Source organism: Trachurus japonicus, chromosome 4 (genome assembly GCF_045865225.1).
Source record: "Trachurus japonicus isolate A0001 chromosome 4, Traja_1.0".
NCBI classification, from domain to species: Eukaryota; Metazoa; Chordata; class Actinopteri; order Carangiformes; family Carangidae; genus Trachurus; species Trachurus japonicus.
The window spans coordinates 21286876-21415530 of record NC_140910.1 but is presented as its reverse complement, the minus strand read 5'-3'; the positions used below and the strand labels follow the sequence as shown (position 1 = coordinate 21415530).

General features: G+C 41.1%; 6 protein-coding genes across 12 annotated transcripts; all 6 read left to right on the top strand.

Moving 5' to 3' along the window:
* The first annotated feature begins 1732 nt into the window (after positions 1-1732).
* slc5a5 (solute carrier family 5 member 5) lies at positions 1733-11289 on the top strand. 2 transcript variants are annotated; one of them, XM_085775429.1, is made up of 16 exons: positions 1745-2158; positions 3120-3185; positions 3420-3471; positions 4155-4222; positions 5970-6124; positions 6264-6404; positions 6918-7047; positions 7383-7471; positions 7601-7713; positions 7845-7915; positions 8272-8358; positions 9321-9520; positions 9837-9934; positions 10243-10328; positions 10646-10738; positions 11154-11280. In XM_085775429.1, exons 1-16 carry the CDS (start codon positions 1793-1795, stop codon positions 11265-11267), a joined length of 1929 nt encoding a protein of 642 aa, XP_085631555.1. In that variant the 5' UTR covers positions 1745-1792; the 3' UTR covers positions 11268-11280. The 2 variants fall into 2 exon arrangements, with proteins under 2 accessions (XP_085631556.1, XP_085631555.1); XM_085775430.1 differs by lacking the exon at positions 10646-10738 and having other exon boundaries at positions 1733-2158; positions 11154-11289.
* Positions 11290-14342: 3053 nt separating this feature from the next.
* Positions 14343-19484, top strand: ift38 (intraflagellar transport 38). Its single transcript, XM_085774657.1, has 13 exons — positions 14343-14479; positions 14863-14930; positions 15054-15165; positions 15408-15492; positions 15591-15770; positions 15904-15999; positions 16380-16463; positions 16574-16707; positions 16957-17098; positions 17562-17634; positions 17733-17843; positions 17988-18037; positions 19138-19484. Exons 2-13 carry the CDS (start codon positions 14909-14911, stop codon positions 19312-19314), a joined length of 1266 nt encoding a protein of 421 aa, XP_085630783.1. The 5' UTR covers positions 14343-14479; positions 14863-14908; the 3' UTR covers positions 19315-19484.
* Positions 19485-19859: 375 nt separating this feature from the next.
* On the top strand, positions 19860-22267 carry ccdc124 (coiled-coil domain containing 124). The gene is made up of 5 exons (XM_085774658.1): positions 19860-19930; positions 20713-20890; positions 21132-21327; positions 21473-21578; positions 21679-22267. The coding sequence occupies exons 2-5, from the start codon at positions 20732-20734 to the stop codon at positions 21881-21883; spliced, it is 666 nt and encodes a 221-aa protein (XP_085630784.1). The 5' UTR covers positions 19860-19930; positions 20713-20731; the 3' UTR covers positions 21884-22267.
* A 2079-nt stretch (positions 22268-24346) lies between these two features.
* On the top strand, positions 24347-31403 carry kcnn1b (potassium intermediate/small conductance calcium-activated channel, subfamily N, member 1b). 5 transcript variants are annotated; one of them, XM_085774655.1, is made up of 10 exons: positions 24350-24996; positions 25954-27108; positions 27301-27738; positions 27956-28051; positions 28296-28714; positions 28933-29074; positions 29438-29548; positions 30008-30094; positions 30317-30386; positions 30809-30977. In XM_085774655.1, the coding sequence occupies exons 1-9, from the start codon at positions 24796-24798 to the stop codon at positions 30353-30355; spliced, it is 2688 nt and encodes an 895-aa protein (XP_085630781.1). In that variant the 5' UTR covers positions 24350-24795; the 3' UTR covers positions 30356-30386; positions 30809-30977. The 5 variants fall into 5 exon arrangements, with proteins under 5 accessions (XP_085630782.1, XP_085630781.1, XP_085630780.1 ...); XM_085774653.1 differs by having other exon boundaries at positions 24361-24996; positions 27301-27669; positions 30008-30135; positions 30809-31403; XM_085774652.1 differs by having other exon boundaries at positions 24363-24996; positions 30008-30135; positions 30809-31402.
* Positions 31404-34600: 3197 nt separating this feature from the next.
* On the top strand, positions 34601-45397 carry uhrf1 (ubiquitin-like with PHD and ring finger domains 1). Its single transcript, XM_085774651.1, has 17 exons — positions 34601-34722; positions 36309-36471; positions 36634-36900; positions 37806-37969; positions 38710-38925; positions 39312-39427; positions 39544-39730; positions 39996-40119; positions 40253-40360; positions 40532-40636; positions 40868-40974; positions 41070-41232; positions 41351-41488; positions 42477-42579; positions 42751-42899; positions 43094-43192; positions 43655-45397. The coding sequence occupies exons 2-17, from the start codon at positions 36319-36321 to the stop codon at positions 43799-43801; spliced, it is 2346 nt and encodes a 781-aa protein (XP_085630777.1). The 5' UTR covers positions 34601-34722; positions 36309-36318; the 3' UTR covers positions 43802-45397.
* A 411-nt stretch (positions 45398-45808) lies between these two features.
* On the top strand, positions 45809-94121 carry kdm4b (lysine (K)-specific demethylase 4B). Of its 2 annotated transcripts, none has more exons than XM_085774650.1 (22): positions 45809-45946; positions 53684-54124; positions 54472-54647; positions 55675-55789; positions 56189-56382; positions 63182-63231; positions 67974-68077; positions 70352-70489; positions 76091-76287; positions 77185-77432; positions 78129-78358; positions 78759-78879; positions 80365-80525; positions 80715-80919; positions 82539-82615; positions 82809-82864; positions 83535-83643; positions 86773-86961; positions 88316-88492; positions 89150-89269; positions 90610-90702; positions 91824-94121. In XM_085774650.1, the coding sequence occupies exons 2-22, from the start codon at positions 53711-53713 to the stop codon at positions 92361-92363; spliced, it is 3714 nt and encodes a 1237-aa protein (XP_085630776.1). In that variant the 5' UTR covers positions 45809-45946; positions 53684-53710; the 3' UTR covers positions 92364-94121. The 2 variants fall into 2 exon arrangements, with proteins under 2 accessions (XP_085630776.1, XP_085630775.1); XM_085774649.1 differs by having other exon boundaries at positions 45815-45946; positions 77185-77450.
* Positions 94122-128655: the final 34534 nt, after the last annotated feature.

Here is a 128655-nt window from a genome sequence, read left to right as displayed (position 1 = left end):
AAGGTGTGTGGAGAAGATGAAGCAGCCGCTGAAGTCGAAGAGTATAAAATCTGCACTTTGTTCCTGCTGTTTGGAGAAGTAACTGGACTGAATGGGGGATAAATGGTGAGTCTTTTTAATTTATGAAAAAAAAGAAAAAAGAAAAGATTGTTGATAAAATGTTTTTTCACTGTGCTCACACTTTTTTTTAGCTTTATAATTTTGTTTTACAATCTATGTTGTCTTGTTTACAGTGTAAAACCTGTAACAATATGTTCAGCTGATAATATTTGAGCTGCAGTACCCCAGTCTTAAGATGCTGATAATTCGCAATTAGGCTATTGTGTTGGGAAAAAATATATGAATTGAATCAATTGAATAAATCCTAATTCCATAGTAATGACTTTTTAGTTGAAAAAAATGTTGTAGTTTAAAAAAATATATATTTCAAATTTCTGCAACTGCTTATCTCACAATTAGCACAATAAGATAGATAGATAGATAGATAGATAGATAGATAGATAGATAGATAGATAGATAGATAGATAGATAGATAGATAGATAGATAGATAGATAGATAGATAGATAGATAGATAGATAGATAGATAGATCAGACCCTCATGTGTTTGATAATGTGTATGGTGGGTTTTATGTTTTTGGTGGTGTACATGGTGTGTATATTGTTGTGTATTGTGTGTCACATGTGACGGACTGTGAGAAAAAAAATTCCCTGGGACAATAAAGGCATCTATATCTATCTATCATCCAGGAAGAAGTTATGGGCTTTAGGCAACTATGAAGGGAAAGATAAAAGGTGGGTGTATGCTCTTGGTTAAAAGTTAGGAATCACTGCACATGACTCATAGTTACGTGACAAAATATGAACCCTGAGCATGCAGCGCCATAACAAATCTGACCATCGAGCTTCGGTACTGAATACGATCAGAGGTGAATATGTGTGTGCCAAACAAGGACCAATGTTGTTACTTCACCAACACATGTCAACACTGTTAAGTAATAACTTGGTTCTATAGGTTTAGTTGCTGCACTTCCTTGTGTATCTTTCCTACAAACACGAAAACAGGACATTTTTGAGTTTAAGTTCAAGTTAAAGGTGCCCTGCAAAGGTTTTGACCCTTGTAACACTTTATGAGCTTGTCTACTTTTTATTTGCATGCAGGCATAGTATGAGATGCAATACTGCCTATTGTTTAATGCATTTGTACAGCAAAGGCAGACTATGATTGTAATGTTTATGGCAATGAAAGGATTTTAAAATGTGCTTTGTTGATGTTTTATGAGGAAAGATAAGCATTCAGCTTGCTAGTTAGACTTCAATGCATGTACATTTTGGTGAGAAACTCAGTATGTTTGAAGGAAACCAAGACAAGACACTTTGTCATGTGTCCTGTGGAGGTTTTTGCTACCACGACCATGTGACAGTGGTTACATGTCAGAGAACAAGAAGAAGGCTTGACGTTTGACATTATGTAACTATAGTGACTGAAAATGTAACTCGTGAGTTCACCTGAAATGTAGGAAATTGCAACATCCATTGAAATACAACCACTGTTTTTGAAATAATAGTAGACGGCTCACACATTTGACAGTCCAATCCCCAACAGCCAATGTTACGATAGACAATGAATTACACATATCAACTACTGTAGATTTGATATGCTTGTGTCATCTGTCCCATTCAGTCCTATGATCACTGATTGACTGTAATTGATCCTGACAGAACCGTCACTTGAATTCACCTGAATTCACCTGTACATCTATAAATCAAGGCAGAGGGTATAAAAGTGAAATAATGGAGGAGCAGTCTGCCGGTGAACCGTCCAGAACAGGCTTCGTGCTGGCTGACTACGCCGTCTTTGCCACCATGTTGCTGGTTTCTATGGCCATCGGACTCTTCCAGGCCCTGAAGAAGAGGCAGAGCAACACCAGTGTTGATGATTTCTTCACTGGCGGTCGCAGCATGCCAGCCCTGCCTGTTGGGCTGTCGCTCTGTGCCAGTTTTATGTCAGCAGTCCAGGTTCTGGGTGTTCCTGCTGAGGCGTCCCGCTACGGCTTCAAATTCCTCTACATGTGCCTCGGACAAAGCATCAACTCCCTCCTGACAGCTTACATCTTCCTGCCAGTTTTCTTTCGACAGGGCATCACCAGCACCAATCAGGTTTTGATGAGTTTCAAGTTATTATCATTCGTTGTCACATATGTCAGCGTTATTAGTCTAGTATACAGCTTTCAAAGCTTATTGATTAATATAGATTTTTTAAATTTTATGTTAATGATTAAGGTCTAAAAACACATGTGTCAAAATGACATATTAATATCTGAAGAAATCAAATGTATTTAGATCCCATCACCGAGAAAAATAAATCATCAGCGTTAAGTGTTTTGTAACCACTATCAGGCAGAAACACTGCAAAACAAAGTAAGTTAGAAAAACTTGGATAGTGGTGCCTGAGTTTATAAAGTTTCTGGATAACCTGCAGGATGTTACACATTCTGTGCCTACAGATCAATGTTGTATTCGATTTTTTCCGTCTGACTTGACAAAAAAAATATGTTCAAAAGATCTTCAAACAAAGGAGCGCTTCGTGGACTCGTTGTTTAAAAAGAGGTGCTCTTTGGAAAGGGATCAATGATGTGAGAAAACAAAAGAAAAATTCCAAGGCACTCTCTTACCTATAAAAATACATTTATAGGTAAGAGAGTGCCTTGGAATTTTTCTTTTGTTTTCTCAAAAAAAATATGTTGTTTGTTTTATAGTATTTAGCATTACAAATGAAGGAAAGAAAAGAAAAGAAAAAAATCTTAGATCCCTGAAATGTTAAGATAAGTCTCCAGGGTTTTCAGAGGAACAAGAACATTTTGTGAGGTTTTTAGTTGTAGATTTTTGAATCACAAGAGAGAAAGGCTGATAGGAGGATTCAAGATAACTACCATGAAATAATTCAACTTTAAGCCACTGTATCAGTAAGTATAGGCTATTGCTGTGAGATTTCTCTGACAAAATGTTGAAATGCACCTGTGGCTCATCAACTGAAATGAAAATAAGAAGTGAGGAAGGATGAGGGACGTGTGCAGAGATACTGTGATGTGTTATAACTCCAGCCGTCTGCCTGTCACAGTATCTGAAGATGAGATTTGGCAGAGGGATGCAGCTGTTGGGGAGTATCCAGTTTCTTGTGGCCACGGTAAGACACACGTCATTGTGTTCCCAGCATGTAACTCAGAACAAAATTATATTTAGTGCCCTTTTTAGAGTTTGCCACATTTTCACAACTTTTCTAATGTAAATAGTTGCCTGGGTTCAGACTGGGTAGCGGCCAGGGTCTTTAAAGTGCACAATGAGACACCTCAGTTGAACTTCTTTACCTTGCAATTTTGTCGCTGAGTTTGTAGTTTTCCTTGTGTTTCCCTTTTCTCAGCTGCTTTACACAGGGATTGTCATCTATGCACCAGCCTTGATCCTCAATGAAGGTAAGAGAGCTCACCTGTGCCCTGCTGTCCGCAATGGATGGAATTGGATTTTTTCATTCACCTGCCATTTTGGTCTTAGTTCCTGTAACTATTATGATATTTAATTTGTCATTGAGTAGAATAATGCATGCACATCCAATGTGTGAGTCCAGATGCAAAACAAAAAGCAAAATAAGGTGAAAAAGGAGAAAATGTTTGCACACCCGTTAATGCTGATGAACAAAGAAAAAGTACAAGTGCAGGTCAGTAACCAATTATTCAAATCTGGTGTCACTTAGCAAATAAATCCTTATCAAAGGGAGCTTTTTGGTGTGCGGACTCATTCATCTTCTTTAGTGTTCCTCTCTTTGATCCAGCACCCATCCCAACTGGGCTTTTTTGATGTGCGTGTTTTTCCTCACAGTTTCTCAAGGAAATTAAAGTACACATGACCTACAGATGTATTTGTTCTGTGAAAATACTGTTATGAAACTGTGGAAGTGTGATATGAAAGTCCCCACTGGCACACCGACAAATTCAAAACGGTGGCAATGAACATGTCACAACAAGAAAACCTTTTGCACTCAAAATTTCTTAACTATTGATTACTACGACCTTGGTGATGCTGTCAGTGGCACAGATGTTAAATTAAAGGATATCCCATGTGAACACATGTTTCTCAATCTTTGTCTAATATATTTTAGCTACTGGACTGGATATGTGGGTGTCTTTGTTTTCTACTGGGATCATTTGCACCGTGTACACCACTCTGGTAAGAATGTATTTCCTCCATCTATTCAGCACGGACATTATTAAAGGGATAGTTTGTGTTATTTGACATAGGGTTGAGTGAGGTATAGTCATTCAAGTGTGTTACCTGCAGTATATTAGGATCAGGGCTCTACCAGTTACAGTACAAGAGTCGGCTGTATAGGAGCATCGGTACCAAGGCAGGTTGATGTGCTGCTGTGCACGGGACCAGCAGAAAAAACAAACAGACCCTAAAACAGCGCAACATTTGTTTCTAAATGTTCTCTTAGTGTCTTAATTCTCTCAGGGCTTTTTTTCTCCTGGCCTCATACACAGTAGCACCAATTGGTTTGGATTACTTTCTCTCTATCAACTAGTTTAGACAATAGCCTATTACTCACATCACATTTTTGTGCTGACTTTTTTTTTTGTCATTTCCTGTCTTATTTTGAAATTTTTATTCTTGTGTCCATGGTTGTTTTTCGTCCTGCCCCCATTGATTGTCTCACTTACCTTCACCTCTTACCCCCTTGTGTTCTCCTATTTCTCTCCTGTTCCTCCTGTTTTCCCCCAAGTCCTTATTCCTTCCTGTAGCTACAACTTGTGTGATTGTGAGTACCTTCACTGTGCCTACCCGCCTTCGCGGAAATCAACGTGGGGGAGCATATGTCGGTCCGACCGCCCATCTCTCCGACTACCCATTAATCCAACTTTTCTACGCCCATCCGACCACCCAGAATTCCGACTATGAACCCCAGAATATAGCGATGCATAGTACTCTGGACTATGATGAGATTATTATTAATATACTATTCCTTGCAGTGTTTTTTGTCTCTGTTGTTTTAAAATGGTGAGATATTTTATTACCATATCAAAATGTTTCTGAGTTAAAAATAAGTGGGCTACGCATTTCTGATTTGAGTTGATCTTAGTTAACTTTCATTTCTCTTGGATTTTCGTGCATATTATGGAGCCGTTTTGGTCCATGTTTGTAAACCTTTTTTGCTGGATTAAATTTTCAATAAGTGGCGTCGGACTGTGTGATTGAAAACCACCACGGTCTGCTTCCCGTTCTTGCATCGCCTCCTTCAGATGCCGAGACATTGTGTTTATTACACATGTCTTAAAACATGAAAAATGCATGACCATCCACGCGCACTTTTGACTAGACTGTGGCGCCGTCAAAATACAATTGATATCTCAGTCAATATGTTTTCCTATCTTGCTTCTGGGCCGGATTAGTCGGGCTAATACACTGTCGTAATTACTGGGAAGCATAGCCTACTTAAAGGAAATGGGAAGTCGGACTAATGAGAGCAAAAATATAGAAATGTGTGGTCGGAGAAATGAGAAGTCAGACTTTTGGGTTGTCGGAGAAATGGGAAGTCGGACTAATGAGAGCAAAAATATAGGAATGTATGGTAGGAGAAATGGGAAGTCGGACTGACGTCATGCTCCCATCAACGTGTGTCTACGTACTGAGGGATATACATACTGGGCATACTGTTCAAGGTTGAATGCCCAAAAGGATGAGCTTTATTACAGTAACCTTATGACATCACAAATACAATCTCACATGCAACCTGCACTGGATTTCTCAACAGGGACCTATATTTATAGTTCGCATTTAGTCTCACCTGTGGACGTAACATCTTGTCTCATAGATCATAACCTCATTTAGGTTGTATGAAAGTCTCCATTGTTATTTGTATTTGCCTAATCAGCTCTTTCGCTTCCTGTTTGTCTCTTCCATCGTCTGTTTGTCACAGGGGGGCATGAAAGCTGTGATTTGGACTGATGTATTCCAGATCGCTGTCATGTTGTCTGGTTTTGTGGCCATTTTCATCCAAGGCACAATCCTGGTTGGTGGTCCTGGGCTGGTGCTGGAGATCGCCAAGAATGGATCGCGGATTAATTTTAATGAGTATGAAGAACTTCATTTGAACACATAAATATCACACAACCACATTTAACGATAAATGCAAAATCCCAAATTGTCGATATTTTATTGGAAGGTGGTCGCGAAAAGCATAATTGCTTTGTTTCATATTGTTTTCCAATAGTTTTGATGTTGATCCGCGGCGGCGCTACACCTTCTGGAGCCTCTCTGTCGGGGGTGCGTTCGTTTGGTTGTCCATGTACAGTGTAAACCAAGCTCAAGTGCAGCGGTACATCTGCTGCAGAACGGAGAGAGAGGCCCAGTGGTGAGTGGAGACTTGTTTTGTCACTGATATAAAGTTTCAGCACTTGTTCAGACATTAAAATATCTATTGATCTGATCTTAACCATCAAGATAGACAAAAAAAACTTTCTTCTTAAAGGGATAGTTCAACATTTTGGCAAATTGGCCCATTGCCATAATCGCTATAGTCATAGCAGTAGGTTCGTTACCTTTATTTGTCGGTGTAAGCTATTTTTAGAGACGCCGAGCCAAGCGGCGAGCTGCTCAGAGCTATGCTATGGAGGCTAATGGGATTTCTTGGTTTCCCTCATCAAACTCATCAAATACACAATCCAAAAACTCCAAAACGCTCTCATGGACAACTTGTGACCTGCACACATCCACCACGCTATGAGATAACAACGGAACGTTACGAGACAAAGTTGTTTTAGATGATATTTGAGGAAGACTTTTGGACAGCGTTTCATCCCACCGCCCCCATTTTGACCATGAATGAATGGTATCGCTATTCTTTCTTCTGTTTTTTGTGTTGTAGGGCTGTGTTCGTGAACCAGGTTGGTCTGTGCCTCATTGTGAGCAGTGCAGCAACTTGTGGCATCGTCATGTTTGCATATTACATCAACTGCGATCCGCTGAAGTCTGGGGAAATATCTGCACCTGATCTGGTACTCATGACACTCCTGAGAAAAATTTTCATTTTGATCTGCCATCAGTGTGTGAATGTGTGTGTGAATGCGATGTACTGTAACGCGCTTTTGGTATCGTTACAGGTATAGTAAAGCGCTATATAAATACAGACCATTTACCATCCTTGAGTAGAAGATGAGAGTTTGAAACTAATCTTAATTATTGATATTATGCATTGGTGCTATGGACATGTAATATCTTTTAATAGATTTAAGTCTCCTCTTATCTGCTGGTGACTTGGACTTAAATGGTAAATCTTTCCAACACCAATATTCACTTTTTCACTTTTCCTTCCCTCATCGGTCCAATGAAGTACATGCCATACTTTGTGTTGGACATATTCAGAAATCACCCAGGCTTTCCAGGTCTTTTCCTTGCCTGTGCATACAGTGGGACTCTGAGGTATTCGAATCTTAGTTACTTGTGACATATTTCTCCATATAGGCCTACATTAAAGTGAGTTGATGGTATCAGTCACTACTGTAAGATGCTTATGTGGCATTACTGACAAAAGCCAATGTCTTTTTACAGCACCGCCTCCACAAGTATCAATGCCATGGCAGCAGTAACCATGGAGGATCTGCTGAAACCTCATCTGGAGCATATGACCCAGAAGAAACTGATCCTTGTTTCCAAAGGACTGTGTAGGTTGAGTCTCACCAACACTATCCACTTAAATGAGTATAAATTCTTAAAACCACTGTAATTTTAAAACTAATCATGACATACTATAGAAGAAAACTGGTAACTTTGTTATTTTCTGTCTTTCTTTAAGCGTTACTGTTTGGAGTTGGTTGTATGACTGTAGCTGCTCTTTCCTCTCTCCTGGAGTGGGGAGTTCTGCAGGTATAATACCTCAGCGTTACCACGTTATATAACATTTAATCCAGTCTCAGTCCATTCTAAAATGCGGCATTACAAGAGCTTTGAAATGAACACAATCCTGAAAGTAGCTTATGAAATGATTAAATATTGAATAATGTTTTTTTGTTGTTCTTGTTGCTTGTTAGACAATATCATGCAAACCAGGCGTTACTTCCTTCAGTTAACTTCAGAATTAATCACTTCAAACTGTTGGTTTTATAGAGTCTATAGATATACTGGGCCAATATGTGACACATTTCCATAATAAATCTTGTCTTGCAAAATGTTCTGTAATTGAATCTCAGCAGAGTGTGTGTTTGTTTGTTGTCTCTCCTCAGGGGTCATTCACTGTCATGGGTGTAGTCAGTGGTCCATTACTGGGAGTGTTCATTTTGGGAATGTTTGTTCCAGCAGCAAACAAGCTGGTGAGTGGGATTTTTCAATACAGACATCAGACATGTACGTCTTTTCCCTCCCTTTGCTGCTGTATGTCAACTGGCTATGGAGCTACAATATACATAATACATAATACATAATACATAATACAGTTATAAGTACATATACATTTTTTTACATGGCAACATGGCTACAATTTAGATTTTTGTTGTCTGTTTTAATGTCAGAAATATTAGAAAGAAACTAGATAAAGTTACTGCACTGCTGAGCACACAGTGAATGTTATGTTAAATGACTAAGCATTTAAAAAATAAACAAGTTGCAGATGGTTTTACACATTGAATGAAAATGAATACGAGCACTTAAATCCCATGATTTTGTTTTATTGCAACTGTGGTTTCATTATGATAACTTCCTCCTCTGATCACGTGGACTTTTCTATATAGGTCACAACATCACGTCTAGCTAAAGTTTTATGCTTTCCTGTTGAATTTTTATTGATTTATTGATTAAAGGAGGTCACAGTCTAAAACCAGACAAACTTTTAAAATCATTAACTCATGAACACCACCTTCAAACAATAAGCAGTCTTAACAAAGGCAACCCCTCTCTTTACCTCTAACTCAGACAGTAGCTTTATTGTCCCGTTAATCACAACCATACTAGAAGTCAGTCTTCCCTCCCCAGTCTGTGTTATCACCAAACATTTTATGGCCGATTTCACTGCCAGTGATTTATTAGATTTTTGAGTCAGGTGCAAGTTTACAATATGACTAAGATATATTTTTATTGCACCTTTTTTTCTGATACAGTGTTAGAAAAAGGCAGTATTTTCAAATGCTAATTAATTTTGCAGAAAACCTTTTGTCTAATTTAACATTTTACTTACAGAAATGCTTCTATTTACAGACTAATGTCTCAGCTGATGGCTTTTAGTGCTCTTACACTATGTTAATCTTTATCTGCTTTGATCTCTATATCTGCCTTTCAGGGAGCATATGCAGGAATATTTGCGGGCTTTTGTGTCTCTCTATGGCTGGCTGTCGGTTCAACCCTTTACCCACCCAGTGAGGAGACAATGGGGGTCTTGCCCAGCTATGCAGGAGAGTGTCATTCTGGCAACGTCACCTTCAACAGCGGCCCGGACCAGGAGCAGCATTCAATCTCTCCGCTTCACCCCAATAACCATGGGTACTTAAGTTCACAGCTTGTACTGACACATAACTATTTTTCCCCTTCCTTATGTGTTATAGTTGATGTATTTTATGCATCCTGTAAAAAATGGAAACATAATTTGGTCCTTCTTCTTCAAATGTGATTTTGAATAGTGTTTAGGGAAATAAAAGAGGGTGACAAACCAGGAACTGTAAAATTTTGAGCATATTTAATTAAATTTGGAACCTAATAATATCAATTATTTTTAATTGAATAAAGAACATTTGAAAAAGCTGGTTGCAACTTAGTAGATGGTAAAGTATTTTCTTTGCTCTCTATTTTTCCAAACTAGAGGCCTGCACAACTTCTACGCAATGTCCTACCTCTACTTTGGTGCTATGGCAACTAGTTCAGTTGTTCTGGTCGGGCTCATTGTGAGCTATGCAACAGGTAAGAAAATAAAATTCAATGAGTGAGATGAGCTTCTATTATAACTACTGTCACGCTTTAGGAAAACTGCTGATTCACAATGACACAGTGTATTCATAACAGCCGTGTGAATGCAGGTCAATAAACTACAGTTTAAGACACCCACCGTGCAATAAAAATAAAAAGCACCATTTTTATTGATATAGGACTAGAGAGGTGTGAGTCAACTCTGTTGTCATTTTGGAGTCATTAGTGACAATGGAATTGCTTTGCATTGTACCTGTATCTAAAATGAACTTTTATTTTTATTTTTTCCCCACTACACACAGGGCCAACTAAGAGGAGTCATATCAGAGAGGGTTTGTTGTGGTGGGACCTGAACAGAAAGCAAGTGGAGTTACCATCAGAGCACAGAGTGAGTATAATATTGAAAACTTTGGACTTACAGTATTTATTCAATTTGTGTATTTAAATGTATATTATGTTACTTAGATGGAAGTAGGATAAATTGATGAAAAAGACGATTTCTTAAATTTAACTATCTCTGGGTTGTTTCCGTATGGACACAATGTAGGCAATAATGTATAATGGGCTTTGCCTTCATATCATGTACATCATGTTTGCCATTGCTTTAACAACAAATTACAATTTGGCTGCTCTTGGTACTGGCAGTACAGAAATGCAAAAGTCCATGTGCATGCAAATGTGTTGGCTGTCTGTGTTCGTTCTCAGACTGGATCAAGGTCCAAGATGTTTACCTGTTGTCAGCACAATGCATGCTGGGATACACTGCAGCCACCTATGAACCTGAGTAGGAATAACAGGGTAAAGAAATTTACAAATTTTTACAAATGACTGTAATTCAATAAACCAACAACTGAATATATTATAATGAAGAACAGATGTAAGTATCTAGCTTCTTGTAAATAACAACTCTATAGCAAGTCTGTAACCCTCATTGGCACAATGAAAGACTCAACACCAATCAAACTGAATCTACAGTCGTCGGTTCCTGCTACAGTAATAAGGTTTAAATTGGAAAGCACACATCACATGTGTATGTACGTACGGTACACATTTACATCCATCTGACACTGTGAAATTAGGATATGGATTCAAAACTGAAAACCCAAGATGTGTGCCAAGGATAACGAGGACTATGCGTTTGTCAAAGCACCTGTTTGTCAACTTGTTGTCACTTATCTATTTGAAAATAAGTTGTATCTCTTTTTTTTTGCAGGGAGACAAGTCACCAGTTAAACCAAAGCTTGTGCCTTTGAGGAACCTGCAGGGAGATGACGCAAATGAAAAACAGCTGACAGATGACAACATTATATCACCACTCAGAGTGTAGCTGCTGGATAACTAATGACTTTCAAATCATACGTGTGTGTGTGTGTGTGTGTGTGTGTGTGTGTGTGTGTGTGTGTGTGTGTGTGTGTGTGTGTGTGCGTGTGAAAATGCAAGAAAATGCTTGAGTTACCCTCATAACAGAGCACATGTAGCTGATAGGTCAACAACAAAACAGTTTATCTACATTTGTCGTGTCGTCAGGTGTTAATTTCATGCCCTGTGTGTGTGTGAACTTAATTTCTGTGTTATGTTTGGAGCTCCTTTTTTTAATGTATGTGCTTTAAAATGACTAAGACTAAAGATGTCATTTAATATTGTGATGAGGGACATGGACTCTTGTCAAATAGCCTACCCACAGGTGTTGAATTCCTTTTATTTCTGAAAGGCTCTTTCATCAGGACATTAATTCTGGTATGTTCCCTGTATGCAACAATGCACAGGCAGCTTGAGGTAACTCAAGTCTGATCAGTGTGTGTCTTCTCTCCTTTCTCCACACAGATTAACCTAAAGCTTCTGTTTGTGCGTATAGGCTACTTCATGACTTGGGAAGAAATATTTGCTAGTAGGACAACTGGGAGGTCTGGTCCCCTAACCAGTTATTATGGCTTTCCAGGGGCATTTTAACATCCTCACTGCTCACCCAGTCTCCATAGTCAATATCTGTAAAAAAGAAAAAGAAAAAAGAAAAAAGAAAGAAAGAAAAGAAAAGAAGGTAACAGCATCAATGTCTACAGTGTAATCCAGCTCACCACAAACAGCAGTAGCCTATGTGAAAAACGCATTCAAAATAAAGCAGTAAAACACACCTCATCAGGTCAGTGTTACAGGGCACACTCCTTTTTACGGTAGCCTATATGTTTATTGCACGCCTGTAAAACAATTATAAGTAGCCTAAAATTTTAAGTTACAACTTCCTCAAATGATCAAAATAAACACTGTAATGGTTAGTGCCAGGGGTCAGAAATCATTTCCTGTGCTGTGTCATGTATGGAGTCTGGCTCTTCCAAGGCTTACACTGGCATAAACTTGTTCTAGGTTCAGGTTTGTTACCACTGAGAATTAACATTTGATTTCTGTTTGTTTTTTAAAGATGCATGATGGGGACATGTATATTTATTTTATCGCACTTTTGTATATCCAAGTTGTGAGGCCTTCTCATAAAGAAGTCACACATTTTTGGCCTTTAATTAAGTAATGTGTTGGTATTTTCTATTACTCTAAATAAAATCAATACAATTTCAAAACCATCCTGTGTAACTTCAACTTTATCTGGAGCACTTTCCTTCACAAGTTGCCTCCATCATCTTGAGACAGACTTATCACCACTATTTAACTATGAATTCTTAATTTCATTTTTAATTTCAATGCCTTTAAGATGACACCTGGATATAAATAGGTAATAAATAAGATGGCACAGTTACACCTTGGTGCAGGTGTGGGATATATATTTTTTGGTGTGTGGCTAGTGACACCTGCTGTAGACAGAATGTCACTTCAAAATACAGAGGTGCACATATGGCTGCCTGTCTCACACAGCCATCATGGCTGCCAAGACACATGAAAACCAGAAAGCACTTCTTCTCATGTGATGGTCATTTATTGCATTTTCTTATCTCTTTCACTCAGCCTCACCATACAAAAGTAAGCATAACATTTTCCAGACATTCAATCTTTCACAATTAGATAGATTGGACTAAATACAAGTCTGTCTTTAACGTTGTGGGATTGTGCTTCCGTGCACGCTGACGCTGCTCCTAAATCCCTCAACCACCTCCGTGCTGCTGCGGCTGCTGCTGCTGCTGCTTTTTTTCCCCCCACAACCCGGTGCTTCACCACTCATCCGCGGCCCTGTTCGAGTCCTCGTCGGCTACAGCGCAGTCCAGGCGCTGAACACCGGGAAGCGCCAGGTCCCTTTCGTTAAGCTTCTCCAGAAACGAGGAGAGCAATCGTTTGTTTAAATGGTCCGTCAGGGTCCTTTCCTCTTCGACCCGCTCCTTGCCGACATTTCCCTCCTCCTCCCCGGCTTCTTCTTCTTCCGGCTCGGTGGTGGTGGTGTCCGCGCCGGGCTGCGGATCATGGGCCGGCGGCCGGTGGTTCAAGGACAAGCCGTTCAACTGCTCGTCCTCCCCGGACTGCTGCCCCGACCAGCCCCCGGCGTCCGCCCCGGATTCGGTCTCCATCCGCGATATTAAAGTGGTCTGCAGAGCGGCATTCTCCAGCTCTTTCAGGCGCTTACTGTGGAGGCCGCAGGCTGGTGGTGGAGGTTCATTTCCAGCCGGGGTGTTGTTGTGGGGTGGCTCACTACTAGTTTGCTCCATCATGTTCTGCGTCAGGAGTGCAGCCCATAGATGTAAAAGAGACCAAATGTTTTAGCGCAGCCTGAGAGGTGTCGCCGCCCTGTGGCTGATCCATGAACACACACTGTAACCCTTTGACATTGGTAGGGAAAGAATACAAATAGGAAATTTTACCATTTAAATATCAAATCAAATACCCTTATTTGAAAAAATAAAAGTCAATAGCCTATCACCTTTAATAAAAGTAGCCTGAATCATAAGTTGCCTTCTGATCCTATAAAAAGAAGAAGCACTCTGGCTTGATAATGACCTGTGAACTGTTTATGTCTGTATCTAAGAATGGAAATTTGGTATTTTATAAATGTAACATCCTACCACATGTTATTCAGATAGATAGATAGATAAATAAATAAATAAATAAGTTATATTGTGCTTATATGGGGATTGGGGAAATGCTGTTGCACATTTTCTACGTTTTCCAATCATGGCTTTTTCCCTTTGTGAGTGCAGGAATAAAGGTATTGTTTTATTTTATTTTTTATGGGGTTTTTTGTCTCATGTTCGTGCGTTTTTCCTCTGTTGGAAATATTTTTTGCAAACACACAACTTCCTAACACTAACATTACATTTTAAACAGTCTCTTGTTAGTCTGCAGGGGGGAAAAGAGGGAAAAACGACAATCGACAAACAACGGCAGTTAGAGAGAGCACTATTTAAACTTTTCATAAGCTGTGGAAATAATTTAAAAACAATAAATTGACTATTATATTTGGCCATGCGACATAAAATGCAAATGGTTCCGACACCCATTTTGATTACGTTAGGCTTCCGTAGAGCAGGAATCGGTTTCCATAGAGACCGTCTTGACTGCGCTGCAGAGGCGAGCTGGCTGTTGCTTAGCTTCGGTACTGCACAGGTAAGACAAGACAAGAAAAAACATTATTGTGGTGGTAAATAATGATATTTTGTGTTGCATCATTCCTGATAACGATGTTAAAAAATATCGACTCCTCGTCTGTGATTACCTACTGCGACACTAAGCATGAGTTTGTTTGTTTTTCTTGCTGACTTCCAGTTAGCCACCAGCTAACTAAACTAACGCAAAAGAACTAACTTAGAGTCATTACTTTCACCTACTCCTATCACTGGAACAATAGATATCCTAATAATGTTGTATAGCAGAATATGTTTTCATCCTGTGGTGATGGATTTGACAGTCGCTACCACCCCCGTGTTTTGTGCTTGTGTGACAATAACTCACATCTCTGTCTTTGTTATTGTTTTTTTCTTTACTACCAGTGGATGAATCAGTGTATGATCCGCTGTCCAGTATCCGCAGGTCACAATGTCCTTCAGAGACATGAGAAGTAAGTGATGCTCGCTATCTGCTCGTTATTGAGTGTATTCATTGTGTTGCCTAACTGAGAGTTGTTTTTTTTTTTTAATTGTCTACATAACGTTGGTAACTGGAGTTGTGTTTTATTTGGCAGATTTCACTGAAATGATGAGGGCCTTGGGCTATCCTCGGTTGATATCAATGGAGAACTTTAGGACACCAAACTTCACTTTAGTCGCGGAAATCTTAATATGGCTTGTAAAGAGGTATGCTTGATCTTCACACATTTCATGTTTCTTTCATGTGTAAAAAGTGTGATCTCTATCCAAAAATCCTCAGTGATTTATATGGTTGGAGCTATTGCAAAACCTAGTGATCCATTCACTCCTCTTGTGATCTATGTTTTTTTCCCTGTTTTTTCTGGCCCCCGATAAAGATCTGAGGTCTATGTTTTACTTCAGCAAAAGGAAGGATATTGTTACATTTTCCCCTTGTCTTTTTCATGTAGATATGAGCCTCACATGGATATTCCCACTGATGTGGATACGGAGTCAGACAGAGTATTCTTCATCAAGGCAGTGGCCCAGTTTATGGTGATGCCTGTTTTATGTATTGTCCAAATGTGGAGTTCATTCATAGCTATTACGGGTTTGCTGTTATTCTGTCTTAACCCATGTTCACCTGATTGCAGGCAACAAAGGCTCACATTAAGCTGAACACCAAGCATCTCTACCAGGCCGATGGCTATGCAGTGAAAGAGATGCTGAAGATCACCTCAGTCCTGTACAGTGCTATGAAGACCAAGCAGATGGCCCTGGAGGATCCAGTCGAGGCAGATAACAGCAAGTTCAAGTTTGACCTCAGTTCACGGGTGAGGTCCACTTTTTACACTGTAATATTAATGTCCATATTTCTTTAACTATCAAAGTTTACATTACATTGTTTACATTGTTTCATAACTTAATTTTCTTGATTATGTCTCACTCACTATGTCTTCACTGTAGATTTCGGATCTGAAAGCAGCTCGACAGCTAGCATCTGAGGTCACGTCTAAAGGAGCATCGCTATATGATTTACTGGGGAAAGAGGTGGACTTGAGGGTGAGGAAAAATATACCGTAGTGTACATATAAACTGACACTTTCTGGTCCAACTACAATGATCTTGAGTCCACACACCCCGTGTCAAAACAGTCTGGTTCTACTGTGATGTAAATGCTTTTTAAGATTAATTTTATGGAAAAAGAATGATGACACCCTTATTTTTGGCAATATCTTTAAGACCAGTCCAAAAAAAAGCTGCCAATGGCCATTGAGCAGCTTAGTTACAACTGATTTGTCTGAGTGCTGCTGAGGCTGGTAGCATGATGTGACTTTGTTGAGCCCATTCTCTGTGATGATAATAGCTAAACAATGCTGAAGTCTGTTTAAAAAGACACTGTCACTGATGCAGGAGATTACTCTCCTCCTTGTTTCTGACAGGAAATGAGAACAGCGGCCATTGCCAGACCACTGGAGATCAATGAGACTGAAAAGGCACTGAGAGCTGCCATCAAGGACGTTTTGGTGTGTAATTATCTCAGCATTCTCAGTTTTTTCATTCACACAGACCCGCACTGATTTTATCCACAAACTGGCACTGAATCTGCCACCATGTCTCTGTGTTCATTGTCAAGCAAAGTGTGGATAAGACCAAAGACATGCTGAGTAATGTTGTCTCTGATGAGACCAGTCTGGACGCCAAGATAGAAAAGAAGAAGCAGGAGCTGGAGAGGAATCGGAAGAGGCTCCAGACACTGCAGAGTGTTAGGTAAGTTAGTATACATACATTGATTGGTCTTCATTTTGATTTATTTCACTTTTTACTTTTTTTTTCTGCCTGCACTCTTTTTCCAAAGCACATGTAATTCAAGCTGTGCTGTTTTTAAATTCGTAGTCTTCTTAAGCATTACTTTACTTTTCTCCTCTTCTCTACAACTCTTTGAACAGAACTTTGATAGTAAAGTGCATCTAAATTGGCTTGCTAAATATTTTTTTGTTCCACTGTCATTTTTTGTAGGCCAGCCTTTATGGATGAATATGAAAAAATCGAGGAAGATCTGCAAAAGCAATATGAGATCTATGTGGAGAAGTTCAGGAACCTCTGCTTCCTGGAGTCTCAGCTGGATGAACACCACAGACTGGAGCAGGAGAGGTTTGAGGTGTGTGTGAGTGTAGTTTATAGAGCAGTGACTCACTATGAAAGTACTGGTACTGTATGTAACTACCACTAATATATATTTGTTCAGTATAACCTAGAGACATGTATTTATCAGCAAATATAAAGTTTTCCTGTAGCTTGATGGAATATTTTGGACTTTTTATTTTAACAATTGAAAGGAATAGGATCTAGTGTGTCCTTCTTCCTCTTCTCTTCTGTGTAAAAAATCATTTGTTGGTCTGTGATGTTGACAATTAAGACAATACACTTCTCAAACATCAATATGGAAAGGAAAATTCAGATTCAAAAATTGGGAGTAACTCACACTAGAAAATAGAGACATAAGATCAGAAAGAATTCAGATTTTGAATTTTACAGATGTATGAAAGCTTGTGAACATGTGAACTTCTCTTCTTTCAACGACCCTCTTTATAGCTATCTCTGTGTGTTTGTCTTCTCTACAGGAGGCGGAAAACACTCTGAGGATGATGCAGCACAAACTGAGGGAGGAGGAGAAGGATTTGATGAAGAGCTCTTGTGAGAAAAACAGACAGACAAACTTAAAGCAAAAATATAACAACATAAACTCAACCCCTTTTTCATGGTTTCACACATTTGTTTCATAATATTTGCAGTGAAAGATGAGGATTCAGACATGGATGTTCCAGAGGACGAAGGTTCAGACAGCGACATGGAAGAGTGTCGACCATCTAAACCCAGGCCTACACAAAACGCCATCATGGCAGGTACACAAGGAAAGGCATATCTTTTGTGATGATTAACTACTGATGGCTTTGTGAAAAAAAATATTCCAAAAAATTTCCATCTGTAATTTAAAAAAAAGTAAAGTAAATACTGAACTATGAAAACATTATGTTTTTGTACCTCAGGAAGAGGAGCGCGGTTCATCGGTAACATGCAGGGTGGAGACAGTGATGAGGTTAGTACTGCCATTGCAACATCCATACAAGACTCCTTCCTTCCTCTCACTCCACATTTTGTTTGCTACAGTTTCGTAAATTTAAAGACTTCTTTGCTGATGCTGCTTTCCGTCGTGCCTCTCTCCTAACAGAATGACTCGCGGTTTACTTGTGTTTGTAATTTCTAACCAAACGAGTGTCCCATTCTTCACCATCTCTGATCAGTTTCACGTCCCATTGGGTTTCCATCTTCTCTGTTCAGTATCTTACCTTTCCCTCACTTGTATTTCAAAAGGCCTTCTTAGCTGTTTCCAAAAGGTCCGTTCATTCTGCCAAAGAACAACGGAACGGAAAGGTTTGTGGCAGGACCAGGATCTAGTTTCTTTCTCATTCACCTGTACACTAAAAGGAAAAATCCATTCTCAAATAATCTTAGCTGCTACAGCCAGTATAGCCAGCGTCCACTCATACTAATTAACGAGTGGATTTTGAATTGTCTTCTCTGTAAGTCACGCATATGTAGATGCAAAGAAGATGCACTAAAAATGAAAAAAAAAAATTGCATCACACAATCACATATGCACGGTACGGTGTAAATGAAAACAAGCGACATTGAGACTTGTTTTGCTGGAGCCTGCTTTCATGTTATTCATTCTGCAGTGTCTAATATCTGTACTATGTGAGAACAGTACAATTTATTTTGTGGATTGTCTACCAGAGCTATCATTTAAGATATTGCTTAAAACTTCTGGGCTTACCCTCAACACTGTGTTGTCCTCTTCCCCTCCAGGAAGTTATTTTACTACATTATTTGGATTTAGACTGGATTTTTCTTTTAAATCAGTAAATTGTCATGTAGTCCCTGTAGATGTGTGGCTCCAGATGGACGTGTCCCACTTCCAACACTGTGAAATCACTTCTAAACTCTGCATGTTTTCATTCCAGCCCAAGATGTGACTGTGATTAGATCCTCCTGTCTGATTTAGGTTGTGATAAACAGTTAGCTGGTTTAGTGTTTGGATTGAAGATGTGCCCATCCCTGTTGTAGCCTGTTGAAATTGTTTCCCTCTTGTTATGGTGCATTTTGTAAAAGTTGTGATCATGTGGCCTGCTCTTTCAGAGTGAAGACAGCGAGATTGACTTGGACGAGGATGAGGAAGAAGATGAGGAAGGTGAAGAGGAGGAGAGCAAGGATTTGGAAGATGATAGTTTGGAGGGCCCTGTTTCAAGGGGTGGTCGCCCCACCAGAGGGGGCATGAGACCCCCTCTATTGGAGGAGAGTGACAATGACTTCTGAAAAAACACACACATTTAAGGATGTTCTTCTGCTGTTTCTGTATTCCAGCTCAAACAAGAACATGTTATACCTCTCAGAAATATGCATTAAATAATGTGTTTGTATAGTTCCTATTTTTGAATATTTATGTGAACGGGTTACTGTAATAAAGTCTTAACTCTTTAATATTTAATTTATGTGTCTTAATTGGTTAAGGTTAAGGTTTATTCAACATAAGTTTTATACAATGCACAAGATACAATGAGGCACAATTTGTTCCCCAACAGAAATCCGTTTGAAACACATAGCAAGGTGTTAATTTTTATCCCAGGCAACTAGGTCTTGTAACATTATCTATTTGAATAAATAATTAAACATTTCTCATTTATTTACATTTAGATGCACGTGTGAAGTTTTACGACCAAGTAGCGTTTATCTATTAGGCTGCAGAGCTCAAACTTTTGTTTTCATCCGACAAGTGAAATGTTTTAAAGTGAAACTCACTGAGCGGCACAGTAACGTAACGCCATCAGACTCGATACGTCATCGCAGTGCGCGGTGGTTTCAGAGAGGAGGTGGCAGATGCCTCTTCGGAACAACAGTCGTCTATTTACGACCTGTTTTTCCTCTCCTACTGGTATGAAACCATGTTTATGCTACGACATGTGTGAATTGTGATCGTCCTAATCTTCGCTAAAAATCGGCGTACTTAGATAGGGGAATATGCAGCTCGTTGAAAGGCTAATCTGCCTTGTTTACCAGGCTAACACCAGGCAGCTAAAGCTAACTAGCTAACACAACTGACAAGCAGAGCTGCAGCCGTTTGTGTAGCTTTACAGATTCAGGTTTGATAAAGTTAACCTCCTCTGTGGCTGTGTTTTCTTCGTCTATTTGTTTGCGAACTCCCATTTCTAACTCTAGATCCCCAGTCATGGTAGCTATGTAGGAAAACAATAATTGTTTTTTATTCATAACGTTATGCGGAATTAATTTAGATAAATATCTCATGATGTAACTTAAACACTCGGTTTTGACGAGTTGGTATGTATGTGTGGGAGAGAAACACTACTTTGGCAAATTAAAGGTAGGGTTTTGAACCACTGGAGGTATTTGACTTACTTGAAATGCAATTAATGCTTAGTTTCATCATCGATTAATCTCATTGATGTTTTTTTCTGACAATCATGTGGCCTTTGAATTGTCACAATAGTGGACAGAAATATACCAATGGCAACTGTCTTCTGTTTTGTTTGAGTTAAAGTGCAAAAGGTATGAAAGAGAAGCTTGAAACCATTTTTTTTGTTTGTTACTAGATTGTTAAAAAATGTTTCAGCTTTAGTTCATTCTAATGATGAAATGAGCTTGGTCATTATTGGGCAGTATTCCTGAGAAGTCTCCTTTCACTCTTGTCTTTCTCAGCTGAATAGCAGCTGTTGGGATGCCAAAGAAGTTCCAGGGCGAGAACTCCAAGGCGGCCACAGCCAGAGCCCGCAAGGCTGAGGCTAAGGCAGTGGCAGACGCCCGAAAGAAGAAGGAGGAAGAAGATGCTATGTGGCAGGAAACTGACAAACATGTTCTCAAAAAAGAGCAGAGAAAGGTGAGGTGTCTCTCCAGATGGGTATTGTTTTAAAAAATATATAATTTCATAAGTATTTTGTGGTGCATATCCTGGTGAGTATAATGATTTGATGCCAGTTTTATTGGTGTGGCTTAATTCATAATATCTGTACAAACACAGAAATGAAAATAGCAGAATCGCTGATAAAATGGTCGTACCTGGAAAGAAAGAAAATCATGAAAGAAAAGAGCTGTCAACCTGACAAGACATATTTCTGCAGGATGACAAGGAGAAGAAGAGAGTGGAACTCCTGGAGAGGAAAAAAGAAAACCAGCGACTCCTGGATGAGGAGAATGCCAGGATTAAAGGCAGAGCTCAAAGGGAGGCTGCAGCCGCAGGAAAAATGACTCGTGCTCAGATCGAGGAGACGCTTCTGAATGAGCAACTGCAGCCAGGGGAGGAGCTCAAACCGAAAGGTGAGGTTCGGGGTGAAGATGTTGATTAACGTTTGACGGTTAGAATAAAAACGCACCCTCAGTGGAAATCAGATAAAATCAGACTGCAAATTGCCTTACACTATGATATAACCTTTGACGTGTTTTGAATGAATGTTCCCCACAGAAAAGAGCCACCTGGAGACTCCACTGGAGGAGAACGTGAACAGAATAATTCCTGAGGAAGGAACAGAGGAGGCCAGAACAATAGAGGATGCCATTGCTGTGCTTAGGTACCAGCTGTTTGTTTGCACTGTTGATTTAAATGAAACACCAGATATGAAGTGGGTAGAGTAAACACAATTTACTCAACCCTGTGTCCCTGTCTCCTAGCACGGGGCCTGAGGACCTGGATCGCCATCCAGAGCGGAGGATGAAAGCAGCGTTTCTTGCCTACGAGGAGGTCAACATGCCGCGCCTAAAAAAGGAGAACCCCAACATGAGATTGTCCCAGCTGAAGCAGCAGTTGAAAAAGGAGTGGATGAAGTCACCAGAAAACCCCCTGAACCAACGCTTTACCAACTACAACACAAAGTGAATGCACTCCGATTAACACCATTTGAAAACTGGAAGATTGATTCATTGGATTTTCATTAGGAAAAGTTGAGTAATTTCATCTAAAAATGAAAAAAGGGCGTTGCTGACGAGAACTTCACCGCTTCCTGCTCAGAAACGATCTCCCCAGCACTAGAGGACTCTACTTTATTGTTCCATTCACTTGCAAGGAGAAGCTCACCCACCCCCCCGCCCCAACCCCCAAACAGCATCACAACTGATCATCGTGTCTGTGCACATGGCCTCCCATGAGGCATCTTAACATCTAATGAATTTAATTAAGACCTTTTTTTTTAAGCACTTCCGGGGAGGTGGGAGATCCGATGTTTTGAGAGTAACTTATTAAAGTTCACCCCTCGATCATCAACACCTTTTGTTGCAAGACTCCTTCCTTGTTAGCAGGCACGTACCTAAATTCATTGCGTACTGTTATTGTTAAGATGATGGAGGTCAAACTCAACTTTTCAACGTGGGAAGTTGTTTATGGTAAATTTAAAATATCTGTGGCTGGAAATTACTCACATTTTGATTTACTTTTGTGATTAATCTATTTCTTTGCTTAAATATTATTAGTCTAGCTCTGAATTAACTCAGATATGCATATTCTGTCAACATATACTCAATGGGTTACAATGACAATTTTAAAGGACAACATTTAGTTCAATGGAAGTGGGAACAGAGATCAAATATCGATCTATATTTATGTTGTCATGTCCATCAGTTATGTGTCAAAGAGGCGCACTGGTCTTGACAAAAGTTTGCTAATTGCAGCAAACATAAAATGAGACTTGCTTGTACTGTAGTCTGACTCACTGGGTGGAGGCTGTGGGTATACTGTAAGATTGCAACTGCAGACAGCAGTTTCCTCTGCCTTTTACAACAACCTCCGAACTAGCAACCTACACTCTAAAAATGGTGAGTTTTTGATGCAGGTATGGATTGTGCAATCACACAGGGGACATACAACAGCGCTGCCTGAAAAGACTGTGAACAAGCAGAGTGTTTTTGCCCTGATAGCAGAAGAATAATAAGGGAACAGCCAGATCTCTTCCACATAGGTTGGGTTTTGCAAATCTACTTGTGCTATTGCTCCTAACTTGGTGCTATTGCGTCATATAACGGGCAACGTTAACGGTAGAGGCCGAAGTTAAAAGTGTTGACACAAGTGGGTTTTCAGATAAAATACTGAGCTGATGGGTTCCCCTCCAGTAGTTGAAGTTATTGTCCTCAGCCTTGATTAGTTTTTGGATTGAATCTGGCTTCCTGTAAAATGTAAATGTGAAGGAGAACTATTAACATCAAATACTGTCAAGAGCACTGGTGTAGCTACTTTAAAAGCAGAAGTTGTCACTTTATTGCTTTATAACCAGTCTGCACCAACTGGAAAGATGAAGAAAAGGTGCTGCTTTTACAGGTGGACATCTGCTCCAAAATATTTATTTATGGTATAGTAAAACAATCTAAAATGGGCATGAGGACTTCATGTCCTTACCATAGATCAATGTGTTCTCTTTGTAAGGGTTAGGGCTAGAAGAAGAAAAAACAACAACAAAAAAACATCTCCAGACGTCAAACAGTAGCTGACTGGCCTCCCTTATCTCCTCCACCAGATGCCTTGGCCTTTAGCCAACCATTGCTTTTAATTCCTATCCTTTCACAAAACTGGTGGGCTGGTGAGATTGAAGTTGGGATTAAACACGGTTATGATCAGATCATTAAGAGCTCTGTTACTGCTGTGGATGCAACTTTTGTTTGAGCCAATAGTCACAAATCTGTAAAATAAGACAGACTTATAACTGCTATGTGAAGAAATGTCTCTGATAGGAACAACACAACTTTAACTTTAATGCAGTTAATTGTAGCAACAAAATGAAACTTCTCATGGGGAATACCTTCTGCTTGTTTTGGACTGTGACCCACTGGTCACTGCTGGTCACAAAGGTTTTCTCCAGCGCAGCAACATTACTATTGATATACTGAGCTGCTGAGGCAGCAGGCTGCAGGCTTTGTAAGTTTGTGTGATGCCAGGTGGAGAGACAGCAGGCACAGAGAAAACAGGGCAAAACAGTCTAATTATAAGTTATATAAAGATAGAGGATGTTAAAACAATGTAGTAACGAATATAATTTAGCTTCCGTTGTGTTTGGGAAATGGGGCTCAACACACAACAGAGCTCTCATGCAAGAAAAATGTGTAGCCAGTGAAAAAAACAACAATCAAAACACAATTGATTGCTGGATCACTGCCCTAATTTTTGGCTGTACAGAAAAACAAGCAAACTGTTTTTAGTGTAACATACATTCACATTGTCAGGCACCAGATCTGTGTCATGTTTGCAGGTTTTTTATTTTGGAACAGTAACAAAAAAAAACGTTGGTAAGTAGTTGGTCAAATAAACAACAGCACTCCTGATGCCTAAATTGGTGTGTTTAAATGTTTCTTTTCATGCAGTTGCTGCAAAATTTCTCTTGCAATTACACTCTTAGATCTTCTGGGACACGTCTGATGAGGCCTTGCCCTCACTGGATTGATTCATTCAGAACCAGATTTTAAAATAGACACTTTTGTCCAGCCAGGCTCTTGTGGCGGAGGAGATAAGAGACCCTGTGAAGACCTTTGAAATACAGAGCTTTAATGACAAGTTCAACTGACCTTTTATTTTCCATTTTGTATTGAAAGCAACCATTTCCCTTTCTTTCCGCTACCAACCAATCACACCCACTTTACAGGGATTTCTTTGAGCTCATACGTGTGATGTTCCGCCTTAACACCCTGGTCTGATGTTACAGGTTTTTGTTTTCCTGCATCCTAACCTGTGGCTGCACCCTCCCACTCTCTGTCCATTTGCATGGCAACCCCTTTCCAGGCCAGCTGCTGCTGCCCTTTTCTTTCTTCATGTTGAATTCTAATCATTACTTTCAAAGGAAAGCGTCTCCAAAGCTCCTTTATCAAGTGCTCGTACTGGGAGGAGGCAAGCCGCTGTCCACCACCCACTTAGGCGGCTTTTCTTACCACCTCTGTTCTGTAAACAGCAAGCACTTCCTATCTGTGACCTGCTTCTTAAAGTTTGGAGAAAACAACATATGGCAGAAGAAGGTAAGATTTTCCTCTGGGATTCATTTTCAGTCATTGTAAAGATAATTTTGTACATGCATTGAATTGCAGTAGCAAGGCTTAAGTCCAAAATAAAACAACTGGTATTATATATAGTATAGAATCATTAGGTTAATTACAATTTTTTACCAATGTGAAGCAATAATCAAGTTCTAAAAACACATTGAGATAAACTATTAGAGTGATGGCTCATGTCTTTATGTGCAAGATGATAATTTTCCCACCTTCATGCAGAAATGTTACAATTTAGTGAGTTGCAGCAGTTGAATGATCAATGAGGGAGGACTTTGCTTACAATGCTTTTCTATAAATGATCATATGTGTATCAGTTTTGAACTTTTTTGAATGTAATGTCAAAAAAAAAAACACAACTTTAAAAGCTAAAACATTATATTTGTTACAAAATGTTTTTCCTTTTTTTTTTTTAATCTACACAACATACTTTTCACTTCCCGAACACTTGTTGGTAGTAATTTAAGACTTAAGAGCAATGACACTCATTATGGATTCCTTTTCTCTGTCCTCGTTAAATGATGAGTGAAACTGATCTGTGTAATTTTCTCTGAGTGTTTCTGATTTCTATGCACAACACAGAAACATTAGAGGGGGGCCATCTGCTTTTGACAGAGTAATTCACATTCATTACCAGCTGAGCATTTCAGACTCACCAAATCATTGCTTTTGAAACAATGATGGTTTTGCTTTGAATGAATACTCTGTGTAAACACAAGTGTGTGAAATATTTGCTGTTTTTGATTGTGAAACGTGGCCATTATGGAGGCAAAATAGTTTTAAAAGACTTATTTTGAAATGACATTTGTTTCTTGTTGTTTTTTTTATACTCGTCTCGCTGCAACCGTGATTCGAACATTTTTCTTGCATGTCATTCTCCTCGCAGTCTTTTTCCAATGACAGGATCTGTTTGTGATCTCATTTCAGCTCTGCAGTGATGCCATGAGGCTGATTCTGGTGAAACCCACGAACGCAACACGACGTCTTGACTCAACGGGCGAAGTCTTCCACGACAGCGATCGGGAGCACTGCACCGCGGGAGGTCCACCCCCTCCGACAAAGACCCCCGATGGGAAGCATGATCGATACGCTGGAACCTCAGTTGAAGCATCTTCAGCCCCACAGGAGACGAGTCTGTGCTGCGTTTCATCTTCACCCCACGAAAGAGCGAATGGAATCAGCCCTCCAAGAGTTTCAGCCCAGATGTCGCCGTTAAAATCCCAAAACCTAACCTTATCACAGCTGAGCGATCAGGACTGGCTTCTGCTTTGTGGCCAGGTTAGCAGAGTAGGAGATGGTTCACCTTCAGCAGAAAGAGCAGGGACCAATGTAGGAGATCCGAACCACAGCGACAGATGTGGTTGTACCTGTCCTGATGCACACCAGCACTCTGAAGCTTCTACTTTTCACTCGCAATCAAAACATAGTGCAGTGAAAGACTGCCTGCCCAGAGTTGCACACAAGAAGAACCTTTCATCTTTACCGTACAACCAGTCGTTCTCTCAAAGCACCCAAGGTTCAACCTCTTGCCAGGTTTTACCGCAGCAAACCAACCATAGGGATCCTTCCAAACTTGCCACAAACCATCCACAAGATAATTTCATGCCTCAGGGCGCTGACCAAGAAGGTCGGAAAGAGCTTTCGCAGCAGCACTCTTGCAATCATTTTAAACCCAAGGACAGCATCCAAGCAATCCGTACAAATCTGTTCAACATCCCGCTGAACTCTGTCGAATGTGCCGAGACAAATCAGAAGCTTCCCCAATGGCCTCAACCCGCCGTCAGCGCAGACGTGAATTGGAGAGAGCTATTCGGCAAAGAACCGCTGTTAGTTCAGCAACGGCAAAAGCAAGACTCTCACAGCTCCATGACTGGCGATGAAGCCTGCAAGTCGTCTGGGGATCCCTCGGTTGCTGCCAAGTGTCGTCACCTCCCGTACAACCCCGCGAGCAATGCTCCGAGGGTGAAGAGGTCGTCGACACCAGCCAGTAACAGAAGTGTCCAGTCCTTCTCGTTCAGCCAGTATAGTTCGCTTGAGAACCATGATTTAAGTGACGAGAGAACTAGACAGCGACACAGTCAGGTACTGGATTTGTTTTTTGTTTTTTTCATTTCTCTACTGGAGCAATCAGTGTCTTTATTAGATAGCCCTGTTTCTGTTGATATACTGTTTATAGTTTCTCTCAGGTATGTTGTCTTATCAATTTGTATAAGACAACATCTTGTAAATATGTATTATTTTTTAAATAATATGTACTGACTGTCTTGCTTGCAGACTGACTCTCAGCAGCTCAGTGGATCGAAACTCTCCTTCCTCAAACACAGTCCCCTACAGTCTGACAACTTAGAGACCAGTGACACGGTAAACGGGGATGCAGTGCGACCTCTGAGCAGCCATGGCACCATAATATCCAGTCTCGGAGATCTTCACTCAAGCCAACAGCCTCTTCAGCTTCTTCACAGTGCCATACTCGAAGATGCTTTCTCCAAAGTCATTAGAGAAGACTCCAGTAAAGCCAACAGTGAAAACTCTACCAGGGAGGAAGGCTGCGTACCTCAGAAGAAGACGAAAGACATTAGCTACCGCCTGGGTCAAAGAAGAGCTCTTTTTGGGAAGCGCAAACAATTGAGTGACTATGCATTGGTCTGTGGGATGTTTGGCATTATTGTCATGGTGATTGAGACAGAGCTTTCAAGGGGATATTACGACAAGGTAGTGCTCTTCAGACTCATTTTAGGTATCTTTGTATTGTGTTCTGACAACAATGCAGCCAAGAAAAGTCAACACTCGCTAGCTACTGACAGACTGACTAACATGAATATGAATGTGTCAGGGCTACATTCCCATTGTTTTTTTCTACTGTGCTCACTTGTGTCTTTACAACAGACTGCTCTCTCCACGCTCATGTTGTTGTTTCTATTGTTCACAGGAATCCATATATTCATATGTACTGAAAGGCCTGATCAGCCTTTCTACTGCTATACTTCTAGGACTCATTGTGATGTACCATGCAAGGGAAATCCAGGTAGGCAGATGAATGAATAGAAACCCATTTTAGTAAATAACCCAAGGTCTTTTTATGATTGGTAACCTTATTATTTGATTCATCTTGCGAACATACCTCAAAAAAGTTTGTAAGTCCCATGCAAAGCAAGTGCTGGGAGTTTTTGTATGTATAAACTCAACTTTGACCTACAATAAAATTATAGCTGTTCTCGAATGTTACATCATCAGCTACTTTACATTGTTTGTTCTGATCTCTTCTACAGCTTTTCATGGTGGACAACGGGGCAGACGATTGGAGGATTGCTATGACCTTAGAGCGGATTCTCTTTGTTGTGTTTGAGCTCCTGGTTTGTGCCATCCATCCAATCCCGGGCCAGTACATATTCACCTGGACGGCTCGACTGGCCTTCAGCTACACAGCCTCAGTAGCGGATGCTGACGTCGATATCATTCTCTCGGTGCCCATGTTCCTGCGCCTCTACCTCATTGGCCGGGTCATGCTGCTTCACAGCAAACTATTCACAGATGCTTCCTCCCGCAGTATCGGGGCGCTCAACAAAATCAACTTTGACACTCGTTTTGTGATGAAGACTCTGATGACCATTTGCCCTGGCACTGTCCTGCTGGTTTTCAGTGTGTCCTGTTGGATCATTGCTGCGTGGACTGTGCGTGTATGTGAGAGGTATCAGCAAAGACCGTTTCACTTCTCACTCTTTCTTTTCTTTCCTCTCCTCAGTGACCATTTTAATAACTTCACTATCATCAGTAGTTTGTGTAAATAACACCTAATTCAAATGACAGTTATTAATTTAAGACACCAACCATCATGAATACTTTTTTGGTGTGACACATCTTCTCTTTGTTTTTATATGAATTGCTTTTGCATCCGTGTCTTACCAGGTATCACGATGCACAGGAAGTAACCAGTACCTTCCTTGGAGCAATGTGGTTAATCTCCATCACCTTCCTATCGATCGGCTATGGAGACATGGTCCCTCATACATACTGCGGAAAAGGAGTTTGCCTGTTAACAGGAATTATGGTGAGACATATAATGATACAATACCTCCATACAGGAAGGGGAAAATCTGTAAAAAAAAAAAAAAAAGAAAGAAAGAAAAGAAAACGACAACAGCATATCAACCAACTAGACAAATTACGTACAACAACACAGCTTTTAGCCTTAAAATTAATCATCAATATTGAGTTTGCATACAATTAAAGAAAACTGTATGGACAAAAAAAAAAAAAATCAAAGGGTGGTCATTCAGTTTCAAATTGGAACTTGAAAACTTTACTTTTACATCAATCTCACTGTATAAAGCCTGTTTGTTTTGAAATTGCTTTCATAATGCCCTTTATTACAGAATGCCACAATATCACTAATCACTGCTTTTCACTTCAGGGAGCGGGCTGTACAGCTTTGGTTGTTGCCGTTGTTGCAAGGAAGTCAGAACTCACCAGAGCCGAGAAGCATGTCCATAATTTCATGATGGATACCCAACTCTACAAAAAGGTCACTTCACAAGATGCAAATATAATGCACAGTATTTCTCAAAAGTAACTGTACAGAACTGAAACACAATTTTGTCTTCTTTGGCCTCACTGAGTAAGTTTAGGTTTTGCCTATGTCAAGACTAAAGATTTGAGATTCTCTGTTTTGTCATTCTGCAGAAACATCAAAGATGCGCAGCAGATTGAAATTGCGAGCATTGCTCTACAAAAACACGGAAAGTGCTCCATAAATAGAGGGGCTCAATAAATATATAAGCATACCTATCTGTATCTATATAAATATACAAAAAATGATAAAATGATAAAGTTATTACACAATATTTTGCAGACAAAGAATAAAGCATGGGGAGTATGTCTCCAGTTTTACAGTGGAGATAAAACAAAGTGCAGGACACAAATATTGCCTGCACCATGTAAATTCTAGTCCTGTCGTCTCATCTGTGTGACATTTCTCCTCCAGATAAAAAACACGGCTGCGAATGTCCTGAGGGAGACGTGGCTCATCTACAAAAACACCAAGCTGGTCAAGAAAATTGACCGTGCCAAAGTACGCCACCATCAGCGTAAATTCCTGCAAGCCATCCACGAGTAGGTACACACACACTGTCACCAGGGAGTGCACCACCACACTTTATAGATATTGTAGGTAGGGGAGAGGTTTTTATCTATTTTATTTACAGTACGTAGGTTAAGACAGACTTTAGTTGTTATGAGGACAAACTGTGCTCAACATTTAATTTTTCCTTTGGTTTCTGGTTTTCAATCATAGATTGCGAAGAGTCAAAATGGAGCAAAGGAAACTGACTGACCAGGCCAATACAGTTGCTGACCTTGCCAAGGTCTGTACCTTTCAAGTGAAAATCATATTTCCATTGCACTTCACTTCATCACTTTACCATCCTTTTAGGAGGTTACTTTACCCATAGGCCTACTACACAATAGACACAGTCTCCCTCCACAAACAAGCTCTCTGGGTTCACTGTGAGGCCACTGTGGGCTGAAAAGTCCCAGCCCCATTGAGGTGCCCCAAACAAGGCCGATGTCCACTGTAAGATGGAGGGCACATTTTTTGTCACATGGTGTATCATCTCATTTTGGTGTGGACCCACTGGGGGTCAACAGCTCCTACTATAAATGCAATAATGTCTCAATTCTAATGTGACAAATCATCTTTAGGGCCTATTGTGACCTCTCCTCAAGCAACCGCAGCATAGCCTACTATAAAGTCAGTTGTGTGATTTGTCCTCCTCACTGTTTTCAGACTCAGAACATGATGTATGACCTGGTGTCGGAGCTGCAGCATCGGAGCGAGGAGCTGGACAGGAGGATCGTAGCTCTGGAAGAGAAACTGGATTCCCTCCTTCTCAGTGTGCAGTCTCTGCCCGTTGTGCTTTCTCACGCAATAACAAAGCTACAAAAGGATTTCCTGGACGACTTGGCTTGTCGTGTCCACTTCCTGTCATCCTCCCTGAGCTCTGAGTGCTGTCCGGTCCCTGCCAGGCAGCTCTGTCCAGGATCCACCACACCGGAGACACCTTACAGCTGATGGGCAAGACTCAGTGGTTTTTCCAATTGGCCTACCACTACTTTTTTCACGCTGGAGAGGATTTTCACAACATGCACTCTTATTGTTACACACTAGTTCTAACTACGTTCTAGTTGCACACATTCACCCCTGGGAGATTCGCCTCCAGAGTCATGTTGAGCAGCTCTAATGAGAGGGGAAATGTTTCAGTCAGGGGACTATAGAGGAAGGGAAAATCATGATCCTTGCCTTTCCTTTGGTCAAATTTTCTTAGTTTAGGGACCAGGGTTTTCACCTATGAATTGACAAACACGTACTGGTCCATGTGTCTTTCTTGACTGCATCCCAGTGAACCCTAAAATGTACGGGGAGACGTTCATGGAGATGATCAGGTTTCATACTCCAAGTTACACAAAAGCTACACATTAAGTTAAAGTAAAAATTGTATTAAACATGACAATTTTTTGTTTAGCAATAATTAAAATGTTTAGTTCGTTCCTCCTCCTCTACTAAAACGTTTAGGTTATTCTGTACTTTATTGTAGGATGTCCTCCATTAGAGAAAAGTGATGTTCTTATGTTGATGATTTTGTTACTTTCAAAGCAATAATGTAGGCTATTTGTGCAAACAAAGATTTCAGATCTGTTTGGTGTTTGTGAGAAGTGTAATCTCCTATAGCCTGACAAAATTGTTGTGCCATTTTCCTATCCCTAAGTCAGGGCAGTTAAAGACACTGCAACTTACCTCAAGTGCCACCTTGGTACTGTTATTACAACATTAACTCAATTATTTGTGCACTTTCCTCATTTTCTTTGTTTTGTTGAACACTTAATTTCCATGTATTTTTTCTGCTTCTAGTTAATTTTATTGTGTAGCTACAGTAATTTTATGATGTAGCTAAACTTGTAAACCTACCTTTGAAATGTGCAATAGAAATAAATATATTTGATAACTTGGGAAAAGTATTAGTTTTGAATCCTTTCTTGGCAGTTCTACTGTAGAGATCGGATTTAGGAAGTTGTGTTTGTCCACCTGGTTGGGGAATTCAGTAACAATATGCTGGCTAGAACTACAGCGCAAATTCTCATTTCTTAAATTATTTTTAGGACAGATTGCTCTTATTGATTGTTGACCATCAGGTGCACAAGGACACCATGTTGCTAATGCAAAATTTTGCATTTAGTAGAGAAAAATTACATAGCTAAGTAATGTATATTGATATAGTAATTGCAGACAATCTCTGGTTTGTACACAAATAACACTAACGTTACACCTCTCAGACATACAGCGGGGAAAATATGTATTGAACACGTCAACATTTTTCTCAGAAAATATATTTCAAATAGAGCTATTGACATGAAATTTTCACCAGATGTCGGCATCAACCCAAGTAATGCACACATACAAAGAAATCCGAACATTTATGTCCATAAATTAAGTTATGTGTAATAAAGTGAAATGACACAGGGAATAAGTATTGAACACATGAAGAAAAGGAGGGGCAAAAAGGTATGGAAAGCCAAGAAAGCAGCTGGAGTTTGTCAGTATTTAGAATGTAATCCTGTCTCCTATCAGTGCAAAGTAATATCTGCTGGTTTAGTCCTGATTGATGCCTTTTAAAAAGGTTTCTCACCACCAAGGTGTCAGACAAGAAGTATTGCATGATAGGTAGGATAGCAAAGAGCTGTCTAAAGACCTACGCAACCAAAGATTTCAGACAGAAGAGTCAAAAAAATAATCAGAAGGGTTCCCTAACAGTCCAGGACCACTGGTGGAGAGCTTCTGAAAGACCTGGAATCAGCAGGTACAGTTGTTTCAAAGAAAACAATAAGTAATGCACTCAACCGCCATGGCCTCCATGTCTTGCATGGTGTGCGTGCATGGAGGCCATGGCGGTTGAGTGCATTACTTATTGTTTTCTTTGAAACAACTGTACCTGTTCTTCATGTGTTCAATACTTATTCCCTGTGTCATTTAACTTTATTAAACATAACTTAATTTATGGACATTAATGTTCGAATTTCTTTGTATGTGTGCATTACTTGGGTTGATGCCGACATCTGGTGAAAATTTCATGTCAATAGCTCTATTAGAAATGGGTCATTCCGCCAAAAGAGTGCCATTTGCTCATTGTAACTCTTAAAAATTAAACTTCATTTTTCATTCCATTTCAGTAGCCTATAGAATTTTTTAATATACACATTTACTCATTCAAAATGAGTACTGGTCAATCTCAGGCTACTTTATTTAATTTATTGCTGCTTTTATCATTGCATTTTTGAAGAAAAAGTAACAGCAATGAGGGTAACAGCAATGAGTTTTTAGCATAAAATCAGCAATTGTGTGAAATCCAGCCAAATAGCATCTATACTAATAGCTTGAGCACACAGAGCACATTATTAGGATTTAACTGAATATTTTACTTTTGATATCAACAAACACTGTCTAGAGATAATTTAGGTAACAGGAATGAGTTTTAAGAGTGACGGACCCTGACATAGCTACAATGTCATTCAATTTCAGGAAAAATAAATTACAGAGTTTCATTTTGGTCTTCCCATGACTTTCAAAAGACCTAAATGATGTCACTTCCAGCAGAACATGTCACTGGTGGAATGTTCCAAAACTTTTAGAGTGTAGAATGTGTTCGGGTAACAGCACTGAGTGAAAACCTGGGGACGGGATTAAAATGTGAATTTTAACCAAAATATAATTAGGTTTTAATTTAAAAAATGTTATATAAGTGTAGATATAATATAAAGTCACACTAATATGCAAAAAAAAAATGATTTTAGAAGGATTTTATTCATAATGCATTGTGGTAAACTATAGCGTTTGGCTCTGGGGACATGCAACAAAGGCTATGTTTCAGTGCTTTGAAAGCCTTTTTATAGTAATTAAAAATTATATATCTTTAATTTCTACAGTGATTCATGTGTATGGTGCTTTGTTTATTAATTAAATGCAATTTATATTATATTATTACATGTTTTTATACATTTAATATGCTGGGGACAGAAATGGCACTCTTTTGGTGGAATCGCCCAAATATATTTTCTGAGAAAAATGTTGACGTGTTCAATACTTATTTTCCCCGCTGTTTAGTGCTCTAGTGTGAACTAAATTGGCCTCCTTGGCTTTCAGCTCCCACCAAACTGGGGGCAGCTATCATTAATTATAGTCAGAAGGAAGCGGAAGGACACGCATTATGAAGCCAAATAACAAAGCCAGTCATGCTTCAGACACGATAAACAGCTCTAGCAGTTAGGTTGTTTACGTTGACCAGTCAGACCCACCATCTGTCTCTTGGATGCAGGTTTACATGGCGCTACATAATCTCGCGATAACCTGCTGGACGAGCTGCACCCACGAGAATGTCGTTTCGCGCGCTGAGGCTAAGCTCCAGTCGCATTCCAGATTGACAGCTGCGTCGTCCAATGAACGGGCTGCACTTAGCGGAAATGAGCCAATGGCGAATGTGCATTTTTACAGCGGGCGGGATATCAAAGTCTTGAAGAATAACTCATTGATCAGTCTCTAACAAGGCACAGAGTTGGTCGTACAAACCACTGCAACGAAGTTATTCAGGGAAAACGTGCGCTTTATTCCTTTAACCTCGATTTCTTATTTTCACTTGGACGAGCAAACAGGTAAAGCAGTTTTTCTTATTCTTCTGGTAACTTAAAAAAAAAAAAATCTCACTCATTGATTATATCTTTACCCAGTTGCTAGCTTACTAAGGGGTTAGCTCACTTGACAAAGTCCTGCCTCGTTTCTGTTTGGTTTACTACATCCAGTTCCCTGGCCAGCCAAATGAAAAATGAAATTATTGTGGGGAAAAAAGTATTGAGCGATACAGTTTTCTTGCCGGTGAATGCACATTGACTTCTTGTCGGTAACATCTTATTTAAAAGCTGTGTAACAATAAGTTATAACGTGGTTTGCATAGATATGGGCAGGCGATGAACTTGACTACACTGAGCTGTTGAACTGTGTTGTTTATCTGTGGTTTACCTCCATAATGTACAACTCTAGTGTAATCTTTCACTATCTCAGGTGTGTCTTTTAATATTGAGCAAAACAAACACGCTTACTCCTCTTAACCGGATTGCTGCTTATTTCCCTGTTTTTTTTCCGTGTGGGGGCTGGTGGTGCTTTTTAGCCCCATGTTTTTGTCTGTATTTAGAAAAAAAATGAATGGTGTAAGTGAAGTTAGGCGTCTTGGGTGAAAGGAAAATGTTTATTTTCGATGTTATTACTACTGGTTTGTTCGCTGGTGTTGATTTATTTCGAGCCAGCGGGAGGAACAGGACCTCAGCTGAGAGCGCACAAGTAAAAAGCCGAGCAGCCGCGGACCTCACGGCTTATAAAAGGGGAAAAAGCGTAGTCTATGGGGGTAAATAACCGTATCTTATATTAACAAGCGATTATAAGGCATATGTGCGGTGATAATTCGGTGTGTTTTATTGTCAGAGCGAAGGCACATTGTTTGCTAGCGCTCCCTCGCGTCCGGATGTGCCTGCTTTTAAAAGAACTGGGAGTGGCTTGCAGCTCAGTTTCCCGCACTGTATTTAAATCAGCTTGTTCCCTCCCTTTCTGATACTCTGCTGAAGTGACAGCCCAGTGCTGACAGCAGCATAATACACTGACCCGAGAGTGAATGCTCATATTTCTGATACACTTAACTCTCTCTTTGACTGGAGATGATGTGCTTCAAGGACCTCAGAGTGAAAAATACCTAAGAAGAGATTGAAAATATTAATTTTAAATGCAGACTGCTTAGTTCAACATCTAGTTACATTTGCAAATAAATGTCAATACATTCGTGCTTTTAGGCAATGAAATCTATCTGCATTATGAATGCATACAGATATATTCAGGGAATTTTGGTTCAATAAACTTCATGAGACACTTTCACTTCTGCCTTCGAGTTGGGCTGTAAATAATGGAAACAAATGAGATAATAAATGAAATAAAGTGTCGTTTGTATTGTTTCATTAATTACATATCCAGAAAAAAGGGGTATTTGCCAAAACTTTGCAGTAACACGGTTGCACTTAAATGTAAACAAAAACAATGACACATTTTGGGTTCTGTGTTAAATCTTGAACTATATTTGGAAATATAAATGGCTTTATGAGATGATGCCAACCAAAGTTTATCAGTACTTTTTGAGTAAAATAATTGCAATAGTTGTTGTGGCTGTAATAGATGATGGTTTTTGCTGTTGACACAGGGCAGCTGCAATGTGGATTCAGGTTCGCACAATGGATGGGAAGGAGACCCACCGGGTAGATAATCTATCCAAACTCACAAAGGTGGATGAGCTGCGTCTCAAAATCTTGGAGCTCTTCAAGGTGGAACCGGAGAGGCAGCGGCTGTTCTACCGTGGCAAGCAGGTGAGCTGACATGGTTAAAAATGGTTAGGCTTTGACATTTGAAGTTTCCTCTTCTGAAAAAAATCTTGTGTGTCATTACACACCACCACCAGCAGGAAATATTAAAGACCACTGACATGACACAAAATGGTGTTTTCATGTTTTATTTTATTTTTTTATCAGATGGAGGATGGCCATACCATATTTGACTACAACGTGGGACTAAATGACATAGTGCAGCTGCTTGTCAGACAGAAGATGCCCGCTGTCGATGTCGTCAAGAGCAAGGACAAAGAAGCTGAGCTCTCCGACTCCGATTCTGGCTGTGGCTCCACCCAGAGCGAGTCTGACAAGAACTCCACTCACGGTGAGGTAGAGGGTCAAACCGCCAGCACCTCTGCCCAGACGAACACCGCAGAGCTCGTCGACCCAGGCTTTGGATTTTACAAGGTGTGTTTTCAAATCTGACATTTGATACTGAATTGGGGATCATATGCAAGGATTACAGGTTTTGAGTTGTTAGGAAGAGGGCAATGACCCGTGTTCAGCCCGGGTCAGAAAGGAGTCACATGGCGTTGTTGAATAACATGTTTAACCAGTTGATCCGCCAGCATGAATGCAAATGGAATAAAAGCCAATGTGCTTGAGGACTTGGCCACTTGGACTGCTCTATATTAAATGGGACGCTATAAATAAATGGGTAGACGGTGACACTAGGACACAGTTCACCACCCTACACTAGGAGCAGCTCACTGCCACCTCTCCAATTTGTGTACGACTGTTTCGGACTTTTTTGTGTGCAGTCAAGTGCAACACTGTGTTTCAGGAGAGGAAAATTTCCATTGTGCTCGTACTCAAAACTGCTCTCCCACTCACTATGTATCTTCAGAAATGACTCCGAGCACACTTTGACTTCTAAAGCTGAACAACACATTGCATGAGCTAGTTTTGAAGCACAATGAGACCTTGTGGTGCATCGCTCAACCAGCTGTTTTACCATAATTCAATACAAGTAACTTAAATGACTGTAAATATATATTTTTTCACTACTAGTTGTAATTTGTATCTAAATCTTCTTCTCCTTTACCACAAAGTTTTAGTACCAAAACTGTTGTAGCCAGTAATTTGGCATCTTGGCAGACTAGTTGTTAGATGGGCTTGGATATCAATTTCCATTCCTCACTAACAATATTGAGCTGGCTGTTCATTCATACACATTGCAAGGATGAAGGTCTTAAAAGACAAGACAGACGTTATGTAGAAGAATTTTTTTAACTAAAAATATAACATACTCAACATGCCATTGAATGAGTTTTAAATGTATCTTAAATGTTCTCTTATGTGTGTTTTTAAAGATCAATGAGCTGGTGGATGCAAGAGACTTGAACATGGGAGCCTGGTTTGAGGCCCAGATCGTGAATGTTACGAAGACAACAAAGACGCCTAAAGAGGAGGCAGCGGAGGCAGCAGAGGCACAACCAGAAGAGGAAGAGATACTGTACCATGTCAAATATGAAGAGTAAGAAAGCTTTCTTCCTACAAACAAACCAACCACCCTCAGTGCAGAGCTTTGATGGTTTTAGTTGCAAAAATGTCAAGACTAAATGCACACAACTAAAAAGGAAAAGGAAACATTTCTCATAAATGATTATCATATTGTATGTGTGCCTTAGGAAGTAATAAAAAAAAAAGTGCTAAAATCCAATCCTCTCACCAGAACACAACAGGAATCATTTGGCCAAAATAAATGCAGTGAATAAAAGACAAATATTATTGATGCTCCCATTGACTGCACTCGGTTTATCTTATTCAGCGAGACACTTTCTTTTGTTCCTGTCGTGTATTGTGTAAATATGAAAGAATCAACATTACTGAATAGAAAAGTAATTCAGACCACCACCCATTAGACGGAAAAACGCCCTTTTGTTGGCTGAAATTCAAGTAAGATCCTGTTCATCTCTTACTGATAAAGACTCCTTGCGGCATCGACTTATGGTGGATCCTCAATGTGCAACTGACATTGACACTGAACTAAAATATTTAACACTTAATGAGCGTGTATCACTAATGGCTCTGGATTTTCTGTGCTCTCTCTTTACCCTTATTGAACGGCATTCTTGTACTAGTGACTTTGCAAGTGTTAATGTTGGTCAGATCTTAGTGGTGTAGCTGTTCTCCACCATGCAAACATAATTGCATGCATTCGGCCGCTCTCTCTGAACTGCAAACTGACTACAGTGTATCATTTGTCTGTCGCAGCTACCCAGAGAATGGCGTGATTCAGTTGCTGGTCAAGGATGTCCGTCCACGGGCCCGTACGGTCTACCAGTGGCACCAGCTGGAGCCAGGCATGGTGGTTATGGTCAACTACAACCCGGACGATCCCAAGGAGCGTGGGTACTGGTATGACGCCGAGATCCAGAAGAGGAGGGAGACGCGCTCTCAGCGAGAAATCTATGCCAAGATTCTCCTCGGGTAAGGACGCTGCTGCTGTTGCATGTCAGATGGAGCTGTTAAACTACGTAGGGTGTGTTACCACAAGTCTAATATCTGCCTATCCAGCTGTGGTGGCAGGCAGACATTTTTGTCTGTATCTCAAAGTTCGTTTGAATTTTTGTCTGCCACAGTAGCAGGTGGGGAGAAGTTAATTTCCTGTCGTAGTAGACTGTGGAACATGTTCTGCACTGCGAACATTTTAAGAAGTAGGATGTCTGGATTTGGATCTTGCACTTTTGTCTTCCTTTACTTGTTTACATAGTTATCTCTGCTAAGTTTCATGTTTGTACTACTATAGCTTTTTTTTAACTCATTCAAATGGTATTATTTCTTCTGTCTGTTTAAGTCGTATTCTTTGTTTGCAGTGAGGCTGGTGACTCTCTTAACGACTGCAAGATCATGTTCTTGACTGAAATCTACAAAATTGAGGAGCCCGGATCTCTGAGTGAAAACCCCACTGGAACTGAGAGTCCACTAAAGAGTAGGTTTAGAGTTTTTAAAATGTAAAGTCTGTAACATGGCTTTACAATTTTAAACTCAAGGATCTTGACTTGTGAATAATCAGGATTTTAATTTTGACTGTTTTTCCATTGAAAGGATCAAATGGACCCGAGTGCAAGCACTGTAAGGATGATCCCAAAAAAAACTGTCGCTGGTGTAACTGCCACATCTGTGGCATCAAGCAGGACCCTGACAAACAGCTGCTGTGTGATGAATGTGACATGGCCTATCACACCTACTGCCTGAACCCACCACTCACCTCCATCCCTGAAGACGAGGACTGGTGAGTCAGAGAGGCTGCAATACACGACAACTCCCAATGTGTCCAGATATCCTTAGGCTTTCTTGCTTATCCTGTCATATGATTAAAGAGCAGTAATGTAATAGTTGTAAATCTTGTAGCACTTGTTGCCTCCATTTTTTTTTTACAGCCAAGTTTCCAGGATTGCTCTGAATATTTTATTTATTTATTTATTAGAGGACAGATCAGTCACCAGGGCTCACACTCTTTCTGATTGTGTTTGACTCTACCTACGATGCTGTTCTAGGTATTGCCCAGGTTGCCGTACTGATGCCAGTGAGGTTGTGTTGGCTGGAGAGAAGCTCAAGGAGAGCAAGAAGAAGGCAAAGATGGCTTCTGCCAGCTCCTCTAGTCAGAGGGACTGGGGCAAGGTGAGCATTTGGATGTACAAAAAAAAGTGTATCTGACCTGAATTAATGATTGTGATTGGAACTGGAAACAGTTTTCAGTCAGTAACACGTTCAGGTCTTCGTATTTATAAAATGTACAACTCTGCGTCTCCAGGGAATGGCCTGTGTTGGTCGAACCAAGCAGTGCACCATTGTCCCGTCCAACCACCACGGTCCAATCCCCGGTGTCCCTGTCGGCTCCTTGTGGAAGTTCAGAGTGCAGGTCAGTTCATGCAACTTGCTGTTGAATGAATATTTCCAACACGAAGCATAAAAAAGTTTTCAGTTTTCGTGTTGAGCTTGAGGTTAACTTTGATCTTAAAGTTAATGAACTGAATAAACATGAGTTTGTTGCAGTGAGTGGCGTTGATGTTCCGCTCTTTGGCTTTTCTAGGTCAGCGAGTCTGGAGTGCACAGACCACATGTCGCTGGGATCCATGGCAGGAGCAACGATGGTGCCTACTCTCTGGTCCTGGCTGGAGGTTATGAAGATGATGTGGTATGCTGTTGTTTTTAGTTTACATCAGTTGTAAAATATAAGGTTGTGTCGGGATGAGTTCATACAATTTTTTTTTTTAGAAGTTGCTTCTTAATGTCAGTTTCAGGGGAATCTCAAGCATCAAGAAAGTCTCATTTTCATATGAAACCCAGAGATTTCTTTCTAACCGCTTACATCCTGTTGTCAAACCTTCTATATTGTCTGATGTTTGTGCGATCTCTCCCATTGCAGGATGATGGCAATGAGTTCACCTACACTGGCTCTGGGGGACGAGATCTGTCTGGAAATAAGAGGACGGCTGAGCAGTCGTGTGATCAGACCCTTACCCACATGAACCGGTATGTTGTTAAATGACGTGATGATTAACTTTGGAGAGTTGTGTGCGTGTGTTGTGTTTATTTGTTTTTTAATCGTTTGATGTGTTCCTCTGCAGAGCGCTGGCTCTGAACTGCAACGTCTCCATCAATGAGAAAAATGGAGCCGAGTCAAAGAACTGGAAGGAAGGCAAACCAGTCAGAGTTGTGCGCAGCTGCAAAGGTCGCAAGCACAGTAAATATTCCCCCGAGGAAGGAAACCGATACGATGGGATATACAAGGTAGGAGGAAACACTGATCAGGTTTCATGATGCATGTTTAGAGAGTTATGTCAGGTGTTGAACAATTAAACATAGGGTTGTGACAGTTAATTCATTACATTCCATTCATTTCCTTCAGGTGGTGAAGTACTGGCCTGACAAAGGAAAGTCTGGCTTCCTGGTCTGGCGGTATCTGCTGAAACGTGATGATGATGAGCCGGCACCGTGGACAAGAGATGGCAAGGAGCGCATCAAGAAGCTTGCTTTGACCATGCAGGTACAGACGATGACTACAGTACATTACACAAATAAACTTGCCTTGCATGTTGACAAATGGTTTGTCTCAAAGGGCTTTTACATAGCATCATAACAACATCCTCTGCCCTTTGACCCTCACATCGACTGAGGAAAAACTCCCAAGAAAACCTTTAGCAGGGAAAAAACAGGAGAAACCTCAGGGTGAGCGATAGAGGAGGGGGCGAGCAGACGTGCAATAGATGTTGTATACAGACAAGGAAACAGTTTACAACATGAAATATGGGATAAATGGGGATTGTTCAGTCAAGGAAGAGCTGATGGAGGCAGCTTCTGGTGGGCAAGCTGGTTCATAAGGAGGAAAGAAAGGAGGTGATGCAGGCAGCAGTTGGTAGAGGGATGGAGCTCTGGGAAAATCTGTGTAAAACAGATAATGACTGTAAAAAAAAAAATGTGCATGAGAAGAGAAGAGAAGAGGAGGCTTCTTGTAACCTGATGTGTCCCCCAGCAGTCTAAGCCTATGGCAGAATAGCTATAAAAATGGTTCAGGATTACCTGAGCCAGCTCTAACTAAAAGCTCTGTCATAGAGGAAGGTTTTAAGCCTGGACTTAAATGTGAAGCGTGTCTACCTCTCCGACCCAGTAGCTGAAGGCTCTTCCTCCCAGTCTGACGTAACAATTAAAAAAACAAAACAAAGTAATTCCTTGTTTGACAAATGAGTTTTTCTGCTGTTTTTCTCTCTCTTTTAATTCATGATACGTTGTACAGATTTTTGAGTGAGATTCAAATGAATTCAATGTGAGCCAAATGAACTACAGTATCCATAATAAGAATAATAATAGTAGTAGTTGTTGTTGTTGTTGTTGTTGTTGTTGAGGACGAACATCATTCAGTGTGAGTGAAGAGTGTGGCTTGGGTGTAAAAAATCCATTGTAACCTCTTGACTTATTCATTTGCCCCCTAATGTTCACGCAACTGTGACTAAATTAACTCGGTCTTGTTGTTTCAGTATCCTGCTGGCTATCAGAAAGAGAAAGAGAACAAGAATGAAGTGGAGGAGGCAGCAGCCACACCCAGCAAGTCAAAGAGGAAGAGAAAATCTCAGGGTAATGGTACGTTTTTTTTTTTTTTATGGTTTGTCACAAGACTGCAGGAAATCACACTGATTGGAGGGTGCAAATAGTAAATTGGGGTTTTTCCTCTGTAGCGACCTAAGCAGAATCTGCCACCCTTCCTCCCTACAGAATCTCTTACTAAATGAAACCTGGTGTTTCTCTTTTTAGATTCATCCAAGACCTCACCAGGCAAGACTCCTAAGAAAATAAAGGTAGAGGTGTACAAGCTGTCCGGGGAACAAAAGTCCCTCATCAAGAACGACAAACCAAACAAGAAACTGTGGGATGAAGCCATGGAGTCACTGTCACTCGGACCGGTGAGGATGACTGTGTGCTCACGTCACTGCACGACTTTGAAAATGCATGAAGTGTAAATTTGGGGGAATGTAGTTTTGGTTTAGTTTGACCTCAAGGCAATAATGATTTGTAGTAATAAATAGCTGGTTTAGATGAAAGTACTTGATGTGAAATCATAATGCCTTCTCTGATGTTCAATATATTCTTTCTGCAGAAATTTTTGAATAAGGTTGAAGAAGTGTTCCTCTGCATTTGCTGCCAAGAAGTGGTCTATCAGCCCATCACCACAGAGTGCCAACACAATGTCTGCAGGGTAAGAAACTATCTATATTGTAGATTTTTATCACCATCACACAATAGCAATACATTAAAAGAGCTGCGAGGATGTGGATGCATCTTCAATACAGAAAGTTGGGAAGCCGTTCTTTGAATGTGCACTCATTAGATGGACCCAATCACACCGCTTAAACAGTTGATGGATATTTTGGTATACATTTTTATTTCATAATGTTGTTTTTTAGTGGAGTTACAGTTGTCCTCTTAAATGTCATGCTAGCAGTAGTAGCTTTTGATCTAATGATGTATCTATCGTACACCCACCTCTGAAACTGAGGAAAAACTGTCTCATTGTGAAGAATTCAAGAAACTACCGACTGAAAGGTCATGACAAAATGAATGTTCAAATCACAAACTGGTATTTAAAATGACAGTAATTTGTAAAAGCAGTGAAATTCTGTAGCAATTCTTTATGTATTTATCTTTTTACCTCCTCTAGGAATGCCTTCAGCGGTCCTTCAGAGCAGAGGTTTACACCTGCCCGGCCTGCAGACACGATTTGGGCAAAAACTACTCCATGACTGTCAACAAATCTCTGCAAGATATTCTAAATCAGTTTTTCCCAGGGTACAGCAACGGGCGATGATCATTGGCTCTGCTTTACTCAGCCATGGAGGAAGACGCGATGTAAACTGTAAGGGGAATTTTCAGTAGAGGCAAAGAATCAGTTTCTCTTAATATATTTTTATGATTATAAAACTACAATTTTTGTGGACTTAAGTGCTACCATTTTTCACCTTAGTTCTGCCATGATGTGTAGTTACTGATGAATCGAAAATTCCTTTAACTGCCAGTGCCGTTGCTCCCATTGTGAGCTTTTCTTTTACTCCCAGTTTTTTCATCCTGTTCCATTAACTAATGCTAATATGTAAAATTTTTGTTACGTTCAACTAAATCCCTCCATACCGTATTTAGCAGTCCTTAAGAGAATGTCAAAAGTGGTTAAGCTGTTGTCCTGACTTGCTCGGAAATTGTTTTGTCCAAGACTTTGTATTAGAATCTGGATGTATTGTCTGTTTGGCTATGGCCATTCATAATTTTGGTGCAATCCTCTCAAACTGATCGTGCAGTTGGGATGTCAATTGGTTTTGCATTCACATCCAGCCTGGAAGACTTATGTGTCTCCTGTAGCTGAATACCTCTCTGAACTCAGTGTTTGTTTTTTTTATTACTTGTTTTGTTTCTGTGTTTACAAACACTGCAGCTTGATTTCTCATTGAGGAATCAATTGACAAGCTAAAATGGCAAAATATTATTAAGGCAATGATGATTAGCATTGCATTAACACAAGTGAACAAATCCCTTTGCGTTGAGAAGTGATGTTCAGAGTCTAAAAACTTTTAATTCATTGTAGATGAAACTTACCATGCAAGCACAGGTGTAACCAGTTTATCTTTCTGCTCTTCAGCAGTCACAGAAGTGTCTTGTTGGGAAACTGTGTCATCAAACTTGGTTGTATTTTCCAGCTTGTGCATCGGTTCCCTATATATTTTCATACAATGATTTTTATATTTTGTATAAAGTTTCTTAAAGTTGGTTTTACAGTTGTCATGAATTTGGTAAAAATCTTTCAAGATATTGAGTGTCATAGATTTGGATTTCCCCTCTTTTGAAAACATCAATTTTTGATAAAGTCCAAAGAAACTTAAATACTTAACCAAGAGTGTAATGTAGAACTCCCATTTATCTAGCTCTTTAGATGTTGTCCCAGACACTTAAAACTAATTGAGTCTAGAAACTGTATTTGTATTTTTTTGTTGCTAAAATTAAAATGTGTACTTCATCTTTTATAATCCATTACTGTCCTTGGTGGAAGGAGGCTGTTAAGTCAGATTTTTGTCTCTCCTGTGCTTACTCATCTTAACAGACTTCATTTAACAGGAAATACTTGCATTAAATTGAAATGTTAAGGAAAATCCGCACTGCTCCTGGAATTTGACATCACATCAACTAAATTATCAGAATTTGTTATTTACTTATTTTGCCGCTGACTGTCTTTATGGATGATGTTTGGTGTTGAATTTCAACAGCAGTGTGTGAGACGATACCCATCCACATGCCAGCACTTTTGAGTTTCAGTGGAGAGACAAAGATTTGCATTGACCAGGAAATGTATATTTTCTAAAATTGTATAATTTTTTTTCTAGTCCATTGTAGTTTTGATGTAGTTTTTAGAAATGCTTGCACATGTTGGTGCAAAAATTTGTCAATACATTTTTCAGTGTTATTCAATAAAAAAAATGAAGAAAAAAAGGTGTTTTATTTTGAAAATAAGCAAATCATTCTGTTAACAACAATATCATGCCCTGAATCAACTCTTTTAAACCCATGCAGAGATCATGAAAATAGTAAAAAAATGTTTAGGTTTTTTTTCGTAATGGCTGTAGTAGTGAAGCCCTTTACAAACCCGGCAGTCTGTGTACGTGCATGACGTGCACATCAGTTCAGTACGACCGTCGAAGACCATGAGGAGAAGTAAGCGTCTGTTTTGATTGGTTGGTTTCTGTGTCTGTAACCGAATCAACCAATCGTATCGCCGGCTTTCTCGCCAAGTGGAACCATAGTATCCGCGTGGTTCAACCAATCAGAAGGCGTAGATCGTGAGGTGGGCGTGACCGCGACAACCTCAGTTAGCTAATGCTAGAAGAAAACCGTTCCAGGGAATTTTGTACAAAACGAAACCAAATTGATTGAGAGCAACAGGGAAAAGGGCGAAACTTCACCACAGCAGGTAATATATCCTAAACGGGATTCGTTGTATTCAGTCGCAAAGTCTGTGCTCTCGTTTAATTGTGATGGTGTGGTGTCTTGTCGTCGCGGTGTTTTGTTTTTTTCTAACTGCAGATATGGAAGTAGCTAGCGAGAAGCTAGCCACCTAGCCTAAGAATACATTACGTTTAAGGACATGGATGTGGCTCTGTCTGAATATAGCTAATGGCTGGGTTTACGTGTATGCACAACCTAGGCAGATTGCATTGAATGTTTATCTAAGTTTCACATTTTGCTTGTTTTAAAACGCACCAGTTACGTTTTTTATTTTTATTTTAGTTCGCTGTCATCTTGGATCAAATGCTAACAGTTGGTGTTAGTTGTGCAGAGCTATCGTCGCCCGTAGAAGCAGAAGCAGAAGCAGAAGCCTGAAATCAACGAGCGTCGTTTTCACTATCAGCAAGCCTGATATAGATAAAGTAATCAAGATTGCGAGTGCAGTGTATCAGTATCAACATGTCAGCTTGCTGCAGCACTGACAAGTTTCAGGCCCAGGTGGAGTTAAAGGGTCTGTGTAGGCCCCTTTTTGTTGTGGTGTGACAGCTGGGGGGTCATATGGCCTTTCAGCCCCGGTGAGAGAGAGGGGATCCCTACGTTTAACTGAGTTATATTTTAAGATCAAGTATATTGGAAGAGACTCTCGCGACAATAAAGACTCAAATTATCTTAACTGTTGAAGTGAAACCGGTTCTCAGGTGTAGGTTGGGTCTATTTAAAAGACGCGTCTTTCTCTGCATAGGTGATTGTTTGCAAGTCATTAATGAAACACACGCAACTCAATGATAATGGTGATGATACGCCTTTGTTTACATTGATCTTGGGTGGCACCTGACCCCCCTTTTTTTGCCATTTAAACCGCATGCCATGTTTCCTGCTCTACAGGCTATTTGTGTTAGATGCAAATTTCTTGTTTAATGACAGTCACCAGTTGGATTGTCCTGTAGTAACAACTCACTGCACAAATAAGAAAACTCAACTTCACAGCTGGTCATAAAATGCTCCCAAGTGGTCGATGTATGTGTGAATGAGAAGATGCTTGAATTGGATTGAAAACCTGATTTGGTGATGTGTATTGGGTTGCTGCACAAATTCAGATAAAACATCTTCAGTCTTTTAATCAAATGTATTCTTGTCCAAATATGTTGTCTGATGTGATCAAAGTCACACATTGCATTCAGGAACAGTTGTTGATAAAAGGTGGGTCGTTTGTTTGGGTGACACCTGCGTGATTGACAGTGCCAACCTTATCTATGTTCATCTGAAAACATAACTTTCCGTTTGTGTGCAACAAACTGTTATTTTCTTGTCACCACCTGTTTGTCTGGAGATGGGGGGGAGAAAATGGAAATTGATATTGCAGTTGTCCACTGAAAGAGTCAGCTCAAGTTATTTTACAACTGATAGTCTAGTAGTAGGCTATGTGGTAAAATGATTGTGACAAGTATTGAAAGTCATTCGGTGCCTCATATGTTGTTTGTAAAGTGACATTGCAGATATTGCACCAGTATGAAGCATTATATGATGCAGTCCACTAACAGGACCCATACCACACAACATGCAGATAACTGCGAACACCCTTAACTCAAACTTGATCTCTCACCTCAAAAGCTGATCTCTAGAGCTATGGTTTGCCAAGCATGATCTTTTATGACATTGTCGTGCTCGTACCATGATAGCTGGTTGTAACTAGGGATGTCATGGTTACTTGATTTCACAATTAACTGTGGTATTAAACGCAACAGATAGCCTAATTAATCATAAAGATTCCTCAATACTGTCAATTTACAAAAAAAGATTATGCCGAAACCATACAGGCAGATGAGGGCAACTCGCATGGAATGAAAACAAAGTTAACAAACTGTGTTTTCGTAGCGTCTCTTGGCTGAAAAACAACTTTGCAAGCGTCCCAGCTCTCGTCTCTGTGCACTGCGACACAAACACGCCCCATAACCTGTAATCTCTTGTATATGACAGACAAGACTACACAAATATACACGCTGTAACATCGTATAAGATATAGGCTATAACGTTATGTACCGCTCTATTGATTAATTTCTAGCCGTTTTTTTTGTAAACAAATGCACATGGCCAGGAGGAGGGTTAGCAAAACAATAGAAAAGCGACGGGACTTGCATAGTCCCCTTTAAAGGGATAGTTCACCCTAGAATGATATTTCGCTCATTATCTACTCACCCTCATGTTGACTAAGGGCTGGAAGAAGTCTCAGAGTCCTCCGTCCCTTCTCTGAGTTACAGGGGGTCTTGGCGTAGCAGTGCATGTCCATATAACGGTTGCAAAGGGACACCAGAGCTCTTCGTAAAAAAACACACACAAAAAAAACATCCAAATACCTCCATGATGCTCGTATGTAATGTCCGTCTTGTGCTGAAGCCCCAAATTGCGTAATTGTCCCGAAAAAAATTAAATAAGTCCACATTCCAAGCTTGTTTGTAGCGGAAGCTTCTCGAAGCTCCTCTTCCTGGTCCGTCCAAATCTCGCGTGATTTGCGCCGGCGTTAGTGCGGTTACTGCGAATCACGCGAGATTTGGACGGACCAGGAAGAGGAGCTTCGAGAAGCTTCCGCTACAAACAAGCTTAAAATATAGACTTATTTAATTTTTTTCGGGACAATTGCGCAATTTGGGGCTTCAGCACAAGACGGACATTACATACGAGCATCATGGAGGTATTTGGATGTTTTTTTTGTGTGTGTTTTTTTACGAAGAGCTCTGGTGTCCCTTTGCAACCGTTATATGGACATGCACTGCTACGCCAAGACCCCCTGTAACTCAGAGAAGGGACGGTGGACTCTGAGAATTCCTCCAGCCCTTAGTCAACATGAGGGTGAGTAGATAATGAGCGAAATATCATTCTAGGGTGAACTATCCCTTTAAGTCGACAAGGGCTCATCAGTCTGTAAAACATGCTGCAAAAAAGTAGCAGCCAAAAGAGGAAATTTTCTAATATCACCTGCGGGATACCCATGGTTTTGTTCGCCAAAGTAAAGGTAAATGTACAGTAACTGGGTTAAATTACGTAAACGTAACATTGAATTGGTAGCAAATGTTTAGCGTGTCATTTGCTATTAATTGTATTGTGGTATGCGAAAAACCCAACATTTATTTGTGTCATCGTAATTTAAAGGTATAATGTGTAGGAATTACCCCCATCTAGCGGTGTGGTTGCATATTGGAACGTATTCTTGATGTTGCATTCACGTGAAATCGGGCAGACGTCAGACAGACAACAGACGCTGCATGTAACAGGATAAACAAGCGTCTAACAAGTGGTCCGCCGGCACAAGGAAAAACAATTCAGGTGTGACAATATGTTTTATTTACAGGCGCCATGTCTTCATACTCACTTCACACTCATACATCTCATACCTGTAACATAACAACAACAATGGCGGACTTCCATCAGGCCCCTCAGATACTGCACCTGAGCCATGTCATTGTCCACGCGGCATCGATGGATGTGTTTGTACTCGCACGACTTCTCGTGTTTAGTCCACTTATAATGTTTGGAGTTTGTTTACAGCGGGGAAGCTTTCCACTCTTCTTCTCTGTTTTTGGTGTGTTTGTGTGGCAGTGTTACAGCGCCACTACAGGCCTGGCATATGTGCTATTGCGTTTTGAGTTGTTCTCAGACACAGAACTATATGGTTAATATGCACACCTGAGTATTTGTCGCAAGTCATATCGTCATCGCAATATCGAACAGTGTCATTGCACATTGGACATTTTGCTGATATCATGCAGGAACGGTGCTAGTGCTAAGGTTTGCTGGCAAAGGAATTTTGTATCTATTTGGCACAGAGCATGCCAACAGATGCAAGTGTGAAATACTTTAAAATCTCGTGGTGGATGGATGCCTTGACTTTTGACTTGATAAAACACAATGGACCAACATCAGCAAATAAGACGTCACCAAAATTCCGTGTGAAAACTCAACACTGGACTTAAAATGACCTGGATTGTGTGTCTTCTCTCCACTGTTCCCCCTTGACTTCCAAATGAAATGCAAAATGTAGGCTACTTTCATCGGAAGATTGTTCTCTTTAGCCCAGGATAAACACTTAGAACGAGTAGGAGCCGCATTTAAGTTTCCTTTATTGCATTGCACTGACTGGAGCTCTCCCAAGTTCTTGAATCGGCTTTGCTTGACAATCCTCTCAAGGCTGCGGTCATCCCTGATGCTTGTGCACCTTTCCTCTCACGTTTCCTTTCCAGTCAACTACCCATAAATGTGTTTTGACACAGCACTTTGTGGCCCTGCACGGACAAGTGGTCGAGATGGATTTCTGATTTTGACTTTGAATTTTGAACTTCTTCTAAATTTTTTTTTTTGAATGAATCATTGAAGTTAAAACCAAAAAGGCTTTGAATGTTTCACCTTTCATATGATGAATATTTGAAAGAATATGTCTAGAATATATGAAAGTTTCACTTTTTGAATTAAACTACAAAATAATAATAACTTTTCCACAATAATCAGATTTAATGAGTTGCACCTGTGGATGTGCAGGCTGCAGACAGAACTGTGACAATATAGTGCAATGTTCATCATTCACTACTTTCACTACTACTACTACTGACACACATTGTCAGTAGTATCAATATTAGGATCAGCATTGGAAATGTTTTATTAAAGTGAGGGAGTCTTTAGATGAGGCAGGGAAGCTGTGAGGGAATAAAACATGATCTGTAGCAGTATCAAGGAAAGCAGTAACTGCAGAGTAAAGGCAGGATCACACACGATTTCAGGCCGATTTTCACGCGTTTTTGTCGTGGCCGACAAATTTCCAGTGTCGGGAACGACAATCGGACGACGGACGTGTAGTGCGACATAACTGACGAACAGCGATTTTGTGTCGAGGATGCTCCACGACACCCCGACAGAAAGTCAAGCATGTTAGAACTTTTTTAGTTTCTCCCCTAGTCTGACATCTCCTACGTCGTGAACCTTGGTGTGAACCAGTAGGATGACAGAGCGCTCTGATGTATTGTGAACATCATGTGTGCAATGTCAGTGAATCAATGGTTTAGAGGTGAAGACATTCGTTATTGTAGGTACCTCATGTTCTGTCTGAAGAACAGACCGTCCATACTGTCCTCTTCATCAGACCCAGGAACAGCTCCACTATAGTTTTTTCTTCCTCTCTTTTTCGTGTATGAGCGAGGGGACGCTTAGACACGTCCCCCTGAAGACCCCTCACATCACACACAGCACTACAGTAGCCAGATTGACAGTTTGTTGTGACGCCTCCCCGATGGCCTATGTCGAACTCGCGCAGGGTGATCGGTCATCATTGTTGTCACTGTGATTGTTTAATCTGACATGGTGACCATTGTGAAAGACAAAAAAATTGTGTAGCCTGAACCCGGCCTAACATGTGTCTTTGTTTTAACTCTATTCATGTTTATTTGGGGATTTCTATTTTCTGGTTTCGTAGTTCCCTACTTCATGTCATCAGAGGGTCACATCACGATTTTCTCCTACAATATCGTTGTCTTGTAGGAATTTCCAATAGAAAAAGAAAAAAAAACTTGCACTCCATATAAAAATCGAAATTCACAAACTTGTCTGAGCAATTCCATATCATTAGGGATGCATCGATTTTCTGGGCCGATACTGATGTTTAAAATAACAATTTGGTTGATTGCCAATGTTTTTTCTTTGTTATTTGTTCCTCTTTTACTCCAACCAACTCTTTTACACAACCGACATTTGCCACCAACACGTGCCCTCCTGCATCTGGGCAGAGTCACGTCCCCCCGAAAAAGAGAGAAAAAAAACAAGCTTCTCCTCCACAATATGCTACATAACATCATACAACACTTTGTATATAGACTGACATATGTACACTATGTTGTTTGTTTTGTATTTCACAACAAAAAAAAGAAAGAAACTTTTATACGATTTAAATATACATAAACATAAAAAAAGCTACATAACAGCTAAACATTGGACGCTGGTTGGGGCGGTGCGTGGCGCAGTGGTTAAGGCGGCCGTCCCATGTAGAGGCTACAGTCCTCAACGCAGGCATCCCCGGTTCCAATCCCGTGTCGGGCAGACCTTTCCTGCATGTCATTCCCCTCTCTCTGCCTCCCCCTTTCCTGTCTATCTCACTATGTACTATTAAATAAAGGCAAAAACGTCAAAAAAATATACAGTTATGTTCATAATAATAGCAGTGTGTTTAAAAAGGTGAGTAAACCTAAAAATTCTTCAAATAAATTGTATTTTAAGGAACACAACTGCATTGGGGACACTGCACATTCTATTTCAAACCAAGAAAATTGGAAAAAGTAATTTAATTAGATAATATTTTACAGAAAGTCAAGAAATATAATGTTCAAATAAATAGCAGTGTTGTTGACATCTTTTTTTACACGCTTGCTGGTGTGTTTGGGGTCATTGTCTTGTTTGGGGTCATTTCCTCTTCAGCATAAGGCAACTTGACTACTTCCAGTATTCTGATGTACTCAAACTGATCCATGATCCCTGGTATGCGATAAATAGGACCAACACCATAGTACGAGAAACATCCCCATATCATGATGCTTGCACCACCATGCTTGTGGGGGGGTGGGGGTCTTCACTGTGTACTGTGGCTTGAATTCAGTGTTTGCAGGACGTCTGACAAACTGTCTGTGGCCCTTAGACCCAAAAAGAACAATCTTACTCTCATCAGTCCACAAAATATTACGCCATTTCTTTTTAGGCCAGTCAATGTGTTATTTGGCAAATTGTAACCGCTTCATTACATGTATTTTTTTTAACAATGGGACTTTGCGGGGGCTTCTTGGTGGTAGCTTGGCTTCACATAGACGTTGTCTGATTGATACAGTACTCACAGGCAATCTTAGATCTTCTTTGATACTCCTGGAGCTGATCATTGACTGAGCCTTTGCCATTTTTGGTTATTCTCCGATCCCTTCGAATAGTCGTTTTTCTTTTTCTTCCTCGCCTTTCTGGTTTTGGCTGCCATTTTAAAGCTTTTGATATCATTTTAGCTGAACAGCCTATCATTTTCTGCACTTCTTTATAGGTTTTCCCCTCTTTTATTAATTTCTTAATCAAAGAATGCTCTTCTTCTTAACAGTGTCTTGAACAACCCATTTTACTCTGTTTTTCAAGGACAAATGCACAGCCAGCATATGCAGCATCAGTTGCCTTGATCCTTGAATAAGGGCCACCTGTTTAACACCTATTTTTTTTCACATAATCAATGACCTCAATAATTGAACCTGGCACTGCTATTTTTTTGAACACGCCCCTTTCAGTAAATGATTCAGTTTCACAGAATCGGCAGCATGCACATCATGCCTGTTGGGTCTGTTGGTTTTCTATACCTTTACTAAACCTTCTAGAAAAAGTTGAAAAAAAAAAAAGTTGAAATTCTAACAAAATCAGTGATTTATCTTGCAAGTGATGTCGGACTGCTATTATTTTGAACACAACTGTATATACTTAAAACATTGGACACTGCCATCAGTATTTTTCCAATGGCCGATGTCAGTCAGCGAGGTGAATATTGGCCGATACTAATGTTCAGCCGATGGCGATGCATTGGTGCATCCCTACATATTATCCATCTTGCAGCTGTTCCCTATTTGAGTTTACAAAAATGTTTGAATAAAAAGAAGCTGAAATATTTTGAATATGTCCTAATAGCCCGTGATCTCCTCTCCAGGTTCACCTGCAACTCTTCAACGACCGAATGGCTACCGACATGCCCATGGACACGGTGCCGACTCCTCAGCCTGCCCCAACCTCACCCTCAGACCCTGCACCGGCCTCACCTCCTGCTCTCAGCTCCACTTCAACCCAAGAACAGATTCCCTCCCAGGAGCCAGCAATAGCTGAAACCCCCGACACAGCGCTGACCTCAGAACATGATGCTGCTCCAGATAGCATCCCAGCTCAGCCTGCAGCCCCAGACTTGGCCCCAGGTATCGTTACAGATCCTGAGCTCCCCCCGGCCCCTGCACCGCAACCAGTGCCACCAGTCAGCGCCAAGAACCCCAGCTGCAAGATTATGACCTTTAGGCCCACCGTGGAGGAGTTTAAAGACTTCGCCAAATACATCGTGTATATGGAGAGTCAAGGGGCTCACCGTGCTGGCTTGGCAAAGGTGAGAACAAATATACCTTTAAAAAAAAATCAAAAGTCCTTAATAGTTCTGTCATAAGATCATTTTGATTAAAGTGAAATGAGTAATAAATTAGATAAGTTATCAATATCTGATTATCCAAAAACTGATTGTGCAAATTCAGTTACTGGTTAAAAGAAAGCAAAAGTATTTGAATGTCAAGGTGGATTATAGAGTCGTACATGCCCCAGATAAAGAACAATAAAACTTGTATGGGGTGTTATGGATATTCTTGTACAGTGTTAAACATTTACTTGGATGTGGCATGAAGTCACTGTAAACCTCTCTAGCCTATATGAATGTAACTTAGTGTATGCTCCCTTCAACAGGTGATTCCCCCGGAGGGCTGGAAGCCTCGGAAATCCTATGACACTATCGAGGATATGGTGATTCCAGCTCCCATCATGCAGGTGGTGACAGGTCAGTCGGGTCTGTTCACCCAGTACAACATCCAGAAGAAGTCAATGACCGTGGGAGAATACCGCAAGCTTGCCAACAGCAAGAAGTAAGTTGGGGCCAAGTCCAGGCGCTTAATTGGGGTCATTATTTCGTGCTTGGAGACTTTGTTAAAAAATGTTTAGAGGAGGAGGCAACTTATGATGAGAAGCTTCTTCATTTCACTTCTTCACACATTTAAATCGACGACAAACAAACATCTGTTGTGGTGTGTGTTTTAAGAGTGTCTTTAATGCCTGGGTGTGGATTTTAATTGTGTTTTAATGCCTCATGGAGCTGTTTTAAAACACACATTTCTGTCTATTTGAAACAGATAAAGTATTTATTCTATTCTATTCTATTCTATTCTATTCTATTCTCATCAGACAAAGAAAAAGGGAATAATACATAAAAAGAATAAGAGATAAATAGAAATGCATTAAATGAGTTGCAAATTAGTTTAGGGAAATTATTATGTGCACATATATACACATACACATACACATACACATACACACAGATACGCATATAATACATAGTACATTATAAATGAAGCTTGATGATGAGAAGCTTCTATTTTGCTTTTGCCTTCTGAGCAGTAGTAAAATTTAATACATTACCAGTGCTGCTGATTTCTCTTCCCTGAACCGTTAAATAATAAAACATTTAAGCATGTTAATTGATTTTTCAGTAGTAATTTCCACCACTTGCCCAAGTACCTCAGCAAATGTTTTAAGCTACATCTGTTGGGATGTCATTTGTGTGTATGATTTGCATGAAACTCCTCCAGCAAGAAATAAAAACGTTTGTTTCGTGCCTTAGTTGTAACTTATGTTAGTTATGTCGACGTTTGTGGAAGCTACAGTGGTGCATGTATGAACATCAAGGCTGTGTTTGAGACTTCCTGCAACGTCCTAGGTTGACTATTGCAGCCTGAAATTATGAGTTATCGGAGATTGCTTAGGCCTTAATTACGTTTTTTCATCTAAAATGGGTAAAAAGTTAGTGATTGAAAACTGATAAATTTTGAACGTGAGGATTTAGCTGATAGGCCATCTCTTCTTGCAGCTGACAATCTGGTTCTGTTCTGTTTTTAGGTACTGCACACCTCGCCACAAAGACTTTGATGACTTGGAGAGAAAGTACTGGAAAAACCTGACATTTGTGTCACCCATTTATGGTGCAGATGTCAGTGGCTCCATCTATGATGAGGTGAGGGGTGTGTGTGTGTGTGTGTGTGTGTGTGTGGGTTGTGTGTGTGTGTGTTATAGCTCATTTTGTAACCCTGCTGTCTTTTGCTTGATATTTCGATCAGTGTTATTAATCACATGATTTGTGGAAATAAAAGATGTTCTCTACCTTTTGCATTTATATAGGATGCATATTTTAGACTTTTTTTTGACAATTGTTACTTGTAATTCTAGGTGATTAATTAAAACTGCTTCAAATATTGTGTGTTTGAGTATCATAGAGATTTCTCCATCCATATGCTGTAACTGTTATACCTTGCCCTGTAAATGAAAAAAATTAATTTTTTGTTTGACTACAGCACCATCTGGTGGTAGAGTCATCGTACATGGTAATCATGAGACTGCATGTTATTCTGTGCAGGGTGTTGACGAGTGGAACATCGGCCATCTCAACACGCTGCTGGACATGGTGGAGCAGGAGTGTGGCATCGTTATTGAGGGTGTCAATACTCCATATCTATATTTTGGCATGTGGAAGACAACGTTTGCCTGGCACACAGAGGACATGGACCTCTACAGCATTAACTACCTGCACTTTGGACAGTCCAAGTCCTGGTCAGTCACTTTTTTTGTTTGTTTTGTCTAGATGCTTTCTCTACAGCCACACTAATGTCATTTTAAAGGGGAACTATGGAAGTCCGGTCGGTTTTCCACTGTTTTGCTAACCCTCCTCCCGGCCATGTGCATTTTTTTAATAAAGCCAACAAGAAATCAATCCATGGAGCGGTGGATAATGTTATATATCATATACAAAGTTTTGTGGAGTCATATCTGTCATAAAGTAGTTCCTTTTAGTTCACTTTTTTAATTGGTTTTACAGTCTGTGCTTGCCACACAGTAGTTGTGTGTCAGTATAGCTGGCAGTCACATACCAGCGTTGGAGGCTATAGTTGACATGGCAGTAGCGATCGGTTTGTGATTTTCACAAAAATGGTTGGACTGGATTACAGCGATAACTGCCAGAACCTGTGAAACAAGCAGCACGTGACACGTTGGCCGGCCCTGTTGCACTGTGGGTAGTAGAACAGCCTGATGACACTGCCTGCCCGGCTGCTGTGAAGTGTCTGGTTTTACAGCACCACCTAAAGTTCATGTGGAGCCTAACAGGAACATAATCTGCTTGTGGAGATGAGGTAGCACAGCCATGATGAATCAAACAGGGAGAAATCTGTCTGAGTGAGGATACTTTATTTATTAAACTGTGGAGGCAGAGTTATTTTTAAGGAATACCATCTCATTACCTTTGGGCCCAATCAGTCTTGAGCATCACTGTGATTTATTGATGAACGCAAACAATCGGTACAGGGTAGAGTGTATTCTCAGTTATGCTTCTTGGTTCTTGATTTTTTGTGGTACTGATATGAACAGGCAGACTTGCTATTTGTTACGTACAGGCAGAAACCTGTCTGGGGGTCATCAGTGCCTTTGTCTCAGTGAACTAGTTTGAAGTTGTAGCAGACCAGGGCTTGAAGGTGAAAAGTTGTGGTTGGGTATTAAACACCTCAGCTATGCCACTTGCGTAATTCACAGACTCATGTTTTCATAATGTGTGTCTGGAGCTTGTGTACTTGTTTTTTTTTCATCTCTCCTGACTACAGTGCCGTTGTTTGAGCGCACTGCTTTGCACTCGCAGCACTGTGGCTTCTCATTGGCTATCTCACCACCAGCGAGTCCTTTGTTTGGTGGATAAACCTTTGAGATATCTGATTGTGGTTGGCGTCTGTTTGTTTTTACAATAGTGTTTTTGACCTTAAGGTATTTGGACACACTTCATGAATAATGCCAGAATTCAGTTTTGTTTTTCTACCTTTTCCTTCTATGATTTTTTGTCAGCTTGGTTAAGAATAGTTTGCGATTGTTTTCTCTTTTGTTCTCTCAAACATCTGCAGCGAATCTCCGAAGAATGTCGAGCACAAGAAAAAACAGCAAACTGTGCAAACCTTGCTATGAGTCGTACTGGTGTGAAAGTCAGACTTTATCATCATCTCGCTCTTGCAAATCCACAGAAAGTTTGCTGAAACCATATGGTACATTACAGTATAGGAGGCTACATGGGCTTGAGTGTTGTTGAGCTTGCTGACTTTCTATTTTGTGCATTATTATTATATTTCCTTTTGTTTTCTTGTCAGTCAACCTTGGTGGCCCCTGGTTCCCGAAAAAAAATTGATTCTTATGTGCGCATCTGTGTTTGTGTATTTTTTCCCCCAATTCTTTCATTCAATATTTTTTTGATCTTCGGCACTGCAGGTAGTGAGCGGAGTCAACCTAGCCTTAGAAATACAGTGTTACAGTGTGTGTGTGCGCGTGTGCGTGCTTGGCTTCTCTGTTTACTCTCTCCTGTCTTCATTTTTGTCACAGTATGCTTCCCTTCCACCTTTCCCCTTCTCCTGTCTTCCTCCTGGAGTGGTGTAATCGCTGTGTGTGTATGTTGCGTGTTTTTGCTCTCTGAGATGTGATCTCATTAAAATCATCTGCCTGTCTCATTTTTCACACCTCTCGCTGAGAGTGGCTATGTATCCTTACAACCCACTGTCAAGGTGCGTGCGCGTGTGTGTATATCTATATATATATGTGTATATATATAGATATATAAATGACATTCATCAAGCTGTGATTTTTCAGTCTGGTGTTCAACGGGAGCTGAGCCATGCTTGTAAAGAGCAGCAGAGGTTTATGCCTGCATTTTTCTTCAGCCTGGATGGCAACAGTTGGTTTAAAATCTTTAATCTGATACAAATGATGCAGCGCTTGATGTTGTGTGTTACAGTTCACGGACATTTAAACAGGGGCTTCTGGTTGCATCATTTTAATCAATGATGTACAGAACAAATGCATAGGGGCAACATGAGTGAGGTTGTGGAAGCAGGAGTAGTGAGCATGTTTAAACACACTGGGGGCCTTGATGCCTGTCAGTGTAGGGTCTCACACAGAAAATAATAGGTGCAGGGGTTGATCTGCACAGCAGGCTACCAGTGTGTGTTGCCCTTTGAAGATACACCAGGACTTGTTTTTTTGTGTGTTTTTTTTTTTACAAGACCACTCATTAATACTGCAAGAGATAAACAAAGAAAACCTTTCAAATATGCCAATCATAATACACAGCAATACATTTGAGAAATTTGAGTGTGTCACACAGCCTGTGTGGCCTTTTTAAAGTATATCTGCCTTTGTATTATACGCTTTATTGAATCCTTGAGTTGACACTGACGGATACATATATCTGATATTTATAAACAAAAGCACCATCATAGACATACTACAGTGTAACCTCTATACATCTCTGAACTGTAAAAAAAGAAGAAGACTTTACTAGTAAAGTATCAAGTAATTTTACTAAAAATTAACTAGTTTTTAATCCTGGGTTATAGATCACTGATTTGTTTTAGAAATGGGTCAGAGCATTGAACCGTTCAGAGTAGGTCGGGTTATTTCCTCCTGGCCAGTGTTCAATATGACATGTTACTCCTAAATCTCCTCAGGCCTGTTGTAGTGCCCTCAAACTCACTAATGAGATGATACACCTATATGTTCTTACTTTTTTGCTTCCTTTCTTGCTTTCTTCCTCTTTATACTTCTGTTCGATTTGCCTTCACTGTCATCTCTGTCAGTTAGACTAATTAACTCACAGATAGACGGAGGCACACCATTCATTCCCCTATTTAAGCACATGCTCTCTCTCTCTCTCTCTCTCTCTCTCTTCTCTCTCTCACACACACACACAGCCACTCACTCACTCACTCACTGAGCCTTCCCACCTTCATTCTTCTGAAATTGAATCATTTTCACTTTTACACTTGTCGGGCACTTACAGGCTGTTAAACACACCATGCCATTAACACACACGCACACACATGCACATACATGCACACACTCACGCACACACACACGCACACACACACTTTCAGCCTCTCCTCATTTTCCCTCTGTCACAGTCCTTCCCATCATTCTCTTTCTCTTTATTTTTACTGCTGAAACCCTCTCGATCACCCCTCTACCTCAACACACACCAGTAGCTGCTGTCAGATAAAAGATTAGCCTCGGAGCATGCGGAGGGAAGGTAGGGAAAGGCTGACGAAAGAGAATTGAAAGGGATATTTTGAAGCTGTAACTTCTAGGAAAGGGATGCGTATCTTCTGAATCCATTAGTCCTCAGACTCGTCTATAGTCTTTGACAGACTTTTTCTTCTTCTTTTTTTAATGGCAAAGGTTCTGAATAATAGTTCGATATTTCAGTTTTTCTTTTTCTTTTTTAAAAAGGTGGGAAAATTAAGCTCTGCTTCCACCTTTGCATTATGGGGCATGAACTATGGAGTGTAGATTAATTGGAGATTTTTATTAGTTTTTGGAGTGGGGTTGCAAAAAATGTGAATATGCTGTAAATTATGAGCTAATTTCTAACTTCTGGTCATATTTTCTTTTGTTCAGCGTTGAGTTTCTTTTAACAGAAGTGGCCCAGTTTCAGCCAGAAAACACTGAAGAAAAGGAAACATAGGCCTAATACTCTTTAAACTGTCTGTAAAGGTGAAAATGGAAAAACACACAACACAACACACTGTGTCGCCCTTCATGCTGTCAAGACGTCTTAATTCCACCTGCTAGGAGCGCTGTCCCGCAATAGATAAATCATGGTCTTCCTTAGAGAGGTGGAAAAGTTCAAGCCTTCATTTTGGCGTGTGTTGTTTTATTTGTGTGTTTTTCTGTCTCTGCTGCCGGGTTGACAGACGTGTTGCTGCCATGGCAACTGTGGCCTTAGGAGGGAGGGAACAGGAGGAGACACGCTGATCGGCTGATTTGTTTAGTTTGATGCTGGGATGGAGGGGATCATCTGAGGGATGTTCTCTAGCGCAGGCGTCTCTGAAATTCGTGCACATTTACATAAACTCTGAAATGATGCTCCTGAGGACAAAAACACCTCTAAAGGAATACTTAAATACTTTAAAAAAATGTACCGATGAGCTGTGTAACTGAGAGGGATGACAAGATCAGTATCAAGTTCATTTCAGTTATATCTAAAAGCAAAGCACAAACCCTCTTACCACCAGTGTGAGGCTCTGGTCAAACATAACTTCAGAATGAGTGCAGACTGACTTCGGTCTATTTGAGTTGTAAGATGTATTTTCAGCAGCACAGCCGTGAAAATGGGCGATGCTATGCAATGAAGTGCTCACACACATAGGGCACACACCCAAAAACACTTTGTGACAAGTGTTAGATACACAAACCAGAAATGAGGAACAGAGCAAAGACATACAAGTGGTATCGAGTCAGAGTGTTGAACTGGGTCATATCGGGACTTACGTATAAGATAGAGCGGAGTGTGAGGTTGGTAATTTAAAAACCAAGAGTGAGAAGATCAGGTTAAAGTAAGAATATGCTCTCTCTGTGTTTGTCATTACTCGTAATAAAGTCTGCTCAGACATAAAAAAAGATTATGTTCTTAAAACACAAAAACACAGACAGTAGCTCCCTGAAATATTAACCTGAATTGAGATGATAACCCTGCTCCCTAATGGCATTAAGACTAAACTTTGGTCAAGAGCCTCTGATGCTGGGCAGTTGTATGAATCCAGGCTGTAAAAATAAAATATTGAAGGATGAGGCACCTTTCTGAAGTTCAGATCTTTAGTCGACAGGTGGCAGTGTGGCTCCGTGTCTTGGCTTCCATGGTTGAAAACGACTCATGCATTTGCTTTGTGTTTCTCTCTCTCTGTCTCCCTCTCCCTCCCTTTTTCTGCCCTCTTTTTTTCTCTTGCTCCTTACGTGTCGTTGCATTACGCCATCGCTCCATCTTTGTTCTTTCGTTCTATTGCTTGCCCCTCTGTTTCTCCCTTTTGTTTCCAACATGCTCTTGGCTGTTGAGGAGTGAGAGAGGATAGTAGTTCATTGCCTGAAGTCTCTGGAGGTTTCAGCAGCCCAGAGGAAATAATTTCACTTAAAAAGTGTTGTTATAACTGTAATGAGCAGATTAGATTTGAGCTTTGCAGGCTCCCTCCCACTCTGTTTTGCAAATCAACTCGCTATCTAAATGTAACATAATATTTAGTGTAATGATAGAGACTTTTCACTGCGCCTACCTTATGTATTAACATTACAAACACCTCCAAACACTTTACCTTTTGTTATTTGTTGTACATTTCTCTTACACAGTGCTAAGGCCACAGGGCTGCCGTATTTGTACAATAATAAAATAGAGGAGAAAAATAATTAATCATTACAAATGAAACAAAGCAGTAATAGAAAAAAAGATAAGTAAGAGTGGACCAGAACAATGTAGCCAATCAAAGCAATATGATAGAAAACTCAACCACAGCCTCGAACCTCCATTTTGTTCCCTCCAGACCCTTCAAACATCGACAAGAATAGTGATTTGCATGATGAGTGCATGTGTAAGAGAGAAGGGGGAGGGAGGGGCGGTGAGGTGTGCAGCAGCATGGGTAATTTCATTTCTTAAAACGGTAAGTGCTGAGGGCTGTGAAATAACCCTGCACTCCCAAAACAGTCATTTCCCCCGGTCCTGCCCTTTATCGGTCATTTTCCACCAGCCTGTCTGTTTCCCCTTCTTCTTCTTCTTCCCTTCAAATTATTAGCTCATTTCTATTTAGGTTTTATCTAGTATCTACGTGAGGATGTTGTTCAGGGAGCTTTTGTAGTTTGTTTTTTTTATTATTATGGTATGCTTGGAGGTATGTCCTCTTGTTAATCATGCTAATTTTATTGCAGGAGTTTTTTGTTCTTTTTCATGGTGGCAACTAGATGGAAGGTGTTGCTAGCTACAGCATACATATCATGAACATACATGTCCTCTTATCTATACACAGTCATTGTTTAAAGTAATTTTGACGCATAAAATGCAAATATTTTATTCAAGGTGAAATATTCTTTACTCTAATGGTTACATCTTCGCCTCAATCCCCCCACACCTCATGGGAAGACTTGTTACCATTGCTTTGTATGGTTTCTGTTTTATTCAGCACCTTTAGACGTTGTAATAGGAAACGGTTGTTTCATGATATTTTAAAAGCAAACAAAGCTGCCCAGACACAATCTCATGGGCCTGCAATTTCCATTTTTACAACTTGCAGCATGATCAATGATCAAAAAGGTCTTCAAGTTGTGGATGAGACAATAAAAGTTGGAAATTCAGTAGAGGAGCAGAAAGAACCCAAGGGGCTTCTGGGTCAGAAACTCTAAAACGATAATATCTGAGAGGAGATTGTGAACATGTATCAGTATCAGATTGTCTATGGAAATGTACAAGAGAAACAATCGCAATATACTTGACGTGTCTGTCTTGGTAACGGCTAAAAGCTTTCACTAAACTAACTGATCCCCTCTTTATCTCCTCTGTCTGCAGGTATGCCATCCCACCTGAGCACGGGAAGAGGCTGGAGAGGCTGGCACAAGGTGAGGAAGCAAAGACATTTCCAGTTCAAACTATTTTCTTTTGCTTTGTTTATTTTACCCCCGTGTGCCCTGCAGAGCTGAACGATTTGGGACATTAATCAAATTGTGTTTTTCTTTTAACCAATATTGCAGTTGCAATTTAATATGCCATTATTTTTTAAGTTCCTTATCACTTGTGTTATTCAACAGACACAAGCAATAACTTCTATATTATGACCAACACAATATTTGATTGATTAAACGTAGGTTGGCCTTTTCTGCAGGAAGTGTTCAAATAAGACGGACGTAAACACTGACATAAAACTCAGTAACCAGTCACATAAGCCGGCTACATGTTCTCCCCTGTGTGATCATCTAGGAAGTAGACAATCTGAGGACAGAGAGTTTTGAGGTTGTAGTTTATATCAGTGAAATGACACCATGGAAGCTGGATCTTTATTTCCTTCTGAGAAGTCTGTTTGAAGAGGGCTGACAAGATCGGTAGCATGCTTTCTGGACACAAGTCAGGCCACGGTCGTCACCTGGGTGAGGATGACCGCTGATTAATCACTTCCCACAGGGGCGATGGGGCATACTCGAAGCGGGATGTGATGCCAAGAGAAAGCCCCAAAAGAAAAGCGCCTACACAGCTGGAAAAAAGAGAATAAGTCAGTAAGAGACAAGATGTATGATAAGTGGACAGACAACTATGCGATTACGCTACAATCGAAACACCATTTTTAGAACCTAGCATTATTAGAAAGTGTCTACACTGCTGGAAAAAACAACAACAACAACAGGCGCAGTAAAAAAATAAAAACAGCGCAATGATCGAAAATGTTGCACACTGGTCACGTTGCCTGAGAGGCCGGCAGGTCCTATACTTGTCCTACTCTGCAGTGAAGACACACACGGTGGAAGGACGTTTTATGTCCCCCATCAGGAGCTCCTGCAGTGGAAACACAGCTTATGTGTCCATGTTGCTCCTCGAGCTGCATTAGAAAGCTACACATTCTCCACACAGGACATGTACTGAAAACACGCAGCCAGAGCTCGCTCGCTAGTTGTCCCTCACACAGGTGAACAAAGTTAAGCAGCAGTTCTCAGCTACAGCCTGTTTCATTCCCCCGTAAGCACAGCGTGCACAACATTGTGAAGAATCCTTTACCACTCACGGTAAACAACCCCACCACCCTTTCTCCTCTTGTCAGCGGTCCTCCCAGTAAACACCGTGGCACATGCTGCGGTTAAATGTGCATGTATTCAGGAGATGACAAACTTTCATATCCCGCTTTCTCACCACATATAAAAACATAGATTTCTTTGTCACCTGGCTGTGCCAAGATGGAGCTCAAGAAGGAAGAGCAGCTTGAAGCAGTTAGTGTGTGCACTCGCTCAGAATAAAAAAGATCAGGAGGGCCGTGGATGTTGAATTTCGGGGGTGAAAGGCTGGCTGAGCCGAAGCCGGCGGCGTCAACTGTCCTGCAGAAAGAGGAGGAAACCTACGAAGCCAATACAACGACGTCCAATCAAAACGCCGATCCGGACTGCGCGTTGATCGATTGTTTATGGTGCAGAGGAGCACTGGCTGCTGCTGCTGCTGCTGCTCACTGTGTTGTCTGCATACGTGTAATAACAACCCAGGAGCATTGCAGATTTTGCGAAAGTGAAATACACTTGAACCAGATTTATTTATTTGGTGTGTCAGACTCCATCCATAATACACTCAACCAATTTAATAACATGCTTTTGTGAACATTATAAGCCAGAGGTGGTTGTGATACGATGCTTCTTTTTTACTGCTCTTCTGACCGACTCGCATAACTGCGACTGAAGTGAGGCTCTTTAGCCAATCTGCCTTTAGTGTTTTGTCAACCATCTGCCCTTCTCTCTGGTGCAAGATGTCTGCTTGCATCTCTCTCCCCTTCCTTTCTTCCAGCCATGTTCTCCTCCTCCTATTCTCTGTGTTGATCAATGAAGATTACATTGTGTATTGCATGTAGTTCAGAATGCAGGGGTAGATGAGGCAAAGTTGTGCAATTAAAACCTCATTAAATAGACACACAGTTTGTCCTTGTTGATGTGAAGAGCTTGAGAGCTAATCAATCACCAACACATAGCCCCTGACACTTGCTACCTGCAATGTACTGGAGTGGCTGGGATATGTAATGCACACAGTATGTGACATGTGACAGACAAGGACAATTACAGTGCAATCTTCTTTGCATGTCATGCTTTCTTTTCCCAATGCCATGTTTATCCTTTCATGTTAATCTTCCCCAGCTGGTCGGGAGAAGTCACATACAGTAGACTAATCTTCCATTTAAACTTTTTAAATATTTCATACTCTGCACCTGCTCAGTACCTACAGTGCATTTTAGTTCATTAGAAAAAAGAATTGCTCAGTAAAAAAAAGATGTAAGATTACTCTATTTTTTGTGTAATATCCATCATGTTTTCCTAAAAAATGATGGTTGTCAATTAGATTGTTGAGTGGTTATGTTAAATAGATTTGATAATGGATATGTAAGCATTCAAATTGGACAGGTAAATGCAATCCTGGAATCATAGATGTGATAAAATGTCATCAAACCGTGTTATCATTCTTCATGTTGGCATTCAGCTTTCAGTCACCGTCGGACTGCATCCATCCTCTCCTAGCTAAGCAGCTGGCAGTGGGAGGAAAGCGGTGCCAACGTTATTTAACTAGCACCCACTGACCTATCAAAGCCATCGTCTGCACAGGCAGCCAACTGTTTACGAGGTCCTAAAAAGACAGTGATGAGTGTAGTAGGAATTCCTAATGGGACTGCAGGACAATGGTCTTGTTACTTGAAAACTCCTCTCCAAATATTTGACACGACGACAGCCGTTTCTCTTATCACTCCTCATTTCCACATTATTTCAGACTTTTTGGATTTTGGAGGCGAGGAGGAGGAGGAGGAGGAGGAGGAGGGGGTACTAGGTTGTAGGCAGGAACTTAATTTTAAAACTCAAAAGGACAGAATGAAGCCTTTAAGTTAATATTACCCCACGGAGAGCTCAGAGAGCCAGCTGCATTTTAATGGGGATTAATACCCGGGCTGTGTCGGCACATTATTCACCTTTATCAGCTCCAACAAGCAGGCAGGCGATGAGAGAATAGAGACCCTCTCTCCCTCTCTTGCTTTGTAGGGTAGAACAGAGGCTGAAACAATGCAGTGAAATGAAGGATGAAATGGGTGCCGATTATACTGTCAGTCACATTAAAGTTTAACTGGGTGGAGGCTTGGATGGACCCCCCTTTAAGGCACTGGTGGGTACAGACAGTAAAGAGTGCGAAAGTGAGTGATGGAAAAGAAACTCTTTGATTATGCAGAGGCCATCGGAGTTAGCTCTGTCTCCAAGAGCACAAGTGAGACTTTGTTTTAGACAGACATGTCGGGTCTTCAAAGCTCCAACTCTGTGTGTTTTTAAGGAAGTGGAGTTGTTTTGTAACACAAAAGTTTCAGTTTCAGCAGCTGTGTTGGTGGAGTTTTGTCGAACAACAAAGAGGTTAATCACACATCGGCACAATACACAGTTTTAGTGGGCAGGATTTCTTTTTAATGACCCGGGAAGCAGAGCCACCAACAATTAAATAGCAGCAGTTCTAGATTATGTTGTTTTAATTCATTGTAATATTTTAATTACACAGCAAACAAATGGAAACACTGGTTAAGACATTGGCGGCCCTTCAGTTTTAGTGCTGCCTCTTCTTGCACAATTTCAGTACATGTTTTTTTTTTCCATGACTGCAAAGCTGATGTTCTTCAGGCAAAGGTTTTCTTTTTGGCTGCACTGAATGGGATAAGACTGCTCCCAGTTTCAGTTTTGTGCTGTAGTCTTTCTTTGTGCCATAATGCGATCCATCAGATTTCCCCCAGAAATCCAAGCTAGAGGCACACAAACAACGAATTTACATACACTACGGTAATGTGATTATTCTGCACTCTAGGCAGTAAATTAATTCACCCCCATGTCAACAGAAAACCAGATTTCCTTTTCCAGGTTGCAGGATTAACAAAAATCGCTAAACACTGTTACATTCCTCCTGCAGACTACAGTTTAATTGGCAGTATTTATCCGGTATTTCTCTGATACTTAACCTGCCAATTAAGCCTCTTTCCAAAACTACCAAAGATACTTAAAGCAGCACCACATCATTGAAAAGCTCCATTTACTAATCACACACATACTGATAATGAACCGTGTGAATGCTGTGTATTAGGTCCAGAATTTAGGCTTTTGATAGGTAGTGCATAGCTTTTGACTGTGTAATGATTAATTAGGCTGTCTGAAAAGAAAGGACGCCCAGCTTCACTTACACCACTTTGTACGCATATAGTTTCTCCACATTATTTATTGTCTGTTCAGCTCCCACACCAGCGGAAGTTTACCTTTCGCCGACAAACTTGTGCCATCTGACAGGCAGCAAACACGCAGCTGGATGTCGTGACATTAGGAAATTGTTGTTGGATCAGGGAATGATGATTATACTTTAAGGCTTTTAGAAACAAGCGCCACAATTTGATTTGACATAAACTGTTTGATAAACAATGTCTGGTAGCGATTAAGTTATTCATTACAACCTGTGTTTGTAGACCAAGCTTTGCTGATGCCTGTAGTATTTATGAAGGTATTCGTGGGTTTATCAAGAAAATTTGAGCTTCTCTCATAGACGGCGTATCGGGATTACCAGTAAAATGCGTTAAATGTCATGTGCTTGTTGTGACCCTCCGCAGGCTTCTTCCCTGGCAGTTCTCAAGGCTGCGATGCCTTCCTCCGCCACAAGATGACGCTGATATCTCCATCCATCCTAAAGAAATACAGCATTCCTTTTGACAGGGTGAGTGGCCACTGACTACTAGTCGATGTTGCGTGACAAAAATGGATATTTTATTAGTCATCATGACAATTGTATATTTCCCATGTTGTTTCCAAGCAGAGGTGGCGCTGTCTGGATTATGGTTAGGATGTGCTAGACTTGAACTTTGCCAAATATTAGATGTCAGCCATAAGGCTTGTGCAAAAGTAGTTTCATAAATGGGTTGACACGGTGTCACTCATCACTCACTGTTCCCCACACTCTCATCTGCTGACTCAAATGTTTACAGTCCACTGAAGAAAGCTAGTTTATCATCATCCCATGGTCAAAGAACTCAAACACCGTATACTATCTACCATTTGAAGTGGCGAACAAGCACAGCACAGGCCATAATAATGAATGGTCTGCATTTACTTACTTACTTCAGTCATCACATTAACTTTTAACACCTTTATGTAAAATGGGGAACACAAACTATTAATTATTTCAGCCATTACAAGTAAATATTGATTGATGCCAGGCTTATGTGAACCCATGCACCTTCACATACAGAACATGGTAATTTAACTGTTTGTTGGAGCTGAAACTGATATATTATATTATGTTATTATTGTTATTATCATTATTAAATCTTGGAATATGTCATTTGATTGTTTAAAAGGGAATCAAAGATGCATTTTCCACACCTGCTCTGCTCTGTTAGCATAAGTAAACCTTGCATACATTGCTGAAGAGATGGGCTTGTTTTGAATGATGAATGACATCGCAAGGAAGGTTAGTGGCTCAGCTTTGACATAAACACCACGGCTGCTACAGGCTGTAGTATTGATACAGTATGAATAATGATCTTCCCTTGTGTCTGTCATAGAAAATTAATTGGCTTTCTTTTTCACCTCGCTGTTTACGTTCCTCACATGAAAAAAAAGAAGATTGAATGGAAAAAACAAAACAAAACTGGCTGATAGCAGGCATACAGATCTCCTCTGTCAGCAGAGGGTTCCCCCCACCCCATTTATCTTTTCACTCCCCCTTCAGGACGTCATTATCACAGCGAACATGTTACTCGTTACATACCTACAGTACCGCTCTTGATTCATGTGTAAAAATAAAATCGTCTTCTTGCGTTCTTGCAAGAGTAAAAAGGGGCGTTTGATATCTGAACCACTGCCTTTAGTCGAGGAAGTTTAAATCCCGCTCTCAGCCTCTACCCCTGTCTCTCCCCTCATGCCTGTCACCTTGTCTGGCTTGATGTGTCTCTCGATTGCCTCGATCCAAGCTTCACAAAGAAGCTGAGATCCACAGCCAGACATAGAGGGCTTATGTTTTGGGGCAACGCATTACAAAAAAAAAGAACGTGGTTAACTTGTCCTCACATTTCTTAAAAAATTCTCAGAATAACACTGAGCTCATGGGAAGACACTCAACACTTGGAGCAGCAGTTTTGTTAGACTGAATCAATTTCGCTCACAAGTCAGAAAAGTTTAGAGAAAAGTTGTTACTGAGGAGTTGAACTCCTTCCTTATTCTCGTATACTTAATGGCAGCTGTTGTGTAAGTGACATCCATCACTAGTTATAGAACTTCTTTTAGATTTGGAGCAGATCATTTTCAGAAAATAAGCATTCATCGCTGCAAATCATAATCGGCTTAATCAAAAACACTGTAACATAAATAAGATAAAAGCCAAGTGGGCAGCATGCACACACAGAGCTGATCATTTCTGCTCTCCGAACATAAAACAGAGATCTGCATGCACAGGTGAATAGTGCAAATTGCAATATTTAGAAGATATGCAAAATGGGCACTGAGGCACTCGAGGTTAGAGAGGTTATTCAGGTTAAGGAGCGCCATGGAGCTTCCTGTGCCCAGCGTTTCAAATTAAAAGCCCTCTGCCAAGCCCCAATGCAATTTCATCACTTTGCTGCGGTGGTCCCCAGCTGCAAAGTCTATTTAGCAGAAACATCTTTACAAGATGAAATAAAATGTCCAATAAAAATGTGGCAACAATTTAAGTGTTGTCTCCCAAAACAATTAAAGCAAAGATTAATGTTGTCCTTAATGAGAGACCTAATTAGTTTTTATTCAGCCAGTGGGTTTATGAGATACATAGTTGTCTTTATCGGACGCAGCAGCAGACCCATGAATGTGATCAAAGATTTCTCATCTCTCTCTCCTCAGATGAATTGGATAGGGATTCAGCTGGAATTCAGTTCACAGAGTACAGATGGAAATTAAAGTGATATAAAGTCTTAATGATTTTTTTTTTGTTCTAATGTTTTTCTCTCTCTGCCAACAGATAACTCAGAACGAAGGAGAGTTTATGGTCACCTTTCCTTATGGCTACCATGCCGGCTTCAACCACGGCTTCAACTGTGCAGAGTCCACAAACTTTGCCACCCTGCGCTGGGTAGACTATGGCAAGATGGCCACCCAGGTAAGATCGGGCAGACAGCTGCAACGAGGATACGTCACTGAGAGATGAAAATTTTGTGTTGTGAAATCTGGACATTTGACTAAAAGGCGTGCATTTGTGTCTGGAAAGCGACATGATGATAAATAGAACATGTGTTTTTCTTGAAACCTTTTGGATTTGATCTGGAAAGGTATGAAGTCACCACTAAGGGAACGTATAACCAGAGACAATATGAGCATCCAACCAACTCAACTTTCCTTTAAATTAAGGCAGTTGTCAGAAACCTAATTGCATCAGCAGCATCAGCAAAAACAAGGAATGAAATTTGGTGTAAAAAGAAAACATATGAAAACCACGTCACTCACACAAACGCTCTCCAAGCAAATGTAGACGCTCCACTGGGAGGAGGTTTAGATCCCGTGTGTGATTCAGCGGCGACCTGTCTGATGGGGTGAAGTAATAGTTCATATCATAATATTAAAGCAGTTGTCTGGTTCCCTGCTGCACACCATCTGTTACCGACACTAACCATACCCTCGCATCCTTCCGTTGACACAAACTGCCTCTTTGCCCGAGGGCTGTTGAGCATGAAATTGACAAGGCATGAGTTGGTTGTGGATGGGAGCTCAACCACAGTGTCCCTTGGAAAAACCTCCCCCCTTGTCTCTTTTCAATACATTCCACTCCATTTTCCTGTTCACTTCCTCCTGTCTTTCCTGGAGTGTGTGTGTGTGTGTGTGTGCGTGCACGTGCACATGTGTGTGTACCCCATTCCCCCAGCTTTTTCCTTACTTGGCTGCATGTCAGATTTATGAGGTGCCAGTTTGCAGAAGTACATCTCCCTCTTTCTCATTCTTGGCCTTCCTACGTTACCCATGTGGCCAGTTGTAATTTAAGAACCAGTAGCCCAGGCTCCAGCAGCCCACACCTCAACCCAGTGCTCAGGGGAGCGTCTCCTCTACACTTGTCTCAGTCTGATAAAGAAGAGTGGTCCACTCTGTACCGCTAATCCGAGTCGACAAATCGACAGCGCAGCACCACATGCAGAGAATCAGAGGAATGTGAAAGAGAACAGCTCAGCAAAGTGAGACAGACTCTTTCTGCCCGTCCATCTTTCTCTCTCTCTTTGTCTCTCACACAGACATTTCCATTCTCTTGAGTTGGTGCGGTAGCAAAGAAGCTACAGAAATTGTCTGATGGCCAGTGCTGCTTAAATTCAGTCCCAGCAGCAGTCAAGCTGTATGTTTTTTTTTTGTGTTTTTTTTTTAGCAAAAATGCTGAACCCATTCAGGTTTCCTTTCTGTGAATCACTTACACTCAACAAATTGGCATATGACATGTTGAAGTGGACATTCCTCATTAATAAGTTGGTTCAAAAACCGATGTTGCACTATTTATATGTATTTTTGGTAGCAACAGAACCTCTCATGACAGGATCATCATGGTAAAAACAATACAAAAATGACCTCCATTGCCTTTTAGCTTAGAAACTGAGCAGCTAGATTAAGTGTGGTTTTGCCGAGGTTCTAGTTAGTCTGATTTTTTTAATAGAATTTCTCTATACCTCCCTTTCATCATCAACATGCTTGATAAGTCTCCCACCCTCCCTTGGTTTCTCTCCTCCAGCTCCCTTTCTGTCTTTGACTGAAGCAGTCATCTGCTAACTCGCTTGACTCTGCCTCCACCCTCTCCCGTCCTCCCCCTACTGAGCCCTATTCTGTCAGCACCAAACAGGACAGTGAACAATGGGGCCCTGTATCAAATTTGTCACTGTTTAGGGGCTCAGAGTGAGAGAGACAGAGAGAAAGAGTGAGCTTGGACGTGCGCCATGTCTCGGTCCTCTTAAATACAAGCTCCTCAGCCGCAGACCCATCCTTCAGACATACTAAGTGAACACCTGCAGTCAAGGCAGCTCTGGTAGCCACTTAAACTAGTTTGCTTGGTATAAAAGAGGAAAAATAACTTTGGTAGAAACAAGTTTGGAAGAGAACAGCTGAGCAATGAGCCGACTGAAGCACCAAAGATGGGTGGAAGTATGCCTGCAGATTATTTCTGAAAGTGCCATTAATGTTGCTCAGTGTTAACAGTTTCTGTGTTCTGGGTTTATAGTATTCTGGATGAGAGTCTCTCTCTGTTCATTTAGTGCTCAGTCACACTGCTCCCCAAGGTTTGCAGGGTGATTTTTTTTTCCTCTGTCAGGGCAGAGAGAGGAGCAGAAATGATCCTCCCAGTTCCCAGACTAAATCACATCACTTTTTCATCTTGAAAGTGAATTGCAGATGACCCGCTCCATCTTTTTTATATTTGTTTGCAGACTTGTCTTGTTTTGGCGAGGCCAGACATGCTGTGATTGGGCATGCTGATTTTTTATCAGGCTTTATGTGCATCCTGTGTCCACGATAACCAATAAACAAAATGTGTTCTCTTAGTAGTAGACTCGCTGCATTATTAAACGGGTAGGGGAAGGATGATTGGTCTTACTGCAAACACTGCTCACAGCCCAGAACAAACTGCCCACGTAAAAAAAAACAACTCACATGCTCAATAGAAATCAAACTGTGTTTTTGTAATTGACCAAGACCATTGAAAGAAGATTATCTGCCACACAAATCTAGCAGTAGAAAAGGATTCCCATCATTTCTCCAGAGAGTTTTCAAGGACGGTTGGGGTCATCATCGTCATAGTAAATACAGCATGTTGCACACATACTTTACCTAGACTTTAATTATCACATTAGAAACCTGTGATTTCACCCGTAATGACACTCATAATCACAACTACACTCTAGGTGTTTGAAAGATGTGAAATGGCCCAAAGGCAGCATTTGCCACGCTGAACCCCAGTACATCACGGATATGACTGGAAGCAATTTGAATGTGCAATTTCCTAATTAAAATTTCAATGAACTCACGAAGCATACCAATAACAAAAACCAACGCAGAAGCCATATTGATGTCGTTGAAAGACTACATTTCTATTTTTCCATCTGTAGTTCAGTTTTATGTTCATTGTTTCACTTATCTGAAGAACACTCACTCCACTCTGTCAGCCACCGTCAGTGGAGGGCAGCCATATTGTAATGAAAGACCCAAGGCTTCTGGCACCATAGTGAGATGAGTGGATGGTGTTTTCATCACAGTTGAAATACTGGTGACATTTACAGCTGGAAACTTGGTGCAACATAAAAATAAACCCGACAGATGCAGCAGCCCAGTGCTGTATATGCTGTTTGTTATGTGCATCTCCAGGTCCGCAGTAGTGAAAGCCATACACAACTTACTAATTACCGTTTCCACACTGCTTACTGATTTGTTTTTTTCTTTTTTTTAAATTATCCCCGCTCTTTTCAGCACATTAAGCAGCTGTTGTTGATTGGATTGTATACGAGGAGATAAGGAAGGGAAACAAATAAGAATGTGGGGAAGAAAAATGAGAGCAATTTAAGCATTATTTAAACTTGGTCAGCGTTTTTCTGCTGCATGCATCTCAGTGAAAAACCCAAGAAACATTTATGGAAGAGACACACAAGCAAAGACGGCCTCAGATAAGTTTTTGTCTCATTTCACAGTGTGTTTAATAGCATAAGCAGCTGGATGATGTACAACCCCGCTGCGTGGCCTCTTCTGCATTTTGCATCTTTACCGTTTTTAATTACCTTTCCAATCGTTCTTCATTCTTTGGATTCTCCTCCTGGTTATTTACGTCCGCGGCGACAATGTGATCAAAACAAGCATAAAGATTTCTGTATTATCACAACCTCACAGCTACTGTGCGACGGGGTCAGACATGTCAGACTCAAGCTCTGTTTTGTCATTAGTACTTGCCACATCCAGTCCATAGAAAGTCCCCAGGCTCTTGGTTTTCTGTTGCTGCAACAATTTGGCTTCATTAAGAGCTCAAGTATACTTTAGGGCTCATTGACTGCCTGCCTCGGGGCGAGTTTTTGTTTTCCTCGATCTTTTGCATCTCCAAATGTATTTCCCTCTTTTAATTAAGTTTTTATATGATAATAAAGAGTTACTCATCCTGGCCCTTGAGGATGGCAACAATCTCTATAGCATCTTTAGTTAATAGTTATATAAAGATAAAATCAGCCCTTATATCCATTGACAAATTAAAGTGGCATATTTTTCCAGATACAGTCAGCGTAAGAGCAATATTTATCTGCTGTTCTTTTGCCTCCGTAGGTTCCTGACAGATACCGTTCACACTAAAGGTTTCGTGATGGTAACAATCAGCTGTGCCCATGCTCACTTGCTCCCGTCTGCCCTCCCACTTCCCGCTCCAGCACCCTCCACCCGACACCATATTTTAATGTTTCCGTCTGTCAAGTGTTGTCTCGATGAGATGTAGGCAGGATATTGTTTTGCTGGGGAGGGAGAGCTGCTGTGTTTCCAGTAATTGAACATAAGGCTCTCAGCACAACTCGGGAAATAATAGGGCTAGAATGTAATACAGCAAGCCAGGCACAAAAGAAAATATTTTCATCTCACTCTCTCCTCCCCCGTCTTTGTTTGTTTCATCTCTTTCCTTTTGTTTCCATCATTCTCAAACTTCTTTTTGCTGTACCTGCCATTTCCCCCTTGCTTATATACAGCGCCGTGGTTTCATTTAACAGCTCTGTCACCAGTCAGCAGAATGATTCATTCACCGGCAATATCATTATGAAGGTTTGTGGAGGCATTTTGAAGTCTGAGTGGTTGCCAGATGCCGCTGTCAGTCTCTTTTAGACTACAAATGAAATCTGCACAGTACCACGTTTACCAGGTCTTATCACATGCCTCATTTTACTCTCCCTCATATATCAGACTAACTTGGTGTTGATGTTGAATAACACAACAGCCTCCATGGAGTAACTGCTCGTTGGCCACTCCAGTTGGGTCCCAGTAACTGGGAGAGTATTTTACAGAGCAGTGACCCAACCCAACCATCCTGCACTCTAAACTAATCACATGTTGTTGCATTGATGATGAATTGTGGCAAAACTCTCAAAATATACAGCACATCTTAGTTGTGTACAAACTGTCCTTGTGGTTATAGTTGTTGTGCAAAACCTGACTGCATTTGACTACTAAGAAATCTGCACGATACTATTCAGGCTATCATCCAAAAGATTATAGCCTGAATAGTTTTTTGGTTATAAAAAAACATGCAGATTCTTAACCTAAATACATAAAAACTAAGTCAAAAAAATGTTTCTCTGCAGAGTATGATTTCTGCTTCCATGCTGTTTGTTGTCGATCTTCATCGGTTTCCCACAGAAGGTCACCTCCTCTTTTCTAATCAACTCACTGCCTAGTTGTGTGTCAAAAATTGTGTGTCAAAAATCTGCGCAGTCAGTGTACCTAAAATTGTCATGTGTAGCCCCCGCTCTCCACGTAGACATCAGTATTCTACCACAGTGGAGGATTACACTCTGTAAAGCTGAGTGTAGTGTGATGTGACAGTGGTTCCCAGGTGCTATTTGACCAGGAATTAATTAGCTTTTTGTTTGTTTACTTGTTTGCCGTGGACAATAGAGTTTGTTCGTGTCCGAGCTGCAGCTATTCCCTAAACTAACGTAGAGTCTTCTCATCTTTCTCTGGTGTTTTTTGTTTGTTTGTTTGTTTTTTTTTCATCCAGTGTACCTGTCGTAAGGACATGGTGAAGATCTCCATGGATGTTTTCGTGCGATGCCTGCAGCCCGATCGCTACGAGCTGTGGAAGCAGGGCAAAGACTCCACCGTGTTGGACCATCTGAAGGCCACTGAACTGAACAGCCCCGAACTAGAGAACTGGAGGAAGAATCGTGTCACCTTCCGAGAAAACCTGCTGCGAAGGTGAGGGGTCAAACGACACACATCATCTCAGTTTGGTAGTTTTAATACACTTGGTAGAAACCTTTATGTCCAATTATATGCATCAGATGTTTGAAAGTGATGGAAATTTCAGAGTCAGTGCTATATCTATGATCGTCATATGTAATGGCGCTTTTCCACTACACTTTCATGGCACGGCACGGCGTGGTAAAGGTGCTTTTCCACTACAGCTGAGTTCTTCTAGTACCTCCTCAGCGGGGCCGGGGTCGGCACGGGGGTGATCGCGGGGCCGCATTGTCCGTCTCTCTTTTTTCGATCCACTAGTCAGCTCCAAACTCACTCGTCTGCACCTCGATTACGGACCACAGCGTGGTTTACACACAGCATCATTTAACTCGGGTGAAGGAATAACAAAAGTCTCGGTACAGATTGGCGGGCACTGTTGCCGCTCTGTTTTTGAAATTTCCGGGTTTGATTCTCATATCGGACGTAGCGCTCGCACTCTTCCAGTGACGACGCTCTGTCCAATCAGTGGAAGGCAGTCGGCTGACGTCACTTTATAGTATCGCTTCGGCTCGCTTGGAACCAGGGCTGAGGAGGTACTAAAAATGGTACCTGGTACCAGGTACTAGGGCTAGTGGAAAAGCAAAAAAAGCGGGCCGTACCGTGCCGCGCTAGTGGAAAAGCGCCATAATATGCACAAGTTCCTGAGGCAAACGCAAGGTCCAGATAAGTATTAAACTCAATTGGCCGCTAGAGTTTTATTGGAACTGCAAATTGTGTGGTTGAGGATCTGACCTCATTTTGCCCTGGTGAAGATCTCTCTTCTACAAGTGTGTGTGTGTGTGTGTGTGTGTGTGTGTGTGCATGTGCATGTGCATGTGCATGTTTTTGACATGTCTCTCTGCTCTACCCCAGGGCCATGCAAAAGATGAAGCAGTTCCGCCGCCTAAAGCTGGATGAGGTGAAGGTGCTGGCGGAGGAAGGCATCGAGCTGAACGCTGCTGAGTACCAGCGTCAGGTGGAGGAGCGCGAGGCCCAGCGGAGACAGGAGAGGGAGGAGCGCCTCGCCAAAGAGGCCATGATGACCCTAGAGGCCATGGAGCGTGAAGAACAGGAGGCCGCGGAAGCTGCGGCGAAAGCAGCTGAGAATCCTACCGCAGAAGGCGAGGACGACATAAGCAGTGAGTTGCAGTCTGACGATGTAAACACAGGAAACAAGTGATTCACGGTGTAGGTCAAAGTGTAGTACAGCACAGCACTAGATAAATGTTGACATCATCAAAACTAACACAGACGCTTCCTTTTGAAGCGTAGAAGCGTTTCTTTGGATTATCTTGAACTTTGTATATTTGCAGAATGAAATCAGAGTAACTGCTTTGATTAAAACAAAAAACATTTAAGAAGGAACCTCCTAAATTTTTTATTTCACACCCTCTTAGCACAGTCCCCAGTCCCACAATCACAGCAAATCATCCAGCCTATTACCTTTTCACCTTCCTCTGAAGTGTTTTTCTTTCCTCTTTGCCAGCTGTGAGGGAAATTCTTCTCTATATCTCATGAATACAGAAATCAATGAAATGCTCCTTTACTTACAGTAACGATCCAGTTACATACAACACTTAGTACATGTGCAAGTGACACTCCTCTAATATACAAATCATCTCAGTTATACACTCCACACCACTCGTTGGCATAGATACAGACTAACTGTCTAGCTCAACATGACAGATACATACCCCTGTCAAAACTTTATTTTTTCATACATGTCAGTAAAAATGTCCCATTAGATTTTCTCCTTTCAGTTCTATCTCTCTCAATTGTGAAATCAGTGCAAACTATAATCGTGATCTTCTTCTCAGAATCTGAGGCCAAACCACAGAGCTCGACAGAAGACAGCGAGAAAAAGAAGCAGAAAAAGCCAAAGAAGATGTCAAATGCCCACAACGTCATCACCGGATTCGAGGCAGCGTTTGAACAGTTTGCTACATCTGGCAACAGGAATTCAAATAGCATCATGGCCATTCGCCCAGAGGTTGGAAAACCTTTGACCTCAAGTCCGAGTGGCATCCCAGCAGACAGCAAGCTTGATGTGAGTGCCACCCCGTTTAGATTGTTCCTGACTGAAAGTTAACAGATTTTTCCCTTTTGAGTTGTAAAGCTTCTGGTATTTTAGTGTGCAAATGTTGTAACTTACATGTTAAAAGCTTTCTACCACAGCTGCAGGTTGTGCTGGTTAATTCAACCAAAAATCACCATGTTATCAGTGAAATATACAAATTACATCTAAGAATCAGCAAGGCTGGTGTCTGCACTTATATTTTATAAATACAACATTTTCCCACAGCACATAAGTAATTTACTAAACTAATGTCAACTATTGAAAATGTTGAAAAGATTTTTCTGCTTCACATTACAAGGTTAAAAACACACGCAACCAGTATGATTTTAGAAAATGCAAAACAAAATTTAAAAAAAACTTTTTTTTTCAGACATGCTACTCCAAGATGAAGATGCCAACAGAGGTGAAAAAGAGTCGGCGTCACCCCCTCAGCAAGCCACCCATGCGCTCCCCTCTCTCCATAGTCAAGCAAGAATCAACCAGTGATAAAGGTACATGCTCCGTTTCTGTTAATGTATATTTATTTTGCCGTTACTTTATTTTCGTATGAATATGTTTTTATTGTAAACTCAACCACATCTGAATAGAAAGTTTTCATACCACCCGCAACAATGTGATGAATCTGAACTACAGCTGAGTCGTGTGGAGTAAGTTCTGTTTAATCTTTCAGTGACATGAATAGAAATAAAGGTCAAAAGAATTAATTATAAGATAATTACTAGGATGAAACTGTGAGAAATTCACACATGAAATATCAAAACATGATTCACAGAAGCTCTATCATAGGAACCCTCACAGTTTTCTGTCCATCCATACTATCCGCTTTCTTTCCCTCTGCCCTCCTCATTATTCATCCCACTCACTGTCTTCTCCATCACGGTTCTTGAAGATTGAAGAAGACGGCATTTTTGTTTTGATTATCGATCTGGAGAAAGAAAAACAAACAGGGCTAAAGCTCCTTGTGGGGATAATGAAATCAAGACTGCAAGGCTGCTTTTTCCACCCCTCTCTTTTGACTTATTACTTATTTATTTATTTATTTTATTTTTTTGACTGACACTTATTGATCCAGGGATCATGACTTCCAATTACCTGCTTTCAAAGTCACTTTAAGTTGGTAGCAGGGGACCCAGCTCAGGGTCTGTCCTTCAGAAGAGTGGACGGGGGACAAAGAGAGAGAGGAGACCGGCGGTGGAAGCAAAGAGAGAGTTAAATGGGAATCTTGTAAAAAAGATTGCTCTGCCTTCTTTCCTGGTCTAACAAACTGTCTGGATCAGTAGCTTAAGGGCCTTCACAGCTAAATTGATTCCTGACCCACAGCAGCAAGTTGTTGATGTCTCTGCTATTTGTGTTCATCAGCCAATAATTCAGGAGCGGTGGTGTTGTTGTTGTTGTTGTTGTTGTTGTCTGGAACAGAATCTGCTATTTTTGTCTCTTGGCAAGGGCTCCTATTTTAAAAACCGAGTGTGCATCTGTAAGGAAGAAACCCCCCAAATCATTTCAGCTAATGTATTTGCTAACTTTCCTACAGAACCTTAATCAGGCAAAGGCGATGTTGGTTAAAGTGTGTGCGCGTGCATGCGTGTATGGTAAGATGTAGCATCTTTTATGCGCACAAACCCATCACTCTTAATGTAGATGCGCGAAAAGCGAAACCGTAACAGCGCGCATTTGGTGTGATGCGCTTGTTTTTTCAGATCCCGGTTCCCCCTCGGGCTGTGTCTCTCCTACTGTTTCCCATGCAGCTCTGCCCCGTTTGAAAGGCGAATGAAGCCCATATGTGGAAAGACGTTGCCTCTATTATAGAAGGGAAACACGCATTTCAGATTTCACATTTGTATCATCAGAACATGCATGTCCCATGATTTTCAGCCTCTTTTCATATATAATAGAGAGGGGGAGGGGGCGACACCTGTCAATACTATTCTCAGCTGTCAGAAAAAATCCTGTTAATGCATTTTGTTGCTTGCCCACAGATCTATCGTCCCCCATACCCCTGGACAGTGACATGAAGAAACAGGAGCACCTGTGGCAGAATCACTCTCCCAACTTCCTGGCAGAGAAAGCCTTCAATGTTGCAGTGGCAGCTCTCCAACCACACTGTGCTATCTGTTCACTCTTCTGTCCCTATACCAAGGTAAAGTCATACGTCACAGCAGAAATATGGCACTATATGTGTCAGTGAAGTAGCAATGGTAGTGACAGTATTAACAAACTCAGCAGGTTACTTGTGGTATTGGTCATGTCGATGTTCTTTCCATTCACACAGCCATTAAAAAAAACAAACATATAATCACAAACAACCTCTCTTCTCTGGCATTTCCAGCCACAGACCGGTGTGCCCGTTGCAAACGACAGCCCACGCCCCTCCCTTCCCCATCATAGCAGCATGACTCGTCCATTGGTCCCAGAGATGTGCTTCAGTGTTGGAGCAGGAAACACAGAGCCTCCTCCCACCAACTGTCACATTGGAGAGGATGGAACCAGTCTACTGATACGCTGCTCATCTTGCAAAATGCAGGTCCATGCCAGTAAGTAAAAAAAAAAAAACCTTCAGTACAGCAAATGAAGTAGCTAATGTTTTTTTTTTTTTTTTTTTAAAGATGACCATGAATAGTAAATCAAATAGTTTGTATCCTGTTCATGAGCAGCACTCTCCCAGTTTCATGAAGCTTTCTAGCAAAGGGAGTTGTTTATAACTTTTTCACTGGAGCAGCACCAGTTATGCAGATAACTATTATTTACAGAATGGTTTGCATCACAGACAGACAATAATGGCTGTGATAATAATGCATTAGAGCTCATGTCCGTCAACAATATTTTGTAGATGAAAAATGGTAGAAAATAAGTTTTTATTTGAGTGTGTTCAGCTGCTGATTTATAACACTCAATCTTGGTCTCAGCCAGCTGCAAGCCCACACATGAGCTGACAGCCTAGACGGGCTCTACTAGGTATTCCACTGCTCTTCTCTATTCACAACTTTTTTTTTTTGTTTTTTTTTTGCATCTCTGGACCCCTGAGAATAGCACTGAAAAAATAGGAAGCACCGAAGATGAGGCCCGACCACAACAGTGCAACAAACTGTCAGCTGAATTCCCCCGTTGCCGCACTCTGCGAGGCTTCATAGTTTAACTCCCCTTGACTCGGGTTAAACTAGCTAAGAGGCTGCTCATGCAACACAAGACCTCTCTGTAGACATGAACTTCCCCAGCTATTATTTACTCTGCTTTCCGCACTTTAGCATTTCAAGAAGCAAATCAACTTTTAAGGGCATATGACTTCTGTCAAAGGAGAGTGTGAGAGGACAGGCAGCTTGTTAACACTGTGTCTGAGAGATCTCTCTCTCTCTTTCTCTCTCTCTCTCTCACTCCATTCGCTCTACTTCACTTCGCCAAATGTCAACATCAGTTATGTATACAAAAAAAAGACATTGATTTGTTTGTTTTCAAATCATGATGCAGATGAGCAAAATCTGTTCAAATAAACGACATGTAATATCTAGCTGTATGATAAGAAAGTGTTTACTTCCCCAATCGTCTACATGTGGGGCTGTGTCAAACTGCACATACAACCACATGAGTTACAGCACAGTCAGTACCACACACAACGCACACACCAACCCTCCAGGGTTCTTATTATCCCTAAAGCTGAAGTGCACCTTCAAAAAGGCCAGTTCATTAGTCATCCATGGATGAGCTGGGCTCAGCTGTGGGGAAGCAGCTCTGCTATTGATAAGACGACATGAAGCAGAAAGAACTCCTGTCAAAAACACAGCTCTGCCCCCGCCCCTCTCCCTCCCCCCAATCCCCATCCCTGTGCTCCTCATTGTGGACATCCAACTAAAAATCATTCAGACCTGCCTAGGTGTTACACGAACGTGCCAGTGTGTTTTGGTTCAGGAGCTCAAATTGGAGATCGTGATGAGGAGATTGGGAGAGTTATAGATAAAATGTAAACAGGCTTTTCCGGTAACTGACAAGAAAACAAAGCATTGGAAGCAATTATAAGGATTAGGAATCATTTAATTAATACTGGTGTAAAGCTATGGGGACTATGCATACTGAACATTAATACACTGGTGCATGTAGATAGTGCTTTACAAAATCAAGTGCAAAATGTGAGAAGTCAGGAATCTCTCCTCTCTTTCAGGTTGTTATGGTGTGAAGCCAGACTCTGTCAGCGATACCTGGATGTGCTCCAGATGTGCAGCAGGAGCCTGGACAGTGGTGAGTGGTAGCACTTGCGGTAACTTGTGCCAAAAAAAGACATTGTTACTCAGAATTGATCAGACTTTGAGCCTTATTGAACTCACACAGCCCTGCATTTTGTCATGGAAGAAGAAATCAATCGGCTCTGTGGCATTTTGTTCAACAATCCCCTCACTGCCTAAACTTGCCCCTCATTTGTTTTGTTTTTCAGGAGTGTTGTCTCTGCAATTTACGGGGAGGAGCTTTGAAGACTACCACGGATAATCGGTCAGTGGCACATGCATGGGTTACAGCTGTTCATCCATTTAAAGTATACTTTTGGACTTTTTATGCCTTTTATTGGATAGTATAGTTGAGAGAGACAGGAAATGGGGAGGCAGAGAGAGGAGGGAATGATATGCTACCTGATGTGGGATTTGAACCGGAGGACTGTAGCCTCAACCTACTGTGTCCCTCATTCGCTCCCTTTTAACTATCAGCCATACCTACTGTATATGATTGTTGTGGGTGGGAGCCAATCCACCCGGGGCAGGTTGCCGATCTATGGTATGGATTAGTGTGACATGGTTGACAAACAGCCGGTCACACTCACATTCACACCAATGGCACTTTTCAGTCCGTAGGAGGAACACAGAATAGATTAATTCTGTATAATAATAATAAATGAAATAGAAAAAAAATTAGTTGCAGCTCAAAATAGGAGTCATCGACACATTGTCTAACAAATTCTTCAAAGAGATTGTTTTTCTTATTATCTGTAATGGATAGATAGATAAAGTTTTAATATCAAAACCAACCAAGTGACTTTGTAAAGTATACACAAACAATGCTCTGACAATTTCTGACTTCAGCAGTCAGGAGTGATCTGCTTTGTATCTCCACTAGTGTATGTTTTTTGAACGCGCCCTCTTTCCTCTGTCTTTTTCTGTGTCACCAGGTGGGTCCATGTCATCTGTGCTATAGCTGTGGCCGAAGCTCGCTTCGTCAGCGCCATTGAAAGAGAACCGGTGGACGTCAGTGCTGTTCCAGAAACACGCAAGAATCTGGTAAGTAGGGGCGGTAGAAGAAAAGATGTAGTCGTCCCTCCTGCAGTGGACTGTGACGCCAGACACACATATTCAGGTTTAAACTTACAGTTAAAATCCTCAGCTCTATGCAAAAAAATAGCAAATCTCACTCTCTTTTGAAGAAAATTTCCAAACTTTCCTCCTGTGCGCACTTCTCAGCGCAGCCATTAGTTTCTTTTGTCTTGCTTTCTTTACTTGTTCAACACTTTATTTTCTTTTCTCCCTCCTTCAGTCTTTATCTACCTTAAAGCGAATTCCTGTCTCTCTCACTCACTGCCTCCGTATCTGTCACTCTCCGTTACCCACTCTCCTTCCCTGGTGGATGGATAGATCATGTTTTTGTGAACTGTGGAGGACACGGGGTAAAACAGATGTGCTGAGGGGAATGGCTGAATAATCAGCTGTCATTTCTCACTGCGCCAAATGAACTGCATCGATCCCGTGGGCAGGAGGTAATTTCCCCATTGCTGCCGCGTCTTTGAACACAACTCGTCCCCTCCTTTCCTTTGCTCTCGCCACCTCTGTGCTTCGCCTCCACTTACCCATCAACAGCAGTGCTTGCTGGCGCATTATCGCAAATCTCCCTTTTTCTCTCGGAATAATCTATCCAAGACAAGCTGGATGACATTTGCATCTGAGTGCTGTCAAAGCAGGTTTCCTCCATCTCTTCTTAAAAGGCTGTGAGAAGAAACTCTGCGGTCTAATGATTTGGATGACTGGGCTGATCAAATGTGAACACGCAGCCGTGGAACCCGTTCATATTGCACAGTGTTCAGCAATCTTCGGTTCTTCCTCCCATCTTTCAGGGGTTTTCTTTTCAGAGACTGAGAGATTTCACATAAGTTGCTTTTGTCTTCGGTATTTCATATTTTTTTCTGACACAGTAACAGACACAAATCCAAACTCTTCCATTCTCACATAATACAAAATTATTATTATTATTATTATTATATGAATTGCTGCTCCAATTTTGAAGTCAGCAAGGTACATAGAAGTTAGATGTAGTGTGCATTGGCATGTACAATTATAATCTAACAGAGGCCAGGGCCAAAGTCAGAGATAAAAATGTGAAAAAAAAAACTTTTTTTTTTCTTTCAAAATTTTTAGAATTGCAGATTAAATGTTTATATAAAAACAGCAAATTGGAATGAGGCAAAAAACAACAACAAGTGGACATACAAGTGGTGTTTGTTGGTGCAACTGAATTTCTAACACGCTCCTCTGGTTCTGTCACCGCCTGTCAGTGATGTGAGCAGTGGAAAACCTCTTCCAGCTGGAGAAAAGTGTGAGCCATGGCAGTCGGTGAAATATCACACAGTACAGCTCCGTTGAGAGCTGTTGTACATTTTTTTTTCCCCTGCACCAGTACAAAAATGAAGTATTGGCACTTTAATAAAGAATTTTTATTTTTTATTGATCACCCATGCTCCACACTACAGCTGCTCGCCGTGTGATTTGTCAGAAGGGGGAGAGCGGAGAGGGAAGGATGAGAGACAAAGGGAGGGATTGGAAAGACATAGACCGGGGATGATGATGGATAATCACAATAAAGCAAGTACACAGAACAATATCGGGCACATAAGATGAGACAGTTGTTGAAGCCGGTGGGAGACCGGGTTGAGTCTGTTTGTTCAACTAAAACATGGCGTCATGAGTGGAATGTATATCATTCCTTTTTTCTCTTGTCAGATTTATTTCTTGGCAGGTGATTTCTCAAAGGATGCGAAGATAGATGAACTCACGTGAAGCCTTTGTGTATTGAGAATATAACTCTATTTTAGAGGCCAGATTCTCTTGTTGCTCTGCTCTTCTTACTCTTGTTGCATCCCAGCTTCTCATCTCTTTTCCTCGTCCTCTCGCCTTTCACCGAATCGGGGGACAAATGTGCGACTGGGAGGGAAGGCGTCAAGACGAAGAGCAGAAGGCACGGAGGGTTGGAGGAGTTGAAGTGAATGAAACGAACGTTGTGGGCTTGCATGTGCCAGGGTGGTACGTGTCAAAGCGGCTTAGTGGAAAGTAAGACCTGGATCATGGACGAGGGCAAAGACTTGGTTGGCTGGTGGTAATTTCACAGTCATCATGTGGTGACTGAATGAAGGGACTCAAAGAAGAAAAGAAAGTAGCCTCCGAGGCAAAATGGTGACTTCCTTGTATGATTGTGTAAGAGTAGAGGTTGAACGAGTGGTGCAAAGTACCAAAAAGGATGCAAGGGAGAGAAAAAAAAAGATGAGAGACATGTTTTGAATGTCTCAGTGCGTGCTGGGGCTGCTGTTAACGAACACAAAGTTGCTCTGTAAAGAAGTGAGTTTGAGTTGGGAAGAGAATCTCACCACGCCACTGACACTGATAACTGCACCAGCATGTTATGAAAGCTGAAAACATTTGTTCTATTTTTAATGATTAGAAACCTGAGAACCAAACAGAATCAAAGATCTGAGAGGAGAGAAAATGGTTACACTGCTGAATCCTCCATCATCTTTGTTTCATGTGATTATTCCTGCAATTTGACGGCGTGAAAGACCTGAATAAAAGAGTGACGTGTCTTTTATTTTTTTTTTTTTTCCTGTAGCTAAATCGCAGTGCATGGAGCAGCAGGGTGGGGTTGTTAGCATCAAGAGCTAAATTTCCATATTTCTGTGTATAAAGCATTTATCTGCCCAGTGAAGACCTTTGGTGTCTCTCATCAAAAAGTTCAACATCTGTAACCTCAGAGAGTTTTGACACTAGGAGTGAAATCATGGCTGTGACAAAAGCAGTCTGACCGACACAGTGGTCTAAGAAGTGAAGGGATGAGGGTTATTGACGAAGCTTGTATTATGTCTCAGGTCCAGATTTACATTTAAGCATTTAGCTGAGAATCTTTGATTTACATGAAATAAAATGGTAAAAAAAAAAAAAAAAATAGGCTACCCACCCTGGTTACATAAGTGTTACTCGCAAAGCGCAAGGTTTTTCGAAACTGAGGACCATAATAAAATTCTTGTTATCTTTGAACATCCATGAAAGAGAAATCCAAGAATGAAAAAATAAGATAATGAGGTCAAGGGGGATTTGTGTCTAACCTGAATCACCAACCAGAAGTCTTTGTATTTTTCCTTCTCGTTGCAGAAGTGTGTGTTCTGTCACGGAAAGAATGCCAATCAGAACCGCGGCGCCTGCATCCAGTGCTCGTACGAGAACTGCGCCACCTCTTTCCACGTCACCTGCGCCCAAATCGCAGGAGTGGTCATGAAGCCCGCCGACTGGCCGTACGTGGTGTCCGTCACCTGCCACAGGCATAAAAGAGTCCCTCCGAAGGTACGTGCACAATGTCCACCACTGTCAGCTTAAAGGGGTAGTTCAACATTTTGGCGAATTGGCCCATTACCATAATCCCTATAGTTGTTACCTTTAATTGTCGGTGCAAGCTGTTTTTAGAACGGCGGAGCAGAGCTGCGAGCTGCTCAGAGCTACGCTATGGAGGCTCATGGTATTTCTTGATTTCCCTCATCAAACTCATCAAATACACAATCCAACAACTCCAAATCGCTTTTGTGGACAAGTTGTGACCTGCACATTCACCACGCTATGAGATAATAAGTTACGGAACATTACGAGGAGTTGTTTTCAAGGCAAATGCAGAGACTGCTTGCCGAAACGAACGCGCATCAGCGATTTTGCATGAATTTACCTCGAAAACAACTCTGTCTCGTAACGTTCTGTTATTATCTCATAGCGTGGTGAATGTGCAGGTCAGAGCTTGTCCACGAGAGCGTTTTGGAGTTGTTGGATTGTGTATTTGATGAGTTTGAGGAGGGAAACCAAGAAATCCCATGAGCCTCCGTAGCGTAGCTCTGAGCAGCTCACGGCTCTGCCCGGCCGATCTAAAAACAGCTTGCACCGACAATTGAAGGTAACAAACCTACTGCTAAAACTATAGGAATTATGGCAATAGGCCAATTTGCTAAAATGTTGAACTATCCATTTAAACCAGGCATAGGTGAACCATTCCTCAAAGGGCTGTGTGGCTGCAGGTTTTTGTTCCAACCAATCGAGAGCACACAGTTTGACCAATCAGCTGTCTGAAGACTGGGGACTGAGTCAAGGCCGGTGTGCTGCTGCTTGGTCTGAACAAAAACCTGCAGCCACACTGGCCCTTTGAGGAATAGTTTGCCCCTGGCCGACTTAAACCCACACACGCTCGTTATTTTATTCTCAGATGTGATAGGAGATTTGGTAAAATAATAGCTGTTGACATAAATTTGTTTTCAGAAGTGGATAAAATGATTTGATGTTGTCGTGAACATCAAGGAAATGCGTCATTGTGAAGCAGTGATTGTTTTTAAAAAGGATACGTGTCGGAAGGGAAAATGGCTTTTAGGCTTCATTGACGTGGAGAAAACAGTTTATGTTTGTGAAATGTCTGAGTGGCTGAAGATTTTGTAGAAGCAGCAGAAGAATAACGATGCAAATGTCTACGATTTTAATATGTTTGTATATCTGTGTTGTAAAATAGGACTCACCACCTGTGTCTTGTGTTAAATCAGTCGTATTACTCCTCTTATTCAGCATTTTAGTGATTTCCCAAGACAGAATACATGACTGGCCTTTAGTGAAGTTTGACTTTCCAGTTAAAAATCCGTCTTAACCGTCTGTGTTTCCCTCCCTCCAGCCTCGGACAGCACCCAAAGGCCCGCCGACTCTGAACCTGGGCCAGAAAGTGATCGGTCGCAACAACGACGGCTGGTACTATCACTGCACCATCATCGGCATGGCAACGCAGTCGTTCTACGAGGTCAACTTTGACGACGGCTCATACTGTGACAATCTGCACCCAGAGAATATACTGGTGAGTGCGTCCTTGAGTTCAGTTACACACCAACCTGTGGACAATTTATAGAAACTGTTTCCACAAACGGTGCCTTTTTTAAAAAGCAGAGACATATCCAGCAGCTGGTATTTGTTTTTTTGTTTGCCTGGGCATCTCAGGAAATGAAAATGACTTTGAGAATGACTCACCACTGTAAAGTTGGCTGCAAAAAACTTTAGCTTAACTGTTTGTGTGTGAGAAAAGAGGTTGAACTAGAAACAACAAGTAAATGAAGGTAAAATAACACAACATATTATGCAATCAGGGATGTTTAACTTTATCTTCTGCTGCTTGGTAAAACACTTTAAAGCACTTGGAAGTTTCATAAAAAGAGAACATGGAGGAACCTAATGAATCCTGCCAAAAAAAAAAAAAAAACTTTATTAGAAACATTTATTAGTCAAAGTTCATTACTCTGTATACTCAGTCTTTCTGCTAGCTGCCTCAGGTCAGTTACTTTTAATGTTACTTTTAAATCACAGGCTCATCTGCATTTTAAAAGCTTGTTTAGTAGAATGACACAAGCAGCTCTCCTAAATGTAATTTCCTCCTCATTCTCAATTTCTCTCCACCTTCTCTGCTCTGTGTCCTCATCTTCGTCCTCCCCCTCTCCCCCTCCTCCTCCTCCTCCTCCAGAGTCACGACTGCCTGCGTAGCGGCCCTCCTGAAATAGGGGAGTTGATTGTGGTCAGCACACCCGAGGGTCAGGTCCTCAACGCTTCTTTTGTCAAACAGCACAGCCACAAGCTCTATCAGGTGAGTGGGGAAAAAACACACAACATCAAATCTCTTTGAATGATCTGAATACATCTCTTGTAAAAACACAGTTTAGATTTGTGGGTACATTTATGAAGGGAAGAGGAACAGAGCACACAAATCTCATTTCTCAGCAACTGTAAACAGTGGGATTCACACCAGCAGTTTGTGTAAATGCATGAACACTTCCAAGTCAAATCACCCTGCATCAAATCAAGTGCATGCCTGAACCACACTGAGGCGTGGTGCAGAAAAAAAAAACAGTGAGGCAAGTAGTGTGTGAGTAATGGTGTCATTTACATACTTCATCTGATGCGCCGCTGCAGCAGGAGTGGAAGTGATTGAACCCGTGAACTTTCGGTAGTGGGGACGCTCTGTCTCACGGCTTCGCCAGCCTCCGGTGTGGCTCCCAGCCCTGGTATTTATCAACACGTGAAACGCTCCGCTGCCCCTGTAGATTATGGCCGAGCATTTTGATACAGCGCGGCATTAAAAAGTAAAGTGCAGGGATCACTGGTGCATGCTGGGGGGAATTTATGGGGTAAATATGAAGAGTGCTTACAAAGTGGAAAATTCGGAATCGGAGTAGACAATTTTGGGACTGGTGTCGGAGGAAGCCATCTTGATAGTCACTTGGGTACATGGTGGGGTGGGTGGGAGGGGGGCTGCATTAGCAGACCAGGTCAAATGAGGTTGTTCATCTCATATTTCGCCGTGTCACTGGTTTTATAAGATCATCTGTAACTATTATTCTGAGTGGACACAAATACACACACACGCGCACACACAGAGGAGACGTTTTAATGACTCGCTGAACCAAGTCATTGAACCCTGTCTGGCTCATTCAGTCTCTGAGTTAAAGCGTCAATTAATTGCCTTGAATATAATATTTAAAATATTGAACCAATCTTCCAGGCTGTTGCTCTTATTCATTATACACTGGAAACACTTCCAGTTATGTTTTGGCATCTCAATCTTGTTTCTCAGATGCTGCTCAGTTGAGGTTTGTTTTCAGTCGGTCTTTTCATGTCCCTGTGCGGCCTGGTGGCTGCAGTCCTGAGAATCCCACTTAGGGACAAAGAACATCGGTACCATGAGGAAAAGAAAAACAAGCCTATACAGTACCTAGACAGTGTCTCGGTGTCACTATTTTAACCTTGTCCTTTTTTTGCTCAAGATTTTCTGAAAGCCAAGAGTCTGTGTTTGTGTTTTTTACTCACCGAGCCGCCGTAATAGACTCTTCATGACCTAGTGGAGTGTCCTCTTTAGCCGTGTGCTCCTCTCACTTGGGACAAAAGAGTTGGAAATGCTGGTTAATTAGTTTTATCATGTATGTGCAGGTTGAGTTTCAGGACCAGAGTCAGCTGATGATAAAGCATTCAGAGATCCATCATATGGACCAGGAGCTGCCCAAGAGGGTCCGAGCCCGACTTGTGAGTATTTAACTTTAACTCTGCATCAGAAAACAGTAAGAAGGGGAAAGCCAACAGCAGCTTAAAGTGGTTGCAGATAAACAACTTTTTTTTTAATTCTAAAAAACAACAACTTTGCAGCCTGTGTGTGGGCGAATATGTGTGGGAAGTTCATTTGGATAAATATTTATTTTATCTGGTAAATGAGTGTTGATGTGCTTCTGAAACTTTAATTCAGCTTTAACATCTAAAGGACTCTGATGTCAGAGAAGATTTCCGTGAACATTCGTGCAGACGAAGGCCGGGTTGACTCCCAAACCCCCCGTTCGTTTTTAAGTTATTTTATAATAACAGATTTCATAGCTCATGTCAAAGTGGTAAATCAACCAAGACAGGACAGATCATAAGCACTAGGGATGTCACGATTATAGATTTTCTTTGTACGATTATTGTGAGAGAAATAATCACGGTATTACGATTATCACGATTATTATGCATTAATTAATTTCACAACATATGAATGTGTAAAATCAAATACAGTCAAAATATAATTACACTACTAATTATTTACACTAAACATTTTAACTATCTACTATTAATATATAACCAATTATTAATCCTCCAGGGGTGTTGACAGTGTTTTAAATGTTCAAATCGTTATTAGTCATCTATACCAAATGTTTAAGTTTATTTTAATTGTTTGCTTGTTTTTTTTTAATCACAAATGAGACGCTAACATTTAAATTCCTACCAATTGTATGTTACGTTAGTTAAATGGAAGAAAGTATTTCTTACGTTTACCTTAACTTTTGTGCACATCTGCCTCTGTGTTTACAACATAATCTTTTTGGAAAGTGACAGTATTTAAGAATCTTTACGATTAATTAATTGTGGTGTTTAATACCGTGATTAATTGTGAAAACAAGTAATTGTGACATCCCTAATTAGCACTAAGCTTCATGTAATCCATCATAATGGTGGAAAATTAATACGCACACATAACAGTATAGCGTTGACACTTTTTGTCCCACTGTCAGAAAGTTTGATTATTTTTTTATTTTGGACACTTAAAAACGTCGGTGTGTTTAAGTAAATGGACAACACTCAAATCACCTCCTGTTTATGCACCTGTCTGTCTCCAGGCCATACCTGTACCTCAGGAGGAAGTCTCCTCAGCAGACGAAGCTCAAGCAGCCAAACGCCGCCGCCTGCCCCCCAGCTCGGCCCCGCCCACCGAGACTCCCATGGAAACAACGAATCCGCCCGCCTGTCCCCTAACTACGGCCCCTGTAGCAGCACCAGCAACACTTGACAGTATTAGTACACCGCCAACCTCGTTGCAACCTCTGTCCCGGCCCAGCGTGGCTCATCAGGAAGCCCCCCTCCTCGCCGCCCCGACCAACGGCATTGGGATGGAAGCAGAGGCCCCAATGGACACGAGCATCAGTATCGCGGAAGCTCTAACGCGGTCGTCCCTGGGCTCAGACCCCACGCTGACGCCGGCGACGACCCCCTTTCGGTCGACATTGAACTCTGACCCCCTCCTGTCTTCCCAGTCCCCTCCCCCGCCGCCCCATCACATGTCCGACAGCTACACGCCGAGCAGCGGCTACGTCTCCTACATGGAGACGCTCCTCCACTCACATTTCCCTCAGGACGATGGCCCCGGACCGCTGTATTAGAGAGGAAAAACACAACGGCTCCACTATGTTATTACTTGGTCAATGGAGACTGAGCCAATAGGAAGTAAGCTAATGGAGGTGGATTTGTACTGAGTGCTGTATTAACCGGCTCCAAGAGCGCAAGGCAGGAGCAGGAAGAGACACGGACACACAGGCGCTCTTTTAATGCATGCTACTTTTCTATTTTTGAGTTAATGTATTTACAGTGGTGCTTTAGCCTGCTCTGAATCAGTGAATCAGCAGCTAAAGCAGACAGAGCTTTTCTTTTTTTTAATTATTATTTTTGACATTAATTATAAGAATTATTGTTATTATTGTTATTATTATTTTAGTTTTTATTTTTGAAAGTTTTTTTTGTTTGTTTGTTTTTCTGTGTTTTTTTTGTTGTTGATAGGTTCTTTGTTTATTTGTTTTTGGTCAGCTGCTGTGCTTTTCTGCTCCATCTTAATATGAATATGACTCTGGGTGGTATCAACTCCATACCTCGTTGCATTAATTCAATAACAGCACACTCCCGTTTTCTTTCTACAGGAAGCTAATTATGCTAACGTCCTCTCTGCATTGAGGTTTTGTTGGACTACACATATTTTTTTTCTCCTTCTTTTCCCTTCAAGTCAAATAACCAGCAACAAAATATCTATTTTTCAATCCAGCCAAACTTGAAACTGTTTGGAACGCAAGTGTCACAACGTCCATCTGCAGGATCTTTTCAGTAAAGGTGTTTTATTGCCGGACTGCAAGAGGTAAATGGGGGTAAAGGGGTTTAAAAGAAGTATTGTAGGGGGAACCCAGTATTTAAATGTCTTAGTCACATATTGAAAGAATTATTTGTAATAGAAGAAACATGTTGAATGCAAACTAGTAGATGTGTCATTGTAGTAAACAGATGAGATCTTTTATGTAATGACGTCATTCAAATGGTCATTTGGCGACTCCACTTTTCAAACCCAAAACTGTCTCAGGGTTCCTACATGTGGAAAAACAAATTCAATCATGCAAATCTCCGTGTGGTGAAGGAGGTTTATAACAGCCTGGAAAATTGCCACAAAATTATCCTCGGTCCCATTTGGCGCTTTAATATCCGTTACTTTTATTGTCATATTTGCTCCTGTTAACCGTTCATCTGCTATATTGAGGTATATCTTTGTTCACTATCATGTTATCTTCTAGTAGCACATGAACTGGTCACAACTATGAGGTCTGTTTAAAGAGTAAAATTATGGAAAACGACTGATGCTTGGAAATAGGAAAACTATGTAGGAACCCTAAAATCTGGAAATATTTTGTACCATTTTTGGTTTAAATTATGTGTATTAATCAATATTGTATATTGTTAATGTTGTCTGTTTTTTCTATGACAATATCCTTTCTATGTTAATTTTCTTAAAGGAATTCACAAACTTGGCCAATCTAAAAATATTAATGCCTTTATTTTTGACAGATTTTTTCAGGCATATTACTCAGTTTTTAACAACAACTACATTTGTTTAGTTTTTTCCGGTATATGGTCGATTTGTGCTACAGAGGTGCTACAGAGATAAACTACTGATGGACTGATTTTCCTAGCACTGTCACCTTGTACATACTGCAGGCCTTGTGTATTGTGAATTGAAATTTGTAAATGTCCTTCTCCTTGTTTTTTTTTTCTCCTGTCGCCACAACCGAAATGTCAGAACACAGATGTGTTCCTGTATCCAAATAACTTCATCAGTCGAGAAATCTTATTTCATAGGGATTAAAGTGGGTTGCTAGTTGCCAGCTTCTCTGTGTGTTGTGTGTTCAGTTGCCCAGAGATTCAAACAGGAGTTTCTGGGTCAAAATCCTTGGACGAAGGCTGGATAATGAGAGTCTCCTCAGTGCATTTGATTTTCTCGAAGCTGACTTTCAGCAATTCATAAACTAAACCAAGGTCCTTCATCACAGTGATCTATCAATGCTGTAATTAAACAATACTTTCATTAATTTGCAGCATTACCCACAAAGCTTTAAGACAAGCAAGATGGGTTTTTTTGTTTTTAAACCATAATTTAAAATAATCCACTACCAGCAGCAGTTCAGTTTCAGTCTTTATACTATCTGTCTTCAGGCTGTAGTGCTGTACTTATTAAACAAACAGGACTGCTGTCAAATCATCTCCATTGTAGGAGCTATTTGTGCAAATTGCTGTTGCTGCATAATTAGCATTAATAGTTGTTTCCAGACCTAGTCTGAGACAAATGTTGCAATTACAGCCTCAGTTTTCGTTCCTTCACAGCAGTTTCCAGTAGTTAAAAGCAACACCAGTGTGGACTCTTGTTTTTCCTCGTATTCCTATCACCTCTTGTCTTCTAGTGAAGTTAGCATACAGTACTAACCAGCTAGTGACCATGGCGAGTGACTCTAGCGTCCAGTCGGCTCCACCACCACCTGTTCATGACGAAAGAGAAAATTGAAATGTATTAGAATATTTTTTCAGCTTATTTCTTATAAGTAAAAAGTCAAAACAAGTATTTGGTCCTTTTCTAATGATACACACTTCCCTTGTTGTGTAAATACAGACGTTATATACTGTAGATATAAAGTCACCCAATGTTCTTTGGGTCACCCTAACCTCACTTACCCGTCTCCAATTCAAATCTAAATATTTCAATTTCACCTCTATGCTCAGCTCCAGCCCATGTGAAGTTTTCTGAACGTTATCATTTTCAACCCTCTGGTTTGGCAGACTCATCAAAGCCTTTGGGGAATCCATAATTTAGCATCTTAAAAGAAAATAATAGTTTCAGCATTACATTTACTTTCCAGTGTTGAAACTCTTTTCCCTTCAGGCCACATGGGAAAATTTATTTTCTTCCATTTCTTCACATTTATTCATGTAATGGTGAAATTTAATTAAGGCCACCAGGGTTGCCCTGAGTCTGTTGCATGTAATTGTCTTTTTAAGACATGATCCTCCACCTCCTTCTCAGACAAAGAGATTATAAGTGTATTTTCAACAATTGGCAGTGCAAACAGCAGCGTGGCTGTTTATTCCTCTCTGCAGTGTCTTGTTGGCAGGAATTCTGGTTTTGCACATTAAGCAAACAGCAGGGAAGCACGGTTTTTGCTCTTGCTCGTTGGGCTCAACACAAAAGCTATTTTTAGATGGTGTAATTAGCTGGCTCCAAGGTTCAGACCAACTGAACCCCCCCTCCCCAAAAAAAACTAATTCTACAATTTAATTATATTTCCATAAGCAGAATACATTACTCTCGAACTCGAAGTCAGTTTCATGGGAGTCGAGATAAGATGTACATTAGTCAAGTGTGCCTGTCATGCCACTACATCATTAGTAGCATTCAGTCAGGATGGATCAATGCACTCTTTTCTATTTTTGGTGTGGGATTATGCGCAGCGTGTCCATCCTACATGCCTTTTTCTCCCCCCATAGGAAAGATGAACATACATTTGTACAACATTTGTATGTTGAGCGGTGTTAATACTGTAGATAAATGTTTTTTTTTCCACTTCATTGTGCACTGGCACAACGGGTGGGAAGGTCAGAGGTCATGGCGTTGCAAACAGTCCATTTAACCAGAGGGACCACCTGCAACTATGGAATAAAATAATAATCAATTTCAATGATCAAAATCAAATCAGTACTGGCTGCACTGGTTCAGAGGTCCAGTTTTAATTTGCAAGTGCAGCTCCCAAAGATCACAAATGAAGGCAATGTGACAATTCACAACACACACTTCTGTCTCATGGATGCCAGTTTGAATCATTGGAGTGGTGCCGCAAATTTGACATATTCACATCCATGTGTCACCAGTAGGATGTTTGTTTTCATCAGCGGCACATGTCAAAATGAGCGAGAGAGGATGTTGCAAATGTGATGAAACCGGCCCTCGAAATGTATAGCACTGATAATAAATAGCAATAACAGTAAAAAAAGAAAGCAGTTTTTGTAATAGAGTATGATTAAGAAAAAAAAAAAAAATATATATATATAAATAAAATATATATATATACACACACACATCCCAATTATGTTTTGTGCTGAGAACAGCTCTTGTTGTGGAGTATGACAGCTGCAGGGAGGGAGGACTTGCGATAACGCCCCTTCACACATTTTGGGTGAAGGAACCGGTCACTGATGAAACTCTCCAGTCAGGATGTCCCTCATGGGGTGGGACTCACAGTCCATCAGAGATGACAGCTTGGCCATCATTCTCCTCTCTCCAGTGACTTCCACCAGGTTGAGTGGACATCCCAGGACAGAGCTGGCCTTCTTGACCAAGTTGTTCAGTCTCTTCCACAGCTGCTCCAGCAGACCACTCCATGAAAACAACTGACGCCAAGCATCAAGGTCATCTCAGTTGTTGTAAAATAAAATGACATCATATGGTCGACATTTGCCAAAAAAAAAAAAGGATAAAAATAACCCTACGGTCCAACACGGTGAGCTCACTCTGATCTGTTTCTAAAAACAGAAGCTTGAGCCTCTCTTCCTTCACTAACAGGATTCACTTCCACTCCTCAATGTTAAGACCAACCTTCTAAGTTTGGACCAATCCCAATGAGAAGAGGATAGAAGCAGAGAGAGAAGGTCACTGGAAAGAACAAGAAATGTGTGTCGTATGGACAAATTGGTAATGTGGGCACGAGCACACACACACACACCCAACACTACTAGCTGTGCATATGCCAAGGCTGCATTGCCCTCTCTGATTCAGGGCGGCCATTAACATTCTGAAGTGCCCGCTGTGTCTTTGCTGAGGAACTGGGGATGTGCCAGCTTGGCAATTACTTTAACAACTCCAGAGTTTGATTTCTTTATTCAGTTGAACCCAGCCAGGGGTAAAACTAAGGAGAAACACGAGGAAAAGAACTCCAAGAGGACAAAAGTTTAGGCTGACCCAACTGTAGTTCAGCAGAGGATCTCCCACTGTTTGAGCAACATCTAGCGATACAACCGAGTCGGTCCTGCAGCGCCGTGTGTCCTTGAGGCTGTTCAGACACGTGCGCGCACTCATCTGAAAGTTCAAAGGTCATGGCAGCGAAAGTGAGTGTGTCTGTGTCTCCACCAAAATGTCCTTCAGGATGGCGTTAAAACCTCTAACCTGCGGGATGACTGTCAGACAGCTGAACGACTCCCATGGAAATGGAAATCAGTGAATGCAGTGGGATCTAATTGCAGATGGAAGTGGCAATTATGTTGACAAGCTGGTTGATATGACAGGCTCCATTATAGCCTTAAGCTTTTATTGCATTTCTGCCTAGTAAATCACATCACTGAGGCAGTATTACCATAATGACTTAGTGGAGCTCAATCTGTTTAACACTGTCCCTTGTTTGAAGGGGACTGGACTGAGTAAGTTGGAGGTGGCTGATCTTTATGAACTCCCACAGACAGAAACGACTTTCAACTGATACATCTGCATTGTCTCTTACAGATCCACTGAGTCGAGTCCTCGTCTCGCTGACAGCCGGTTGGCCCGGCGAAGAGGGACAGAGGGACACGGGAGAACAGAAATTTTAAAAAACGGGTTAATTTTCCTGCTGTTTTGTGTCTTGTTAGCTCCACTGCTGCACAGTTGCTGACACAGCAGGTTAGCAAGCGCGCTAATCTATCAAGAGCGTGAGGGATATTTATTTCGACTGCAGGGAGAAGACACTGGTCTTTGCCAATAAGACAGGTGCGTTCGTGCTTGGGTGGCACAAAAAGAAAATCTATGAATTAAAGCTCAGGATGAATCCAGATCTAAAGTCAGAAGAGAACACAGACCATTGGTTAGAACATGAATCTTATGGTTTCCCGTTTGACTTAAATGCAAAATGAATGTGTTTTTTTTATTTTCTGTCCAAAGATCATAGTCGGCCGTTTATTAGGAGACTAAAAAAGCCTTTCATGAGTATGAATGTCAGGATTGTATGCACAATTGAGATTCACAAACATGCTACCTGAAATGATGTACATGCAGACATTTGATTGATTGAAATCCTACACGGGGGAGTTCAAATGTTTGATATGATACCAGAAAATAAATATGGAACTGCATAAGAGACAAAATTAATTATGATCTAGAGAGGATTTGAGCTTAAACAAAAGTACCTTCAGTTCAGTCATGGGTATTTTGAATGCAGCAGGAGCCTTTCACACAAGCCTTCAGCATCATGTGACCAAATGAAATGAAGTACCATACTGTAGCACTATTATGCTATTTTAATTAAAAATCAGGTCCATATTTGTTGAGAAAAAACTGTAATTTGTCAACAACTGTTTAAATGACTCTTCAGGACATACAGTGAATGCAGAGCTGAAACCGTTTAGTGCTTTATTGTCTCGTGTCTGGGTGATGATGCTCATTATTCTTAATGCTCATTATTCTTATTTCTACTAATTTATTTTAGCAAGTTAACAAATGAACACACTTAAGCAATCACTTTTATCATGATTAACAGACATAACCTTTTCGTTCTCTATTTTTTTCTTTTCCTTTCATTACATTTTTTTTAAAACATTCATGTGTCTGAGAATATAATGGTGAATTAAACTAAGTGGTACAGGAATACATTTAACGTTCAGCTCCCAAGAAGATATCAGTAATTGAAGACTGTTAGACACTATTAAGTTCCCGACAGAGTAGCTAATGATGGTGGAAAGTACCTGAGCATGAAAACAGTGGTGTTTTGGCTGCGTAGACCAGGTGAAGGACGTGTAATGATATGAATGTGCAGTAGTCACAATTAGGCCCAAAGAAGTAGGAGAGATAAATGATATGAGTGCACAACTGAGACGGTTCGGTTCTGCTCCAGTTTCTGCACAGAATGGAGGTTTGACTTGACGTTTGTTTTTTCCACATCTCCAAACACAAAAAGAATCAAATCTGAAAGCAAAGCCTTGTTTTTTGTGTGTTTTTTTTTTTTTTTTAGCATCATGGCTTAATTTGTATTTCATCTTTGCATTCATGTTTATGTATTTTCACCAGCTATTGTTTGCACTGGATGCTGTAGTTTGTAGATGATTATGGATTTTCATGCACCATAAACTATCACTGGCTCAGGGATCCTCAGACAAGCACAGGCACTACCTATAATTTTCAAATCTTTAAAGGGACATTGTGTAACTTCTCCTGTTATCTATTCACAAAAATTGATTATTTCGTTCAAAAGTATGTTTTTCATTAATCAGTAATCACCCCCATCAACAAACTGAAGTGTTCCTTTCAGCTCTGAATTTGCCGTTCATATCATTCATATCTACATGGAGCGGGTAAGCTCGGTGCTGGCTGCCATGTGGTGTCGCCATGTTTTTACGTTCAGTGGCAGCGTGACGGTAGGAAACCACGGAAACTCAGCGGAGACACCGGAGCTGTCGGCTCAGGTCGAGGTGGCGTCTGTGAAAAGTCACCGCGGTAACGCAGTGAGGAGGAAATGAGCGATACACTGATGCTGCAGTCACGTGCAGACGGCCGTTGGTAACAAACTAGATGTCATTTTAGTCACAGAAGTCGAGAGAAAGCCGGTAAAACGTGGGTCAGGTAAACAATACGACATCACCATGACAACATATTGTCACGTGTATTGTTTTGCCTCGTGCTGACGGACCACTTGTTTACATAGAGGCTTTTTTATGCCGTTACGTGCAGCGGCTGTCGTCCGTCTGCCGTCTGCCCAATTTCACGTGAATGCAGCATGAAGAATACGATTGAGTTGCTTGCGATATACTGTACAACCGCAACGCTAGATGGGAGTAATTCCTACACAATGTACCTTTACGTAAGGTGTTTGCTCAGTCTTTATTCGTTTAGATGTTGTCAACTTTTTGATGTTTAGATCATAATGTTGTCAACCTTTTCATTGCGGGGAAGTTTGCCTTTATTTTGAAACCAAACAGTTCTATCTTGACTATCAGGATTCGGTGATGCAGCTCTTTTTCTCACAAGTCTCCATTTGTTTTTCTCCAGACACAATTAGCTGAAAAGGGGAGAGGCTTTGTGGAGAGCATGGAGGGAGTAGGGGAGATGAAAAGAATAAAAAAAACAACACCAAGAAAAACAAAACAAAAAAGAAAAACAATGTTGGTAAGCGCCAGGCCTTATTAATGAAGTGAATCTTCATCCAGTCACACACGACAAATAAATGGCCGCCCCCTTGAAGCTCTTAATCGGCCCATTAGTCTTCAAGCGACCACAGCCTCCTCTTTTCTCCCCCTCTGGCTGCTTCCCTTTAGACCACACCAGATACATCCATCACCTCGTATTTGCATGCCCACCACACATGCTGACAGAGCTGAGTGCACAGCTGGAGATGCTACATCATATTTAGACTCTTACTTGTGCAATAAACACTGTTCTCCACATCTCAAGCCTTTTCTCTCTCTCCCTCTCTCCATCTTTAACTACCCACCACACTCCTTTCCACAGGAACCCTGCTCCACACAAAAAGCTTCTCCTGCGTCTCCCTCTGACACTTCTTTTCCTTGTAATTTTTTTTTACCCTACATGATCATCTTTGGAAACGTTTTGTTCCCCGCAGTGAGTTTAATTTGCTGATCTATGAATTCAATCAGAATCCGTGACTCACTGTAAACAGCTCTGCAGCGGGGAGAGGCTAAATGACTCAAATGAAAGATGAATGCTCGAAGTAATGACAGGGTTTTCTCCTCCAAGTCAGCCTAATTAATCACCAGACGGCGTCCTGTGCAGCTTAAAGAGCTGCACAAACACCGAGTCAGACTCTCAGAGAACTGTCATGCTTATCTGTATGTGACCTGCGCTTATTTTCCCTCCATTTCTCAGCTGCCGTTCGCTGCACCCTCTGCTAATTCAGCCGCTTAAAATCTCATTTCAGACACAATTAGCCTTTTGCCCATCCAAGTGCCGTCGCCTGTGGTGTTTTTTTTTCTTCCCCTTTCATCCTTTGTAAAACTGTTCTTTCACTCCCCGATAAAGATCATTACTGAGGTTACTGAAAAGGAGTTTTGATCACTTACAGGAGAAAACATATTAAAGGGCCTTTTAGCGGACCCATTAGGAGACTGTTAAAACCCTCGCTTGTTGCCATGCCAGGGTTATCAGTGCTATTGGGAGCCTTCAATTCATTCCTTTGCTCAAAGTTTTTTTTTAATTACATTTGTAGACAAAGACTTTTTACTAAGGCGGAGCCCAGTTGTGCTGCTGTTATTTATTTTGGGGGATTAAACTCTTTACAGCGCTTGCAAAACGAGCACGCTCATCACTTTTTGCAGGCAAGTCACAACATATTTTTTACTGCGTCTGCTCTGCAGCTGCTTGTAAATGGGTTTATTTTTCAAATGCACATTTGTGTAATTTTTGTTTTGCTAAGCACACATCGTTTATGTGTGTGTGTGTGTGTGTGTGTGTGTGTGTTTCTACATTTGTCTGTAAAGCCTCCAAAGAGAAATTAATTCAGCTCCCTGCTGTATCCACTGTGAAGAAAATGTTCAGCATTGCAGGATTTTGAAGTGGAGCTGACAGAGTGTTCCTGTATTTTCAATTTGTCCTATGTCGGTTGCATTTCCTCAAGTTACCTCTTGAATAGCAAACCTTTAGCACTTCACTTTTAATGCTAGGTATTTGTACAATGCTTTCAATACTTTGTTTTAGTACTAGATTAAAGCCTTGCCTTGTTCTTACTTTAAAAACTCACACATGTTTTGTTGTAATGGTTATATAGTTAACTCAAACTCCCCCAGAAGCCAGTGCTGATCCCCTTGATCCCTTGAGCATGAATGAATATACCTGAATATGCCTACAGTAACATAACTGAGGCTTTTAATTTCCAAATTCTGCATATTTCTTCATTATTATTTTTATTTATTTATTTTTATCATTCTTTAAAGTATACCAGAAATCCTATTAAGTATGACTGCAACATCCCATTTGAAATGATTACATCAGCTGAAACTCAAGAGTCGTAGCCTACTACTTCTATGAACTGCAAGAACAGACAACCTCAAAGTGGAGGGTTTGGAGTTTTTTAAAAGGATGCAATAAAAGTGGAGAAAAAAAGTGAAAGTGAAATAAAATTCTCCATCTCAATTACCTGCAGGTTTATTTCTGTGTCAAACTCCTGGGTGTTAATGATTTCAGCTTTAAATATGCATAAGTGTGAATGTGCCTCAAGCTGCAGCTGCTTTATAAATATAAAACAAATCTTTATATTAGGTGACCTTGTAAGGACACGTAAAGGGCACAGATCAAAGTTTGTTCATATTAAATCCTCCTTTAAAGACATTTTAACTATTTTTATGTATAATTGTGTAGTCATTTATTCAGTCATCTAAATACTTTCTATCCATTTCCATCAAAGAAATGTTCTTTGAAGGCTTTACCACATCTTGCTGACAGGCTCAGTGTAAATAGCCACTGAGGTTCTTTTGTGGAAGAATTAAAACTCACTTAACTTAAGGTACATAAAAGCTTCAGTTAATCATACCATAATCACATGTGAGCACTTGAGAGACTGATATCTTGTTGCGCGGCGTGTCGCCTCCTCCACCTGCCTGACGACTGTTGTTTCCTGTTGCTATTAGCGTCATGGGGTGTGAAAGTCACTACCTATAGCAAGAACAATAGAGGAGAGTGAGGTGACAAAGAGGAGAGAGAGAGAGAGAGAGAGAAGAAAAAGGATAGAGGAATGATAAACAATAATTGTAGCTATACTAGAAGAGGAGTTTGTGTTTCTTCGGTCTGATGAAACCAAGATTGTACCGCTTGACCTCAGTTCTGAACTTTGTGTTTGGGTAAAACCAGACATTGCCCCTTTTGGCTCTAACTAGAAAGACTGCAAGTTGTTCCAGAGGTCTCTTCAGGAAGAATAATAGAGGCCACAATTTTTTATTTTTTTTGCAATGCATCCTCCCCCAGAACTGTGCCTCAACACACTCCTGTCTCTGATGTCTGCTGGCAGTTATCTCCACCTCATCATGGCTTGGTTTTGTCCTGCTATGCAGTGAGACCTTCTATAGCCAGGTCTGTGTCCAATCAGTTGAAGGTGGACTCAAGAGAGACACAGAGACCCATGAGGTAAGTTTCGTGTGTCTGTATATTTTCAGTGGAATATTTCGGTTTCTTTTTTAATGTGTGTGTGTTTGCCAGTTTAAGAGAGAATGAGGGGAGATTTCCTTCCCGTAATTAAAAAAGCTGAAATGGAAGAGGAAAGGTAGCACTTTAAATGCCTTTAATTATCCTCTTCTCCTCGTCTGACACACCTGCGTTGCCGTTGCACTCAGCAATTTCATTTGAATAAAACTAAATTAAACCTTGTGTGTGTGAGTGTGTGGGTCAACATTAACAACCAGGGAATTGATACAAGAGGAGGTATTTGCTCTCATTCACTGGAGAGCGACAAGCTTTAAATTGATTAATTGTCAACAGAGTCAAGAGAGAACATCTCTGCTGGCCAACAGAGGGCACCAGAGAGTGTCAAGTCAACCACCACAAACAAAGCAAAAAAATGTGCATGCTTGCACATATACAAAATGGTATTGATGTTTTAGATTATTTAGAATATTTATTTTTTAACATAGCCCACAGCGCTATTTTCAATACACATGAAGTGCAGGAGGAGGGGAAGAAGTAACATCTTACTTAGGAAGGAAGTAGATGTCATTCAGAGCACCCCAGAACTGACAACAACACACAGCAGCAGTTTGTGTGCACCAGGCTGCCAAAGCTCGCCAAGACAGAGCAAATGTTACACATGCAAGAGAGCGAAGGGGAAACGTTTAATGATCTGATCTGATCCTTGTGGTTTGAAGGTAGATATTTAACACCTCTACACTAAAATAGCTGTTTCTCTGTAATATTTTGGGTGACACCTACAGTAGCATGAGTGCTGCACGGTGGCAGGGTATGCGCTCTTCAAATGTTGGATGTGTTCCTCAATTTCCCTATGAATATTTCATAGTTAGGTCACTCATGACCCCTCTTTCACAAATGTCCATGTGTTAAAAACACTGACTTAGGTACTGAACTGAATTGATTAAAGATTAAGCATTTTGAAGATTGCCTGATCATTTTGAGGTAGACGAACGAAGGGAGAACTCCACCAGTTCTACACAAAATTACCAAACAAAATGTTGAGTGAATTTGGAAATTGCTTAAAATGAACATTTTGTTTAGATTGGGGGGTTTTGGAGTTAGAGAGAGGGGAGCTTACCTCTGTGAGCCTCTGTAGCCCACCATGTGTTTGAGGCTAACAGCTTGATGCTAGTTCAGCCATTGCTGGCTTTGTTGAGGGGCAGATGCTGCATCAGGCAGGAGATGTATGAGTTGTACTATAACTCAATGCAAACTTTGTGTTTCTATCCAACAACAGGTGAACTGCAATAATGCAGGTAGATCAATCCTGGCACCTCTGTTGACGCAAATTCAAAATGAAGAAATGTGGACCAGAAGACTTGCTATTCTAATGCAGCCATCTTACTTGTTTTCCAAGCGTGAAGGTTATTTCACACAATTAATATTGCACATGTAACTGGTCTAATTAAAACACATAATTACATCCCATTACAACAGCCATTATTTCATTATATCTCTGAAATGAAAGTCTCAATTCAAATAGGTTTCTACTTGCACAAATGAACAATAATTTCTCAGTTTCATTTGTTAAAGCAAGTATCACAAACCCATTTCAGAGAGAAAAATACTTCACACACGCACACACATATAAGTAACACCATGTTTGATGTGTTAGCGATGTAAAATGGGGTTAAATCCATCGTTTTGAAAGTATACACATGACGTCTCGTCGAAATGGCAGATCTCATTTTGCAAAACGCAACTATTCAGACACAAATCGATTCACGGTTCGACTCCAGCTGTTATCAAAGGTCCCGGGAACATCAATCTGTGCTGAGAGCTACATCTGCAGGCCTGATGCAACAGATGATGAGCCAGCGGTGCGGAAATTGAAAATGGAGACATCAACCCTTCACCGTATCTGATTGGCTGTTCCTCCTTAAACATCTGACAGAAGTGCACCCTGGGAGGAAACCACCCATCACTGCGCTCGTATGTCCTCATCACCCGCCCCTCCACCCCACCCCACCCCACCCCATCAGTTTCATCTTGCATCAACCCCCTGGATCATTATCACATCCAACACCTCAATCTCCACCCCCTTCATTGAGAAGCCTTTTATTTTTTTTCCCATAATTGAAAGTAACACAACACTTCCTCTTGCCTGCTCAGGCTCTCGAGTGCGAGGGATTCTTTGTGCGTTTTCCTCTCACAGCCAAAAAACCTGACAGGGTTACGTAACTGCTGAACTACATTATTGTTTCATATGCAAAGGAACTTGAACTTGACGAGACTCTGTAGCCATTTCTCAGTGGAAATGAAGGGCTGCCTGCCACACATCATCCTCAGTCTGTGAGTTGGACTCCCATTAGCATTCAGATGACAGCCACTAGTCTGTCTCACATCCACAGTTTTAAAAAATAAATGTCCATTTGTCTACGCAATGAAAACAGGAACAGCTCGAAATAGAAGATAAAAAAAGACAAAAACATTCAACGGAAGAATCTATGTCAACACAATAACAATTATTCATATCATCTCAGGTTCTATCACACAACTGGTAGAACCGGTCTGTCTGATTGATTCAAATGTATTCTGAATTTGTTTGTGTTTGCGTCATTGTTTTCTTGAGTTGCAGTACCTTGAGCTCTCAGGGCCGCCGTACTCTCACTGTGTTCACATTTAGTTAAATATTGGTTTCCATTTGTCCTCTCACCAGTTTATCCCCGCCTGTTTATTTTCTTTGCGGTTTTGCCATGTAACACAGAGCAACCACAACCACTGGGCCGCCTCATGTCGATGCTGTAAAAGTATGAATGTGAAGATAATGCCTGATTATTGCTACTGCTTTGTCTGCAGTGTCAACACAGAAGGGAATCAGCTCGAGCGTGTGTTGCTTGGGAACAAAAATTCAGACCGACCATTTCACAACAAAAGACACAGTCGCCTTATCTGCCCCCCCTCCCTGTGAATAACAGCTCTTATCCGCAGTCCTCAAAACAAACATGTCGATGTGAAGAAGAGGAAACAGCTATGAAACCGCCTCAGTCCAAAAGCGACCCTTTGTATCGTGTTGATAGTATCACAGCAGCTAATGTCAATGAATTAAACTTTAACCCGTGGACTCTTTGCTCAGCGCTGGCCTTGTGAGGTGACATGTTACATGCTTTACAACCTCCCCTCGACTTTTAAATGTATAAATGTTCACGCTTTCAAATTAGCCACAGTTGCCTGCAAGTTCTGCCCTCCGTTCCTTCATCATTAAAACTAAATTCATTACTTCAACAAAAGGCCACAGCCTGTTTTCCCTCCCTGTCTTTCCTGCAGTGGTTTGCTGCTGCTGCATGTCACCACACAGTTACTTTACAAATGGAGCCGGGCATTCACATAATTAAAACCAAGATGCTAGGACATAATTCTTAATTAAGCACTAATGTGATAAAGTGTGATAGCAGGGCAGAACTCTCCTTTAAGGGAAGGAAGGCCTTTGTAATGAGGTGATTAATGGACTTAAGAGGGGACAAAGATGTAATTGGCTGGTCGTCCCTCCCAGCTGTAGAGCAGGACACCGCACGCCGTCTGCTGCGGAGGGCTGCTGCTCACAGAACAGAAAGCAATGTCTGTCTTCAAGAAAAGCCTTTGATCACAAATGGTTCTTTTCCCCCAAAACTTTTAATGTATGAAGAGATTATGTCCTTTACTTCAGGCGACCATGCAGCACTGCAGGGTAACTCCTGTACAGACAGTCACAAACAGGTCTAAGACTCAAAGGAATTAAAGGTCAATACATAAACCTAGTTAGCTCAATGTCAGGCTGCTGTCTGGTACTGATTCTTTTGATGTAAAGTCTGGTCTTGCACCTGCAACCACACCCAGCAGCAGTGATGTCTCAATAGCTAGCCTATATGTTAAAGCAGAAGTAAGCGATCCGGTCGTTTTGGCTAATGCTGCGTTCCAGGCAGGCTTTTGAAACCGTAAATTACAGCTTCAAGTCACAACTTACGACTTTGTAGCGTTCCAGGCAACCCACTCGTGTTTTCCCGACCTGTTTTACCTGTGAAAGTCACTATAACGGCCACTCGTAACTTCCGACCCATGAACTCGTACCAGTACGTCTTTTTTTACAGTCTATGTACCAGATCGAACTGGTACGACTTCACAGGTCGGAAAAATACGAGTTGCCTTGAACGCACCATAACAGTCCTCGTCCCTACGTCGCCACATTCAGGCGCATCCCTTGGCTGCACACACAGCCCTGCATGCCGTTCTCTCTCCTCATTGGATAAAAACTGTAGGATACGATAAATGTTTTCTCCTCGGCTCAGAGCAGAGCAGAGTGACTGACAGACCCGTGTTTCGGTCCAAACACTCTATGTAAGTGATTGCTGTCGGAAGATATAACTATTTAAGACTTATATTAACACAAATATATCACTTACTTCTGCTTTAACTAAATAAGATTTTTGGCTGCGGTTTCTACAAAAAAAATACAAAAACCTCGAAATTTTAAGTAGGATTTACAGTCAGTGCAACACTTCATATCTTTTACCCCTTTCTCACCAAGGAAGCTCTGGAGCTGGTTCAGAACATGGGCCAAACTGACAACCAGTCTTAACAGTTACTTTCTCGCCTGAAATTAAAGGGACAACGAGGAATTCTGGAAAGCGAAGTGTTTTCATACTACATTTACCATGAGCCTCCGAGCGCACGGTGAAATTCTTGGACTGGCGCAAGACGGACGTCTTGCCAAGAATGTTTTCATTAATCAAGAATGAAAGTCAGAGGTTCGAAGACGATCAGATACCGTCGTAGTCCCGACCATTAACGGTGATTCGGCGGTGTTATTATCATGACCCGCCGGGCAGCGTCCGCAAAACCGAAAGTAAGTAAGCGTTGGTCGGCTCACCCAGCATTTCCACCATTAATAATAATAATAACAAAATAACGATAGAGACAAAACGATATGTTTATCCATTAACAAGTGTGGGTAGCGTAGATTCATCCACATTAATGTGAGACTTTTTTATAACCAAATACAAACTCCTCGTTGTCCCTTTAAAAGGGGAAGTGACGTCAAGGCATGACTCTACTTTAACTCTGTCACCCACAGAAAACCAAACCAGTTTGTAAGTTGAACCAATCACTGTATGAACCAGCTCCTGCATCAGCACCAGCCCAGACCTCACATAGCTTCACCTTGATGGTGAAGTGGTGCTTCTGCAGCCAGCCATTGAAGGAACTACAGTTTTTGGCACTCCCATGCCAGCTTAAATTGTTTCAGCCCTGGAGCTTGCTACCAGGTAAAAACTAGATAGTGATACTACTGGTTTAAAAAGTCCTCTGGCTACCTCCAAGCTTAGACTCAAGGAGGAAGGGGAAATGCAGCCACATGTATTTTATGAATGAATTACAGTTTGCATGTACTGATTTCTCATAATGAAACCCACTTTCCTCATTAAGATAACCTTGGGCGTGTTTCACTAAAATTACAACATTCATATCAATTCATATTAAGCCATGTTGCGATTTACCCACTATGCATTCATTTTGACAAATTTCATTAGTCAAAACAAACGTAACGTCATGCATGGGTTGCAAGTTCATCAAGAGTCCCGTAGGACTTGAAACTGTGTCTGCAATTTGCCAGTAATGTCAATGTCACTTTCTTGTCTGAAATAGAATCTGCTCCTTCTTTGGAGGTCATGTAGAAACTCTGAGAAATTATACAACTTTGATTTTCAGATGTGGTGAGCAGCACCTCATTTGACCTAGTTCTCTTTGACTCTGTTCATGCTGAAGAATCAGTTTCCCGAGTCAAAGTTGTAACTGTGACTTGTCACCCCGAGGCAGAAAAAGTCAATCGACACTCTCCCGGTGTCCTGAAAGCCTCTGCAGGTGTTGAAGAGCAGATGGCAAAAACAGCTCATTTGCAGTAAAATTGAAAATTTCCTTTGGTGGCAAATTGACACTCAGACAGTAGCTCTACATTTCTCTCTAACACAGAAGAAAATAGAAAGCTTCATTGATTTATGAAGAGACCTTGAATGTATAATCCAAATACCCATTGTCATTATGGCCGTAAGTGATGCAGAGTTGTGCAGTGTCTGAATCTGAATGTGTCTCTCTTTTCCCCATTCAGCATTTGCTGCTTTATCTTAGTCTTGTAAAACGTCAACCTCTTTATGAGGATTGTTTTAAAAAAGTGAGAATTATTTAATTAGAGCAGAAGTGACCAAACATTAAGCTTTGGAGGCTTTGGAGCCGGCATTGTTGATAGTAGAACTTTAATACATAGACTGCACCTTGGATTAATGCAGGGATACGTGCTTACTCAACTATTTCTATGACTATTTTCTGTTCAGTTATTTTGATAATTAACTGGATAATTAACTATTTTAGCCAGAAAAAAGGCTGCTGTCTCGGGGATTTGGGCTCTAGGAAATTGTCAGTGAGGAAGCAGCTGCTGTGACCTTAATTACTAGTTCTCAGTGCGAGTTGTCTTGAAAACCAAGGGTGTTTCATAACTGTTTGTTGTGGTGAATTTATTGCTATACTTTTATGTTTTTTTGTTTTTGTTCTTTTAAAACATGACCACTGCAGCCTTCCTTACCACTTGAAACACGTTAGAAAAACCTCTCACACTTTTTGTCCTCTCCTGTTCTAATGAAAATGTTAACTGAACATCCTGTTGGAAAGGAATTTGCAGCTTTTTATGGAAAATCCAACCCCAAACTTCCCAAATCCTGCATTATGAAAGAACAAAGCAGCTTAATTTTGCTGCAGTTTCTTCCTGAATATTTTGCTGTTTAAAACAAAGAGTCAAGCTTAAAAACAGTAGCCACGATAAGCTGTAGGATTTGCTGAATTTTACTCACCATCACAGCTGCTTTGATGGTGTTATATCCAGAAAGAGATCTTACCTGGAGTATCTTCAAAGTCAAACACGAAAGTGGTGAATGTGAACTTAAAAACTCAGCCTGTCTGGCAAGCAGCAAATGTTTCCACCATTTCCTCTTGCTCTGCATGATGGGAGTCACCGTTGAACTCAAATTCTGTCTTAAATACACGGACACGTGTTGTGTTTGGTACGACTTGCATCCTCTCATCTTTAGTTTCTGCTGCAAAACTCATCTGAGGGAAAAAAACAACTTTAAATGCAGCCTGTATTTTTTCTCTGTCTAGTTTTCCTCTGGTTTGTTAGTCATTTAATTCAATTTGCTAATGATAATATGATGTATACTGAATTTTCATGTTAAAGAAGACCAGCACTGATTGTTGATTTGTGCAAGACTGAAACCATTAACAAATTCCACTGCAACTGAGTGTGACAAGGCGTCCTGAGGTGATATTTGCCCCTGTATCAGTATAGCTGCGGATGATCACATACGTCCTAACAGACATGTGCAGAAATACCCAGAGATTCAGGCCAAACCAGCCTCACAGACAGCTTGGCTTCCCTGTCTGCCAACATGGAAGCTGCAGAGCTGCTTCTCAACCTGACCTTGCCAACTCAACCTGGCAACCTCAACACCTAATCGGGCCACGAGCGGCTGCCAGTTCCACCCAGCTGTCTCAACTGGAGAGTGGCGACAAACAGCTTGACGAGGAGTGACGGCTGAAAAGCTTCAATGGAGAGAATGGCTGATCCAAAACACGACCCGGCGCAACCGCCAGTGCTCTAGCTCGGGGCCTTTTGCCAACGAGTTCTCCAGCAGCTTTCCACAACCTGTGCACAGTTTGACCTCCGACACCTGATAAAATGTGCTGTTGTGCGATCAAGAGAGGTATATTTAAAAACAACAACAGCTCCTTTTACAGCTTATTTTAGATGAATTAAATGAATTCTGCAGGGAAACACCATCCGAATGGCTCATTTATACTTTGTACAAAATGAATAGTAATTATGTGTGAAATTCATTAGGGATTATTATATTTCCCTCCTGGAGAGGCACAGATTCATGTTATAATGCAACATAAAAATCATCAGCAATCTGTAAGAACTTACTCTGCAGTATTTGTGTTATATTTGGGTTTGTGTTACTTCTAACTAGTTGGTCTCAGGCAGGACACAATGTTCCATGATCTCACCTCAGTCAAGTGGACACTCTCTAACACTGCGTCAGTAATCGCTGCAGACTCCCCCAAAATTAGCATAAAGATGAGTTCAGCTCTTTCTTTGGCGTCGCACCTCCTTCACTTGGAACTCTTTGACATTCACCTTCCCATAAACCCTAAACCAAAATGTCTGCACCTGCTCTCATTCAATCAACCCGTGTGAATCACGGTGCTGAATAAAACACAAATAACTGAGAGAAAAAGGAATGAACGTGTGTGTGTGTGTCTGTGCGTGCGTTCGGCGCGTGCTCAGCTTTTCAAAGGGTCATCGACACTGTATAAACTGTGTAACTGCTGTATAAATCCCTTAAATGGAAAGTGTAAATGCTATTATCCTCCATCTGCTCCCTCACTCTCTGCTCCTCTATTTCAATATACAGCATGTACACTTTCAATGTGCTGCTTCGTTCAGATAGACTTCTCTTTTTTTCTGTCTTCTATTATTTATTTTCTTACTTTCTGTCTCTGCCCCTCTCTTTTTTTGTCTCCTCTAAATTTCACCTTTTTTTGGCTCACCTTCTGTGGGTTTCACCTTTCTCTCGCCTTCCTTTTCATCACTGTCTATTTTCGGTGGTCAGGCCAGAACCGCTGCAGTGAAAATGTATCTGTGATACAAAAACACACAGATATCCACAAAAATGTAAATCATGCACTCATTTAAAAGAACACTTTTTGTTCATGTTTATTGTTTTCAGCATCCGTACACCCACATTCACCCATACTGCATCTTTTTTTTTTATTCTCCCACTTGTTTTCTTTCGCCATGCAGATGAAAAAACAAAACAAGGATAAGATAAATCAGTATTTTCTGAACAACAGGTCAGTCTCACCCCATGTCTCAAAGTGGATGGAAACACACTCTTGAATCAGTGAAGTGATGAGACCGTTTCATGTGTGACAGAGCCTCCACCCCGCCTGTCTGCTTTTTATTCCACCTCTCTCCTAAACATCCCCCCCTGTCAGCTCTCCTCTCCTTCTCCTGTTTGTCAAGTAAACCCCTGATGTCCGTGTCTGTGTCTGAATTTATCTCACACACAAACTCACACACACACACTCATTTCATAACTGGTCAACGCCTCTGTCCATATGTTGCCACTAGGGGGCAGTGAAACTCCACCTGTTGGCCACAGCATGGATCTCATCTCAGGAGGTAGAATTAAAGTCGACTGAGACTTAATCCCAGCGTAATACCCCCCCTGTTCTCCCCGCCCCACCTTATGAAGCCGGGGAGAGAGGATGGAGGAGGGTGTGAGAAATTAGTAAAAAGAGGAGGCGATTAGAGGTGTGGAGAGGTGAGTAAAGACAAGGGGTGAAAGACAAAATGAGAGGGAGATAGAGTGCAGCCCTAGAGTGCTGGATTTCAATTTTCATAGAAATAATGACTATGTACAGGTGCGGAAAATGAAAGACATTTCTTAAATAACAGCACTGCGGCTGCTCAGCGGCTCATATAGTGTCTGTAATCATGTTTGATGTGAGCTTGGCCGTCTGAGTGTCAAGACTTGTCAGACTGGAGTTTTCTCATTAGCATACACTCTGTGAGAGTGATAGATGATCAAGTCCAAAGTGAGAAAATGACTTGACTTGATGAGTTAAATCTAATGTGCTAATGTTACATTAGCATCCAAACTTCGTTGGTGGCAGTGGGTGAAAAGTCATTGAGGTTAGTAACATGGCACATTTGCAAACTTAACAGAAAAACGCTTGTCATATTTGATATCATTATTTGTTCTGGACTAGTCGATGGTAGGTAAGTAAACTGTATAAATTCAAAGATTTGAGACATAATATGATGCAGGAAGTCTAGTTTGAGTAAGAGTTCAGGAAACTGGAGATTTGAGTGGTCACTTGTCTTTCTTTGATTCAAGATTCAAGACAACTTTATTAATCCCTTAAACGGGCAATTTGATTGAACAAAGAAAGAAGAAAAAAAGAAAATAAAAAGTTGGCTATCTGCTAGCTCTAATAATAAATAACATGTACTAATTCCAATAAATATCTTCACTAAAAGTAGGCTACAATCTCAATCCTGAGACGCATTCCCAAGTGAAGTCACACCGGGATTGGTCAGTTGCATGCATGTGTTTGGCCAAAACAGCATTTTTTCTGGTCAACAACTTCTTTTTGCAGAACGACCTTACTTTTCCAGAACAGATGGGTGAGTGTATTACTATACTTGCCATACTGTGTATGCACTGAAGCCTCTGCTCCACACACACAACCGTCCTCTTTGTCCATCTTTGGGTTGGTGTTAAGTGGAGTCTGGTAGTGGCAAGATGTCGATCATGCGGCTCAGACTCAGCTACACAACTGCTCCTCAGAAACCTATGGGCGATCTCAACAAGACTACGTCCATCTTAATTTAGATCCTGGTTTATTTCAAATGAATTAGGATTTTTCACACAGGGCTCAACTTGCTCTGCTACAGAGTGACTTATACATTTGCAACTAAAGCATATTCTCAGTCCACCGTCCTAGAAAAACAAATGATTTTTCTTCTCCTGTGATGACAGACATGACATGGCTTGTTATAAGATCTGATAGTAACTTTTCTCCTACTCCTGGACATACTGACTCACAGACAGCGAGGAGCGAGCCACCGCAGCTCTGATTAGACTGGATATAAATTGGACAGGAACCAGGTAGACGTGTGACGACCCCCACTTCACATCAGAATGGCTTTGCGTACGCTGTGACTTGACTCAAGACATCAATGCCAGGACATTTGTTTACAATCCTGGCATGGAGAGTAGGCGACACAGACAATACAGGCAAAAGAAGAGAGGGAGAGAGGGAGAGCGAGAGAAAGACGGAGGGACAGAATTAGCATGTGCCGTTGTGAGGTTTAGATGACAGTAAGGTGTTTTGTGAAGGTCACTGATGTTGCGCTTCACCGTTATTTAGGCTTTCAGGGATGAGATCCAATCAGCTCACTGTAAAGCCGTTTTCCCCAAATCCTCATCACATTATGTCGCAGCATAAGCCCTGTTGAATCAGCGGCTATTGGACTAGCAGTAATCAGCTTAGCTTAGCCCCACTGTAAATATGCAAATAGTATTTGATGATTAATTGACCCCAGTTGGCGACGCAGCCGAGCAGAGGGAGAGAGAGAGAGAGGGAGGGAGGGAGTATGTGGGAGAGAAAGAGGCGGACAGAATAGCAGAGGTAGAACATGTCGGGGAAAGTCATAAAATATAATGTACACAGGGAAGAAATACAGGTCATGTGTTGGCAGCATGTGTGTTGAATGACTAGTTGCTTTTTAGGTATTCACATGAATAATTTACATTGGATGTAAATCAACAACCAGCCAGACCTCTGCATCACCACCAGCATCTCTGATTTTTTTTTTTTACAGCCACTGAAAACACATACGATCCGTGTCGCCTCCCCAGATGGAGACAAAAACAAAAAGAGACTGAGAGCCAGTCAGATTAAGAACAGAGATGCCATTTTTGCTTTGCACGGCTGTGTACAGGTTGCTGCAAGTTGACTTGCAGAAGTAAAAACTGGTGACAAACATTACTGTCTCCTAGCAACCGCTGTTATAGCCTCTGTATCGACTGCAGCCGTGAATAATTGGCTATGGCAAAAATAATTTCCCCCTTTTCCAGAAAACTGCTAACATGAACAAAATGTCAGGATGAAAAATGGAGAAAAAATTAAATGGCAATTCAGTCTCATGATAAGAAAAAATAAAAAAGATATTTTACATCCACAGCTCTCAAACATTTAAACAAAAATCAAACCACTTCAAAGTCACTTATTTCTTTTCATGCTTTTATTTGCTACACCTAAGAGGACACAACAAATAACATCTCGCTCATATCTGTGTATTTGTACTAAAAAATCTTTATAAGTAAGTTACATTTAAAAAATAAATTGCACAAATTATTTATTTCGTGCAAAAACTGAACTCCGGAATGACTGATTTAAAACATTTTGTATAAGTAATAAATATCAGAGAGTTTTTTAAGTTGGTGCGACGCTGACACTGTGTTCTTATGTAAACACCTGACCTGCACGTCAGGTTGTTTACTGGGCTGCAGTGGCAAGAGAAGAGGAAGTGAGTATGGTTTTGTTCACACTAGTTTTTCTCACTTTTCCTCCTGTCCATGGAAGCTTTATTGCCCCATGTCAGAGACGATCTCCGCCTGCGCTTTCACACCTGAAAAAAACCTGTATAACATAACCATTCACGCACTCACACTGGGCATGCATGTGCTGGTGTAAACAGGAAGCAGGTTGTCTACACTTGGTTAGCTGCAGAAAAGACGACGAGCGAATGTAAACGCCACGACAGCTGCAGGCGAAAACAAAAAGTTCAGAAACACTTTTAATTTCAAAATCTATTGTCACCACACCGGGAGTCGAGGCGCATGCGTCTTACGTCATCACTTAACTCATTGAGTGCCATTGACGTATATACGTAGGAGAAGATGAAGGGGTGGAGGAGGGGAGGAGAGGGTGCGGGGCAGCAACTGCAGCAGGAGAAGTAGGAGAGCAGGCATCACTCTGCAGAGTAGGACTCCTACTTGTTTTTTTTATTGTACAATGAAAAAACATGTGAAATGAAATTTTCAGATGTCTTACATGTTTTGGAAACCAAAATTAAAACGGATAGGTCACTGTTTTTCTTGAGGGACTCTCTTTCACAAAAATGCATTTTTCTCAGCTTTCTAGAGAAAAAGTGTCTTTTTGGTGCAACCAGGCTCTATTCAACTTAAAGGAGCTTGAGGCAAGATCAAGGAATAAAACTCATTAGCGATACAACGGCCGTAGCGGCCGTCAGGGTTACTGCAGCCATCAGCCAAGCTGGTGCGGGAGCGCGCATCAACTCTCCACAGCAGCAGCTGATGCTGTGACAGTGACACTGTGGCTGAATTGGAAACGGCATAACGTTACTATACCAGTGTTTTCCATTAATCAGCCGCTTGGGTCCGCCGCAGCAGTCTCTCAAAGAAAAAAAGAACAGCTTTATCTCTCATCTCTGCCAGTCAGCCCCTCTACCTGCTGTCTCTCTCACGACACACACACACACACACACACACACGTCGCGCTTGGCTGTTAATAAACAGTAAATGCGCCATGCCGCGCTCATTGTACAGTGCTCAATTTACCGCGACACCCGGAGGTTGACCGCCCAGACATCAGGTCAGCACACCGGCCGCCGCCGCCGCTATGAGCCGCTGGTCCCGCTGGTCCCGCTCGGCTGCTCTGCACTCCTCCGAACATGTCGGAGAATGTCCTTACAGGCGTTGTTTGGATAAACTGACCACAGATGAATCAATCGGCTCATTGTAAAACTATTTATTTATTTATTAGCCTAAATATGGTGATTTTTGTACGTACAGAGCCCCAAGGCTGCGCTGCTCACACACACCTGAAGCTTCACTTTTCATTCAAATGAACTAATGCGACTGCCACAGTGCCACTGTTAGATTTCATCAATGAGACCAGCATTTATCTCCTAAAAACAATTCAACCAGCCGGCAGAAAACCTCTAAAAACCTGTGGGGAAGTTACTCGGCTCGTTTTCTTCCCTGTAAGGAGGACAGAGGTTGACCGGCCGATGAGCTCAGCTCCCCGGCTGCAGCCTCTGTGACGAGCCGCTGCTGCTGCGTGTGTGTGGCTCTGCACTCCTCCGAAAAATGTCGGAGCAAATCTACTTACAGACGTTAAAATATTAAAATTTAAGAAAGTGACGTTATTTCTCTACTCGCTGCTCACGTAACTGTTCAGGCTGCAAGACATCCGCCGACCGTCAGTGGCAAGCGGTAGAAAGCCGAAGCTGTCGAGGACGCGCATGCAGCGTCATTTGACGTCACATCCGCGTACAGCGCGGGAAATTCGGACCCAGAATTGCAGCGCATTATGCAGCACACAGCCTGTTCAAGGCAACGGAGAGATACGCGAGTGGGCTCATTCTTTTTGGTTTTGAACGCTTCATCGCCCATTAGCAGTAAAAAACTTAAAACGCATGTGCATTTCTTCACAAATCTTGCCTCATGAACCTTTAAGATAAATCAAGAATGGAACAAGGAACAAACAAATGGCTTTTTCCCTAATTAAATAGAGAGTCTCCTCTTACCTTTGAGCTATTTTATATTTTTAGAGTCATAGTACAAAATATTCTGTGGGTCTTGAAATATTACTCAAAATGCCCCGAAACGCTGGCACATGGCACTGACCATTTTATAAAAGGGCTGGCACTCAATGAGTTAAAAAGTTCTCCAGGTGTATGTATGCAACCCTGCAGCTTGCAAACTATAATGGTGCCATCAATGTTTCTCCTTTGGTTGCTTAAAAAACTCTGCAGAGGTAGTGGTGGTGTGGACAGAAGACGGAGATGTGGCAGTGAAACATAGCTGGAAATAGAACTAGAGAGGGAGGAAAAGGAGGTAAAGTTCCTCACACTGTAGCTATGTATACAGACACACAGACACACACAGCAAGCAAGCAAGCAAGCAAACAAACAACAAACAGTACCCCCATCCCTACGGCTCAAATGTCAACAAGGAAAATTGGAAATGAGTAATTCTCTCAGAGTGTGAAATAGATTGCTTCTCATATACGTACGTCCCTGAATATGACAAATTGATTCTTGCGGAGAGGCGAGCAGCAAATCCACCAGACAATTTTTTATTGTATTTTCTTCTTTTTTTTTGAATTATGATTACGATTATTTATTTATTTTGTGTTTCTTTTTTTTTTTTTTTGCCAAACATGGCTCTCTATTGTAATTGAAGTCCCCTCGCCTGGAGGGGAAGTGTTCCTTCTCCAACCCTCTAATTTGTTCTTTTAGCAGCCTTGATTTTCATTCCGTCAATAAATTGGAGAGTCAGAGTTTGCCTGCGTGCATGTGTGTGTACGCGTGTGTGTGAGTGTGTTTGTGGTTGAAGTGGCGAGTGAGCGAAAAAGAGGGGAAGAAAGAGGGAGAGAAATGAGGGAGTGATTATTCAATATTAACATGCTGGATCCATCTGAGATGTTTCCTTTGATTACAGTATTCACATTGTACCCTGCTGTCATTCCCACAGTGTGTGTGTGTGTGTGTGTGGACGCTGCTTTAGCTGAGAATGAGGGAAATCAAATCGATTAGACGTCTGTACAACCTTCTGAAATTGTCTGCTTTCTGTTTGTGTGTGTGCGTTTGATTGTCCAATTTTCTATCATCTCATTTTATGTCCACCCTACCACCCCCCCACCCACTCCCCACCCCCAAACACATGATCAAATCTCTCTGCGGTTCTTCCTCTGCTGGCTCTCCGTCTTCCTCCTGCTTCTCACTGTCTGTCTGCCTCCATCTCTCCTTCCCTTCTCCCCGTGTCTCTGGAGGATCAGTGTTTTATGAAGTTGGAAGCTTGTTGCCCCGGTGGATGGCTAAAATTGGCCGGCAAAAAATAACTCAAAATTGCTGAATCTCTGGCTTCTCTCCCACCCCCAACCTATATTGGTATCATCCCTATTCTTTCACACATACAGACTTCACTGATAACCCTTGTTATCACCGATCATCGTCTAGGGTTGTCTAGCGTTGGCATTAAAATGAGCCAAACAGAAGTATTTCCACTGAATACATCCATTTCTATCAGAGACAGTCTAGTTTGATGTCATATAGTCATGTACATGTACCAGGTCTGTTCTAGAAATACCACACCTTTTGGTTGCATCGAATAACAGTAATGATCTCAGTAGAACCACAGTCAATGTTAAAGGGATAGTTCAACATTTTGGCAAATTGGCACATTGCCATAATCCCTATAGGTTCGTGACCTTTAATTGTCGGTGCAAACTATTTTTAGAACGGCGGAGCAGAGCTGCGAGCTGCTCAGAGCTAGCGGAGGCTAATGGGATTTCTTGGTTTCCCTCATCAAACTCATCAAATACATAATCCAACAATTCCAAAACGCTCTCGTGGACAAGTTGTGACCTGCACATTCACCACGCTATAACGAACGTTACGAGACGGAGCCCGATGGCCTCATTTGCTGTTGTAGGCCACAGAGACATCAGCAGAAACAAGAGACTTTTGCATATCCAGTCAAAACAGTTGTTAAAGGGGAACTATGCAAGTCTGATCACTTTCCCTGTTTTGCTGAAAATAAAGTTTTGAAAGCAAAGTTTAAACTTCTGAGCACATCAGTGTTAACTATGACATGAGTTATCTACTTATTTGTTTGTTGATTAACAACATATCTGTTTCTTTTCTCTAGCTTCACTGTTTCATTTGCACACTGATAATTCTCCAGCTGTGATTTGAGTCACAGATGCAAGAAACAAAAACAAAACAAAACAAAAAATAGATAAAACACACCTCTTTTTCTTACTGAACGAAGCCCCGAACCAACAGACATCATAAGACAAAGACAGTGGCAGAACAGATCCTTAGGAACATGATGTCCGACTGTGTTTGCTTATACGACAGGTGCTGCGAAAACAAAATATGGCAGGCATGTTGTATCGTTGCCGTTTGGTAATCTGAGATCGCACAAGCCTGTTGGTAGAATTTACTGCAGCTAACTAGAAGGGCAGAAATATGGTCAGATATAAAATAGTTCTGACACTACTGATTGCTCGCAGTCACAGCCTTTGGTAAAACTACACAATTTATTTTTACAGCCATGTTGTTCAGTTCACTTGGCCTTTCCAAGAGGCTTCAAAGTGAATCCTGAAAATGAGCCTTTATGAAGGCAAACCTGTATAAAACGAGCAATGCTCTTTGCGTCTGAACATATTTTGGGTTATTTATTATAACAGATCTGCAGCCACGTGGTGATTTTATGGCTTTAAGTCAACCTGGATAAGAGAGTCAACCAGGTGCACTGAATCTAAATCTAAACCTACACAAAAGCAAAGGAGCGCGTGTGTGACACAGACACATGGACACACATTTGTAAACTTCACTATCTTGACACCCTACTCCCTCCATAATCCCTCCTGCCAGGGTTCGAGATAGTGACAGGGTCGTATTTGGAGCTAAAACATTATCTTTCTGCTCATTAACCTTCGACAGGGTTTCCATTCCGCCTGGCTGATTCCCTCCCCTCAGCCACCCCTGTCTTCACCTCCATCTCTTTCCCCCGCCGTTCCTCTCCTCTCTATTTGTCGAGGCACTCACCCGGATGAGACGGGAGCCTTTTAAAATGTCTAGTGATGCTTCACGGTGCCTCTCCTTCGGCATTGGGGATCGACTTATCTGGACAATTTGTCCCACGAGTTGCCAAGACACTAATGAGATCATCCACAGCAAAGTTTTGGGGTGTTGAAGTTACAGTTGGGGGGAAAAAAGGTTGTCTCTGGCCATTCTTAAGCTCTGGTGATCCATCTTGCCTGAAACCAAGTGCAACAGGCCGATATGCACAATATCTGTTATTATTATGAATTAGCAATTCATTTATATTAAAAAAAACAGAAGCAGGTGGAGCAGATGGTTCATCACAATTCTCCTCTCGGTCTTTTCTTCGCTGAGTTTTTAGTTTAAAGTCACCGTCACATCAACAGGTAATGTACTCTGTCGCGGCTGAACTGGACTTGACCCGCCTGCTCAGGTGCTGCCAGTTGCCGTCGTTCTCAAACAGCGTGTGTCACAGGTCGACGGGCTGCTGCAGGCAAACGGCAATTTTGTATGAGGTGTGCGGTTGGACTGAGCTCTTGTTGAAATTCCTCCCTTTTAGCTCAATCTACACACACCTTTTATCTCCTTTACACGCACAGAAGAAACTCAAGTTCTCTTGAACACTGGCGGCCGGGTGAGGGGATCGTGTCCTCACGGCCAACTTTTGTTTCAAATCAGAATCCTACCGTTGTTCTCGCTCTGACAAAAAAGAGGCAGCGCAGGAATTACCACAAAAACACCCCATACTATTAGATAAATATTACACATCTTTACTACTGAATCATTTGGTTGCATCGTTGCTAGATCTGTCTTTAGACATGGAGTTTGCGGGATAATGTTGTATTTCTTAGAATTTGTATTCATTGGCTTATGCAGTGTTGCTGGTGTGACGTCAATATGACTATCAACAGGTCTTTTCTGCTTGAAGCTGCATCTCTAAATCATGTGATGCAGGTATGGAATGCACCCATCAAACCTATAAATCTAACCCATTAAATGGGACACAATGATGAAAACTAAGCGTTCATGTAGCTGCCACGCAGAGACCACACAGCCAGCACGACCCCCTTCTTAATCCAGTCTCCTGTGCTGGAAACTGCCTCTTTACCTGTGTCCAAACATGAAACCAGCTGTTTGACCCCTTCAACACACACTGTGCACCAGCACAAGTACAAACCCAAGCACCAACTGCAGATTAATGTCCACATTCACCCTCAAAATGAATGCAAAAATGAAAAGCCTTTATTTTTTTCCCCCTAGAAGGTGGAAAATGTTTAGGTGAAATTAGTTAGAATTACAAAGCTGATAGCTTGACAATGCTCCCAAATTAAATGAGATGAGATAACGCTGTGTGATTTAGTTTAAGTTTTTATTTTAAATTCTGCATTCTTAAAATATGTAGCGATGTGAAACACTAATAAAACAGTGGAAAGAAGTAAAACAATTCTCCTTGAATTGCCATTGGAGACAGATGTTTATTTTTTCATTGTAGCAGGAATGAAAATGGATAAAATGTTTCTTCCCTTTATGTCCATGTGAGAACAATAAGGCAGACAGACATTTGGATTTTACAGCAGGAATAAACACACACACACACACACACACACACACAGAAATATTAAGAAGCCGTCGAGGACACTGAGCCTGTGGGATGAGAAGCAGAGAGACGTATAACAAGTAAACACCATTAATGGCTGTCCCTGCTGCTGTAGCTTGATGTCAGCGTCATCCTCATTTTACCTAGTGCTAAATGTGTCCGTATCACACCAGGTTTGTTCTCGTCTCCATCTGCTGCCAGCGACACAGCAGCAGGGACCGGGTCTTTCTGGGTCTTTTACCCTCGAAAAACATCTTTGCACCAGGAGCATCGTTTGTGCTCCACTGGTTTTACAACAGCAGCTCAAGATGATCTGATGTTGATGCGACAAACCAGGACCTACGCTGTGTAAAAAATATAATCATTCAGCACTGGATAAAGAAAACTTAATTCTTCTTGGTGAAAAGAAAACTGCCTAAATACAACCAGTGAGTCATTAAATCCCATCAAGCCACGAAAAAGCCAAGTCCAGAGAGATACAAGCACATGACAGATTTTGTATACAATTCCGATAATGGCAACTTTAAAGGGATAGTTCAACATTTTGGCAAATTGGCCCACTGCCATAATCCCTATAGTTTTAGGGGTAGGTTCCTTACCTTTAATTGTCGGTGCAAGCTAGTTTTAGAACGGCGGAGCAGAGCTGCTCAGAGCTACTCATGGAATTACTTGGTTTCCCGCCGACGTCAAACTCATCAAATATACAATCCAACAACTCCAAAATGCTCTCATGGACAAGTTGTGACCTGCACATTCACCACGCTATGAGATAATAACAGAACGTTACGAGACAGAGTTGTTTTCGAGGTAAATTCATGCAGAACTGCCGATGCCTTTCGTCTTTCGGCAAGCAGTCTGCATTTGCCTTGAAAACAACTCAGTTATAACGTTCTGTTATTATCTCATAGCGTGGTGAATGTGCAGGTCACAACTTGTCCACGAGTGCGTTTTGGAGTTGTTGGATTGTGTATTTGATGAGTTTGATGAAGGAAACCAAGATATCCCATTAGCCTCCGTCATTTAACCATCTCAATTACTGAGAAGCTGTTTATTTAAGGTAAAAGATCTTGCATAGTTCCTCTTTAAAGATGTAGAGATTTTTTTTCAGTCATTGGTTTGAATGGTCTTTACACATAGACTGCTTAATGCTACATGGATGTTTGCCTGAGGGAAAACCATACAGGTCAAAATGTTGCATTTTTAGAAGTGTGAAAAATTCAGTACACAGACCTCCTCTCCTTTCCCATATTTATGCAACGTGTCTTATCAGTCCAACTATGCAGCACCGACTAAAACACCTCTACAACAGGAAGCCTGATCAACCGGTCTTGATTGTATACGACACGCAGGAACACACACTGTGTCGCTGACATTTGTGACATCGGTGCATCCATTTCTCTTAATCCACAATGTCACCGCCTGCAGTAAAGTTTTAAATGTATATTTGCTCAAGTGCACTTCCTGCATCAATAATTGACGGCTGGTGTTGTAGACTCTGGATGGAGTTGCAGACAAAAAGAGCAAACACTCTGCGAGAGGTTGGTGCAGCTCGGTGACATTTCTGCTGGAACAAATTTGAACTCATAGTGGTGTTGTAATGTGCAGATGCTGTGAATGAAGGTTGCTTTCACGGGATCTGTACTCTGCCTCTGGCACCAAGGATTTGAAATTCACAGGGTCAGACAAAACTATGTTTTGTTCAAAATATAGCATAGTTCATTCAACTTTATATATGTTTTGAACCCTAACAGATTCACTCATGTCAAAGTTTTCAACTGCTGGTCCTAAATTAGCGAGATAGAGGGTAGAGTTAGAGCTGGTGCATGTCTGTGTCAGACATTAAAGCCATTAGATATCTTAAAGCTTTGCAACGACACCTGAAAATACTATCATGTCACATGTGTTGACTTCTACTCTGCTTCTTTCAAACTGAAATAAGACCTCACATTGGCTGAGCGTTGAGTCAGCCAGAAAATGCTAAGCTGCTGTTTTTTTGAATTAAGGTACAGCATTATAACTCAGTTATGAGAGTAACTGGTAATATTGCAGAACTGGAAAATATTTAGGAATGTAGTTTTACATTTTGTATCTTGTATCCTACAAATATTAATTTGTTGAAAGTGAGTGCAACGCAGCACAGTGCAAATCCAAATTGTGACTTTTACTAAATCATTTTTCTTTTCTTTTTTTTTTAATAGCACATTTCAAAATTAATTAACTTCCTAATTAATGAATCCATTTACTCCGCCATGTTGAAAGAAACAGTTTTCACTGTGTTTTACCTGAGGTGCAAAGCGCTGGAGAAGAGGAGCATATCGACAACCTGGAGGATGTGATATCGATGCGATCACTCTCACTTAGTGAGGGGAGCTGCTGGAGTGTGACTGTGAATAATCAGCCTCGTCCCTGCATCACCACCACATTATCCAGCGGCAGAGCTTTTACACGCCCTCTGGGATGGCTGTGAGCGAAACAGGAAATGGTAATGTTTTATCTGCTGGTCACAGTGAGTGATCGGCTCCAGGGGTCAGGCTTAAAATCATGCAGGGAACGTTCAAGACTTTGGATGATTTTTGACAATAATAATAAAATAAAAAAACAGCACTGTATGTTTGAATACAAATTTAAGGTGAGGAGGAACATCTTTGTCTGTGCACTCAACTTAAGTTATAGAAAAGTTCACAGTAAAGAATGGAGATCGCATGAATCAATGGCCATCATGAACAGGATGATGGATCATTAGGGAGTTTTCAATTGATTATTTATAAGTTTACTTGATATCAGGACACATTACTACAGTTAGTTTCAAATTGGACTCATTAAATGCCACACTTCCAGGACTAAATGTTTTTTTTCTCCCTTTACTATGTAAGCCAGGTTAGGTGGGTGGCTTCGGCGAGATGAGTGTTTTTGTGTGATGCTTGAATGTGTTCTGTGTTTTTTTTTTTTTTCTGGTAAGGATTCAACATTTTTTAAGTCTCATTCCTTGGAAATGCTCTGATTGGTAGGTGCCAAGATGCATTTGTCATCTGCTGTCATGTATTCACAGACAAATATAAACCAGATATGCTTAGAGACTCAGACAAACCACATTTTCCCCACTGGCATTTGAATTTTCTCCTTGTTTTCTGCTTGATAGATTAAACTAAATCACATGCTGTTTACCAGTCCAAGAGTCTTGGAAGGACGTTTTTTGTTTTTTTAAACCATTTTCACTGTCATTATTCTCATCATACCACTTTGGGTGTAACTTGTCAGTTGTCTCCAGAAAACAAAACAAAAAACCAGTGAGGATGTAAAAGCAGTTATGTAACTCCAAAACTTTTATTCAGATTTTGGCACTCGATTGATTTTTTCCTCTGCCTTGCTACTAGTCTCATTGTCACATTTAATGAGAAGATTGCAAGACTCAATAAACTATTACATCTCTTGTAACTCAAACATCATTGCTGTTGGCTAAATAAAGAAAACACCACTGGAGTCAATTCATATTTCAAGTGTCTCTCCTGTGGAGAGGTGAGAGCTGCCTGTAATGTAGTGGAAAGCGACAGCTCGATCAGCTTGTACTTGTGATACTGAATTGTAATTCTCCTCTCAGTGGGGATCTCTCTTTACTGTTTGGCTCATTATTTTCCTCATAAGTGTTTGCATTATACTGATCCCTGCTTTCGCTGTACTCAGTTTCAGATGTCAAGTTAGGGTTTGCTCCGCGCTGGAAAGCATGAGGAGACGATCGGTGGATGTTTTCATAAACGTATATGTCGATGCATTTCTGGAGGACTGAACTCCCTCAGGGCAGGATTACGTCTCTGCGTCTGTCAAGGATGCAGGAATGATTTTTTAATCTAACGTACTGCTTGACATTCACACAGCTCAGCCTCAGCCCTTAAATGTTTTGACTGTTAAGTGCTTTTTGAAACTTAATTGTCAGGCTGTTATCAGTCCTCTGTCCACTTAAGATGTCAATTTAGACATGTGTTTTTTTTAAGCCTCGTGTTGTTTCTGACTGGTGGAAATGTTCCAACCTCCCTTTTTTTTCTTAAATAATATTTTTGAAAACTGAATGAATAGGATAATGGGAAGTTTCAAGCCAATCACCACCAGTTACTGAATGTAAATAATATATATATATAATATATATATATATATATATATATATATAATATAATAATATTGTCAGGATACTACATCCCTCCCTCCTCAGGTCTGCAGACAACACTTATTGAAAGACAAAATAAGACAACATGAAACATTAGATCACATTACACATGTTTTTCCTACTGCTTCAATTTAACTATTCAATTGTAACTTAAATTTACTTGATTTACTGTTATCTAAATTATATTTACTATTAAATGTAATCTAAATTTAACTTAAAAGTCCACTTGCCTCTTAAAACCTGATAACCTTTTAACAACTGAATCTAATCAAGAGTAGTCTTGCAGAGCTTAGGGTCTATAATAATTAGGAGGGCGCCTCTCTCTGGTTGAGCATCTCAGTGGTGTTAACTGTATATCAGAACTCACACTTATCCCACTTAGCTAAAATGGCATTTCAGTGGTTATGTTAATTTTCTCATTTAGCATCAGTTACCAATAAACATAAGGTGCAGGTAAAGTTCAAGGGATCTTCTTCTCATTAGTAAAACTAAGAGTAAACAAATGAACCCAGAAAATAAAAGATAATATCTAAATTAATGAACCAAAATCAACCTGATGATGAAAGGTCTGGGAACGCTATATCTTATTAGGGTAGTTTAACTGTATTTGCATGCCTAGTGGTGGTGCCAGATGAAAAGTCACATTTGATTAGGGCCCAAGTGGTGGACAGACTGACACTGCCACCTACACGATGATTCTCTCTCATCAGCTGTTCCTTCTTCGTAGTCTCAGTTTCTTGTCACAGATTCCATGAAAGATCCTTCATATGGTTTGATCATTAAATTCCCTCAGGTAGTTGTCCCTGTACTATTCTTGTCCCTCACTTCAACTCGGCTCCCTCGTCGACTTCCAAACCTCAGTCACATCTTCAGTGCATGTTATGGGGAAGCAGCAATGCTGTATTCCCCTTTCCCATTTTTTTTTTTTAAATAAAAATGGGGGAAACACTCCAGTTTGCTCCCTCGGTTGTAGACATTATCATAAGTGCCACCTCCCATTGCTCATTTGTCTCTTTTAAAGGCTGCCGCTCTCTGGTACACATATATTACGCTCACTATAAAGCTCAGTCGTTGTGCTTGGGCGAGGAAATGAAGGGCAGCAGTCTGGGAGTTAGAGGAGCAGAGGGAAGACATAAAGTTCTCGAAGGACTGATTTCTCCCTTTTTTTTTTTCTCTTTCTCTATCCGCCGCTGCTCAGAGAAGTAGCCAGTCAGCAGAAAGCCTGCCGGGGGATTGCTTTGTGGCAGCGCAAGGTGATGTGGAAAAAAAAAAAGAAAAGCAACATAGCGTCTTGTCAGAAGCGGCGTCCTGTTCTTTAAGTCTGGTGACAGATGGACGCTATAGTGCCTTTATCTGTACTCCAGTATACACACATACTGTTGCACCCAACAAGTAAAACACAGGCTCACACATGTGTGCATGTCCTTGTGGGTATGCATACACATGTGAAATCACACAAGCATTATGCAGATGCCAGCACATGCATGCACACACATACACCTCCCTGGAAGTGGAAGACCATTGATTTTGGCCCCAAGTCATTTGAAAAGGATTTCAGGAGTAGCTGTTTTTCTGCAAACTCACTTACAGCCCAACCAGAAGAAAATGGGGCGGAGAAAGAAACGCAATTAAAGCTGGTTTTGATGGAGTCCATGGCCTTGCATTATTCAGAGCTCAGTCGCTAGCCTTAAGGATGCTGTCCATGTTTTACTGACGAGCTCCTCTTTCAGGCTTTCCAGGGCATTAATTGCTGTGAAGGATTTTCTTCACAAACAAAATAAAGCTGGCATAATTTATTTTGGGCACATTCATTGAAGAAAGCCTGTGGAGCAAAGTGAATGTCACTACACGGGATCTGACCCAAGTATGGTGTATGTATGTCATGAGAGTGCTTTGCCAGCAATGTTAAAAATAAAAAAAGTTATTGGTTAATTCAAAACTTGCCTTGGAAGGTAAGAAAAACATTATAACACTGATGTTCATAAGGCAACACAATATGACAGTAAGACCATCATACAGAAATACTGCAGGCTACAACCAGGAACTATCGGGCCTTCACAGAAGGTCAAACATATCAGCATTTTAAAGCCCCTGTACAGAATTTTCATTTAGTGTTGATTTTGGCGGCCCATGTGGACGAAAGCGGTGGTGTTTTGCCGGAATGCAGACATTTCCCACTGTTGTGAAGATGTTTGTTTGGCCGGCGCGTGTAGATTTGTTTTGGAAACGTCAGAAAGAAGATGGGACTTGCTTTGAAAACTTTTTTTTTAGCAGCTATCTGCAGTGTGCGTAGT

Coding starts and splice junctions, on each gene's coding strand:
- ift38 (XM_085774657.1), top strand. CDS start 14,909: ATGTCCTTCAGAGACATGAGAA. Junction 16,000..16,379: donor GGAAAGAGGTGGACTTGAGG/GTGAGGAAAAAT, acceptor TGTTTCTGACAG/GAAATGAGAACAGCGGCCAT. Junction 17,635..17,732: donor GGATTTGATGAAGAGCTCTT/GTGAGAAAAACA, acceptor TAATATTTGCAG/TGAAAGATGAGGATTCAGAC.
- kcnn1b (XM_085774652.1), top strand. CDS start 24,796: ATGTTGAATTCTAATCATTACTTTCAAAGGAAAGCGTCTCCAAAGCTC. Junction 29,075..29,437: donor GCCTGTTAACAGGAATTATG/GTGAGACATATA, acceptor TTTTCACTTCAG/GGAGCGGGCTGTACAGCTTT. Junction 30,136..30,316: donor TTCCTGCAAGCCATCCACGA/GTAGGTACACAC, acceptor TTTCAATCATAG/ATTGCGAAGAGTCAAAATGG.
- slc5a5 (XM_085775429.1), top strand. CDS start 1,793: ATGGAGGAGCAGTCTGCCGGTGAACCGTCCAGAACAGGCTTCGTGCTG. Junction 6,125..6,263: donor TCGCGGATTAATTTTAATGA/GTATGAAGAACT, acceptor GTTTTCCAATAG/TTTTGATGTTGATCCGCGGC. Junction 10,739..11,153: donor ACCTGAGTAGGAATAACAGG/GTAAAGAAATTT, acceptor TTTTTTTTGCAG/GGAGACAAGTCACCAGTTAA.
- ccdc124 (XM_085774658.1), top strand. CDS start 20,732: ATGCCAAAGAAGTTCCAGGGCGAGAACTCCAAGGCGGCCACAGCCAGA. Junction 20,891..21,131: donor TCAAAAAAGAGCAGAGAAAG/GTGAGGTGTCTC, acceptor ATATTTCTGCAG/GATGACAAGGAGAAGAAGAG. Junction 21,328..21,472: donor GGAGGAGCTCAAACCGAAAG/GTGAGGTTCGGG, acceptor TGTTCCCCACAG/AAAAGAGCCACCTGGAGACT.
- uhrf1 (XM_085774651.1), top strand. CDS start 36,319: ATGTGGATTCAGGTTCGCACAATGGATGGGAAGGAGACCCACCGGGTA. Junction 41,233..41,350: donor GATACGATGGGATATACAAG/GTAGGAGGAAAC, acceptor CATTTCCTTCAG/GTGGTGAAGTACTGGCCTGA. Junction 41,489..42,476: donor AGCTTGCTTTGACCATGCAG/GTACAGACGATG, acceptor TTGTTGTTTCAG/TATCCTGCTGGCTATCAGAA.
- kdm4b (XM_085774649.1), top strand. CDS start 53,711: ATGGCTACCGACATGCCCATGGACACGGTGCCGACTCCTCAGCCTGCC. Junction 76,288..77,184: donor CGAGAAAACCTGCTGCGAAG/GTGAGGGGTCAA, acceptor GCTCTACCCCAG/GGCCATGCAAAAGATGAAGC. Junction 78,880..80,364: donor AGAATCAACCAGTGATAAAG/GTACATGCTCCG, acceptor GCTTGCCCACAG/ATCTATCGTCCCCCATACCC.